We start from the raw sequence: 144,179 nt of genomic DNA, 5'->3' as shown, positions 1-144,179 counted from the left end.
TTTTGTTTTGTCATGTTATGTTTTTCTTGTTTTGAATAAAGTCTTGGAGACACCTCACATGCAAAAGATTTCACCATTGTGTTAGTGTAAAAAGGGCTTTCATTAGTTCTTCTTGGTAATAGTTTATCGTTAATGATCCATATTCTCCGCGATTGCCCCTAATCGGAGGCAACTTAGGTCTGTGAGTGAGGTTTAATATTACCTGGAGTGCACGCTAGGTTGTATTGCATCTTACTTTGTTTTGATCCTAGGGGACGCTGAACTTAGTTGTTTGGCGAGGTCAAGCGATAAATTTTATTACGGGTGCTAGCATAACAAATTTTCGACGGTCTAGTATAGCCACCCATCTTTTACCCCACCAGTAAGGGATGGGAACAAAAGTATGACTCGTGAGATCGCGTGATGATCGGGTGGTGCATTGCATTTCATTCTATTTTGCATGTCGTGTTTAATTATTTTGTGTGTTTTCCTTCGTGTTCTCTTTACCTTTTGTCCTTTTACTTTTTGTTTGTTTGGAAGCCGGATAACACGGGCCGGTGTTTTTAATGTCATTTGTTTTGTGAAAAGTCGTCCTCTTAAGTCTTCTGCAGGGTTTATTTGCTACCACACCAGCCTTGGTAGTTTGGGCCTAAAGCCGGGGTGAGTGAGACGTTCAAGAGCCCTAAGCATGGGTGCGGCTAAGTGCCCCGGTTGTTAGTCCGATAAAGCTTTGGATATAGCCCAGTGTGACTAGCTATGGTTCCGAGTTGGTAGAACCGAAGGAGTAAACCTTGGAAGCATCTAATCTGGCTGGAGCAAAACATTGACATGAAATCCTCCAACTTGGTCGAGGTATTTAGGGGTTGACATTCCCCTTGGACGGTACATTAGCGCACTCTTTCTCTTTTCGCTTTTGTTCTTAATGCTATGAGGGCATAGCATCGCTTTAAGTTGGGGGGAGGGGTTAGCTTATGTGTTATTTGTTTGATTTTACAAAAAATTGAAAATTTCAAAAACATTTGAAAATTGAAAATTCAAAAAAAAATGAGAAAATTGGAAATTTTCAAAAATAAATAAAGCTTTTTACTTGCAATTCCTTCCTTTTGTCACGGTTTTTGTTCTTTTTCATGACTTGTTGCATGCTCAATAATTGTTAGTTGGCAAGAGTTCGTAGAAATCCTAAGAATTTTTGTTCTTTTCAATTTGCATGCTTAGTTGAAAATTAAACAATTTAGGTGTTTAGTTAAGTTTTTTTTGAGCAAATTTTGGCCCATATCCCCATCTTCCAATAAAAATGCTTGTAGTTAGGTGAATAATCGCATGTCCATCTCTAATTGTGTTTAATGTCGATTTTCAATCATTTTGGAATCCAAAGCGCACTTAGGAAAGCATACAAGGCATTCTTTGCATGATCATACCATATATGTGTCACCTCGTCCTATTTTGCATCCTGTTATTTCTCCGTTCTTTGTTTAACCTAGGCAACCGGTAGTTTGGAGGGATGTTGGGAATGAGTGTTCATTGATGAAAAGGTGTTTTTGGGGTGCTAAATGAATTTTTGGAAGTTCTGGGGTTCGAATTGAAGAAGTGAAAGAATTTTGATCTTTAAGTAGTTCGGTATCGGTAGATAAATTTTTTTGCTATCGGTACCGAACCAACTGGGGGAAGTCACTAAGCAGTTCGGTACCGATTGAGAGTAACAAGAGCTATCGGTACCGAGGTTTTATCAACAACAAATCTGGCAACCCAGTTACGATCCAGAGCAGTTCTTCATCATCTTCATCATCCGAAACCCCCTTAACCTCCATTAAACCGAAAACCCTTACCCCCAACTTCAATCACCCACCAAATCCTCCATATTCCTCCATAAAACACCCAAATCTTCTATTCCCTTCAACCAAACTCAAGATTCATCCACTAATTTTGTGATTTTCAAGCCAAAAGGAGGTAAATCCACTTTCCCATCTCAAATCCGAAATTTTCTCTATTTTTCCACAAAAATCCGAAAGATCTGCACGTTTTCTACTCATAAACCCATTCCCCACCATAAATCCTACCCTACATTCTATTTTTCCACCAAAAATCAAAACCCTAGAAAAACCCCTTTAAAAATCCGAAAATCCCAGGAAAAAAATAAATATAAACCCAAAATCCCTCTTTGCTTTCAATGCCGAGAATCAAGCAGACCGCACACCGAGCAGCCCCTTCTCAACCAGAAATAGAGGAAGAAGATGATTTTGTGCCAGAGGAGGAGGAAAGTCAGTCCGAGGAGGCTTCGGGGTCTCGAAGTAGAAAGAGGAGACGTACCCCAGCTGAGATTACAGCAGACAAAAGGAAGACTTGGGAGGGCAGTTTTGCTGGTCGGAAGTTCACAAATGAGTGTCAAGTGGATGCTAGGAAATTCAAGCTTGATCACACGGGTCTTCGATACATTATGCGCAAAGGTTTGCAATTCTGGACTGAGCCATTACTTGGTTATAATAAAAATGCTGTCATAGAATTTTATAAGTACATGCAAATTCCTAAGGGCGATTGGCAAAGCGACCCGACTGTTAGAATTACGTCTCAAGTAGGTGGTATTGATGTTGAGATTACCCCCAATGACATTGCTTGGCGCTGAATTCTCAAATACCGAGTAATGTCATCGGGGGTAATCTCAACATCAATACCACCTACTTGAGCCGTAATTCTAACAGCCGGGTCACTTTGCCACCCTCCTCCTAATTTGGTGAATTATCCTAGAAAAGATGAGATGTTAGATGTGCAAGTGGTGAATAGTATTTTGTTTAGTGACCCTGCAGTGGCTTCAATACCCCATGTGCCCGGAAACTTTAAATCAAGTTTTAGGTTTCTGAACAAAGTAAATTCATTGCAATTTATACCCTCGAGGCATAAAGCACAAATCAACTAGGAAAAGTGGAGAAATTCTGTATGCATTCACTTCAAATGATTTGGTAGTAGATTGGGCGATGTTCATCTTCACTCAGTTGCGAGATTTCAGAGCTAACACATTGATTACTGCCAGCATGCCTTTTCCTTGTATGATCACCAATTTGTGTAGAGAAAATGGAGTTAGGGGGTGGGCTTATGAGAAGTTGGAGGAGCTTTCACCAGGGCCATTTAATGATTCATTCGATGAAAAAAGTTTGTCCCAAACCCATGCTGCTAAGGATAAACAGGTTCAAAGGGGGGATTACTTGACCACGATGCCATCCAAAAAGGAGAAACATGGGTCTTGGCTTAAAAAGTTGTTCTGTCAAGGGGTTTCACTAATTAGTTCTCGAAGGAAGGAGAAGGCAGAAAGGAGACAGATGATGAGGGAACAAGAGAGACAGAGGAGAGAGATAGTCTGGCAGACATCGATTCTGGAGCAGCAGCACGGGGTAAAGTATGTCCCCAAGTTGGTTGATGAGGGGGAAGTGAGTGATGACTTTGCAGGGTACGAAAGCGAAGAATTGGCTGATTGAGGTGGTGGTACGATGATGTGATGAGTTAGAGAGTCGGTGGCTCCAGAAATCCCCTTACTTGGTCGGGGTCTAGGTTGGTTGACATGCCAATTATCCTATCCTTTATTTTGTGTTGTTGCTTTTCATTTCGTAGTTTAGTATTGCACATTTTTAGTAGTTGGTTTATTGGTTTGGCCAGTTTGGCCTTTGACTTGGTGTATTCTGTGTTGGCGGCGGTCATTCGGGTAGTTAACCAAGCTAGAAATAGACCGTCGCCCATTTTTGCTAACCTGTTCTTTGTAACCAAGGTCGTTAAAAGCTAAAAAGTCCATAGTTGATCTTATGAGCGCATGGATTCCTTTGTGATTGGATATTTGATATTTGCATAATTAGTTGCATGGCATGCTTTCCTTTCGATTATCCAAAGTCATTTGATAGTTGTTAAAATCTATTGAATAAGGTGCTTTAGTTGTTGAGGCATAGTATTTCTTTTTCGCTGTTGCCTATTTATAAAGCACTTCTTCGTGGGATATGGTTTAGTCTGAATTCACAAGTTTATGTCCCGTATCCTCCCCTTGTTCGAGGACACGACTATTTTTAGCTTGCTCTTAGACTTGCTTATCACTTAGCCTGTTTAGTTGGATGTTGAAATTGTGAATTGTAGGAATGAAATAAAAAGCCGGATTGATTGAACTCTTGATTAGTTTACAATATTGAGCATGTTCTAAGTTGTGATAGCGGAATGGATTGTAAGGCTGTTAGTTTTCAAATTTCCCGTAGTTTATTTGCTAGGGAATAGCAAACCTCAAGTTGGGGGGTGTGATTAGCACCCGATAATACAATTATGGGTATGCTAGTTATCTAGTTTTAGTTCAATCTTTTTGTTAACTTAGTCGTTTTTAATTAATTTTGTGCGTAAGACTTGTCAACCCTGTTTTGTAGGAAAATTACTTAATAGTAAGGTGACTAAGGCTTAAAGCGTATCCAAGACGTGTCAAGACCCGAAGGTGACCCGACGGCTCTCAAGCTGGCAAGGCAGAGCAAGAGACCAAGGGCTGGATTTAAGCTCTTCGATATTGGTACCATTTAATACTTGGTATCGGTACCGAACACCCTTCAAAGCAATAGCCCCTAACGACTTCGGTATTGATACCACTTATTTTTGCCTATCGGTACCGAGATCTTATCTCAGCAACTTATGGCCTTCGCGATCGATACCGAGAGCCTCGGAGGGCAATTTTGAAGCATCTCCTGAAGAATATGCGGGGCGTGTACTACAGAGAAGTAGAATAGATTTTGCTTACAAAATTTTAGATCTAGATCTAGATTTGGTTTTACTCTTGAATGTTCTTCAATTTCCAGCTTTGAATCTTTATTTTCTGTCTTCATTAATTAGTTTTTGATATTGTCATCTTCATTAAAGTTGTAGTAAATACTTCGATCTATCGTTTAATATAATTTTCTTCCAGCGTTGTTATTTCAATTATGCTAAGTAGATTTGTGCTTGCTCATATCTCAATAGATATGTGTGAGTAGTTTTCCAAGGTTAGGTCATGGGGTGATTAGCACCTCATGGTTCAAGTGGAATTGCGTTTTTCACCAAAAAGTTTAAACCTTTGGTTCGAGAATCGATGTGGGGTTCGAGTTTATTTGTCAAATCGCTAAGGTGTTAATCTTCCTGATCATGTGTAGGTAAGAGTTTCGCCTACTTACCACACATGATACTTGGAGCTCTAACGCACAAGGCATTTGCTAAATAAATTCTAGAGCTAGCTTGGTAATCGAACCATTTTATTTTCCGATTCGGGAACCTTGATTGTGTATCCTTAACCGTGTAATTGGGTGAGAAATGCAGTTTAACTTGAGTCGTGAGTGTTAATAATTCCTAGACCTAACCTGCCTTTTATCTTAGTTTATTCGCTTTCCGATTTAGCCCCTTTTAATTTCCACTACACGTAAAACTAAGTTGGCTGTCTAAAAGCCGAAAGCCCTGACTTGCATCTACAAATCCAGCAAAGCTATATTAATTATTCCCTTAGGTACGATCCCGGATTTTCCGGATTATCATGCTTCAACTAACGTATTAAGCCCTACGCTTGGGGCGTTATTCCATTTATCGGAGCAAACGAAGCAGCAGTGCATATATGGCAGTTGCCAAGATTTGGAGGAATGATATTTCTCCTAACTAATACGGATCTGGTAGCAATTTTTCTTGAGCAGCCAGCCTAACAAAGCATCAATTCTTGCTGGACCGAGATTTTTCCAAATGGAGTTGAGGTTGATGTTACGTTGACAGTTTCTTATCTCCCAATTGGAATAAGCTGATTTTATAGAGAAGCATCCACTGGAACTCAATGTCCATTGAGGATGATCATCCCTTGAAGGAACTAAGTTGAAATTTCTCAACTTATCTTGTAAAGAGGTCAGAACACTGTCCTCCCAACAAGAATTGATACTTTTGTTTGGCTGGCTGCTCAAGAAAAAATTGCTACCAGATCTGTATTAGTTAGGAGAAATATCATTCCTCCAAATCTTGGCAACTGCCCTATATGCTCTGCCTCTTCAGAGACACCTTTTCACTTGCTTCTCCTTTGCAACTTTGCTTGGAATATATGGTGCGATATCTTTACTTGGTGGAATATTTCTTGAATTTGACATTCATCTATCACTGGTCTACGTTGGACTACCAATGGTTACACTTTCATGGACTACGTTGGAGATGTAACCTTTGTTATTTCTCATTCTCCATCCCAATTTATTTATTTATCCATTTGAGAATTAAACTTCTCTAAGCATAATCATTAGTAGTATAATTTTTAAGTTCGACTCTTTAAAAAGTACCCTTCATTAGATTTAGGCTTGTCACATCAACCAAGATAAGGGCAAGTCGTCAATTTCAATAAATATTTTTTATTTAACCTGTAAAATGGACAAACAATTTAGGACATTAATTATAAGTCAAAATGTAGACCAAAATATTAGGTAACATAGTGGCAATAATTAATTCACATTAGATTTTTAACAAAAAAAAACAATGAACCAAAATCTAAGTACTTATCTCAAAATAGGATGATTCAGTCGGAGCTATATCTCATTATCTTGTAACAATCCCAAGTCAATCGTGTTGTCGGACTGCTTTCCACCATCTCTCATAAAATCAATTAGTGTTAGATAGAGTTTCAATTAAGTCTTTTATATCATTCGACATCACATCCGCAAGTCTTTTTTTAGAGCGGTCAGAGGGAGTGGTATTGTATAACCTAATCTATTGGGGCACTCCGCACTACAAGAAAAATTGCATTGGGTGATGAATGAAAATCGTCACAAATTGCATGTTTTTCGTCACAAATTATAGGTGACGAAAAAAAATTGTCGACTAAAGGTTGTCGAGGATTCCTACCTGGTGACGAAATTTATTTTTCGTCACCTATAGTGCCTTTTGATGACGAAATATTTCGTCACCAAAAAGTGAATAATTGGTGATGAAATTTTTTCCTCGCTTATTGTGCTTTTTGATGACGAAAAAATTCATCACCAATTCGTCACCGATGGGTCACATCGGTGACGAAATTTTTTGTCACCAATATAAGAAATTGGTGATGAAATTTTTCGTTGCAAAAGACGTTTTCATATAGGAAAAAAATCCTTCTTTCTTGCTCTTGCTGGGTTTCGAACCCGAGTCCCTTGAGTTTTTCACGCGAGCTCTGACCAACTGCACCACACACACTTTTCAATAAATATTTGAAATATCTAATATGTAACATATATGTTTAACATAAAAATATATTTCGAATGTAATTTTGAACCTTTAAACATTAAAATTAGCAATTTTGATAACATTAAAATTGTAGGCAATTGAGTTATTGTTCAAACCTAATTTGAATGATCTCAATCGGAGTTTTTAGTAAAGAGTTATGTCCGAAATACATTTAGTGACAAAGCGCGCAATTCATAAATTTCATCACGAAAGATACCCATTTGACGATGAAATATATTTTTCGTTGCTGAAAGCATTAAAATGGTGATGAAATTATTTTTCGTCACCAAAATTAAGCATTTGGTGACGAAATATATTTTTTGTCACCAAATGATTAGCTTTGGTGATGAAAAATAATTTCGTCACCTTTTTTAAACTTTTGGCGATGAAAAATGGATTTCGTCGCCAAATGGGTACCTTTGGTGACGAAAATATTTTTTTCGTCACTAAACATGTATAATTAGTGACAAAATTATTTCATCACGAAAGTTGTCAAAATAGTGACGAATTTATTTTTTCGTCGCCAATTTTCATTTTTCCTATAGTGTCCGAACCCAACACGTGCCATGTCGTGTTGACAAGTATACTTCAGCTATGAGCATATAAAGGGTTTCGTGCTATGCATGATGTTCAAGGTATGTGGACTGGAGATAGACAATATTCCTAATGTGAAGATTGATCCTCTTCCAACATTAACTCATAGCTGAGTCATTGGTGTAAAAGGAAAGCAAGAATCATTGAATGTAGAAGGATTCCATTTAATTCTTATACAATTCCTTTCTGCCTTTTACATTCCACTTTTGTTTTTGGGTATTTTTTGTGTATCTTCCTTCTTGTGTGGGTCATAGTAGAATATTTATGCATCTGTGGTTATAAATTTGTGGTTCCAGAGAAAGGGGCCCATGGGGTTGGCATGGAGGCACTAGCTAGCTTCCTCGTGAAAAAAGGTGAAAAGAACCCTAAAAAAAGGGGACTGGTTTGGGAAAATGAAAGCAGTTGTGGAAGTTATGTTGTCAAAAGCCAGAAGTTGTTGGAACAAACACAAAATCATGCACTGCTTTTGTAAGTAGTATATATTAATAGTTAGCCTATGGTGCTATAAGATAGAATGGCTTATATATGCTGCTTTTCAAGGTTGGAGCGACAGTAAGGTCAAGAATCTACATCATGGACAATAGAGCAACGAGATTAGTATGGATATGCTTCTTAACAGACCCAATTAAGGTTTAACTTGTTCTCACTATAATAAGTCTATAAAATACACATCATCACCCCAATCGATTATTAGGAAATTTAATTTGTTGGAAAAACAATGCTACGATATAATCAATTTTGACTTGTGAAAGAAAATGGATCCAACAAGGTTCCCTAAATTACAAATTCTACAATTGTAAAAAAAAAAAAAAAGTCTAAGAAATCAACCAATTTTGCCCCAAATTGATTGAGAAATCATCGGCGATGAAACAAAATGTTTGGAAATTTTTCTAGGAAAAGAGATAAAGGAGATTCTATTTTGCGCCCCCCCCCCCCCCCCCCCCCCCTTTTTTTTTACTTAGTACCAAATCTTTGAATGGGCAGAGGCAAATTAGTATTTTAAAGTGGGGTCAAGTAAGTAAAAACTGGGTGAAAAATATAATTTTTCCTATCGAAATTTGGAAGCCAGTGGGATTAGCTGACCCCACTTGCCTCTCTTTCCCTCTGCCCTTCACTGCTGTTAGATACATATATGTATATATATGTACTGGTGTAGCTAGCAAACATTGGTTAAAATGTCCATATTTGCAGGGAAGTACTACAAAACACACTTCTATTTGCATGTGTACGGTATGCACCCTCTCGAATCGTCTCAAACTCATAATATTTGGCATAAGAATTTGGTGCAAATGTTATGGATCCAAAGTTGATGTCGTTAATTTATGTCGAAACGTTACGAATTTTTATGCAAAAAGCTAGGATAGTTCCATTATGTGACTCCTTTAAAACACCCAAACAGAGGAGGAAGGGTGGTAGTCAAAGGAACATCTTGTCGAAAGAGAAATTTCAATAAATTGAAGGCGGATAATTTAATAGATCGGACATGGCGGGCATTAAGGAATCAAGATTGAGAAAATTTGAAAAAATAAATGGAAGAAGTCTAAGGGTGATAAGGGTTAATAGCTCATCCAATGTCATTTCTCAATCCTCAAATCGATCGATACATTCGAAACAGAAATAGAGTAATACTCAAGGAGGTCGTAAGTAGCAGTTGCCGTCTGCCGATGTCGATTCACCGGTGAATGGAGTAGATCATTCAGGAAGGATGGCAGCCGTAGCAGTAGTGGAAAAAATGCTGCTTATACCTTATATAAGAGTGATTTTTCAGTGCCGAGCGGGTATATCATACGTGGTACTCGCTCGGCACGTCCGAGCCGTCCAATACACTTTTGGACGGCTCAGATTAAAACCCTCTCTTTCCTCTCATCCCAACATTTTCTCTCTCCAAATCTGAGCTGTTCAAACACGCAATGGATGACTCAAATGCGCGAGCGGGCACCACGTGGTACCCGCTCGGCACTGAAAATTTTTCCCCTTTTATAAATACTTAGTTTTAACTTTACGTAAGCTACAGAAAACATGCAAGCATGGGTGCATGAGGAAATTAAATCAGGCCAATGAGGAGAAATCGTTATTTTTCACAAATGAGGAAAGAAAGAAGAGAATGAAAATAAGACACATGTTCTAAGCTGAATTGAGTCATTGACCATCATATATGATCAGTTGGTATTGAAACTGCACGTGTAGATGATTTGTGTCGTTCACTGTTAGGTCAAGCAGGTTCCACATGTCTACTGCATTTTTTTTAATTGGAAGAATTAGAAATTCATTAATGACTAAATAATATAACCTATCGCGCGCGTGCATGCAACTAATACAACTGAAAAGGACAAATTGCACACATAAAGACAAAAAATGACCGAATCAAATGGAGGATATATCTAGCGATAAATTGGTCCAGCGGTCAAATGTCAGAATGTCGATGAGCAGCTGTCACGGTAGTCCCATCTACAGCTACAGCTTTTTAAAATGAAAGGGAAAAAAAGTAGGGGTTGATGTGTTATGAGATGCATTTTTTTTAAAAATTATTCTGGTCTGTTTTTTGTTTTGTTTGTGTTTGAGGCCAAAAACAGCAAGGAATAAAGAAATGTGTTTGAGAAGGAAAGAAATATAAGTAGAAAAAAGGGGGGCAAAAGCAACTTTGAGAAACATGGCCTCTCGTGCTTGCTTGCTTACTAATCTTCGAAAAAACAGAGTCATATGTTAACCACCATTCCATGCATGTGCTACCTCTATAGTTTAATGCAAAACAGTACAACACCCACAATGGAAGAACTTGGCCATTTGAACAACTTTAAATAATCTCTTAGGATTTGCGCGGAGGTATTTTTTTTACTACAAGTTCTTTTAGGAAAATTCAGTTTGGGCTTCAAATCCTGCTCGCGTATTACTAATTATAGAGTCTAGTCAGTTCATACGAGACCTTACCCTAATTTCAATTAGGCCTTTTAATAGGAGACGATGAGATTCGTGAGATTCTAAAGGCCAAATTAATCTATCTATTGTGACCAAATACCGATAAATAAATAAATAAATAAAGAGAAATGATAATGCCAAAACCGTTTTTATTTGTGCCAAAATTTTAGTGCACAAAAGACTTGTACCATTTGTAATGTACAAGACTTTTATGCACTAGAGTTTTGATACCAACAAAAATAGTTTTGGCATTATCAATTCCCTAAATAAAAATACCCTTAATAAATCTATTGGAAACCCTAGAAGCCAAGAAAGGTAGGCCTAGAAGCCATTTCACCCTCAATGGGACGCTAATCATTTGGGGCTTCAAAATAGCCCCCATAGAATTCCCTTCACTTTTCATGACTTTATTGTTTTTATAAGTGATGACTTGTTATCTCAAAAAGGAATATAGAGATGCAAAGTTGCCAACAGAAAAGGCCGAATAAGGAATACATGTGTCATTTCCTAGGGGCGAGCGGTAAACATAACTTCAAGCACAACTGTGTCTGGAACCATTCGATACACGTGAGTCCACATGTATCGAGTTTTTCTTTAAAGGCGTGTTTTCGTAGACTTTCTATTTCCTTAATTCTGTTTTTTTTTTTTCTTTTGAATCGGATGTTTCTTTAATTCTTTTTTTTTTATATCCGCTATGTTTCTTTAATTCTTGATCTGGGAAAAAACGGCCATGATTTTCTCACCCTTGCGGAACCAAATTCGTTTGATATTCTTCATTAAGGCCTACTCGTGAATACAAATAATGATGTTGATGATAATATTGATAATTAAGTCTTGATAACCACACTAATACCGACTTTCCGTCTGATTACTTGTCATCAATTATAAATACTAGATGGGCCAGAGCTCGATCTAATGTGTAATAACAATTATGTAGGAGTAATAGATTGGAGAAACAGAAACTTCGCTCGTTTGTTTTGGCTCTCAAAACTTTTATTTTTTCTGCTTATCTCTCACCATTTATTACTCTAAAAAAATCTTCCTCAAAAGCCAAACCGACAAGATTGAGTCTAGTTTTTTTTTTCTTCCGGTAGGATCCCTCACTTGAATAATGTGTTTAGTTTTTTTAGAGTTTTTTTCGAATAGCGAAAAAAAGGACTTTATTAATCTTTGAAAAAAAATACAAAGATTAATGAAAGGACAGGGAGCACAATGACATCACACTGAGAGAGAGCATTCTCACGAGGTTAGAGTTTTGTCAATTCATACAAGACTTTACCTTGATTTCAATTAGGCCTTTTAATAGGAGACAGTAAGATTTGTGAGATTCTGAAGTCCAAATTAATCTATCTATTGTGACCAAATACCGATAAATAAATATAAAAAAACCCTTAATAAATCTATTGGAAACCCTAGAAGCCAAGAAAGGTTCTCCTATCCACCCTCAATGGGACACTAATCATTTGGGGCTCCTAAGTAGCACTCATAGAATTCCCTTCACTTTTTAAAGGATTTTATTCTTATTATAAGTGATGACTTGTCATCTCAATAAGGAATATAGAGATGCCAACAGAAAAAGCCGAATAACGAATACATGTGTCATTTTTAGGGGATTGGGGTTGGAATCGAGGGGCCATTTCTTTTGGAGCAATGTTAATTTACACATGCAACTTTAAAACACAGTTTCAGGCAAAGCTGTCTTCGAAATCATTCGGTACACATGAGTTCATATGCATCGAACAGTTATGTACAAAGTTGTGCCGGAGTTTTTCTTTAAAGGCATGTTAGTAGACTTTCTACTTCTTTTAATTCTTTTTTTTTTTTTAGAGAGTCTGATGTTTCTTTTAATACAAATAATGATGTTGATGATAATATTGATAATTTAGTCTTGATAACCACACTAATACCGACTTTCCGTCTGATTACTTGTAAATTATGAGAATATTGATTAGACGGACCAGAGCTTGATCTAATGATGTAAAAACAATTATATATGCTTCTATTGGAGAAACGGAAACTACTTTGTTTGTTTTGGGTCTCAAAACCTGGTCCCCAATAAATTTTCTCTACTTATCTTTCACCACTTATTACTCTAAAAAAATCTTTCTCAAAACCCAAACTGACAAGATCAAGTCTAATGTGTGTGTGTGGCATTCTTTATAGACAGTTTAGTTTTTTTAGAATTATTTTCGAATAGCGAAAAAATGACTTTATTAATCTTTGAGAATAGATACAAAAATTAATGAAAGGACATGGAACACGATGACATCACACCGAAAGAGGACATTCTTACGAGGTTGGCACCCGATATGCCGCTTTAAACCCGAAGAATGATACATATGCATATCCCAGTAACGAGTTGGCAAGGAGCCAACCGGAGATAAAGAACAGAGTTATATATCAAATCCCAAAATACAGAATAGACCTTAGAAATTCTACAAATTTCCCTACAATTTAGAATCATCTACTGGCATTAGATAATATGCCCATATCTCAATTTAGGGCTGGTCCTAACTTTTTTCAAAAACAAGGTATGTTGGAATTTTTAAACTTAGGCTCCGTTTGTTTCGATGTAAAATGTTTTCCATATAAAATGTTTTTTTCTAAAAACAAACTTCAACTTCTATTTTTTGGTGTTTAATTAGTTGGCACTTCAAAATATTTTCAGAAGTTGACAAAATAATGTAGAAAGAGAGGGGGGGCTTAAACGGTAGAGAGATCTTAGAGTATTGGAATTGAACGTGGGTCAGGACTGACGAATGAGAAAACTGAACAGTGAGAATTGCAGTAGAGGGCAACGGGTTCATTTTGAAAAATAACTTATGGAAGATTTTAGGGTAAGTCATTTTCATCCAATTAATGAAAAATGTTTTACAAGTAAAATATTTTTCTCATTTTTTACACAACCAAACACTGTAAAATAGGTAAAATATTTTATGCCCAAACAAACGGAGCCTTAGTTTAACGTTCTCACGCATTTTAGTTTGGAGCACAGTAGATGGAGAACAAGAAAAAAGTGAGCCGTCCTCAACTCTATAATTGGGCTCTTATTTCATTTCGGGGCCGAATCACTCTGCGTAGTTGACTGAATGCAAAAAACCATTCACTGACAGGCAACCATGTTTTTCCATGGAATTTCTCGTTACTCCCCATGTCAGCATTCGCATTTATAATATATCCATAGAATAGAATGTCCCACTGTTGACATCCTCCAAATAATACCGAATTCAAGCATCAATTTCACCTTTCAAATTGTTATTATCTCTCTCTTGAAACTTATCAAATGTAACACATGAATGACATCCTCCAAAAACCAAACTCTACCACATGCAGAAAGTAATTAATTTCAACAATTACATAACCCGTGTAGTCCCCAATTGTTGGGGGTATGAACGGAAGAGAATTGGAGACAGATCTAACCTTTGGCAATATGCACCCAGTAATTTCGTTTTGGGAAAATTTGTTAGGGTACGTACGTAACTAAGATTTAAAATTGAGAAACGCCATGAATAGTCGTTTACGGCTCGAATCGTGGCCGTCCAAAAAGTATTTTGGACGGTCACGATTGATTGCTGCTGCCGTAAGAAACTTGTTCATGAAGGAACCGTGAATAAGTTTCTCTCCTACAAAATTGCATTCATCAAATCCTAAAATTATATAATGAAGTAGCAAAGTAGTACAATTTAATTTTCATTATAGATTTGGAAGAATCTGCTAGCAACAGATGCTCTTACGTTGTTTGCCGCAACTATATATATATATATATATATATATATATATATATATATATTATAATTTTCCCAACATGACTTTATGATAGTGAGATGACAAATAAAAGTGACTCATCTCGTACTAAACAAGTCTAAACATTTAGTTTCAGGAGATTAATTAAGTAAAAAAGGAGCAAAAGAACATTGCATGTGGATGTTTAAGAAAATCACATGCTGATTAATTTTTTCGCTTATATAGTTGATATTGATATAGGAAATTGATTTCTACACTCCCTTTTTTGATATCTACACTTTCTCTTTTATCTTTTAGTAAAAAAATTACATACACTTTCAACACTAAACTCTAAAAAATGGAGTGTGGGTATCAAAATATAGAGTGTATAAATTAATTCCTTTGATACATTGCTATAAAGTAAAAACCATTGAACTCGAGCCTCATATCGGCATGTTTGAGTATAACAAACCGAATTGAGCTGAATTTAGGCTGGAGTTTGACTCGTTGAAAATTTTTAAAGCTCGAGCCTAAATTCAACTCGATTCAGTTTGTTATACTCAGATGAGCTGAATCGAGCCGAATCTGAGCTTCATAAATTTTAAAGGAGCCAAACTCGAGTGCTCGAATCGAACCTTAATCCGAGCTTAAGCTTGATACGTTCAACTCGAGTTCGCTCGTTTGCACCCCTAGCAGCAACTAATTTTCCTATCTCGTGTAACAAGTCTAAACATTAGTTTTCGGAAAGTAAAAAGGAACAAAAGAACATGTGGATGTTTGAAAAAACCACATGCTAGGAGTAGTACAAAAAGAAGAAACATTACCCTATGCCATCAAGCAAAGGTTTGAGGCTCTTGTGAGTCACTGTCATACAAGAATATTCACCCATCTTTTTGTGAACCCTAGAAGCCAAGAAAGGTCTGTCTGGAAGCCATGATCTGTCAGCTTTTGATTGGTCGGGAAGCCATGATCTGTCAGCTTTTGATTGGTTTTTGACAGACCATCGAGAATGGGAAGCACGAGTGTGCTTTTCCTCTTCAACAAGTACATAGATCTGCCCGTTTATTCCCACGGATTTTTAGGAACCTTTTTTTTGTTGTTTTTTTTAGTATAACTTTTTAGCAAAACTCGTATTGTTGTTTGGCACAACTTCTACATTTTTTGGACCCGTATGTTTGATGCGTTAATACTAGCCCCGTTAGGATCAAAAAAGAAAAAAAATTTACTAGCCCCATTTGATTGACGGTATTAATAGCGAAGTGATATAAAAACACATGAGATATGCGGTTTCATGTGATTAATAGTGATATGTGGTCAAATAGCTAAACGATATAAAAAAAAAAGTACATGGGATTTTGTATATTAATTATATATCACATACACATTCGATCTGGCTAGTAAAAATTTGATTGAACCAGATGGACACAAGGGCAGATGAGTTCGGGCGACCGTCCTACCCATGTTTCAAATTTTGGTTATAATTATAGTAGTAATTTTTTAAAAATGTATAACTATATAGGTTAGCCCGCCCAATTTTTTTTTTTTTCAAAATATATTACTTGCCCATCTAAGGTATTATGAACATTTAATATCTATCGTTCTAACCATTTTTCTCTTAAAAAAAAAAAGGAAATGATTTTGTCACTCCTTTTTTTGTTAATGTCACTCCCCTGCAAGTATATTTTTGCACCAAAAAATGCACTTGCTGTGGAATGGCGTTAACAAAAAAGGGAATGGTAAAATTAGCAGCCAAAAAAAATCGATGATTATCATAGTAGTATTGAAGTAGAGTAAATAGGAAGTCAGGCCATTAATAATTAGATATGCTTTAGATCTTAGGGATGGTTATAGATCTTTCTATATTGACGATATTTGCAAGCTTGCAAATATATGTTCTCCCAAGGACTTCACTGAACAAGAAAAGCTATATTTGAAGCTTCGGTTGCAAAATTAGGAGCTTGATGTTTTGAAGCATTCGGGGTTTTAAAATTTTTCCACAAGTTCTGAGTTGTGCAAAGTATTGGCAATTAAAAACAAGAAAGTGATCATTTTTTTCCCTTGTTGATAGATTGATTCATCTTGTGTTAAATTTACAGATTTCTACGGTGACGAATGCGAGCATTTTGAGTCATGAAACTAATCATAAAGACTAGACAACGGAATAGGATGATGAACAATTTTCTTGCGAGTTATATGCTCATTCACATTGAGAAATCCATTGCGCTTTCATGTTATTGATTCCATTGTAAAAGCATTTTACATCATGAAAAGAGTCAAACGCAATTTTAGGTTCTTAATTTTATATAGAGATGAAACGCTAGGTTCTAAATTTAGTTGTGAATTAAACAGAAATAGAAGCACTATACTGTTTGCATGTAACTGCATGGTTGATCAAAACTATATATATCTCTATTGACTTAATTGATATTGCCTTTCATATGTTCTAAATATTGTAGTAACATTCGTCCAACCCACACTAGAGTTCTGCATCCGTCCCAACATGTGGTCATCTTGGATAACAACTCCTATCCGATACTTCTATTCGAGCAAACAAACAGCCCCTCCATGTGTGAGGAAAATAGCTCAAACAAGAATATTTTTTTTTGAAAAGGATTGATAATCTAAAACACTTCATTTTAATGCTTTTGACTTCCCCATTTAAAGAATCAATTCTGTGACAAATTTGAATTGTGACAAATACCAAACTTTGTTTTGTTTTCTGCACAAAAAGTAGTTAAAAGTCATATTATTTTTATACATTGACAGATACCTCTCATCCCATATTATATGTACTCATGAAGCCCACGTCTCTGTATATATGTGTGTGTAGCTTCATTTGTGTCATTTCTGTATCTTCCCCCAATCTCTCTCCTCCTCTGTTTTCTCTCTCATCTCATACTATATCCCATGGAGGACAAATTTCCCAAGATGGAAACATTCATGCCCAAGGAGTTTCTCCCATCCTATCTTGAAGCTATGGGCATGGGATCAAAGTTCTGTTTGGATGGCGTTAATGTTTTAGGCCAGGTCAATGATACGGTTTGTCGCGGTGGCAGCGGTGGCAATGGTGTAAGATCATCATCACCGTCACCGGATAGACCTTTCTCTAGTCCAGAATCGAATTCTTCGATCGAAGAGCCTTCTGCTACGACTTGCGCCGATTTCTCGGAGTTTATGACTCAAGCCTCGGCCAATGACCGCCAAAAGACTCCATTTGGCGGTCAATTTGAGCATTCAAACTGGAATTTTATTCCCGTCAATTTCTTGAAATCCTTCTCAGAATTGAGCCATCATCAAGAACCAAAACCAACTTCACCAATCTCAAAACCACCCACTTCCAAATACCCAAATCTCGGTTTGTTTCTAAACGAACCGATGCCATCTCCACCAAACTCTTCATTTCCCATGCTGCAAACGGCTCCCGAATGGCTCAAAACACATCAAAACTCGACAAACTACCCCTCGAAAGGCGTCTTTAGCGACTACTGGCTAAGTACAACCAAGACTCAACCGATGAAGCACGCGGGAAGAAGAATGAACAACAGTCCCACCACCGGCCAAAAGACCTATTTGCCCTCAACGTCGTCATCGACACCATCACAGGGGAAGTTATTCAGAGGAGTGAGGCAGAGGCATTGGGGCAAATGGGTGGCGGAGATTCGGTTACCGCGAAACAGGACGAGGGTTTGGCTAGGGACTTTCGACACGGCCGAAGAAGCCGCTTTCTCCTACGACACCGCGGCTTATATTCTGAGAGGAGATTACGCGCATTTGAATTTTCCAGAACTGAAGCATCAACTCAAGGCCAACTCCGCCGGTGGTGCCACCGCCGCGCTTCTCGAATCAAAATTACAAGCAATTTCACAGGGAGTTCATGGGAACAAGAAGGGGTCAGATTCAAAACCGATACTTCCAGAGGAAAACATGTTGGAGAATTCAACAAGAGATTGGAAATTCGGGTTGGAGGGTAAAATTGGAAATGAAGGGATTGAGAGCAAGAAAAGTCAAGAAATGTTGATGTCAGATATTGAGGCTGTTCAGCTGAGTAGAATGCCTTCATTGGACATGGACATGATTTGGGATGCACTCCTTGTATCTGATTCATGAACATAGGGAAAATTACACGTGGAGTTCAATGATTATTCATGTGAGCATGTTACATGTTTGTACATGTATGATTGTTCTCTGATAGTCTGATTTGTATTAGATTCAACTTAATTGTGTGCATTTTTTTTATACCCGGATATTCATGCTAGCTTGAGCGCATCTCAACTAATTCTGGGGTCTGAAGTTAACGATTGGACAAACCCTCCGATGGACCAAAGACTGGTTGACTTCTGTGAAATTCGAACATGTGACCTCGTAAAGAATAAGAACTTTCTCATTCTCACTTAGTCAAAGTTGTTTGATTTTCAGTATTTGTTCTTTCTTTCCATAAGAGCTTCGGTTTCCAGTCATTTCCCTAAAGTTACCTGATCAAATTTGTGTATTTGCTGCATTTCTTTCTCTCTACTCTTTTTTTTTTTTTTTTGGCCCCCTGAGTTTCATTCTCTGTTAGAATTTGTTAATTTTCAAAACTTCAGCTTCCATTTCGGCCCGCTTATGATTTAAATGGTTGATCTTTTACTGACATGTCTGTTGATTGGAGTACATATTACAAATATAAATTTAGGAAATTGATTTACAACCCAACAGTCTTTTTTAGATGCAAATGCTTCTTTTTTTGTCATTTAGCACCTAAATTAACCCAACAGTCTTTGTAATATATGAAAAGTGTATTGTGTCAGGGACTGTTTAGTAAATTCAGGTGTTAAAAGGACCCAAAAAATGAGTGTGAATCAATTTCCTAAATTTATCAGATAAAACTGTATAGGATGATCTCATTAATTTGCACAAAATAAATAGATGGTCTATTTTGAAGAACATAATTATGGTCTTTCTATTTTTAAGAAATTGTGTAAACTTGTTGATGAGCATCTTAGACTGCTTGATCGTGGTGTTTTAAGTCCGTTGAATTAGTAGTTTTATTAGTTTAATTTGTCAATTTTATTTAATATTACTCGTAAGGTAGTTTGTTGAGAGTTTCAGGTAAAACGTCTTTAAAAAGGCGTATTTTGATCTCAACACCAACCCCCAAGTTAATTCAAGTGTCCACGCCGGGTGGAACTTGTGCCAAAGTGATCAAAGAACGAAGGCGTAAGCCATCGGGTGAGTCGTTAAGTCGTCGGGTGCCAAACATAGGAGGCTGGCCTGGAGACCTGAAGATAAGCTATGCGTATCGATACAGCCTTAATGTGTATCGATACGCATTAGCTTCGTGGAGAGTCAAAGATTGCTGTATCGATACGGCCTTAATCTGTATCGATACGGGAGAGCTACGGGGAAATGGCCCATTTTGACTTAACAGCATGGTATCGATACTTAGCATAATCTGTATCGATACGGGAGCCTTCGGCCAGATATTTTTTACTTTTTGGGCTTTCCATTTATAGAATACTTGCCTTTATTAGTATGTTTCTTAGATATTTTTATGAGATGATACCCATTTTGTATAAATAGGGGGTTCCTTCTCTCTCCTTGTATCTAGTTCATTACTACTTTAGATTTTTTTTCTCCATTAATGTCTTCTTAAGCTTTTCAAGTGTAATTCCTCAAGAACACCTTAAGGTATTTTCATTACGTTAATTTCTCGAGTATTAAAGTTGTTTGTATGCTCTAGATCCTTTATAAAATCAAGTTTATTTTCGGTTCTATCGGGTAAACATGTTCTCAATAATTAGCAAGTTTTTTAGTCTCTTCATTATGTTTGAGTAGTCGATTAGGCTTGGGCACGGGGTGAATAACACCTCGTGATTTATGTTTATCTTGCCTTTCTCAACTATAAAAACTTGAAGTTTGGTTTGTAAATGTGTGTGGTTCGCCTTTTATGTAACAAAACTTGTCGATGTTAATCTCCGGTGATCATATGCTCGCTCATGTGGTTCTATGAGCTATGTCTCGCCTCGTGTTTGCCAAAAGAACGAAAGAGCTCACTTGTTTAATTACCAAACTACACTTCTAGTCTTCAATGGTTTCCTAGCTAAATCTTCCGGTTGATAGCCTATGCCGTGCGATTCAACCGTGTTTTCGTTGAGAATGGTTTGATGGCTAAAGTTACGGGCATTAGTTACCCCAACGCCTTGCCGCTTGTTTAGTTAAGTTAAAACTCATTTATAGTCTTTTCCATAAGAGTGTTTCTCTACCTTTCAAAGGAAAACCAAAAGTTGGCCGCCTAAACGCCACAAACCCTTACATCTAAAAATTCTAGCAAGCTATAAAGACCATCCCTGTGGGAACGATACCGGACTTCCGGATATTATGCTGACAACGACCTAGCCCTATGCTCGGGATAAATCAACTTAATTCAACGGTTAGGTTTTGGACGAAGCCCTTGTTTAATTACAAATATCGTCTCGATATAAATTATTTCCAAGTTCTTTATTAACAAAAAGCTAACATTATGAATGGTTTTAGATCTTAAAGTGTAATTTGTGAAGGCCAAAACCAGCCCAACCACCCCATAGATCAAAGTCCTATTTATATATACTCTTTATTTTTTTGAAAGAAAATAAAAAAATCACTCAACGTAAATCAGCAAAAACGGCCACTGATATTTATCTCCCCTCACTGCCTATTTTCTCACTTGACGGAAGAAAAAAACACGTTTAAACTATCTCTCGCGTTCAAATTGTTTCTCGTAATAAAAATAACACATGTAATGTTAAATCATAAATTGATGAGCAATAACAATCATTAACAGAATTTGATTTTGTACCGTCTCTTTAATATTGTAAAAATTGACTTATAATCAACAATGAAGGTGGAGACAAATAATCCATGGCTGTGTGTGCCATATATATATATATATATATATATATATATATATATATATATATATATATATAATTTCTTATGTCTGATATTTTAGCACGTGAATTCTTTAATTTTCAACGTTGAGAAGTTTTTATGCACGTTCGTATGTATATAGCACGGGTACAACACTCGTCGTATATTTGAAAGGACCATTTAGAAGCTGCACTTTATTTCTGGGGGGGGATTTGCACTGAACTTTGACGCCCCAATCCAAAACCCATTATAAGTATTTAATTTTTAATAAGACAATTTCAAGTTTAAAAATAATATGTTTACGCAAATAATTTTTCTAACAATATAAATCTTGTTTGATAGATCTCATTGAGATCTTTTGAATGATGCAAAAAAACAAATCGAAAAATCAATTTTTATTTACATTATTTTTGAGTTTGAAAATGTGAAATAAGTAATTATTTTTTAAGAAGATGTTCTGGAACGGGGCCGCCCGTTCTAGAAAGGCCCCTTAAAAAATAAGTTCTGATTTGCAATTTTCGAGCTTAAAAATAATAGGCTTACTGGAAAAAAAAATATGCAATATGGATCTTATTTGATAGTTCTCATCATCGAGATCTATCTAACCTTACAAAAAAAAATTGAAAAACTATTTGGGAAAATGACGACCAATGATATGTTTTGATAATTAATACCCATCAAGGATATTTTCAGCATTAACAAATGTTCACAGCATGTCATTGGTGGGTATTAATTATCAAAACACGTCATGGGCCGTCATTTTTTCAAATTATTTTCGTGAGCCAATTATTTTTAAGCTTTAAAATAGGACCTTATTTTTTAAGTACTTATTTGGGTTTTCCATTCCCGAACCCAAAATAAGTACTCCCTCCGTCCCCTTATTATAGTCAAGTATTTCATTTTGGGCTGTCCCTTAATAAGTGCCCATTAGGTAAAGTTAGTAGGTAAAAGTTGGTACATTGTCTATTTTGTCCCTAAAAGTAGATTCCATTTTGAAAAGTTAGTAAGTAAAAAGTGTAATGATGATGGGTAAGTAAGGAAAGTGGAGGAAAAAGTTGATGTGAAAGGTATAATGATGATATTTTTTTAATAAGTTGGAGTTACGAAATAGGACATTTAAAAAGGGACGGAGGGAGTACTTATTTTTTAAGAAGACAATTTCAAGCTCAAAAATAATGAGTTTACTCAAATAATTTTTCTAGCAATATGCATATTGTTTGATAGATCTCATTGAGATCTTTTGAACGATAAAAAAAAATTGAAAAATTATTTTTCATTTACATTATTTTTGAGTTTGAAAATGTGAAATAAGTAATTTTTTAAGAAGGTGTTCTAGAACAGGGTGGCCCCGTTTCACTTTCACAAATAAGTATTTAAAAAATAAAAACATATTTTCAAACGTAAAAATAATGACTTCCAAAAGTATTTTTTTAATTTTTTTGCAGGGTTTGATAAATCTCACTGAAATCTATCAAATAAGATCCATATTACATAATTTTTTATTTCAATAAGCTTACTATTTTTAAGTTTGAAAATTGCAAATAAGTACTTATTTTTGAGTCCTGCTACATACACAGCAGATCTGTGCACAGATTGTGCACAGATTTCATTGTGGGGCCCACCACGGGTTCCACACAAATCATCCGAACCGTTCATTAAATGTAAAACAATTTTTCAAGGGTCCCCGTAAAAAATAAGCTCAATTCAATACCAATAGGTGTTTTATCCAACCATTTAACTTTTCATTCAGATTTTCGGATAATGAAAAGTTATATGATTGGATCGAGTACCTATAAGTATCGGATTGAGCTTATTTTTTACAGGGACTTTTGAAAAAATGTTTTACATTTAATGAACGGCTCAGATGATTTGTATGGGACTCATGGTGAGCCCCACAACAAAATCTGTGCACAATCTGTGCACAAATCTGCTGTGTGTGTAGACTTTCTGCTTATTTTTTATGGACAAAAACAGAACGGGCTCTAAACAGTCCCAATTAAAAATTCCAAGATCAAAAATTAATTATTTGTTCCCGTAAAACTTTTCTCGTGGTGATTTATTGGGCTGCAATTTCCGGTCTAGGAAGTTTATGGCCCTTAGGTGTTCGGGCTTTGGCCGTTTGTTTGGGCTTTGTCCCTCTTGGTGTTTTCTATCAACCCTTGGTTGATTTGCCCTCCTCTCTCACTTGATGTACCTATCATCAAATTTTCCAAATAATATTTTGCCCTTTCAAAAATAATAAACGACATATCAATTTAATGCATCAACATTACATTATAAATATATCAGTCCCAAAGGCCAACATTGCTGCTGGCAAAATACAAAATACCATTTTCCTCCAACGTTGCTAAAGGTTGTCTGAATACCCAACAAACTTTCAGATTCCTTTTACCCCAAATACAATAGACAATAAACAGTATCTCCGAAAGACTGTCCGCGACTCCCCTAGCTTGTATTCTGAATAGCCCACCCCTTGCATTCTGAAAGCCACAACCCAAAAATGGCCGTCAAGAAATAAGTGGTTTGTGCTCCTTAATGCCCCCCCTGAACACACCACACAACTAACATCGCAAGTTACACACTGGGGATACTGTGGGTAAACCAAACCAAGTTCTGCCAGCCCACAGGATCTAAAACTGGCATGCACCACCTTAGGATTTGAATTCAGTGCCGGCCCGACGTTTGGATTGCCCAAGCCCGAGCTGGCTGTCTGGGGACAGGTTAAAGCAGACCTACCTGGCTTAATCTCATGAGATTAGATGAAAGGTGGACAACAATAAAACCATGCCAAAGATGGCTGCTATTAGAAAGCCGTATAATCTTGTGATACTGACCCCAAATTGTAAATTTTTGTCCTAACCTATTTTTCAATGTGTTTGTAGTGCTGAAAATGATCATAGATTTTCTTTCAGTAAGAGCCGGAGGTGGGGAAGTGGGTTCAAAAAAGGAACGGAACACAAATTAAGAAACGTGAAAATGTATCTATTCTGCTCCAAGTAAATTGTGCAGTTAAAAGTTTGCTAACTCCGGATTCGAACAAAAAGAAACCAGCATGCAAGGCAGTAGACATCTCACGATGACATGGCAGAGTGTGTCTAGCACACGTGCCCACGCACTCATACATACATGCATATTTACATATATTATGTGTCCTTGTCCATGCCCATGCCCATGTACATTTTTTTTTTTTTGACATGCCCATGTACATGAATATATATGTTTCTGTGTGCATATGAGTGGGTATATATATCTACACGCAGAGGCCAGAGAGAGGATTGATGGAAGTCTTTAACATGCACATGTATCAATATGACATGTCCTTTAAATTAAGTTATTGACTTCAGTTGCAGACAGAGGATTAAGCAAAACAAAAAAATCCATCTGTGAAACTACTTACATAACAAAACAGAAATGGCATGGCATCCCCACCAGCAAAGACCAATACGTTACCCTCAGTTGCCTTCATATTTTGGATCAGCCACCACGTAATGGTATGCAATCATCAGAGCAAAAACAAATATGCCGAGAAAATTAGCAAAGAAGCCAAGGTCTTGATTGTCAATCATCTGGAGCAACCTTGCAAGCAGAGTAAAAGCTATTAGGACCATCATTCAGGGAAGGCATAACATTACTAAAGACACAATTGAAACTAACTTGCATCAAAGGAATTGCTTCGTTGGGTTAACTTATCTAAGATGGTACAACAAGGTCCATAAGGATACCAAAGCAATTCATCTGATTGATAGATCTAAACAATGACTAGATGTAATTCTGAGACAAGAATAAACAGGATATGGGCCAAATGGTCAACAGAGCGTTTCTTAATAGGTAAGAAAATCATTTTCCATCATATCTCAGAAATTACATCAATTAGAAGGCGATTAATATTAATGCCAAACCAAGAAGGAGAAATTCCTGTCAAGGCACATTTAAGAACGTGTTGGAAGGGGAAACATATTCACTTTGTATGCATACCGATATTCTGGACTATCAATGAAGGAAGGATGGTAATGTGCACATAAATTGAATCAGGTCTCTAGGCCAGCCTTCTCTGATGCCATTTGGCTTTGATTTGAGGGCATGGTTCCGCAGCAAAACAGGTACAGGGGCCACTGTTACAATGGTATTTTGAGAGCAGCCACTTTGTGCATATTACCAAAGGTTAGGTCTGTCTCCAATCCTCCACCTTCCATACCCCCAATGATTGGGGACTACATGGGTTCTATTGCTGCTGTTGTTGTTGTTTACGTCTAAACCCACACGACAAAAAGAACTTCCACTTTCATCGGCTGAACCACCATCTACTATGGGGGTGACAAACCCTCACTTATCCAGTTGTTTTAGTAACTTAATTCTTATTAGACCAAAAACCAGAGCAGAAACAAAGGGCAAGGACAAACCCTTGTAGCCTAACAAACAATGCACTTACGCAGACCATAAGCAAAAAGCAACTGCACAATGCATCAGCTTGCAACTACAAAACTAATAATCACAGTCAAACAAATGAGATTATGATTTCTAAAACATTACCTTGACAAGCCCCAAAAATAGTTGGTGGGAGTTCTTTGCAACGGACACGCACACACAGAGATTACACACAGATCACGGTTTATTTAATCAAATAAAAAAAACTCCTACACACTTTCACCCTCTCACACAAAGCGTACAACGCTCTCTCTCCTTGACCTCACGTCTATGTGTATGTGTATCTCTGTAATCAGTTGAATCCCCCCCCCCCCCCCCCCCCCCGCGCTCTCTTTTTCAATCCTAACTCCCTCTCTGCCTCTCAAATCTAACACACACACAAAAAATATACCACATCCATACACATGCAAAGCTTATTATTCACAACAAACATCACCAAGATCTCTATTACCAACTAAGGGAACAATTTGTCTCCAACAAGCCAAGCAAACTCTCAAATCATTTTCAATCTTCCTTATAACCTATGGCACATCCATTTCCGTGCCGAGAACTTTTGGATTCCTTTCACCCCAAATATCATAGCCTGTGGCAGAAAATGCTAGCCTAAACAGCATCTTTGAAAGACTTGCCCCTTGCATTCTGAATAGCCCACTCCTTCTCATGAGCAAAGTCAGACACAGTCCTATAGATACCCCCTTTGCTCATCAAGTGTTGCCACACTTGACCTGAAAAAAGGCAGTAAAAAAATTAAGTGGTTGTGCTCCCTAATGCCCCCTGAACAAAGCACAGAACTAACATCAGAAGTTATTCCCCAAGAAGTCGATCTATCCCTCATAGCCAGTCTACCTTGCAAACCAGCCAAAGTATAAAAGACCAACTAGGGATATGGTGGGAAAGCCAAACCACAGGATCTAAAATTGGCACCACCTTAGGATTTGAATATGTCTGTACTTTTTTTTTTTTACAAGCCATCCTTTCCTATTTAATGGCCCCTACTTTCCTATTTCATTTGTCTACACAAATAGATCTCCCTATAGAGGATTTTTTTTTCCACAATTTCAACTTGTACCCAAAATGTTACCAAATGATAACCATTTCTTTCAAGTTTTTCCCTCAACTTGTACCCAATTTTTTATTTTTTTTTGCAACATTGATAGAAAGCACTATCCTTATTTAGTGATAAAGAATTGAAGCAAGAACCCCATGTATAGCTGACATTTGTAACACATAAAACCCAATACTAGTGCCAGACAGCCAGAGAGGTGCAATAATATGAATTTTGGGCGTCTATGCCTATTCCTTTGTAGTTTGTACTATCATACAAGGCATGCTCTATATCAAAATTTGCATATGAGGCAACAGAGGGTCTCAGGAGGATAGTGAATAGGCTCTTTCTTGGCAACTCCAAGAAGAAAATCCAGGTTCTGCACCTGCCCACTTTGGTTTTCGGAAGAAAAATAAGGCAAGACAAAATTTTACACGATAGTACGCTTTATATCTGCAACAAAAGGGGATGAAAAACATATGCCATGAACAGAACTAACTGACTATCCACACAATCAATCATGCTAGGAAGGACTACAATGCTATCTCCCATACAATAATGACATGAATATATCTCATACATAGTGATGGTGGCACTAGTTTTGGATTCTTGGTAGTGACCAATCACACATTGCAACAGGTAATAATGGCCATTAACTAACAAATAATGTGTATTAAGAATTTAAGATGGCCTCAAATACCATATGCAGGGCATAATCCTCTGATCATAAATAAACCTCCATCATCACAAAAACTAAAAAGTGAGAGAAACCACACCACCTCTCCCACTGCGATTCTTCGTACAAACTAGGTTTATGAATCATGATATATTCCTCTGGGTTCATAGTAAGTACCAAAATTCTTACTCTTATTTTCGTGAAGCGCCTCATGCTAGTCAGTCCATGGTCCTTCCTAGATCTGATGTACTAAGTTCTCTGAACCCATATGCTTCGGCCATTTGGAATCATGATAGATTCCTCCACGTTCATACAAAGTTCCTTAAGTCTTATTATCTTCTTACTCTATATTTTGTGACGCTCTGATGCTAGTCAGTCCATAGTCCTTCCTAGACATCTTGTACTCTGTTCTCTAAGCACATGCGCTCCAGCCATTAGGATTCATGATAGATTCCTCCAGGTTCATAGTGAGTTCCAAATTTTTTGATCTTATTCTTATGACGCATATCATGCCAGTCAGTCCATAGTCTTTCCTAGACATGTTGTACTCAGTTCTCAAAGCCCAGCATACGAATACCCAATGTCCAATTTACGAAAACTACATAACTTATAATAACGGATACAAATATCTATGCATTATATCCAAATACGCATACACAACCGTTTGAGTAATTGAAATAATCATAGTTGTCATGGGCGAAAGGTGCACCGAGGCCCAAGTTCTGTTGGGCCTGAGGCGAGAGGCGCAAGGTGAGATGCGCGCTTTTTTGAAGAGAGGCACACCTATGCAAAAAAATATTTATTTTTAAAAATAATTGTGTTATGTGCGCTTTTTTTCTTTTTTTTTTTGAAAAAAACTCAGATTTGAAAGAAGCGCGCCTTGTCGCTTTGTTGCTTTTTTGCATTTTTTGCTCGCCTTTTTCAAGTCGTCTCGCCTGGGGGTGCGCCTCACCTCGCCTTGTGCCTGGGCGCACCTTTTGACAACTATTGCATGTGTGGCCATTTCCATGAGGAAATTCAACCACCAAAGAACCACACTCCCCACATTGAGTCGATCAATTAATCTCACCATACGCACCAGGCGCACCTTTTGACAACTATTGCATGTGTGGCCATTTCCATGAGGAAATTCAACCACCAAAGAACCACACTCCCCACATTGAGTCGATCACTTAATCTCACCATACGCACTACTTTAAATGCAAGAAACTTTCAAATGTTTCATGCTATATCTCTATTCAATCACGCCACAATTACACAGGAAAAAAAGAATATATTACTCTTCAGTTGGAAAAGAGACCCCTGAAACCCAAGAGAGAAAAAAAAAAAAAAAAAAAACGAACAACAAACCACATGAATTCAAGTGATGTTTAGAAACCCTAGGCGATTGAACGACTTACGTTCGACCTGCGATTGGGAGACACACTCTGGCTTTCGAGTCTTCTGAATCAGTATCTGAATTCTGAAGTGAGAGACAGAGTACACTGTATATGTATGCGAGAGATCGGGTGAGAGATGGGAGACGGAGAGACGGCGTCGTTTGGTTTTGGTATGATTCGGCTCGAGGAAAAAGGGGTGTGAGGTGTGGCTGCTGGGATTCAAGCCCAGGTCTCCACGGCCACAACCTGGAATTCTTACCATTAAACTATAGCCTCCGATACCAATTAATTTAGGGCGCTGCTATTCACAGCTCTTTATTTTCTCCCATAGCTCATTACATCTCGGTAAATGGTTGTTGAAAATCATACATAACATTTCGGTAAATAGCCGTTGAAAACAAGATTATATTTCGGTAACTATATGTCGAAAATATATTTAACTTTCGGTAAACAACTGCCGAACGTACACTTTTGGTAAATAGTTGTTGAAAAAAATATTCTATTTCGGTAATTGGATGCTGAAAATATATCTCAATTTCGGTAACTAATTGTCAAGTATAATTGAAAATTTTTTAACGGGCTATGGGAGAAAATAAAGAGCTACGAATAGCAGCGCTCTTAATTTATACCGTAATTGCACTATGTAGCTTATTTACATTTCAAAATCCCTAATGTATTTATCAAGTGTCATTCTCATCCCCAAACCCATCGATTGCTCGAATTTGGTTTTCAATATCTAAAATATGCGTCCAAGTAGTCTCCAACCTAAACGTCATTTGCTTTGGCCGTGTAAATCAGGGGCATCTTTGCTGCCAACATTCGCTGAAAAAAAATTGTTGATTCTAATTTTATATCAATTCGCAACCATTTTCAAGTTAACAATTATCTTATTGATTTGTTTTATTCTTTAATAACAAACATTTTATAAATTTTTTGAATTCATAACTTTTTACTTTTTTTTCAGGCAAATCATTAAAACTCAGAAAAAAACTTTTGTGTACGAAGATTTACGTGCAAGATTCTTCGAAAAAGCGCGGGCTGACTCGGAGACCTGGGACCTTGGCTTAGCAACGAATGAAGGGAAGCACTTCGAGCTTTCTCCGTCAACAGCTTATGTAGTGGTCGGCCTTATAAAGATCGCTAAGTTTCACTTCCCTCCCCCCATATTCTAATTTGGGTATCGCTTGATGCATGTAGCTTCTCACTATTTTAAAAGATCACATATTGGATAACAAAGACATTAGAACCTCAACACATATGCATAAATTATTTTATGCTTTGTTTGGATTGATGTTTGAAAATTTTTTTGAAAAATAGTAAGGGTAATAAGTGGAGAGAGATAGAGAGAGAAATAGGGGGAATCTAGGGAGAATTTAGGGGAAATTTTTAAAAAAATGCTTTTTGAATCCTAAAGAGAACAAGAAATCATTAGATCATGAAGAAGAAATTATTAAATCTTTAGAATACCATTCTCTTAGTGATAGTCCAAGTGACGATCAAATTGAGATTGGATGTACTGATAACTACTGCAAAAAAATAAATGTACTTACCAAAGAATTACCAGAAGAAGAATTATTAATTGATCTAATCAGTAGAATAGATGATTCCAAGTTAAAACAACAATATGTTAAAAAAACTCAAACAACTCCTAGTACAAGGTAAAAAAAACCCAATATAATAAACCAATAGTAAGTCTTAATGCTACTATAGAACGATTTAATAAAATTCATAAAGAAATTACTTTATAAGATCTACAGCAAGAGATAGATCTTATTAAAAAAAAAATCACAAAAATCAAAGACCAATTTCCAAAACCAAACAAAAGGTTTGTTAAATTTAAAATAGACAGTCCATCTTTAGATGAACCCTTAGAAGATAATGAAACCAATAATCAAGATCAATATTTTGGTCAAGAAAAAGATATTGATCACCCTAATAGTGATGCAGAAAGTAACAGATTAAACATAATAAATCGGATAAATATACAAAAATGGCATGCTAGTGTCAAATTAATAATAGGAAATTATAAAATTGAAGTCACTGCTCTTATCAATACAGGAGTAGATCTAAATTGTATCCAAGAAGGAATAACACCAAGTCAATATTATCAAAAAAACAACTAAAACGATTGAGTTTTACAAATGGTAGTAAAATGCGAATTCGATATAAATTACTTGAAGTTAGTATTTGTCAAGATAAAGTTTGTTTTAAAACCTCATTTGTTTTAAAACCTCATTTGTTTTAGTCCAAAACTTAACTGACAAAGTAATCCTCGAAATACCCTTTATTTACTTACTTTATCTATTCACAGCCACTAGTGATAAAATTACCACTACATCTTTTGGTCAACAAATAAATTTTGAATTTTTATCAACACCAAAACAATATGAATTAAGTCAATTAAAAAATTGTTCTCTTTACCCTACTAATGATTTATTTGATTGTCTTACAGATGTCTCAAAATCAACAGAAAGTTATTCCCTTTGGGAAAATCATCCTGCCAGTGATTCCTGATGGAGCAAGAATAAAGTTTAAGAAGCTAAGTTACTTAGACAACATTGATGAAACCCAACAATGTCTCCTAGATAACCTTTGGAACATGCGTGGGGATAATCGCAAATTTTTTGACAGCCTAAATAGTCTAAGCATTTGTTTTATTCAACAAAATAGTAATGAGCAGGCTAGAGGAGTTCATTTTCCTAGTTCTTACGGTGGAGTTTCTTTAAACCCATCCCAAGCCAGCAGTAATTCATTTACAAACTTTTCATCTTGTGAGCATTGTAAAACAATGACTCAAAATTTTAGAAATTTATTTGATAGGTATCAGTATCAGGTGAACGATACAACATCAGTCAAAAATAGTAAAAAGGAAGAAGAACTACTTTACCCCACTAGTAAAAGTAGAGAAAAGGCAATCATCCCCATTGGATGATGGTGAAAGCGTGAATGTGTTTGAAACCTTTCAAAAGAAAGCCACCAAAACGTTGGTTTTACCAAAATCATTATCTCTTATTCTTGATTCACTTCCATTAGAAATAGTTAGCCATATCCAGCACCTAGCCAGACAAGAAGGTCACCATTTTCAAGAATTCTTGTTTGAAACCCTTGTTAAACTATCCAGTCAAACAATCACAGGATTATCCATCACTTAGGTAACTCATTATCATGAGGACCAAGACTGAGTCACTTGTCCTAAAACTAATCCATTGTGTCGAGAAACACCATTAGAAAGAATGAATTGCCCATGTTAGTTAATCTTTAGCGTCCCCAAAGCCTGTATAGACATGCAGTACTTCCAAGACCTTTTCCTTACATACAAAGAGAAAGATATCCAAGTCAGTCCAATGACCCTATTAGATCATGGACTTCTTAGGCAGATAATTTTCACTTCCACTGAACAAACTAACCGAGTCACCTGAAAATTAGCAGTATGTGTCAACAATCTCTTTGCAAAATACGGAGCACTGAGATGTCAAGTTTTGATAAGAAAAATGCCAGAATGGACAATTATGGGAAATGTGATACCGGCACAACATATCATGAATCTCTCAGCAAATTGGTCATTCAGCAGAATTCATCCACCAGTCGAACTTATTGAACATGAATTTTCGTGGCCGTGTTCCAAGTCAATTAGAACACAGATCCGACATCACAGAGCATAGGCAATTGCAAGTAATCTTGGTGATAATGATTTTTTCCTAGAAAGTATTTACAAATTAATTTGTGAGGACTCCATTCAAAAAAAATAAAGTCCATCGAGCACATTCAAGAAGTTCCATTTATTTTCTATGTCACGCCCTCGATTTTCAACTAAAATAATAATACATTTTCTACAAATAAAAGTCTCTCTCTCAACTATATATACCCTTAAATGTCATGCCAATCTAAGCAAACGAATCAAAGCTCTTCTCTCTAATTTTTTTTTTTTTTTTACATAAAGTCTCCCAAACGTTTACAATTAAATGGGTTTCATAATAGTCAAGGAGAAGAGTTTATACATGGCTTTACAAATATTCTAATCAAAAGGGCACAACCTTCAATTGGGAGTAAAGTACACAACATGAATTGGACTAGCTGATGAACACTTCCTTAATGATACCAATGAAGCTCTCACGAGATATCTCAATGTGCACTCCATGCAATCCAAGCTAAGTGTCATGACGAGTACCTGAAAGGATAGGGTGAGCTACACTAGCTCGTAGAGATATCCATACCTAAATTACATGCAGAAGTGAAGACAGATCACAAGGGAAAACATTTTCCAAAAGCATACTTGTTTTGTCAAAAGTGAAGCTCAAAATGTCATACTCACGCTGGAAAATATTTAACTCCATTTCTCAAACACCAACACTCTCACCCACTCACACCAATACTCTTAAAAATCTTAGCTTACCGTTACGACGTTATCCAAATCAATCCTTGCTTTTTCATTTCCATTTCAATGACCTAAAGATTAATCTTAGCTCTTTAACGAAATGTTTTCACTTTCTTTTCTCATACAACTAGCCAACCTCACCCCAAAATATACATGCTAGGCATGTGGAGTTAGAACATAAGGTAAGCAATAACAAGTCAAACAATATCGCACCTCAACAACAACGAAACTCACCCGTCAACCCCAAATCAATCTTCAAATCTCAAGTTTAACATCTAGTAAAAATCTCTTCACAATAAGATGTCTTTTATGAAACTCTCGCAATGCATAGTACCACAAGGTACCAAATATGCATTCACACATAACAAGTTGACCACCACATATCAGGAAAACAAGCCACAATGATTTGGAGGTTTAAAAGAAGGAATGTAAAACATGTATTGACATACTAGACAATCCAAGTTACCAACTCAAACTGACATTTCAATCTTAGTATGATGCTAAATACTATGAAGATTCTCCGTTTTCACTGTCACATGTTTCGATTTCATTTCCGGGCATTAAGGACCCCGTGCGTCCTATGTCCATTCCGGCATCACACCTTTCGGTGGATCCATGGCTTTCTTGTGCACTTCCGGGCATTAGGGACCCCGTGCGTCCACTAAAATCCTTTCATTCAGTTCCAGGCTTTTAGGACCCCCGTGCGTCCACTAAAATCCTTTTGATTCAATTCTGGGCTTTTAGGACCCCCGTGCGTCCACTAAAATCCTTTCATTCAATTCCGGGCTTTAAGGACCCCCGTGCGTCCACCAAAATCCTTTTGATTCAGTTCCGGGCTTTTAGGACCCCCGTGCGTCCACTAGAATCCTTTCATTCAATTCCGGGCTTTAAGGACCCCCGTGCGTCCACTAAAATCTTTTGGATTCAGTTCCGGGCTTTTAGGACCCCCGTGCGTCCACTAAAATCCTTTTGATTCAATTCCGGGCTTTTAGGACCTCCGTGCGCCACTAAAATCCTTTCGTTCAATTCCGGGCTTTAAGGACCCCCGTGCGTCCACTAAAATCCTTTTGATTCACATCTCATATTACCACCTAATGGACCCCCTTTGTGACATCTCCATTAAGAGTCTAATTTGCAAATACTTATAAAGATCCTCATCTTTGTAGTACCCATCAGTGCTTAACAACCATGCACTCATGCCAAGTGATTCACCAAATCCTGTTTAACTCACTGCAAGTATCCCGCAAGCCCAAAGACTCAATCTCATGGAAAGACATCGAATAATTTACACATCGCGTCAAACATTCTACAACTTAATTTATCATCGATCGTATCATCCATCTAATCCATTTTCTATTCCAATCGTTTACAAGTATTTTAACCCTTATGCTCACTAATTCTCATATCCCAATAATTAATCATCTAGATCGACTCATCATATCCCCACATATCTAATAGGTGAAATTAATCATTCACACTTGAAGTTCTGACCATATCCGATCAAATAACATAAATTTAAGAACGACATTTAAACCATTGAAAAGTAGGCTTCTCCTTTGAATCCATAGATCATACATCAAAAACGGAGTTCGGGTAACTTAACTACAGCCTTTCAATTATAGCTCCAACATAACAGTAAAAACTGGTACAAAGGCAGAATTTAGGTCAACTTTGGAAGCAAATCTGTTATCGCTCGGACATACCCATGATGCATGGGATGTATCGTTGGAAAGCTCTATGTGTCTAGTTTCTACCAAAACAAACGGTGTGTCGTTTCGAGTCCCGAGCTAGGAGTTATGGCCATTTTACCTAAGTCCGCCGGTGCTGTCAGATTCTACGCGTGAATAAGTAAAATTGATTGAAAAATCATAACTCTTTCATCTTAAACCCAAAAATAGTGAAACCAAAGCCAAAAGTTGCACCACGACAAGTCCTACACTCAGTAAAAATCCCAGGTTCAGAAACGAGAGGAGATTAACCCAACAATCAAAAGAAAAACAGTTTCGCAACCATTTTCGCACCTATCAACCAACCCAGCTTTAGAAATTCACCAAAAATTGTATACTTAACCAAATTAATTGATTCCAACGCCAATCTCTTCTTAACTTAAATATGCACCTCCTGTAAAAGACCCAAAGCCACCCAAAATGTTCGTCATGCCCAGAAAGTTAAAAGAAGACAGCCACGCACAGATTCGCACATCCAGCAAACAGCCAGTATTCAAAAATTCATAACTAATTGTGTGATTATCGGTTTTGCATGATCTTGGTACCGAAATCTTCGTATTGAAACGTACTTTAACAGTTATGAAGATACCAAAAATTAATTCCTAGCAGAAAGGCCCCAAAAAGACAGATTACCAGAACCCACGAAATTTTCAGCATACACTAGATTTATTCAAGACTCAAAATAGATGATCAAACTTAATCCTTGCACATCAAACCAACACTTAACACATATAAAGAAGGCAGGAGATCCCTACCTCAAGTATCAAGACCAAGCTTTGAGCTCAAACCAAACCCTAGCCTCCAAATCCGAAATATGCCTCCACCGAGCTCTTCCCACGCAATCCGAGGGCCGAGGATGAAGAGATGTGCGTGGGTTTTCAAGGATTGATGGTGGAGTAGCAAGAATTTGGTTGAGGGAGTGAGAGAGAGGAGACCGAGAGAAAGGGAGAGGAGGGAGAGAGAGCTTCGGCTAAAAAAAGAAAAGGGGAAAGTGAAGTGTTCTCTTGGTGTGTGTTGATACATATAGCCCTAATGCACTAACACCCCTCTATTCAACAAACATCACATTATAACCCCCAACTCATACACCCTCACACATTAACAACAACATTTTGTTCAAACCTTAAATTCATATATATATACATTTTATTTTTATAGACCAATTGCATTATAAATACCAAAAATTAAATGATGAAATTACGGGTCTCTACATTCTATACCAAGTATAAAAAATTAGTCACAAAATATCAAAGTCAACTTACAACCGAAGAAGTTCAAGAGTTCACAAGTGAAGAAGATAATGGGCAAGATTATTAGGATAATCTATCATATGAAGAATTGCACAACATCGACAATATGATGGAAGGCTGAATTCATTGGTCACAAGTCATCATGACAGCAAGCACTACATAAAGCAAGTTCTTTCTGTTTTTGAAGAACAGTAAAAATTCTACTTTTGGTCATATTAGCACCAAAAGTGGAGATAGTCAGCATCTTCAAACGACAGTCAAAACCTGCTTTAGTCATGTCTCTACCGAAAGAGAAAAGTCACAAGCTTTTAGTCACATGGCTGAGTCACGCAGCATTTAGTCACATGGCTGTAAATCTCAGGTCCTTACTCTATAAAAGGAACCGAGAATGATGTAGTAGAAAAGTCAAGTATTGAAGTCAAATTTCAGAGTCAGTTTTAGAAGCTCTGCTTCTTTTGTATTCAGCCTAGTCAAGAATTGAGTTTGATTATACTCCAGCTATCCAACCCACTAGTCCACTTGTAAACTCTTCATGTCATGTACTGTTTCTGATTCCGTAATCGAAACCAGATAGTTTTTAGTAAGTGCTTTCTTACTTTGATTAATATATGCTTTGATTTTAGAATATTTTATTGAATATAAACTATACGTATAACTAATGTCCATTAGTTTAATATATATTACATAGATTATAATATGCAATATATAGTAATCAGTATGTTTCCCATTACAATTGAATATTAAAAGCTTTTTAATAAGTAAAATACTTTCCTGATTTAGCATTTGAATAATTTATTCAAAGTGCTTTGTCTATTTCAAGTAAATCTACATAATAAGAGAGAATGATTTTTGAATCTTATCTCTCTATAAATCATAACCATTGATTTGCTCTATAAATCTTACGTCTCTCTCTCTCTCTCTCTCTCTCTCTCTCTCTCTCTCTCTCAAACAATATTAATTACACAATTGCCACTAATTAGATCTCACGATGCGTCATGCCTTCAGGCATGGGCAAACCCTAGTGCACTTTTAATATTACATGTTTTATGCTTTATTCATTCCATGTGCTTCTTTGAGTAGTGCATCAATTAGTTTATCAGTCACCCCACCGAATTAGTTATACTCTGATCCCCATGTTCCTCTATACTGTGATAGAGTATAACTAATTCGATGGGGTGACTAATAAACTAATTAATGCACTACTTAAAGAAGCACATGGAAAGAACAAAGCATAAAGCATGTAATATTAAAAGAGCATTTACTTGAAATGAACAAAGCACTTTGATTAATCTATTCGAATGCTAAATCAGGAAAGTATTTTACTTATTAAAAAATTTTGAATCTTCAATTGTAATGGAAAACATACTAATTACTATATATAGCATATTATAATCTATATAATATATATTAAAGGGAATGACTTCGGTGTCCCCGGTCATTTTGGGGACACCGTAACTTTTGGCATAACAAAACCATTATGAGTATAACCAAAACCTATTATGAGCATAACCAAAACCATTATGAGCATAACAGAATCATAGCAAAGCATAACTTGTTTGTTATGCCTTGATTGGGTTTGGTTATGCCTTGGTTGATTTTTTGGATATTCCTTAGTTATACCTTGTTTGGGTTCGGTTATGCTTGTAATGGGTTTTAGTTATGCTCATAATAATGAAGTTATGCCAAAAATTACAGTGTCCCCAAAATGACCGGGGACACCATAGCATCATCCCATTATTAAATTAATGGAACATTAGTTATACGTATAGTTTATATTCAATAAAATATTCTAAAATCAAAGCATATATTAATCAAAGTAAGAAAGCACTTACTAAAAATTGTCTGGTTTCAATTGCTGAATCCGAAACAGTACATGACTTAAAGGGTTTACAAGTGGACTAGTGGGTAGGATAGCTGGATTATAATCAAACTCAGCTCTTGACTAGGATGAATACAAAAGAAGCAGAGCTTCTAGAACTGACTCTGAAATTTGACTTCAATAGTTGACTTTTCTACTACATCATTCTTGGTTCCTTTTATAGAGTAAGGACCTGAGATTCACAAATGTTGCGTGACTCAGCCATGTGACTAAAGCTTGTGACTTTTCTCTTTCAGTGGAGATATGACTAAAGCAGGTTCTGACTGCCGTTTGAAGATGCTGATTGTCTCCACTTTCGGTACTGATATGACCAAAAATAGAATTTTTAAGCAGAAAGAACTTGCTTTCTGTAGTGCTTACTGTCATGATGACTTGTGACCAATGAATTCAGCCTTCCATCATATTGTCGATGTTGTGCAATTCTTCATATGTTAGATTATCCCAATAATCTTGTTCATTATCTTCTTCACTAGTGAACTCTTGAACTTCTCCGATTGTAAGTTGACTTTGATATTCTGTGACTAATTTTTTATACTTGGTATAAAAAATAAATGGAACTTCTTGAATGTGCTCGGTGGGCCTGATTTTTTGAATGGAGTCCTCACATATTAATTTGTAAATACTTTCTAGGAAAAAATCATTATCACCAAGATTACTTACAAGTGCCTCTGCTCTGTGATGTCGGATCCTTGTTCTAATTGACTTGGAGTACGGCCATGGACATTCATGTTCAATAAGTTGGACTGGTGGATGAATTCTGCTGAATGACCAATTTGCTGAGAGATTCATGATATGTTGTGCTGGTATCATATTTTCTGTGATTGTCCATTCTGGCATTTTACTTCTTATCAAAACTTGATATCTCAGTGCTCCGTATTTTGCAAAGAGATTGTTGACACATACTGCTAATTTTCAGGTGAGTCGATCAGTTTGTTTAGGGGAAGTGAAAATAATCTGCCTAAGAAGTCCATGATCTAGTAAGGTCATTAGACTGACTTGGATATCTTTCTCTTTGTATGTAAGGAAAAGGTCTTGGAAGTACTGCATGTCTATATAGGCTTCGGGACGCTAAAGATTAACTGACATGGGCAATCCATTCTTTCTAATGTTTTTTCTTGACACAATGGATTAGTGTTAGGACAAGTGACTCTGTCTTGGTCCTCATGATAATGAGTTTCCCAAGTGACGGATAATCCTGGAATTGTTTGACTAGATAGTTTAACAAGGGTTTCAAACAAGAATTCTTGAAAATAGTGACCTTGTCTGGCTAGGTGCTGGATATGGCTAACTATTTCTAATGGAAGTGAACCAGGAATAAGAGATAATGATTTTGGTAAAACCAAGGTTTTGGTGGCTTTCTTTTGAAAAGTTTCAAACACACTCACGCTTTCACCATCATCCAGTGGGGATGACTGCCTTTTCTCTACTTTTACCAATGGGGTAAAAGAGTTCTTCTTTCTTTTTACTATTTTTTATTGATGTTGTAGATTAATGACTTCTGCTCTCAGTTGGTTATTCTTGTTCACCTAATACTGATACCTGTTATATAAATTTCTAAAATTTTGAGTCATTGTTTCACAATGCTCACAAGATGAAAAGTTAGTATATGAATTACTGCTGGCTAGGGATGGGTTTAAAGAAACTCCACCCAAAGAACTAGGAAAATGAACTCCTCTAGCCTGCTCAATAATATTTTGTTGATTAAAATAAATGCTTAGACTATTTAGGCTGTCTAAAAATTTGCAATTATCCCCACGCATGTTCCAGAGGTTATCTAGGAGACATTGCTTGTCACGCCCCAAATCCGGGAGCATGACTGACCATGTACCATGAAGCAATCATGGTACACAAAGCATAATTAAAAATATTTTTAGCAACCTAAAACAAATAAAGAAAAATTGGATATTTTATTAGAGTAAATGTGTGACACGAAACCAATATTTTTCTTAAGAAAATGACACGATATCCAATAATCCAATCTCCAAATTTCACAATGAATTGCCAATAAATAAAAGTGCGGAAGCTAATAAATAAAAGTGCAGAAGCTTTTTGACAAAAAAATAAATAAATAAAAATGCAGATGCCATAGAGGTCCAAACAGAAGGTCCCGACAAAGCCACAAAGTCCACTACAATGCTCCATGCGCTAACCTGAAAAAAATGTGGAATAAATCCATCAGCTGACGAGCTCAGTGAGTAGTTAAGCATGCTAAGGGTGATAATACAAAGTGGCATACTTTTGAACGAATGATAATGAGGGTTCTAAAGAAGTGGTTTCAAATTAATAAGGGAGATAGATAATTCAACGAATACTATCCACAAACCAACTACTGAACAAAAGGATCAACAGCTCAACAAATAGTATCCACTAGTTGAATAACGGATTAATGCATAATATGAATAATAATCGAATCACCACAATAATTATACCAAACAATGAGTCCAATAATTTCTGAACGATGAACACGAAAAACAGGAGTCTAAACCAAAGTGGGAAACATATCTTCCAATTACCAAGTACCAAATACCAACTACCAAATATTTTCTCAGGGCTTAGCCCATTGGATCCAACACTGTACTCCGTACTTAGAGTTACCACAGGATGGCGCCTGGGACTTTTTCCCTAAGCCGATCAGGAATAGGGTCACAGGATATTTCACATGTCTTTTCCATATCCGTTGAGCACTAGAGTCACAGGGCATTTCACAAGTCTTTTCCCTAGCAGCCAAAGTCACCACGATATTTCACGAGTCTTTTCCTTGGACTTTCACAAATTAATATAAAACATAATTCATGGTCCCAAACACATAAGAACAACAGCAAACCAAAGTCACCTGCACCAGAAATATTCTCTGTGTCATTGCATAGTCACAATAATATCATGGAATCAATGGATTGACGACAACAAAAATGAGAGCAATCAATCAATCACATATATAATCAAATAACCTTGTATGCCAACGGGTACGTCAATCGTCAAAAAATATGAGAGTACGAATCAGAATATCAATTATCGGATCACAATGAATATCGAATTGTCAATGATAGATTGGCTCAAGAGGATTTCAAAAGAAGGGATCACATGCTTAACCACTCACCTCGATCGGAACGATAGGTCACAAAATGCGATGTATTCACGTTCTCTGCTAATCTGAATTGAAGTATACAAAATCATAATTAATCACATGATGTCAAACTGCTAAATATAATACTCCAAACCTATACTAGCATTAACTAAGTGCTAGAATTGCTAAAGCCTAAACCTAGAATTAAGTCATTAGAATCATCGCCACCCACGACACCCAACAAAATCCACTACCAATGCCATTATCCAACAGCTCACTCACAAACCACTTTTCTCTCATCTCGACACATGCACACACCAATCTCACCATTGCAGTCCCTTGATTCGCTCTCCTCTACCTACTTGTTATACCAAACAAAACCCCACTGTCATGGATAATACCCATTCACCACCAAACGCCACCGTATGAAGAAAAAGAGATGAAACATAATGAATATTGATTACCTGATTAGCAGTCAAACTCGATCAAACCACGCGGCTTCTACCTCGCCGTCTAAGCAAAATAAAACATATCTCTATTTTCTCTCTTAAGCTGTTGCAACCCACTTCACAAATATAACCCTACCTCAAACGTTTCCTCACTCCAATAACTGCCCATGTTCAAACTTAAAACTTATCTAGTCTAATTACACAATCGACCCAACATTATTCTTCTTCTTTTTTTATTAGCAAGAAGTTTGAAAAAGAAAAATGATAGAATTAATTATTCGCGTCAAAATACTATTTTATTTAAACTAAAAAAGTGGGATGTGACATTGTTAGGTTTCATCAATGCTGTCTAAGTAAGTTAGCTTCCTAAACTTTATGCTTGCTCCATCAGGAATCATTGGCAGGATAATTTTTCCAAAGGGAATGACTTTCTATTGATTTTGAGACATCTGTAAGGCAATCAAATAAATCATTAGTAGGGTAAATAGAACAATTTTTTAATTGACTTAATTCACGTTGTTTTGGTGTTGATAAAAATTTAAACTTTTTTTGTTGACCAAAAGATGTAGCGGTAATTTTATCACTTGTGGCTATGAACGGAAAAAATAAGTAAATAAAAGGTATTCCTAGGATTACTTTGTCAGTTAAGTTTTGGACTAAAACAAATGAGGTTTTAAAACAAACTTTATCTTGACAAACACTAACTTCAGGTAATTTATATCTAATTCGCATTTTACTACCATTTGCAAAACCCAACCGTTCAATTGTTTTTTGATAATATTCCTTCTTGGATACAATTTAGATCTGCTCATGTATCAATAATAGCAGTGACTTCAATTTTATAATTTTCTATTATTAATTTGACACTGGCATGCCATTTTTGTATATTTATCTGATTTATTATGTTTAATTTGTTACTTTTTCGATCACTATTTGGGTGATCAATATCTTTTTCTTGACCAGAATATTGTTCTTGATTAGTGGTTTCATTATCTTCTAAGGATTCATCTAAAGATGGACTGTCTATTTTAAATTTAACAAACCTTTTGTCTGGTTTTGGATGTTGGTCTTTGATTTTTCTGATTTCTTTTTAATAAGATCTATCTCTTGCTGTAGATCTTGTAAAACAATTTCTTTATGAATTTTACTAAATCGTTCTATAGTAGCATTTAGACTTACTATTGATTTATTATATTGGGATTTTTTTACCTTGTTGTACTAGGAGTTGTTTGAGTTTTTTTAATATATTATTGTTTTAACTTGGAATCATCTATTTTTCTGATTAGATCAATTAATAATTCTTTTTCTTGTAATTCTTTGGTAAGTACATTTTTTTTGCAGCAGTTATTAGTACATCCAATCTCAATTTGATCGTCACTTGGACTATCACTAAGAGAATGATATTCTGAAGATTTAATAATTTCTTCTTCATCATCTGAATTACTTAGATTTTCTATCCTAAAAATTTCTAAAATTTATTTTTTATCAATATCAGATATATTAAGTTGACTGATTTTTGCTCTGACCTTACATTCATTTTTGTAATGTCTTTTTTTACCACAGTTGTGACATGTAATATTACTTTTGTCATACTTTACATCACTGGTCGTATTTTTCTTTTTAGTCTTTTGACTTTTAGGTTTTTGGTAATATTTATCTTTAGAGGATTGTGGTTTACTATTCCTAAAATACTTGTAATTTTTACTTTTGTTCTCAACTTTTTTATGATGTTTATGTTTTCTTCATGATGGTGCTACTAGAGGTAGACCGTATTATTCACAAAAGTTTTTTAGCTCATATTTGGCTTTATTTTTATCTTTCTGGGCTTGTTTACTAATTTTTATATCAATACAGATTCTTAATCCTTCTTTTTGAATGGTACTAATAATATCACCATATGTTAACTTATCATATTCAATTACTCCTATAGGTTGACTAAGGACATCTCTAATTTTATGGGCAAATAAATTAGGGAATCCGTTAATAAATTTTTCTTTCCAAAATGACTTTGTACAATCATCTCTAAACATAACTCTAGATGTAAAAACATCTTTGTACCATCTAAAATCGCTTAGTGTTGGACAATGCAAATTACTTACCTGATCATGTATTCTAGAAGTAATGTTACTAAGTTTTCCAATAAAATATTTAATTATGGTATAGATAAGAGTGTTGATTCCATCCTGTGCTCCCAAGCCAATTTCATTATCAAAATTGGAAGACCATTCTCATCAATTTGTACAGCATGTTTTATTTCTTCACGTGACTCACTGGTGAGGTATTTATCCCACCATGCTTTTAACATTCTAGTAAAACTAAAAGTTAACAAATCAACAAATTGTGGTTGATTAAGGTCACTGTTACTCAAATAACTATTGGCAATCATTGATATGTGATTTAGCTTTACTAATATTTGGTGTTCACTTAAACCATCAATATTCCACTCATATAACTTATTTAAGGAAACAGAAAATTGATTAATTAAATTATTTTCTTCATACTGTAGGTCTGGGGGTTGGCCTTGAGTACCAATTTTTGGTGAGACTAGTAGAATTTATTGAAGGGTTGAAAAGACGATTTATCCCTTGGCTAGATAATTATCTTTGTAGTTGTAAAATTTCTTCATCAGAAGAAGTTGATGAATTTTACTAGAAGTACTAGTATCATAATTTTTTTGTAATTGTGTAAATTGGAGTGTTTCTAGTTCCGACTTAATAGCTAACTTTATGATGTAGCGGAAGCTAATGAAGAACGAAACTATTTAATCGAGTTCGAAATCCGTTGATTCGTAACGAATACCCGGAGATCGAAATCCTTCTCTAAACCTGTTTAGTCAAAGAATACTCAGGAATAAAGGCATCAAACACTTTGTTGATTCCGTGGAATACCAAAAAATTTGCAATAAAAGATAACACTCTTTATAATTTCACTAATCATCAAAACTGAATAGTCCTAAGGTTTACAACTCAATTTATAGTTGGAGAAACCCTACACACTAGGAAATAAAGAAAAAGGAAACTACCAAAGTTAGAATCAAGTCATCTTAATCAAATAATTCTTAAAAGGAAACTAAATAAATGAAATTGAAAAACTAAATAATGTAAACACTTATTTCTATAATTGCAAGATTCCTAACAAAATAAATAAAACAAAAATAAGGAACTTTATATTCTTTTTTAAATAATATAATATTTTCATTCTGCATCATTCTCCCGGGCTTGAGAAAACTCGTCCTTGAGTTTCAATTGCTTCAAATAATCTTGCTCATCGAAACTTGTCTGCATCAATTTTATACTTTAAGTTGATCTTCACGAACATGGATATTAACAAGGAGTCTTCAAACGCAAAAGGTGGAATATCAGTGAATCCCATAAAATCACCGCGAACTATGTCTTCACTTTGTTCCTTACAGAGTCCAAATATTTGAACACCTAACCACGTGTATGTTGGGTTACTTCCAGATGAAACTTTAAATTCTAGTTGCAACGGTGCAGAAATTGTAGTATCCAACACAAAATGCAGATGATCATCTTTACGCAAAACAATCTCGTACTCCACATCATTGAATGGTTCCTCATCAAAAATAGGTGGCTTACTCCAATAGTCCAATCCACAACTGGATCTGGAATGACTTTGGATGTGAAAGGCCACCGAACTGTAGCCTCCTCCGTGAAGGAGCACGAACTCAATGGGTAGTAGTGCGGTTGATTATCAATGATCAAGGTGGCCCTCTTGACCAACGCTTCATGCGTATCCTCAATCTGTTGAAACCATACCCCTAGTTGTGCACCCCATGTAGCCTCATCACCTTCGTTCACATCTTCGGCAACAGCATAATGACCATCACAAACTCTTTGTCGCGCCATGATCTAGAATCGAACTTAAGCTCTGATACCAATTGATGTAACGGAAGCTAATGAAGAACGGAACTATTTAATTGAGTCCGAAATCCGTTGATTCCTAACAAATACCTGAAGATTGAAATCCTTCTCTAAACCTGTTTAGTCAAAGAATACCCAGGAATAAAGACATCAAACACTTTGTTGATTCTGTAGAAGACCAAAGAAGGCATAAAAGAGAACACTCTTTATAATTTCACTAATCATCAAAACTGAATAGTCCTAAGGCTTACAACTCAATTTATAGTCGGAGAAACCCTACACACTAGGAAATAAAGAAAAAGGAAACTACCAAAGTTAGAATCGAGTCTTCTTAATCAAATAATTCTTAAAAGGAAACCAAATAAACTAAATTGAAATACTAAATAATGTAGACACTTATTTCTATAATTGCAAAATTCCTAACAAAATAAATAAAACAAAAATAAAGAACTTTATATTCTTTTTTAAATAATATAATTTTTTCATTCTGCATCATTTTGTGAGTATTTCTTCAATTTTTTGAATATTTTGATTCTGGTTTATACTAATTCTTGATATTTTTTCAGGAATGTGTATAAAGGGTCTCTCTATATTTTTACTAGATGAAGGGATGCTACTAGATGATCCTTCCTCTATTTTAGTTTCTATTTTATCCAATTGTTTACTTATAGTCTTGAGACACTGATTAGTGTAACTAATTTGTTTCAACTATTTGTTGCACTCATCTCTCTCATTTGGCAGTTTGAATGGAGATGCTATTATAGATTAACCTTTGTAATCAATAATTATTGAATCTAAAGGAGGGTGGCTAACAGTTATGATAGTGTTATCCGACTTTTTCCTTTTCATTTTTGTAATAGTGTTGACTTCTTTTTTTTTTGTAGTAATTCTCAAGATAGTCGAAAAAATAAACTTCATTTCTGGTTTCTTCCATAAATTTTTCCCAATGAGCTATTATTCTATTTTGTTGACAATGTGTATATTTACTAGCATAGTCTTTTTTTTTTTTTTTGCTTATTTTCTTTTGACTTAAATTCTATGAATAATTTGTCAATATCTATATTAAAATCTTTATGTATGACAAATAAAGACGGATCAACAGGGGTTGAGGTTACTTCATCAAAATCAGTTTGAGTTGGGGATGCTTGGAAGGTGTCTTCTTCTCCAAAATTTGATTGTGTAGAATAACAAAGTTTACTGATTTGTGAACTTGATTTAACATCCTTTAGCTTAACTCTAGGATCAAGTAAATTTCTATCTTGCCTAGGCATACCGGTTGAACTATTTGACCTGCTAAGTTCTTTAATTCTAAGAGGAGGATTTACTCTTTGTTGATCAAAACTTATCCTAACCGTACCATCTAGGTATTGTTGAATATATTCTATATCAATCGTATCATTTTGCATTTTTTGTGGGTAACTTTTATTTTCACTAAGCCAATTGGCTGGTAACTGGATATGACTCCATGAGATAGTTTTGGGTACTTGTATATTAGCATTAGTGCTACTTTGTATGAGTACAGTTTTATCTTTTGAACTTTTGACTAAGGCGTGAATATTCAAATTAGTTTTCATAGATTTATAATAAATACGATAAATTAATGCAATTGATTGACTGCCTTCGAGCATTTGAGTAATTGCTCCGCCAGTTTGAATATTTAAAGTTAAGGCTTTCAAAATATTATTGTCTTTTAGACTAAGAGGTAAATCAGGGTAACAGTTAAAATAAACTGGACCATTATGTAAGCTTGACTCCATTAGGCCTAATAGACTATCACTATAGACTATGAATCTACTATCTCTTAAAGATAATAAGACTGAAGAATTTAGTCCTTTTCTTGTAAGGAGTTTAATAGCTATTTGTACTAATCATACATGAATATAGCTATATCCTCTTTCGAGGTGTCGTTTGACTGATTCTTTATTAAGAAGTGTGCATCTTTCTTCTTGTATAGTAATAGCATAAACTTATTCTATAGTTTTTGCTACCTGATCAATTCTAAAAGTTTCTTCTAAAAAACTTGTTTTGTAAATTTCTTTTACTGGGATTTTGGGTTTATTCCAATTTTCTAATTCTATATTTAAATCTTGATACTCATGTTCTTCTTGATTGACTATGTCTGAAAATTCAAATAACGAAGCCATTGAGGGGCTGGCTGAAGAACTACACTCGAATAATCTATTCATTGTGCTTAATCCTAGAGATTCTTCTTTTAATATTTTAATCTTAGATTACCATGTTTAAGATATATCCTGTATATACGCATACCCTAGTTTTTATCCTAACTTTCTCGACTACCTCACACTAGGACTTACACATACGGATAGATAACAACTTGGGGTGGCCATTGATAAAACACTCAAACGATGATAGCAGAATTAGAATACTAATTGAAAATTCAATAGGACTAAAAATAACTTACGGATTACTTAATGTTTACTTCTTCAACTATATCCTACTTGGCTCTGATACCATGAGGGGGCGGAAGCACAGACATAGTATAAAAGAACATGGGGGACAGAGTATAACTAATTCGATCGGGTGACTGATAAACTAATTGATGTCACTACAAGAATTTTGGGATTAGCCAGTGTTTTTTCTACCATCGCTTGCAAAAAGCGCTACAATAGGAGGTCTACACCAGCGCTTTTTCTAACCGCTGCTAGAATGGGGCTTTCCCAGCTCCCAAAGTAAAAGCGCTGGAATAGACCGACCAATTCCCAACGCCCAAGCAAAAGCGCTGGAATAGACCCCCCATTACTAGTGCCTAGTAAAAGCGCTGGAATAGACACCCCCTTTCCCAGCAACCCAAAAGAAGTGCTGTGATAGACCTTAGAAAAAACAAACTGCAACTAATAATATTACTACATCGGATAAAAAAAAAAGAATATTATTATTATTACTACATGTTATACATTTTTAATACCCTTCGATATGATGATTTAATGGATCTCAATAAAACAAAACTATTTTAATAGTCGAGGCCATTGATTTCGTTGTGCTTATTGAATAAATCATTATCATAAAAATTTGGTTCGATCAGGCTTAGAAAGCTCCTTGATTGGGACACAATTTGTTTTTTTGATGATAGTTACATCCGATCAAATGTGTAAAGATATCTGATGAACTTAATTCTTGGTACGAATGATAAATTCAAATATATGCAAAAGATAGACGGTTCGGATTGAAATATAAAGACTTTTGCGGGGTCAGGTCTTGAAATCTAATACTTTAATGCCTCGGGATGCATCAAATGTTGTCAGATCAGGCGGTCGCTGATATCCGATGATCTCCGTTTTTGGTGACTACGATGAAATCAGTGAGACGTGAAATCCCAACGGATCAGATCAACCACGGTAAAAATTGAGTTGGTAACTGCCTTTAAATTCTATGCGTTCAATGTAATTGTTAACAAATTAAATCTTGTGTTGTACTTGAATGTACAGTAGTCATTCGATCGTGACACAATTACGACGATCCAAACCGTTGCTTTTGTGTTTCCTTGTTGATTATATAGCATTCTCGTAAAAGATTGTCTCGATAGGGTTTAAAAAGCTTATTTATTGAGACACAATTTCGTTAACAAAATGAGTTTGTATGGCCGATCAAGTGTGTAGCGATACTTGATTAACTTCTTTTGTTATACGAATAATGTAATCCATGATATGTAAAAGATGGATGGTTTCGATCTAGAAAAAAGGCTTAGGTGGGGGTGGATATTGCAATCTAATACTTTAATGCCTTGGGATGTATCAAATGTTGTCCGATTAGGCTGTCACCAATATCCGATGATCTTCAATTTTTGCTAATAATGAAGGATCAGTAAGACATGAAATTTTAATGGTTTATATCGACCACTATTAAAATATAGTTGGCCTATTAAGTTTGGAATTTGGTTCGTATTACTCGATACGAGAGTGTTTAATTATTTTGACCCTAATTCTCAAAATACTTGAAATCCCAATCTGTTCCTGCGCGCGCCGAAGAAAAATCCCCAAATACTTGAAAGCCCTAAAATCTGTTCGCGCCTCTCTCAAAACAGAAGGGGCGCTGAAAGGAAATCTCAATCTGCTGGCGCTTCTCTCTCACTCTTGCTCTCTCCTGCCTACAGCTCTTCCCAACGGTTAGTCCTCTTTCTCTCTCTCTCTATCTCTCTCTCTCTCTTTCTCTTCATCTATTTTTTCTCCTCTCCAAATTTGCATTTCCACCTTCAACATATCATATGTAATAAGTAAAGTAGATGATAAAAGGGAAGTATAATTTCATACATAAATGTGCATCCAATTTCGTTCACTACTCCTCGAACTCTCGAGGCTTCACCAACCTCTATAAAAAACCCAGCAACTCCATGCTTTGATCACCAAAACCCATCTTTCACATGACCTGTTTTATGCGACCAGAATCGTAAGATTCTATTCCATTAACCACGACCTTTTCTCCGCCCGTAACCTGTTCGACAAAACGCCCCACCAAAGCGTCTACCTCTGGAACTCCATAATCAGAGCATACGCCACAACCCACAAGTTTACTGGTCCATTTAGCCTTTTTAAGCAGACGCTTTGCTCAGAAACAAAGCCCGATAACTTCACATTCGCGTGCATTTGCGCGGTTGTGCTGAAAATTCTGATGTATCAGGGATTGCTACGGCTAAAGTGTCTCTCTTTATCACAGCATTCAATTCAGTTGACACAATATTACATTAGCTGATCACTTTTCAGTCCAAAGCAAAGAAATACTTTGGTTGTTTGTCATTCAGGAAAGCTCGCCATGCTCCAGCTTAGCAAGTGTGATTCCTTGGCTGTTAAAACTAAATTTAATGTTCTTATCTGGAGTTTTGTATGAAACCATGACAACTTTTGTACCCAAAAGAATAGTAAAAAGAAGGGAAGAGAAAGGAAAAATAGTGAAGAAACTAAAGTTCATGTTACTACTGTACCCAAAAGAATAGTGAAAAGAAGGGAAGAAACCCTTTATCCTAAGAAGTTGCATGTCGGCACGATAATAAATTTGTCACTTTTATCAGTTTGTTATTAGAGTTGTTAGGTTCGTAATAGAAAAGTTTGAAAATGCTCTATATTCAGTCATTCGTCATCTATGTCCTGTTGAAGCTAGTATTTTAGCATGACAATGAATCCCTGCACACAATGTCATTACATCTACTATGAGGTTCACAACAGTTTCTATTGGTCTATTCTCTCGACTAAACATAAAGAAGACGAGAAACAATGGTTATAGCTCAGAACTTCAACCAACAAATGACATCCCATAGTTCTTGTTGTGGGTTGTGATGAACTTCCTACAAAGACAATTAATTGTCATGGTTTCACATGGTGAGCAACTATTAAGGGAAAGCTATATTTGCAGCCCCAAGTTCATGACATAAGCAACTCATTTGTATGCTTTATAAGCATTACCACACATAATGAGGGGATTAAAGGGACACTAAATCATCTGCACTCTGCAGAGTTACACAGATCCTCCATAATCCATGTCATGAGAAACATCTTTGTTTTGTATATGTGCCTTTTTGCTATGTAAATGAAGTTACAATGAAGCACTACATTTAATGACAAATATCACGCACACATTTGAATTAAGCACTTTAAAAGAACAAATGGCTATCGTGATGAGGCATGCTGGATTAGAGATTGTTACATTTGTTTCACTTAATGAAATCTGTAATTTCCTACCACTTGAGATAGTGTATAGTTGTATTGTTTAGATGCTTATGCAAATTTTTCATTGCATATCTTAGGTTGGAGACAGTTGCAATGCCCCCCTAGATCAGACTTCTCCACAAGCACATCAAAGATCATCGCACGCAAGTCATGACATCGAATATTCTGATCGAGGTACATTCTTACATTGTATAGGAATTGAAATCATAGCGCCCTTGTTAGTCTATACTACAGTTGTATCTTTTGCAAGTAATGACATCAAAGATCATCGGCTTGATGCTATCTGATTGGTTAACCCATTATCTGCTGTAAGTGTACTTTAAGTGCATTGGATAACCCATTATTTACTGAAATTGACTGTATATGCTGGAAATATGAACCCAATTGCTGGAAATATTGTTTAGAGGCATAAATCACCCCTGTAGGTGCTGAAATTGAAGACAAATCTAAAAATGTTGTATGGCTAAACAGATCTGATTTGCCTAGAATATATATGGCTATAAGAATTGGGATTCGAGTTCATATTGTTGGAAACTGAAAATCAGTTGCTAGATTTGTTGAAATTGGTGTTTCAATTGCTATATTTTGTTTACACTACATATTTCATCAAGTGTACAGCTGTTGTTGCTACTCATGAGATCTGTTGGTGCTTTCATTTGCCAGTTCTACTATCCATATGATGTTGTATGTTGATTTTGAGTGTTGATGTTGCAACTATATTGCTAGTTAATTTTTGCTCTCAATTGAAGCTATTGTCCGCTGGAACATGTTGATAAGACTTAGAACTAGTGTAGCTTGTAAGCTGCATTTCTAGACAGAGAACGGATTGAATTTTGAAAGAATCATGAAAAGGAACTTGAATCGACCCTTAAAGATTTTTCATTTCCATAAATAGTATTTGATAGGCTTTGGGACGCAACTTAGTTTCCTTATATATGAACTCTAAATTTGTGTTTACTAGGCACAATACTTTCTTTACATTAACTTAGTTGTGTTTGCATTGCAGGTAATAGGACGTTCTAGCAAAAAGCATGATTTCAACTTGTCATTTTGAAAGCTCTCTCGGGAAGATCTTGTTAAGGATGGCATTGTCGATTTTTGATTAATTATCTATTCTATATAGTTTCTACAATGTAGTTGTTGGATTGTAATATTTGGTGTGTTTGATCTACTTTAGAATGTTGACAATGTTATGGACCTACTTGTGACATTTTATATATGGAGTATTAGTTTCTCCAATGAAAAATGAATTATTTTTGGTTTTTGAGTTCTTTGGGAAAAGTTAGTGAACCGATATGTGATTGGAAAGTGGTTCATATAATTTATTATGGCTAGGATGTAGCTAGAAATTGGAGTAGTAGTCATTTTTATTTATGGGGAAAAAAAAACTGAACCTATAGTAATGTTTTTAGGCACTGGTAAAAGTGTGTGTGTGTAGGTGGCTGGTGCATTCAGGTCTACACCAGAGCTTGCAACTGTTGGGGAACATTGTGTTGGTAAAAACTACTATCTTATACCAGTGCTTGAAACCGTTGGGAAAGAAAGCGCTAGTAAAGATAAATACTAGCGCTCACAAAAGAGTTGGCATAGAGCTATTGTAGCGCCTCTGTTCCGGCGCATTGCCCAAGCGTTGGCATAGGTCGTGTTGGGCTATACTAGCGCTTTGCAGATCATCCAGCAACGCTTTTGAGCGCTGGCATATCCTGACTTTCTTGTAGTGTACTACTTAAAGAAGCACATGGAAAGAACAAAGCATAAAACATGTAATATTAAAAGAGCATTTACTTGAAATGGACAAAGCACTTTGAATAAACTATTCAAATGCTAAATCAGGAAAGTATTTTACTGATTAAAACGTTTTTAATATTCAATTGTAATGGGAAACATACTGATTACTATATATAGCATATTATAATCTATTTAATATATATTAAACTAATGGGACATTAATTATACGTATAGTTTATATTCAATAAAATATTCTAAAATCAAAGCATATATTAATTCATATCAAAGTAAGAAAGCACTTACTAAAAACTGTATGGTTTCAATTGCTGAATCAGAAACAATACATGACTTGAAGGGTTTACAATTGGACTAGTGGGTAGGATAGCTGGAGTATTGAAGTCGAATTTCAGAGTTAGTTTTAGAAACTCTCCTTCTTTTGTATTCAGCCTAGTCAAGAGCTGAGTTTGATTATTTTATTATTCTCCATAGGGTATACTTCTAGAAGGATATATTCATTATAATTCCTTAAAACATAAATAAAATATATATATACCAAAATAATTTTACATATAATTAATACACACACACACACATATATATATATATATAATAAAATAGCTCAATATTTGAATCTTATGTAAATAAATTTAACGGCCCAAACTTATCACTCATAATTCTTATGGGTGAGAAGAGTCCTAGGGTTAATCTTCTCTAACCTTTCATATTCCAACTCTCTTTTTTTATGGAAAGATAGAAAACAATAAAATTTCATTGCAAAAAAAAAAATGAGCCAAATTTTGAAATATGAAAGGGAAGTTTTTGAAACATTAGCTCTCTCTCTCTCTCTCTCTCTCTCTCTCTCTCTCTCTCTCTCCAGTAAGGCGAAATCTCTCTAACTTTTCCTATCACAACTCTCTTTTATTTTGGGAAGTAAAAAAATTTATATATAAAATTAGTACAATGCAAATCGTAAACTAAACAAAAATAGAAAATAGATCAAATTAGACAGCTTTAAGTTCATTGGTGGTTGTATTTTTCATAAAATCACCCGTTAAAAATTAATTAGAAAGATCCTATTTGAAACTTTTTTATTTTTTATTGTATAAAAAGAACGGCTTTTCAAAGGAGTCTAGCTCATTAGGGGGGTCGTTAAAAATAGTGGAGCTTAGTTCATTGTAGTTCTGTTGAGAACGTATTACGTTATGCCTTGAGGCGCAAGAACAATCTTTAGATATATAGTTAACATTTTAATCGAGTATAATAGGTAAGTGTCCAAGCACGGGTAATAAGCTAGATATATTGTGCCTTGACTTTATTTTGAAAAGACTCCTCGGAAAAACTTTCGTTGGCGGAAGTGGTCAATAGTAAAGAACCGTAATTCATTTTAGTTAGTTCCAAAATGCGTTGCGTCGTGCCTTAGGCACGGGCAATTTCTAGTTTGTATATGTGTGTGTGTGTGTGTGTGTATCGAACAGTTTCGGGGATACCTATAAAAATATCTAAAAAAATATCCCATAGTTTTTTATCAAATTTTGATGATCTGAGCCGCTCAATGTGATCAAAACGTGATTTTATGGCCAAATCAGGAAATTATTCTACTTATTAAAAAGTTTTTAATATTCAATTGTAATGGGAAACATACTGATTACTATATGTAGCATATTATAATCTATATAATATATATTAAACTAATGGGACATTAGTTATACGTATAGTTTATATTCAATAAAATATTCTAAAATCAAAGCATATATCACCAAATTTTGGGATCGAAACTTAACCTCACTAGTCTCCCCCATAGATTTCGCCATTCAATCCCGAAATTCTCGGCCATGATGTTCATCGCAAAATATTTGTAGTCTCCACATCCCCAAAATCATGCAAACCAATACTCAATTTGAAAAACCAAGAAATTTGACCACTCATAGGGTCGGTGGACCGAACCAACCCCCTGGTAGCGACTGGATTACCATGAGGTACAGGTCCATTTTGACGCTGATTCACCGATGTGCCATCCGTCTTCTCAATTCGACCAAGATTCCAACAACACCCCAATGTCGAAGTGGCTTCCTCTGCAATTGTTAACTGAAAGACCTAATCTGATCAAAATCTTGATCTGGATCGGAAACGGAAACACCCACACCAATCCTCCACTCTCTATCCTTTCTCCCTAAATCAAGGCAACTACCGCCGCCGAATTCATTCGGCCCACCATCGCTAAACAACCTCATTGTCACCGTCAACTCCATCGTCGCCGATCGGCACAGTCAAACCCATCATCAATAGTAAATCGTAAGAATTGTATGATTTTTGTACTAAAAATTGCAGTGAAGAAATTGGGTTTCTTAATTTTTACATGTTTTTTATCCTCTGTACATTTATGGAATTGGAACTTTGTTGGCTAATTGATTTTTTGGTAGAAAGAGTGTGCCAAAATGATTGGATTTTGTTTAGTTTTATTTTATTTCATGGTAAATTATTTACTTCATTTACCATGAAATATGTTTGTCTATATTTTTTTATTTCATGGTTAATTAATTATTTGTCTATGTTCACACCAAACCCATATTCGTCCAGTGAAAATCCACACTAGTCCGGCCTCCATTGTTGCGAAAGAACGTGGAAGAAGAACGACGCGATTATGGCTGTGGCCGCTGTCGGAGTTAGTGCCAGAAGGCCACGAACAGGGTTTCTCAATTTTGATTTTGTTTAGTTTTATTCTATTAATTCATGGTAAATTATTTAATTACTTTATTTATCATGAAATATGTTTGTCTATGTTTCTATCATTTCATGGTTAATTAATTATTTGTCTATGTTCTAAATATTTCACGTTAAATGTAAATGGTTTATTTACCATGAAATTGGCTCAGACATCGTATGAATATTTGAACGTTTGAAATCTTGAAATCCTCCTATGATATCTTATTTAATTGCAGAAATTGATATTCATACTAATTCACTTAATTTAGGAAACAATAAATGTATATATCTATATAGATATCATAGTAAAAGGGTAAAAAGGGTAATTCACACATTGAAAGGATGAAAACATAAGCATGAAAAGTGAATGGGGTGAATACTTACATTGTATGACTAATTGGGATGAATATGTAAATAATCCAACAACAAAAAGCTACAAAATGAGGAAATCAAAATGGAAAAAAGGGGGGGCTCCCAAATAGGATCTAAACAAGCATTGTAAACGTTTGGGACGTAATAGACATGATTTATAAATCGGGGACCAAATTGACATTCACTAATACTTCAAGATCATCCGCACAAATAAGTTCTATATCAACAAAGATTATTTTCACGTTCGTGTATCTCTAACAATCTTTTTTTTTTTTATCCGCAGCAATCTAAGTTGAATCTTCATATATCACCCACAATCCGTAAACAATATCAACTCCCTTATAAAAAGGTCCCTTATCAAAGGTCTATCCATATTTGGCATCCCAAATCCGGACCAAGATTGAAATCACCGCAAACAATCAAAGGTGAAATTGCTTGATCATAGCACCCACTATTTGCCCAACCACTCAAGCTTGAACAAAGACCCATAAATTTAACCATCCATCTCAGCTCACACCCATCAGTGATTCCTAATTGATACTAATCCATCGCCGAAATTGTGATCTTTTCGGGGTTTTTGATTTCAAGGTGAGCTCTTTGTGCTTGCACTATGTTCGTTTCATTCTGAGCTTGTATTTTAGATTTCTAAATATACTCTATTCACGCATGCTCAAGTTGGTTGAACCTTCATTATGGTATGCCTTCACTCCTTGTACTTTGTTTCAATCTTGAATAAGACCCATCTTGTTTTCTTGGATTCTTTACCATTTCCCTCCTCTTTTAGCTATCCAAACAAGTGACTTTTAGTTCTCCTTTGTTCTTTTTTTTGTTTTGCCCCTTCCTGTCAATCCAAAGCCCTATGACCTCAGTTGCGAGAGGATAGTGAAGAATCTAATGTTAGGAGTATCTATAAAAGCGTATGTAAATATTTATCTCTACATTGATGATAATATGGAAATATTACTTTGTTGGTAGAAATAGTATGCATGTCAATTCGTATTTGGTTTCAACTGCAAATACTTTTTTTGAATTTATGTACATACTATGTTTATGCTAAGTATTGAGCAAATTTGAGGAATATTTTTGTAGTATCTTATTATTGGTTCCCTGTCTTTCTTGCTTGGTAGCTTTTGTTTTGAGATACATATATATTCATAAATAAATAAATGTATATGTGATTGCAAGGTTCTATCTTAGTTGGGAGCGGGCTCCTAGGTTCTTAGAAGATTTTAACTTGGGAGCTTCGGAGCGAGGTTCTGAGTTGAAGTCACTACATTGATAGAAAGATCTTGCTACTAAGCTATGAGAGTATGAGTTTATGACCACTCGTGTGTGTTATACAGTTTTAGGTCATTGATCACTTGGTCAATTTTTTTAACAACATTGAAGTATTCTTTTTGGATTTGTTTTTGGGGTTAAGTGTTAGTTTTTTCCCATTAGTGTGGCCCACTAGCCTTCACGTTTTGTGCATGTGGGACTCTACCATCATATAAGTCAATGAAGTGATATGGTTCATTACGATAGCTGATTAGAATTAAAGATGAAGGAAAACTCTTGATAATAAAAGAGACCTTGATGGGCTAGGTGTCTTTTAATAATTATCTCTAAGGCCCTCTTCTCTCCTCTATAAAATGTAGAATACCCTCCCCTTATTCCTACGCTTTTTCCATCGATTAAAGTATTGGGGTATTCTAGAAAAGTAGAAACAGAGAAAAGAAGGTGAGCCAAGAATTAAGGTGTTTCTAATTAAGGGGTTTGTTCCTTCTAATCATGATGGCCAACAAAGGTACGCTATTTATTGTTCTAGAGATGTGTTGCATTTAAGATCCTGTTATATCTGTTTTCCGCATAATAGTTTTAACACAAATATAGATTTACAATTGGTATCAGAGCATTAGGTTTTCTGAATCAATAAATCTTGGAATAAAGTCATCTTCAACATTCTATTATACATGGATTAGTGGTATTCTTGCATATCAATTTACCCTTATGGTAAATCGAGTAAATAGATATTGTTTAAGAATGGAATATTTTAAGCTACTGTGTTGTTTTCATTCGGATAGAAAATAACAGTTTCATATCATTCAATTGCTTTTTGATTGCCGTCATCAATTCACGGGTTAACAATTGAATATTGTAGCATAATCTATTTACTGTTTTGTTGGTTGCCAATGTTTCTGTAAAGAAAGTTCTCGATTCGGCTATTAATTGTTTTTTGTAAAGTTCACATGTAACTTATGTGATTTTAAGATCTAAATTGCCGTAGTGGATTTTGCTTGATGGAGTCTATTAATTTTAGTCATTTACGCAACTAACAGTTCACCTTCTATTATATATGACTACTGCTTGCATAATTACTGGATAAGTAAGTTGTGGTAAAATTGATTGAATCGAAATTGGGATTCATTTATTTGTCATGCTTAGTGGACTGGAAAATCATCTTACTGTAATCGTGATTTTATGTAATCGTGATTCTGTTTTTATGTGTTCAGTAATAGAAATAAAGATCATAACCGCATGCTTACAAAATTAATTTGTTTTGTCAGATTATGATTTCTACAATAATGTATGATTGTTTTTGAAGCACTTAATCGGGAAAGTTTTTCTATTATTGTGTTACAGCATATGTAAGAGTTATGGTTATATTGAATGTCATTAAATGGATAATCAATCACATAAAAGAATACTTAGTTGTATATTTTATTTTTGGTAGAAGTGATTGAATAAAAGAATGACACCGACATAACTCGAATAAAAGAATAGAGTATATCATTGGTTAGTTTAATATTCATAGGAATTACTAATTTGGTAGTCACCAAAGTGGCCTAGGTTAGTGAAACTTATGAATATTAAATTACATTAAAGTTTTGTTAAAAGGGTAACAATTAAGTCAATGATATTCTCGATTGCAGACATAATTATAAGAATGAGACTAGGCCCAAAAGAGAGTCACATTTAAATAATTATGAACTGGGTAGGGTGAGTAATTTATGCAACTTAGCGGGTTAGGATTAGATATCCAAAGATAACATGACTAACTTGATAAGCTGTATAAATTACTTAGACCTACTTAGGTGATTATGTTGCACCTAATTAATGAGTGAACAATAGGCATGCTTAGGTTTTGCCCAAAGGAGGACCTAGGTGATGTCAATAGTTCATCATTATAAATGTTTATAATTCTCAAAGTTTTTATTAAGTATTGTCCTTTTTTATTTCATTTACAGTTCCTGTTTCACTGCACTCTCATGCATCCAATGTTCCAACCCTCACTGGACCAAATTTTTCGGAATGGTCTGAGCATATTCAGTTCACACTGGGTGTATTGGACCTTGATATGACATTGCTTATTGAAAAACCTGCGGATATTACTGATGAGAGTTCTGAGGAACAAGTGTTCAATTTCAATTCATGGGAAAGGTCGAATAGGCTCAGTTTAATGTTCATGAAGATGACCATTGCGAATAACATCAAAACCTCCCTACCACAGAATATTAATGCACTAGAATACTTAAAGGCTATGGAAGATTATTTTAAATCTGCTGATAAGTCACTCGCTGGCACAATTATGGCTGATTTAACCACCATGAAATATGATGGTAGTTGTGGAGTTCAAGAGCACATCTTAAATATGTTTGACAAAGCTGCAAAGCTTGCAACCTCGGGAATGAAAGTGGATGAGTCATTCCTTGTTTAGTTTATACTCAACTCACTTCCAGTACAGTTTGGCCCATTCAAAATTCACAATAACGCCAATAAAGACAAGTGGAGTTTGAATGAGCTAACCAACATGTGTGTTCAGAAGGAAGTGAGATTGAGAGGGGAAGGGCGTCACATTGCATTGGCAGTGACTCAATTTGCTATGAAGAAAAAGGGTAAAATAAAGAAGTATCCACCAAAGAAAGCTAGTGGACCTGGGGAAAGTAGCCAAGCTCATGAAAATAATGGTTTCACTATCAAGTGTCACTTTTGTGGCAAGAAGGGACATGTGAAGAAGGACTGCAACAAGCTTAAGGCTTGGTTCGAAAAGAAGGGTAATAATCTTTCTTTTGTATGCTACGAATCAAATCTTGCTGAAGTTCCTTCTAATACTTGGTGGATTGATTCTAGTGCTACGACTCACATTATGAATTCCTTGCAGGGATACCTTTCAACCCGGAAACCGGAGGAAAGTGAGAGATTTGTCTTTATGGAGAACTGTCTCAAGGCTGAAATGGTAGCTGTATGTACCAATCGCTTGGTTTTAGAGACGGATCATTAGATCGATAGATCTTGAAGACACTTTTTATGTTCCCTCTATTTCTAGGAATTTGGTTTCTTTATCTAGATTAGATTGTTCTGGATATTCAGTTTCATTTGGTTGTCGAAAACTCAAATTGATGTTTAATTCAATAATGGTTGGTTCTGGTGATTTATATGATGGTTTATATAAAATTATCTTGAATCATGAGTTTGCACAATCATTAGTGACCCTACATTCGGATGTTGGTTTAAAACGTGGTCGAATTGATGAAAAATCATTTACCCTGTGGCATAGACGATTGGGGCATATCTCCAAGGATAGAATTGACAGATTGGTGAAGAATGAGATTTTAGAAGACCTAAATTTCACTGATTTTGAAATTTGTGTGGATTGCATTAAGGGAAAGCAAACCAAACACATAAAGGAAGGTGCCACTAGAAGCAATGCACTTCTTAAGATAATCCATACTGATATTTGTGAAAGTCCTATTCCATGTTTTACTGGACAAAAATATTTTATCACCTTTATAGATGACTTCTCACGTTATGGTTAAGTATATCTAATTCATGAAAAGTCTCAAGCCATTGACATCCTTGAGGTGTACATTACTGAGGTAGAAAGACAATTAGATAGAAAGGTCAAAATAGTGAGGTCGGATAGAGGTGGTGAGTTTTATGGAAAATATGATGAGTCAGGCCAAAATCCTGGCCCATTTGCCAAACTATTAGAAAAGCAAGGCATTCGTGCTCAATACACAATGCCTGGTACGCCACAGCAGAACGGTGTTGCTGAGAGGCGTAATCGTACACTTATGGATATGGTTAGAAGTATGATGAGTTCTTCAAACGTACCGTTTTCTTGTGGAGTGAAGCATTAAAGACCGCTATGTATCTCTTAAATAGGGTTCATAGTAAGGCGGTTCCAACTACTCTTTTCGAGTTGTAGACCAGTAGGAAACCCAGTTTAAGACATTTACATATTTAGGGTTGTCCAGCAGAAGCTAGAATATTTAATCTACAAGAGAAAAAGTTAGATTCTCGAACAATTTCTTGATATTTTATTGGTTATCCAAAAAAGTCTTATGGGGTACAAATTTTACTGTCCTAACCATAGTACGAGAATAGTTGAAACCGAAAATGCGAAATTCCTAGAGAATGGCGAAAATAGTGGGAGTGAGAAATCAAGAAAGGTTAATTTCGATGAAGAAAGAGTTGATATCCCAACAATTCTTCCTTATCGAGAAGTTGTTATTCCTCAACTAGTTGAGGAGAATGAACAACATGTAGATAATGATTCTCCATTTCATGAGGATACCGCCATTGAAAATATTGTAGAACCACCACAACCGACAGTTCTGAGAAGATCTCAGAGGGAAAGAAAGTCTGCCATTTTAGATGATTATGTGGTGTATCTACAAGAATCGGATTTCAACATTGGGATTAAGAAAGACCCGGTTTCGTTTTCACAAGCCATGAATAGTGACGATTCTAATAAATGGTTTGACGCTATGAATGATGAGTTGAAATCAATGGACCAGAATAAAGTTTGGGATCTTGTTGAATTGCCTACTAATTGTAAGAAAGTCGGCTGTAAGTGGGTCTTTAAGACCAAGCACGATTCAAAAGGCAATATCGAACGATTTAAGGCTAGACTTGTGGCCAAGGGTTTCACTCAGAAAGAAGGCGCTGACTATAAGGAGTCCTTTTCTCCTGTGTCAAAGAAGGACTCACTTAGAATCATCTTGGCCCTAATAGCTCATTATGACTTAGAGCTACATCAGATGGATGTGAAAATCGCTTTTCTGAATGGTAGTTTGGATGAGGATATTTACATGGAGCAACCTGAAGGATTCACAATAAAAGGGAAAGAGCATTTGGAATGCAAATTAAAGAGATCCATATATGGTCTTAAACAAGCTTCCAGGCAATAGTACTTAAGGTTTAATGATACCATTACCTCCTTTGGATTCAAAGAAAATGCTGTTGATCAATGTATATATCTGAAGGTCAGTGGGAGTAAGTTTATCATTTTGGTGCTATATGTGGATGATATTTTGTTAGCCAGTAATGACCTTGGTTTAGTACATAAAACTAAGGGATATCTCTCGAAGAACTTTAAAATGGTTGATATGGGTGAGGCAGCTTATGTTGCATAGAGATCTTTAGAGATCGATCTCGAGGACTGCTAGGATTGCCTCAGAAAGGGTATATTAACCGAGTTCTAAAGAGATTTAATGTGCAGCTTTGCTTAGTAAGTGATGCGCCCATTATCAAGGGTGATAAATTTAATGAAAGTCAATGCCCAAAGAATGACTTGGAAAGAAAGCAAATGGATGAAATTCCATATGCATCAGCATTAGGGAGTTTGATGTATGCCCAAACTTGCACTAGACCGGATATTAGTTTTGCAATAAGGATGCTGGGCAGATATCAAAGTAATCCAGGAATGGAATATTGGAAAGCAGTGAATAAGGTTATTAGGAACCAAGGACTATATGCTTACTTATAGAAAATCGGATCATTTGACATGATTGGATACTCGGATTTAGATTTCGTTGGTTGTCATGATAGCAAAAAGTAAATAATATCGTTTATTTTTCTTTTTGTTAGATGCTGGAGCAATCTCATGAAATGTGTGAAGCATTCTATAGCTTACTGCTTTATACATAATGGAAACCGAGTTTGTGGCGTGCTTTGAGGCCACATATCATGTTTATAGTTGCAAAACTTCATCTTAGGTCTTGGTGTTGTCGACTCAATTATCAGACCGAATGAAGATTTATTGTGATAATTCCGCTATATTTTTATTCTCTAATAATGTCAAGTATTTAAGTGATTCCAAGCATATGGAAGTAAAGTACTTGGTTGTTAGAGAACGAGTCCAGAAATGACAAGTGTCAATTGAAAATTGACTGACTACTACTCTTATGATTGTTGATCTATTAACGAAGGATTGTCACCAAAGACTTATAACATGTTGTCAGGATGAGTCTTTTAACAACCCTTGATTGATTGGTTATTGTGCATGACACTGTTTAGCGCAAATAAAAGTTTGTTTTTGATTTTCCTGTTTCCAATTACGCATGCACATATTATTTTGGATTATGTTCAACAGGAAATGTCTTGACAAGATAAATTACAGGGGCTTTAGGCATTACAGCCTAAATAATGATATTTTTCCTATTATGGACTTGGTTAGTGAATGTTATCAATGGTGTGGTGCATAGAAGGGAATATGGCATGGTACTATACAACCGCTATGACTCACATTGGTGATCTGAATTAATCACAGTATTAAAGTTTCTAATTGGTTTGAACTTATTGGCTGTTTTAAATCCGTGATCACGTGTCAAAGTTTATTAGTGTGGAGCCCACTTGAGTCGTTTTAAACAAAATGCATATTTTGAAGAAATACAATTTGCATCACAATTGGCTTGATGGGCCAAGTGGGAGAATGTCAGTTTTTTCCCATTAGTGTGGCCCACTAGCCTTCACGTTTTGTGCATGTGGGACTCTACCATCATATAAGCCAATGAAGTGATATGGTTCATTACGATAACTAATTAAAATTATAGATGAAGGAAAACTCTTGATAATAAAAGAGACCTTGATGGGCTAGGTGTCTTTTAATAATTATCTCTAAGGCCCTCTTCTCTCCTCTATAAAATGTAGAATACCCTCCCCTTATTCCTACGGTTTTTCCATCGATTAAAGTACTGGGGAATTCTAAAAAAGTAGAGACAGAGAGAAGAAGTTGAGCCAAGAATTAACGTGTTTCTAATTCAGGGGTTTGTTCCTTCTAATCACGATGGCCAACAAAGGTACGCTATTTTATTGTTCTTGAGATGTGTTGAATTCAAGATCCTATTATATCTGTTTTCCGCATAATAGTTTTAATACAGATATAGATTTACATTAAGTGGAAGATTAGGTTTTTTCACAAACTGGGTTGTTTATTTTTCCTTCCAAAAGTACAGAAAAACTACGATGTAGTTGGATTTTTGTGCTTAAGTTAAGCCATTGTGAATGATTTTTATTTGTTTTTATCTCCTTGACTATTTCCTTAGTAAAATGAGGAATTTACCCTAAAGACAACCTTGCATTTGTATTTACAAAGTTTGGAATCTTCTATTGAGGTGAATGTCAATGAAACAGATTCTTAAAATTTTAGGGTCCTTGGAAAACCAGTAAGGGGGAAGGAAGTTTGTGAGCTTCAAGTATATAGTTTGGTAATTTTTGGTGAACTTCCCTTACTACTAAATATTGGGTTCAAATCAAACTTTCAGTGTAATCAAATCTGAAATCACCTAAGAATTTTTTTTTACTTCATATAGAGATATATGTTTTTTTACACACACAAGCATGGCAATTAAGAAACATGTGCCATGAAGTTTTGACGAGCTACATGGATGACAAGTTTTGCTTTGTGTGCCTATCAAAAAATGTTTTGCTCTTTACGTACACTCAAACTTATACTTTTTGTGGGGTTTGGTTAACCAGAATCTAGATTGTGGTAGAGCTCTGGGTTCCCTCTAGTTTGCTCCGTTCGCCCGCCACCGTACCTGCACAAAGTCACTAGGGTTGAAGGCAGCCCAGTGACTCTCCGACAATCAAGTTAGATCTCTGTGGGAGAAGGTGAGGCTAGGGTTAGGGTAGAATGACTTACTTTCTCAAATGGATCTTGCTTTCCTTTTATAGACCTTGCTTTGCTTGGTCCCCAAGCAAGCGCGTGGAGTTCACGCTCAGGTAACCTCTTCGGGTGACGTCATAGGTGACGTATGGAATAAGGCGATTACGGAGCACATGGCCAGGTCAACCTCAATGATTATCCTCTCATAATCGTCTAGGCCTTAGCACGGTTGTGCCTTCTTGGTCTTGGGCTTGGGGTGCCCGGCTCGGACATGTTCCCGAGACGTGGGGTGGCAGAACCTGGCTTAGTGCTACTCTCCAAGCGATACACCGAGGAGGCTTCAGGGGCCTTTGAGCCCCACGACTAGCACAGTCTAGGGGACCTCCCTGACCATGGCCAATGGCTCTTGTCTCGGTGAATGGTCCGAGCCCAATTACCGAGGCCACTACACTTTCCTAGGCACAAAAAAAATAAAAAAAAGATCATTAGTCCCACAAAATTTCTTGGAAAATTGGGCATGAAAGCAAGCATCCTCGATGTCAACTAATTCATATAAGAATGAGAGTAGTTATTCCCAATTGAATTGGCAATTACTATAGAAACTAATACTTAGGGCATCCGCAATGGGAATAATCAAAATTAATAACCAAAATGTGTCACGTCAGCATTTGATTATCCATTTAGTGCATAATCAAACTTAACAAACTTTATCTCCACATTGGTTATTTTTGCATCCCTATAAAAAAAACCCCACAGTACGCAATGCACCTATGTCCAATTACAAACGAATTCTAATCACGCACCCGACCACACCAAATTATTCTTCTCGATGAGACGATTCTAATATGGGGTGTTTTTTAGTTTTTTAGTTTTGAATTTGGTTATTGGGTTTGATTATTGAGTTTTGGTTATTGGTAAAAGTTGTTAAGTTTGGTTATGGAATGGGTGAAATTTGGTTATTTGCTAAAAGACTTGTAACTTTGATTATTACAATGTGAGGTATTTTTTTAGCATTGTTGTTAAGTTTGCTTATCCATACCAATTTGCTTATTATAATGTGGATGCTCTTAGGCAATACATTTTCTGCACTTGAATGAAGTTCTACATGAATTTGGATCCTAAGAGCAAGTCTAATGGAGGGATGGATAATGAGGGGATGGATAGTTATTTTAGTCTCAAAAAGTGGTTAAAAGTTAGTTAAATAGATAATAGGACTCCCTCCTCTCCGATGGGGGATGGAAAATAAAAGGATGAATAAAAAATGGATAATACGACTCCCATATCTCCAATGAGGGATGGAAAATGGGGGGATGGATAATAGGACTCCATCCACCTTATTTTTCCCCAAATTAATATAACAACTACTTTCGTTAAAAAATAAAGTTAATTAAATGACTGCCAAACAAGGAATTTAAAAAATTGAAAACAAATTTTCTTTTATCTTCCGTCCTAATTTTTTGTTTTTTTAGGGAGTTTGTGGAGAAGGGAAGAACCTTGTACGTATAATTTTTTTTGCACACTTTCAGATTTATAGGCTTACAAAAAAAGAACCATTTGGACCAATTGTAGCCGTTTAACTCTCTCTCTCTCTCTCTCTCTCTCTCTCTAGAGCTCCAAACAGCGAACCATAGTTCGAAACCCCAACCCCCCACTCCGGCGAACCCTCTGTGTATGTGTGTGTGTTTGTTGAAACTACAAATCGCGAAACCTCAAATTGTGAAACCCTAGGTTTCCAAATTGGAGATGCTCCGGCAAGGTCGAAGCTTTGGTTGCGATCCCTCTCTCGATCTCCGGCCGTGATTCCTCTCTCCGACTAGTTTATCAGATTTCTAGATTTCCAAAATTTTCAATTTCCGATGGGTTCAAGCTTTCTGGCCATTTCCTAACGACTTTTAGGTAACTCCGGCCATCCACTTTCTGGCACAAGTAGTTGGTTTAGGTGAACTATCCATCTTTGTATCTAATCTAGGGATGGATATATCCATCCCCATATACATCAAAGTCATTTTGCATCTCCTATTTCATCCCTCATTGGAGACCAAATTTTAGCATTTGGGGATGGAAAATAAGGGGATGAATAGTTATTATAATGTCAAAAGTGGTTAAAAGTAAGTTAGATGGATAATAGGACTCTCTCCTCTCCAATGGGGGATGAAAAATGAGGGGATAGATAGTTATTTTAGGATGAAAAATTAATTAACTAACTTTTTTTTCATTTTATTTTTCCCCAAATTAATTCAACTTAATTAAAAATTAATTAATTAAAAAATAACAATTTTTTAAACTTCAGTCCTAATTTTTAATTTTTCGTCCACCCTAATTTTTAATCTCAGCCAAAGCCCCAACGGGCATATTTAAGATTTTTTTTTTAAAAAAAAAAAAAAAAACTCCAACGGGCTGCTCTGTCCACCCCCATTTCCTTTTCATCCAGGATTCTCTCTCTCTCTCTCTCTCTCTCTCTCTCAGCCAGAGAAGAAACGTAGAAACAGGGGAAGAAACGAAGATTAAAAATTAGGATCGGAAACCCAACTCACTCCAGCCCCCCCATGATCTCTCTCTCTCTCGAGATCATCCATCCCCTGCCGATCCAAACCCTTGCATCCCGATCGGAAATCACCTCCAGATTCGACCCCAACTCCCGCCGGCGTCATCCACCTCACGGACCCCCTCATCTCCTGCCTCCTCACCTCCAGATTCAAGATTTGCTGATTCCGGCGAAGTTCAAGTTCTTCCGGTCATTTTCCGGCGACTCAGGTGTACTCCGGCCGTCCATTGTTCTGGTAAATTAGTTGATTTGCTGACTTGGAAGGGATGGAAAGATGCATCTAGGGACCCATATAACTCAAAGCTATTTTCTATCCCCGGATCCATCCCCCATTGGAAAGCTGGTTTTTGATTTGGGGCTGGATAATAATAACATAGCCTTTCAGTCGTTATTTGACCTTACTGCTGATTTATATATTTTTAGTTACTCTGTATCAGTAAGAAAATTGGACCTTAACGAATTTTGTTAATAGCTTGGGAGGGTGTCTGCTCCTCTGCTACTTTTCTGTCAACCATTCACATTTTTTTTTGACAAGTACGATTCCATTGAAAAGCCCCAACCAAACAAACAAAGTCAAGGAAACTCTCCTGACTATACAACTATACTCCTTTCAAAGGAGAATTACAAACAATGAAGAAAAGGAAAAGAATTGATAACCTATACAAATCAAATCTAAAACCAACTCCTATCCAGAGAACACAACTACAACTTCAACCAAGCACCAGCATCCAAATGCACCACTCATCCTACTGCTGCAAAATGTAGTGTTCAACCAGCCTCTAGTTAGCACACAGACCTTTATTTTCTGTGGAAGCTTTCACCCTTCTCAAAGAGCTAAGGAAGTCTCTTATAGAGCTCAAAATCAGCAGCACAACTTGATCAGTAGCGACAGTTTTTTGTTGAAAAACTCTCAGATTTCTTTCCCTCCAATCAAAGTAAACAATAGCAGCTAAAGAACATTTCAAAATTTTACTCTTGAAACTATTGCCCTTAACAGATTGGACAAATCACTCCAACAAAGCAGCCAAGGTAATTGGTACTCTAGTAGAAGAAGACTTACTCCATACTCTAGCCCACGCAGATGCAGAGAAAGAGCATTCAAAAAATAAATGTTGATGTGTTTCCTTCTCACAGCCACACAAAGGACATATTTCATCCACATGCACTCCCCATTGGTGCAATCTGTCTTTGGTACTTAACCTTTCTTGAGCAGCCAGCCAAACAATGAAAGCCCATCTCGGAACATTCTTAGAAAACCACACCACTTGTGTCCAAGGCTGATAAGAATATTTTGTTCTCACAGCCTCCCAAGCAGACCTAGCAGAGTAAAGTCCATTAGAACTAGGAAGCCAAAACACCAAATCATCAGTAGAACAATTAGGGTGGAAAGTTGCAAGAGTGTGGTGAATTATAGACTGAGTGATTCTATTTCTGGATCTGGGCCACCTCCAACGACCTTGATGAATGATAGAAGAGACTCTAGCATGCAGAGAAGTACCAAGGTTATAAACCATTTCATCACCAAATCTTTTGTATAACGGCCCCAAAGGATGCCAGTTATCAATCCAAAGGAAAGTAGACAAACCATTGCCCACTTTGTATTGGATTAACGGTTGGTCAAGACTCCTAAGTCCAAATGTCTTTCGTATAGTCCAAGAGGAGTCTCTAGGTGTATCCATATTCCACAAGCTCAGGTTTTTGATGATGTAGGTATGCACCCATTTGACCCAGAGAGAATCAGCCTTCTTTGCAAGAGCCCAGAGATGCCTAAGCATGGTAGCCTTATTCCACTCTTTAATCTTTCTTAAGCCAAGACCACCCTCCATCTTAGGCCTGCAAACATGCTCCCACTTCACCTTTGCCCCAATATGTCTCATCTCAGCTCCGGACCAAAGGAATGCCATCAAGGAAGATTCAATTTCCTTGATAACCTTGCTAGGAATGATGAAAATAGAAGACCAATCAACTTGTACGGAAAATAAGACAGTTTGAATCAACTGAACTCTACCAGCATAGGTAAGTTTTTGATTAGACCAGCCATGAATATGCTTCAAAATTTTCTCCTTCAAAACAGTACAATCAGCAGATTTCAATCTTGCAGAAATTAATGGAACACGCAGATATCGAACAGGTAGTGTAGCTTCTGGAATTGGAAGAACAAAAGCCAACTCCTCCTTTAATTGTAAATCCACCCCAGCATAGAAGATAGAGCTTTTAGCCATATTAGGTCTCAGCCCAGAATAAGAGTGAAAGTCATTGAGAAGATCATTAATAAGGGTAAAAGAAGGCACATCAGGCTCACACGTAATGAATAGATCATCAACAAATGCAAGGTGGCAAATCTGTAACTCTCTGCACTTAGGATGGTAACTGAACTGACCTTGATTCACCCTAAGATGCAACAAAGATGAAAAGGCTTCCATTACAATGAGAAAAAGGTAGGGAGAGATGGGATCTCCCTGCCTCAACCCTCTACAGCCCTTGAAATAACCTTCAGAGCAGCCATTAAGAACAACAGAGTACTGAGCAGTAGAGATGCACTGGTTAACCCAATGAATATACATAGCAGGAAAGCCCATAACCCTCATAACGTCAAATAGAAATGACCAATCAACTGAATCATAGGCCTTCATGAGGTCAATTTTAATGGCACATCTAGGGAGTCCTTCATCTTTATGGTACCCTCTAACCAATTCCTCCATTAGTAAGATGTTATCAACTACGGATCTCCCTTTTATAAAGGTAGATTGAGCTTTATTTATAAGGAAAGGGAGAACAGATTGCAAACGATTGGCTAGAACTTTAGTAATACATTTATAAGAGACATTGCAACAAGATATAGGCCGATAATCTTTGATAGTAGATGGAGAATGAACCTTGGGGATAAGAGAAATAGCTGTAGCATTCAGCTCCTTCAACATGTATCCATGCTCAAAGCAATATGTAACTGCCTGAACCAAATCCTGCCCAACCACACCCCAGTTTTGTTGATAAAAGAGAGAATTATAATCATCCGGGCCAGGAGCTTTATCACCATTGATAGACCTCAAGGCTTTTTTAATTTCAGTAACACTCACAGGACTAATGAGCTGATACACAGCATCCATGGGCACTCTAGACTGAATGGCTTGTTGTAATTGAAAGCGAGCATCCACTCTGCTAGAGAAAGGAGTACCCAAGAGACCAACATAAAACCGTAAAATTTCTTCTTTGATAGCCTCAAAATCTTCAATAAACACCCCCTCAATAGTATGCAAACTTTGAATGGTATTTCTGGTCCTATGAGCACACATTTTCTGATGGAAAAAACTTGTATTTTGATCCCCCAGAGCCAGCCATTTAACTCTGGACCTCTGTTTCATAAAAGACTCCTCAGCATTCCTAAGGTTTATGTAAGTACATACCAGTTCCTTCTCTTGAATACACAAAGCAACATCAAAGGGGGTAGCAAAAAGTAGTTGTTGAATAGCAATCATCTGATCCCTAGCCTCCATAACTCTTGTACTAATATTAGAGTAACACCTCAGATTCAGGTGCTTCAAGGCCCCCTTTAGCCTCTTCAACTTTGCAGCCAAAACAAACATAGGTCTGCCCACCACCAAATTAGTCCAAGATGAGGATAAAATATGTTCAAACTCTGGATGCTGCATCCAGAAATTGAAGAATTTAAAAGATTTCCTCTTCCTATTTGCAGCCCCCAGACAAACAGAAATTGAGCAGTGATCAGAAATTCCAGGAGCAAGAAAATAAGCTTCCGCCTAAGGAAACAGATCCATCCAAGAAGTGTTAGTAAGAACTCTATCAATACGACTCTTATTGTCACCACTACCACCTCGTTTATTGGTCCAAGTAAACCAAAAACCTTTGGAAGGCAAGTCATCTTGAGAAAGGTCAGTCAGACATTCATTAAACTCATCAGCAGAATTAACATCAAAACCTACCAACCTTTCACTAGCCAAACACACAGTATTAAAGTCCCCCAATTGAATCCAAGGCCTATCTCCAAACCCATGATAAATAGCCCTCATATCAGACCAAAGAACTCTTCTATCAGAACTTCGATTACATCCATAAACAATCGATAAAAGGAAATTCTTCTTGCTATCTAACAACACCACATCCACAATCATAATTTGTTCAGAATGAAAAACATGAGTAATAGACATCTTCAGAGGATCCCAACCCAAAAGAATTCTAGTCACAGGGCCACTAGTATAATTGTGCACAGAACTCCAGCCCATAGGAAAACAGCGAGAGATAGTATATTGCAAATTCTCTAATCTAACCTTAGTCTCCACAACACCCATCAAACTAAAATTATTAACCAGAATAAGGGACCTAACCTCTCTTTGTTTTAGGGGGTCATTCAACCCCCTAATATTCCAGGCTCCAAGCTTAATCATTTAGAAAGAGGTTTCTTCGGACCACCACCCTTACCCTGGTTCCCACCACTCTGCGCAGGAACCTCAACACCTTTACCAAGGCCATTACCCTTACCTCTTCCTCTATTCTTCCTTTTGGTAGGAGCAATGGGAGGGATATCATCCTGAGATAAACCAGCAACAGATTCTGCTTCAGAAGGCAAACAGGAATCACCCCCCTCCACAACAACAGCAACTTCAAGAACAAAAAATTTATTCAAACTACACTGAACAGGATTATGAACATTGGTGCTAGAAGATGCCACCACAAATTCCACAGGAGAATCAACAAGCACATCATTACAAACTTCTTCAACTATCCCACCCCTCCCTCCTGAAGGAGACATAACAGCACAAGGAGTTGAAACAGGAGTTATGAGCTTTGGGGAGGGAGCAGGACAAAGAATAGAATCATCATTGTCCTTTCTATCTGCAACAGTAGAAGGACCATGACCATTATCTTTCACAACCCAAACCTTAGTCTTGTTCCCTATTTGACCAGAACCAGCATTAGTACTACCAGTAACAACATCTTGGCAGGTTCTATGACCAAAAACATGACATTTAGAACACTTAAGGGGCCTCCAAGGGTACCAAACTTTAATAGTGAAACACGCACCAGTAGCAAGAACAACATCAAAGCTCTCAGGTAATTCAGAATTAACATCTATTTCGACACAAATCTTAGCATAATTCAACCTCTTACATTGCTCAGTCACAGAATCAGCGTAAAGAGGCTTACCTACTGCACTAGCCACATAGCTCAAGCCTGCAGCCGTCCATAACTCCAACGGAACATTATAAAACTGAGCCCATAGCGGAATCTTCTGCAACTGATCCTTCTGTAGGCACATCTGAGGCTGCCATTGTTTAAGCACCATCAACCTTCCCCCAAAATGCCAGGGCCCTGCCTCAACAACCTCTTGATACGCTCCAGCCCTATCAAATTGAAAGAAATAAAAACCCTCATCATTAGACAACACATCAATGAGCCCAAACTTTCCCCAGATCGCCTCAGCAATGGTTTGGACAGACCGAAAGGGAAGTTTCCGATCAACAAAGTACCCTACCACACAATCCTTCCATCTGGCTGCCCCAAGGGAGGCAACCTCCTCAGGAGGGCTAACCACAATCCTATTATTAGCCACAACAGGAGAAAAATACTGCAATTGCATACGCGGAGTAACCGGAATAGCCTCAGAAACCTTAGCCACCCACGAAACAGTAGGAACAACAAGAGACTTACCAGAATTGACATCAGAAGGCAAAACCGTAGATGCTTTCAACAGATTCTCCTTGTCTTCCAAATCCCCTCGCAATTTCTTCAGCTCAGCAGTCAATTCCTTGATTTGACGAGCAGCAGGACCATCAGAACTATCGATATGCAAGTGATCGAAACTAGGGATCGATGCATTCTTCAGTAATTGGACAATATCCACCCCTTCAGTGGAAGCCCTAATCGACGAACTCACCCCATTCCCAGCCCTAGAATGGAGAGAGGGATCCTCCAAACTAGGAAAATTGGCTTCGTAATCCCCAGCCATGGGTGGCTAGGGGATAGGTAGAAAACCAGACGAAGAACACGATATGAGAGAAAAATCGCCCCAAAATTGCCTCGGAACCTATCCAAACCATTCACATTGTACAATGTGTTGTTCCTTGCTTGGTGTAACCGGCAGATTCTGTCGTGTTATCATCCCCATTCCCCATATTCTAGCTATTCTTTACTTCTATTCATTCAGGTTAAAATGTATGACGTCGTTAGTTGTAATGAGTCGCAAACTTATATGCATTCTACCGATTGGTCTTCTTTTCTTGGACTATGATGGTGTGAAGTGGCTAATCTCATGTTTGTTGCTTCCTTTTCAGGTTGACCATCAGCTTGGAAAATACCTTAGTCAGTTTCCTCACTTGAGGCTTTTGAGCATTGAGCATTCGAATGGGGAGTACCAATGTAGAAAAACTTAGGTTCTGTATTGACAGAGGGGGTACATTCACTGATGTATATGCTGAAATTCCAGGTCAGTCTGAAGGCCGAGTTATGAAGTTGTTGTCAGTGGATCCATCTAACTATGATGATGCTCCAGTTGAAGGTATCCGGAGAATTTTGGAAGAATATACCAAAGAGAAAATTCCTCGGACTTCAAAAATTCCCACGGATAAGATAGAATGGGTAAGGATGGGTACAACTGTGGCGACAAACGCACTGTTGGAGAGAAAGGGAGAGAGAATTGCCTTATGTGTCACTCAAGGCTTTAAGGATCTGCTGCAAATTGGTAATCAGGCCCGCCCAAATATCTTCGACCTCACTGTTAGGAAACCTTCTAATCTTTACGAATCGGTAGTAGAGGTTGATGAGAGAGTTGAGCTTGTTATGGACAAGGAAGAAGCAAACCCAGATGCTTTTGCTTCGATAGTTAAAGGGGTTTCCGGCGTGCTTGTTAAGGTTGTGAAGCCGCTGAATGAAGAAGCTCTAAAACCTCTTCTAAAAGGTCTGTTGGAGAAAGGTATTAGCTGTTTAGCAGTCGTTTTAATGCACTCCTACACTTACCCGCACCATGAAGTAGCTTTGGAGAAGTTAGCTTTGGGTTTGGGCTTTAGACACGTTTCCATATCTTCTGCTTTGACACCAATGGTTCGAGCAGTTCCACGCGGTCTAACAGCTAGCGTGGATGCTTACCTCACTCCAGTTATTAAAGAATATTTATCCGGTTTCGTTTCCAAATTTGATGAAGGGACGGGGAAGTTGAATGTTTTGTTTATGCAATCAGACGGAGGACTTGCACCAGAAAGTAGATTTTCTGGTCACAAAGCAGTTTTGTCAGGTCCCGCCGGCGGTGTTGTTGGTTACTCCCAGACCCTCTTTGGGCTTGAAACAGAAAAGCCCCTCATTGGCTTTGACATGGGTGGTACATCTACTGATGTAAGTAGATATGCAGGAAGCTATGAACAAGTATTAGAAACCCAGATTGCTGGAGCTATAATTCAAGCACCTCAGCTTGACATAAACACCGTTGCTGCTGGTGGTGGGTCAAAGTTAAAGTTCCAATTCGGAGCTTTCCGCGTCGGACCGGAATCTGTGGGTGCACACCCAGGTCCTGTATGTTATCGGAAGGGTGGGGAACTAGCAGTTACCGACGCAAATCTTATTTTGGGATTTGTAATTCCTGAATATTTCCCATCAATTTTTGGCCCCAAAGAAGATGAGCCTTTAGATATCAAGGCAACAAGAGAAGAATTTCAGAATCTTGCTAAGCAAATTAATACCTACAGAAAGAGTCAGGATACATTAGCAAAAGACATGACGGTGGAGGAAATTGCACAAGGCTTTGTCAATGTTGCTAATGAGACAATGTGTCGTCCAATTCGGCAGTTAACTGAGATGAAGGGACACGAAACGAAGAACCATGCGCTTGCTTGCTTTGGAGGTGCTGGACCCCAGCATGCCTGTGCTATTGCCAGGTCGCTGGGAATGAAAGAGGTACTAATTCACAGGTTTTGTGGAATCTTAAGTGCGTATGGTATGGGATTGGCAGATGTAATCGAGGAGGCACAGGAACCATATTCTACAGTTTATGACTTTGAATCATTATTAGAGGCTGCTCAGAGAGAAGCTGTTTTGTTAAAACAGGTGAAGCAGAAATTGCAAGAGCAAGGCTTCAGGGAGGAAAATGTTACCATTGAAACGTTTTTAAACTTGAGGTATGAGGGTACTGATACTGCCATTATGGTAAGGGGACATAAGAAAGAAGATGGCTCCAGAGGTGATTATGCTGCCGAATTTGTTAAACTGTTCCAACAAGAGTATGGATTTAAGCTAGAGAACAGAAATATCATTATGTGTGACGTAAGGGTTCGCGGCATTGGAGTCACGAATATTTTGAAGCCTCGGGGACTAGAACCTGCCTCAGGTGACCCAAAAGCTGAAGGATGCTTTAAGGTTTACTTTGAGAGTGAATGGCATGATACTCCTTTATTCAAGCTTGAGGATCTAGGTTATGGGCATGCTATTCCTGGTCCAGCAATCATCATGAACGGTAATAGTACTGTGATAGTAGAACCAAACTGTAAAGCCATTATTACTAAGTACGGGAACATCAGAATTGAAATTGATTCGACATCAACCACCGTGAAACTGGCAGAAAAGGTCGCGGATGTAGTGCAGCTCTCAATTTTCAACCACAGGTTTATGGGTATAGCGGAACAGATGGGGCGTACCCTACAAAGGACTTCAATATCGACTAATATCAAGGAACGATTGGATTTTTCTTGTGCTCTCTTTGGTCCTGACGGAGGGCTGGTCGCCAATGCCCCACATGTTCCTGTTCACTTGGGTGCCATGTCAAGTACTATCCGGTGGCAAATTGAATACTGGGGCGAAAATTTGCATGATGGAGATGTTTTGGTTACTAATCACCCTTGCGCTGGAGGTAGCCATTTGCCTGATATAACTGTCGTTACTCCTGTTTTTGATAGTGGGAACTTGGTGTTTTTCGTGGCGAGCAGAGGACATCATGCGGAAATAGGAGGCATCACTCCCGGAAGTATGCCTCCTTTTTCTAAGTTCATTTGGGAAGAAGGAGCTGCCATTAAAGCGTTCAAACTTGTGGAAAAGGGTGTTTTTCAAGAAGAAGGGATAGTCAAACTTCTCAAGTTCCCTTGTTCAGATGAATTGGGTTACAACATTCCTGGGACCCGTAGGCTTCAAGATAACTTATCGGATCTTCATGCACAGGTGGCTGCGAACCAGAGAGGGATTTCTCTTATTAAGGAGCTTATTGAGCAATATGGTTTGGACACTGTCCAAGCTTACATGGTCTATGTGCAGGTTAATGCAGAAGAAGCAGTAAGAGAAATGCTCAAGTCAGCTGCTGCCAGATTTTCCTCTGAGTTGGCGAATTACGGAGCAGGGAGACATTGTCTAGATATTGAGGAGGAAGACTATATGGACGACGGTTCTGTGATACATTTGAAACTATCCATTGATTCTGAGAAGGGGGAAGCAGTATTTGATTTTTCTGGGAGTAGCCCAGAGGTTTATGGGAATTGGAATGCACCAGAAGCAGTAACAGCCGCAGCAGTCATTTATTGCCTCCGTTGTTTGGTGAACGTCGATATTCCTCTTAATCAGGGTTGTTTGGCTCCTGTTAAAATTCACATCCCAAGGGGTTCGTTCCTCTCTCCAAGCGATAAGGCTGCCGTTGTGGGAGGTAATGTTCTCACTTCCCAGAGGATAACTGATGTTGTACTCACTGCATTTCAGGCTTGTGCTTGTTCTCAGGGTTGTATGAATAATCTCACTTTTGGAGACACCACCTTCGGTTACTACGAAACAATTGGAGGTGGAAGTGGAGCAGGCCCCACGTGGGACGGTACCAGTGGGGTTCAATGCCATATGACCAATACCCGTATGACCGACCCTGAGATCTTTGAGCAGAGGTATCCGGTTATTTTGCATAAGTTCGGATTGAGAGAAGGGAGTGGAGGTGGTGGATTACATAGAGGAGGTGAGGGGCTAGTGAGGGAGATAGAGTTCAGGCGGCCAGTTGTGGTGAGCATTCTTTCGGAGAGGCGTGTCCATGCACCAAGAGGGTTGAAGGGGGGAAAGGATGGAGCTAGGGGTGTTAATTACCTTATTACGAAGGACAAGCGGAGAGTGTACGTTGGAGGTAAGAACACAATCGAGGTGCAGAAAGGGGAAATTCTTCAGATTTTGACTCCTGGTGGTGGTGGATGGGGGGCATTATGATTCTCCAAAGTGACATAGTTTTCGCGAGAAAGCATTGTGTTCTTGTTCTGGGTCGTTTACCGGAGTATATGGAGTCAATTCATGTATTGAACAACTTAACATTTCATTTCAATGATGAATAATGTTTTTCATGTTCTTGATGCTTCTGTTTTGTCTATACATGAGAAACACTGGAAATTTCAGAAACTGTTCGCGGCTAAATGGTTCAATAATCAATATGGTTTGTAGAAATTGTTGGCAGGTATTCCTATTGTAAAGTAATGAACACTCTGTTGCTGATGTTGTCATCGATGAATGGCTTGGATAAGTAATTCTGTAACCCGATTGGAAACTTGGTGTAGATATATGAGATATGTGGACAAAGATGTGTCTGAAATGAACACTCTATCGATTCTGATGTAGCAATTATTCAGTTCTTGCCACGGCCACGTAGTGCACTAAGACCCTCTAACGTTATTCATTCACGTGGGGGTGTTGGAGGGCGCCCTGGGAGGAGGTGACCCAGGAGCACTCTATTACTGAATCGAGTTTCATTATAGACGTGGAGTTCATAGTGTTGAGCTAGTTTTCATTTTTGAAGCCACACACCACGAACATATTAACAGCAGTTACACTGTAGGATCAGGAGAGAGACATGGCCTTCCCTGTTTCGTACTGCTATTACATGAGCCTTGGGTACGAAAGCCCTATCAACTATGCGAAAGGAAATTACATCGAACACAGATTTATAATATCCGTTACAACCAATTGAGCCTGGCATTCAGCTACTTCTTGTTTGGGCAAATTGCATGTAGTAATGCAATGCAGGCCGTTGCGGGTTTGGCGTGGAGAAAATTATGATCAAAACACCCTGTTAAATGCATCCAAACATGCCAAAGCTCTTTGCATGAAAACCCGAATAAGCTATTGCACTCCGACCCGGGTGTCCCACCAATTCCCAATCAGATGTAAAACCTCCCAAGCAAGACAGCCAAATCTAGGTTCATTTTATTTTGAAGGTTATTAGTGATGTGCAACTTTTGAAAATTGTTGTATGAAGAAACTGTGGAGCAGAAATTGGATTAAAGATACTCATTGTAGGTTCAGCCGATAAGTGTGCTAACACTTTAGGATGGCACAGCTGTGCTGCAAGAAGGATGGTGATTGGGGAGCTTATCAATTAGGCAGTCTCATTTATGTCCTTTTAGTGTCACTTGAAATGCAAATTGAATTGACACTTCGTAGGCGTGGCTTGAAGATGAGTAATTTCTGAATGGAAACCTGAAATGGCGAAAGGCCAGTCTTGGGTTGCAGAGTCCTTAGTTGAAAAGGATGTGTAGTGACACTTATGGGCTTTTCTGTAGTCCTACAGTTGCATTAACACTGGATTTGGGCATTTGGCAGTCTTGGGATTCCAGGTCATATATTCGTGTTTGTTGTTTCTTATTACTACTAGGTTTCAGCTGCTCTGAAATATAGAAGGTGGACTGATGAAACATACAATTATTGTTCTACTTTATTTGTTTCACCTTACTGGTGTGCAAGAATTCAGTCTGTATCCCTCTCTACTGGGTCATGTGCACATGCCATTGGGTCGAAAGTCGAAACACTATATTTCACATAGCTCAAGGCTTTATTAGATAAGCAACACAATGTAAGATGCGGCAAGTTTATTATTTCTTGCAGGTAGTGAAGCAAATTTTATGTTCCAGTTACATTTTTTATTAGTACTGTGGTTGCATTAGTACATGCTAATTGAAGTTTTAACTTTTAGCTCTCAATCTGAACAGGTGTTCAGTCATTTTGTTTTTGGTTTCCCTACTAACTGGGAGGAATATGCTGAGAATTGTTTGGAGAAAGAACGTAGCAATAAGAATGTTTCGATAACCTTGGGTCGTGACAAGTTATCCACAGATTCAGGAAGTAACATATGAACCCTGACCAATTGTTCACTAGAGATTGGTTGTCAGAGAAAATTAACCTGAAGTTCTACCATATCGTTTTTATCCGGTTTATTTTGCTGAAACTTTTGGTTCTGTTGCAGCTGCTGATGATATTAGTGACGGAACTCCAAACAGAAACAAAGCAGCTGTTAGTGAAGAAAGGCACGGTACCAGTGACAACATGGATGTGAACTCAGAAGAAAAGGGACATCGTAAACCCCAAGATGATATCAGTGACCGAACTCCGAACACAAACAAAGCAGCTTTTAGTGAAGAGAGGCATGGTACCAGTGACAAAATGGATGTGAGCTCAGAAGAAGAGGGACACTAAAGACCCCAAGATGGTGCTTGTAGCGACTCTTCACTTGAAGGACTTAGTCTGTCTGCAGGAAGAAGGCGCAACCATTCATCAAGTAAAATGAAGAGTAAGCTGAAGGGTGACCCAAAATCTGTCAAGCCGGTAGAATATGAAGAAAATAGGTTGGCTTGTGGTTCATCAGGCGAAAATAATATGAGAAATGCTGCGATAAGTGGAAAGAGAACATCAGGGCGTAGAAGCACTTCCATTCCATCTGCAGTTGGACAACAGCCTACAGATTGTGAAACTGTAAGCAATTACGTGTTGTGTGACAGCGGTTTTCACCACAACTTCACGTTTGTTTAGCTGACACTGATGAAAAATATGAACAGGTGGATGGAAACATTGCCTGTCAAGCTGGTAAGCAGAGCAAGAACACAAGCAAGACACTGAGGTCCTGTGTTGGACTTAGTGATGCGAACCAGAAAGCAGCTGTTAGTGAAGAAAGGTACTGTACCAGTGACAACATGGATGTGAACTCAGAAGAAAAGGGACACCATAAACCTCAAGATGATATCAGTGACGGAACTCCAAACACAAACAAAGCAGCTTTTAGTGAAGAAAGGCACAGTACCAGTGACAAAATGGATGTGAGCTCAGAAGAAAAGGGACACTATATACCCCAAGATGGTGCTTGTAACGACTCTTCAATTGAAGGACTTAGTCTGTCTGCAGGAAGAACGCGCGACCATTCGTCAAGTAAAATGAAGAGTAAGCTGAAGGGTGACCCAAAATCTGTCAAGCCGGTAGAATATGAAGAAAATAAGTTGGCTTGTGGTTCATTGGGCGAAAATAATATGAGAAATGCTGCGATAAGTGGAAAGAGAACATCAGGGCGTAGAAGCACTTCCATTCCATCTGCTGTTGGACTTCAGCCTACAGATTGTGAAACTGTAAGCAATTACATGTTGTGTGACAGCGGTTTTCACCACAACTTCACGTTTGTTTAGCTAACACTGATGAAAAACATGAACCGGTGGATGGAAACATGGCCGGTCAAGCTGGTAAGCAGAGCAAGAACACAAGCAAGACACTGAGGTCTTGTGTTGGACTTAATGATGTGAACCAGATAGATGACTTAAAAATTGCAGGCAGCAAGAAAGAAACTAATGTTAAGGATGCAAGCAAATCTAGGGAGAAGACCAAAAGAAAATTGACATATGTTAGTAAGCTGTTCCCTGAAATTCTGCATCATTTTAATTGCCTTTTTCCCCTTGATATATGGATGCTAATCTTGCTAATGTGTGAATAAATGTATAGATGTATGTCTGTTGTATATGATTTGTTCTTTCTTTTAGCTTGATATTATGGCAATTGCACAATTCCTGTTAATAAACTTACATATTGCTGAGATTGGAGATGCTAAAGAAAATGAGCCTCTACCTACACATTTTTGCAACCTCAGTGCTTGCGTTGCATATGCTTTGCTAATTAACTTTCAGAGATCTTGCTTTGGCCCTCGAATTTGATTGAGGTGCCTCTGGATTTTAGTGGAGCGATTTGTATATTGACAGAGGTGCAATATCAGTACGCGTTTTGATGTAGGATGATCTTTGTTCTGAGGAGAAGCTTCCGACTAGGTGCAGATGATAAGAGGCTTCCGGTATAACCTTCGAAGCAACAAATAAACTGTGCCTGTGAATTGTACTAACTTCATTGGATGCATTGCATAATTTTGCTAATTAACTTTACGAGAACATGGGTTGACTTTTGCATATTGGTTGAGATGCTTGTGCTAAGCTCAGCAAGTGATTCGAAAATAATGATGTGTCTACGATATAGATGCAGCAGTTCAATTGGTTAAGCTATTACAATTATGAGATCTCTGAGCTTCGGATATCTATTCTTGTTGGAAATTGATTTCTTAAACCAAGTTATTATATTTGGAAAATGCTAACTAAAACTCATTGGGCTTTGGATAATATCAAAAAGATGTATTGATGTCTGTAAAAAGTGTATAGATATCCGTCAACATGCATTGTTATATTTGAAAGATGCATTGGAGTTCTAACTGTTATTTTTGTCTGTGTGTGTGTCTTATCCCGTTCCCAATGAGCTCACGTTAGCTAGACCCATTAAGTTTTATGTTCCTTAATGTTTCTCGACCTTTTTTTTTTTTCCAATAATTCTTCTTGTTTGTATTCAGGAAAGCCGGTAACCAAGAGAGGAACTGAGAAAACAACATTTGTGTCTTCAGGATCATCAAAAGGAGTATTTGAAAACAACATTTCTCTCTCTCTCTCTCTCTCTCTCTCTCTCTCTCTCTCTCTCTCTCTCTCTCTCTCTGTATGTATGTATGTATGTGGTTTCTAGTGTGTACATCCCTTTCGTTATTGTTTTCGAGTAGGAGGGGCATTTGGACGCAAAAAGTTATATTCGAATTTGCTCTTCTTCATGTGGTCCTAATATTCTTTGCAAGCATGTGGCTTCCGAACTGTAAATTGCTAGGGTACTAGTGTTTTTTTTTTAAGTAACAAACAGTGTTCTTTAATACCCTTCACTTCTCCCTGTTTTCTACTCAAAAGGAGTATTTTTCCAGCACATTCGTTACCATTTACTTTGCGGAACTTTATATCTAATCCAATCTCTTGGAAGGGGCTAGCCTACATTGGATCCATCTTCTTGAATAGGCTATATGTAAAGCCAATATCCTTGATTATTATTTCGAAGGGAATCGTCTAGTTTTTGGCTGCCTAAGCATGTTACCTTTTTTTTCAAACCAATTTGCCACTTACTTGGATGTCATATTCCTAAATTTACTTACTGTCTGTTTCTTTTCACTTGCACTCTATATGTTCTTCAGGATCATCAAATTACTGGAAATTCAAGAAGGCCCTCGTGACGTAGAACCATCTTCTTCCCTAAAAACATTTATTTCAACCGAGAGATCAAAGACTCTGACTTGGCATCATGATTTTTGTAGTGATGTATGCACGCCTCCCTTCCATAGTCCCATGGGTGGACCACTCATACATGAGGGGGAGAATGTTCTTATCAATACTACCATAGCTTCTTTTTAGTCTAAAAGTCAATTTAATTGCAGAAAGGATTTTGTAAATCACATCTTCCGTTGACGAATAAGGTTTTGTTCTCTCTCTTTTTTCATTTTTTTTTGGGCGAAGAGAATATCTAAATAGTACGGGTCCAGTTTGTCCAAAAGTTGATGGATTTGTTCTTTTTGTAACAGAGTTATTTCCAAACATGCTTGCTTTTTTTACCTTTTCACTCAGGGTTGGCTCTGGGCATGATGCGGCCGCATCGGGCTCCCATTTTTTGCCTATTTTTTGGGGCCCCTAAATATATATGCCCTTGTATTGTGTATATATAGATATTAAATTAAGAAGAAAAATGTGAGGCCCCAATTCTAATAGAATTTCAATACGTAAGGTCCAAGAAATAATGGTAAAAGATGTAATTATTAAAGTTTGTGGGTTAGATTGTGTAATTATTATACCGTTTTCAATAATCCAAGTAAAGGAAGTGCTCAATTATTATTTGAAACAAACGAGTATTTGTTTTCCAAATGCTTGGATTGCTTGTTGACTATACCAATAATAGACTAACAGTTGTCTCCGGATAGAGAAGCATCTCGAAGTTAAAGTTGATCAAATCTTACCTTCAGTCAACTATGAGTTTCTCTGAAAAAGGTGCAAAACCAAATCGGCTTGAAATCGCGGGCGTGTCAGGACTGAATTGCAGTCTAAGTTTGAATCAAGGCCTGGAAGTCTCAATCTGACTTCTAATAGAACGAAAGTACACGGCCTAAGGGTAAGACTGTGAGGAGGTTCATGGTTTGCCTTAACGAAAAGGACTTAAAAATTTCCTAACCATTGTTAAAAAATAGAAAGAAATATTGAACAAGGCCTAAAACAGAATTAAAAAGACTTCATTAATGGTTTAACAAAATCTGATTACAATGAAACATGATAAACTTAAGCTAAGTTGCATTGAATACAAGCTAGGCTTTGAAAGTAAAGGAAATTGATAATGAAGATGCAATGAGCCGTAGGATTTGAAGGTCGTGGACCTTTGCCAAGGCCTTCAACTCTAGTACTTATAGGCAAAAGTTCCAGGCCTTGAGCTGCTTCTAAAGGCCTTCATGCATGGCTGCCAAGTGTCCTCCTGGCAAAGGCTTAGGCTTGAGCTGTTTCTACTTCCTCCAATGAGTGATTATCACCTGTCCAAGCCTGGCTCCTCACTCCAAGAAATCAACTGAGGCCTGAAAGGCCTGAAAAAACTCTCATTTTCTACATAAAAACTTGTAAAAAGGCAAAAGGAATTTTGGCTGTGCAGAATCTCCAGGCCTTTTGAGCTGCTTGTAAGCTACTTGAATGCCTGGATAGAAGATCTTGGCCCCACCAAGGTTAAAGGCCAAAATTTTACCAGGCCTTTCAGCCATTTCATTGGCTTGCTTTAGGCCTGAAATCAGCTTATTTCAGGCCTGAATTACCTCTTTTTGCGTGGGTATTGGCCCAAAGGAGAAACAAGAGACCTTTTAAGGCTGAAGGCCGAAATTCTCTTGTAAAGAACAAGACTTTTCAACCACTTTTCGATCTTGATTGGGCTAAGGTGATTCCTTCTACAAGAAGACTCAAGACAAAGAGAATCCTTGAAACTTGAGCCCTCTTTTCCTGCAACAAAAGACCAAGCAGGCACTACAAGAAAAATGAAAATTGGTGACGAAAAAGTGGCGACGAAATTTAATTTTGTCACTAAATTGGTATATTTGGTGACAAAAAAATAAATTCGTCACTGTTTTGACAACTTCCGTGACGAAATAATTTCATCTCCAATTATACATGTTTAGCGACGAAAAAAATATTTTCATCACCAAAGGTACCCATTTGTTGACAAAATACATTTTTCGTCGCCGAAAGCATAAAAAAGGTGATGAAATTATTTTTCGTCGCCAAAGATAATCATTTGGTGACAAAAAATATATTTCGTTGCCAAATGAGAGCAATTTAGTAACGAAATATTTATTTCGTCACCAAATGCTTAACTTGGTGACGAAAAATAATTTCGTCACCATTTTAACGCTTTTAGCGACGAAAAATATATTTTGTCGTCAAATAGGTACCTTTCGTGACGAAATTTATGAATTACGCCTTGTCACTAAATGTATTTCGGACATAACTCTTTACTAAAAACTTCGATTGAGATAATTCAAATTGGGTTTAAACAATAACTCAATTGCCTACAACTTTCATGTTTATCAAAATTGCTAATTTTAATGTTTAAATGTTCAAAATTACATTCGAAATATATTTTCATGTTAGACATGTGTTATATATTAGATATTTCAACTATTTACTGAAAAATGTGTGTGATGCAGTTGGTCAGAACTTGTGCGAAAAGCTCAAATGACTCGGGTTCGAAACCCAGCAGAAGCAAGAACAAAGGATTTTTTTCCCCATATGAAAACATCTTTTGCAACGAAAAATTTTGTCATCGATGTAACCCATCAGTGACAATTTTTTTCATCACCAAAGGGAATAATCGATGACAAAAAATTTCGTCATCAAAAAGCAGAATAAGCGAGGAAAAAAATTTCGTCACCAATTATTCACTTTTTGGTGACGAAATATTTCGTTATCAAAAGACCTTATAGGTGACAAAAAATAGATTTCATCACCAGGTGAGAATCCTCGACAACCTTTAGTCGACAAATTTTTTTTCATCACCTATATTATTTGTGACGAAAAACATGCAATTTGTGATGATTTTCATTCGTCACCTAATTGCATTTTTCTTGTAGTGAGGCCTGGTTAATTAAGCTGCTTGTGGGCTGTTAGAGAGAACCTTCTAGGCCTTTGAGCTGTTTGGGATGTCTCCATGCATGACTATCATGTGTCCGAAACCTTGCTTCATGTTGAAGGATAGTAGAAACTCAGGCCTTGAGCTGCTTGCAAGCAGCTTACCTAGACCTGCTAAGTAAGAACATTCTCAGCCTTCGAACTACTTGTGAGTAGCCTTTTCCTGCCAATTGAAGGCTATATGCAACGTTTTAAGAAGCAGGCCCATCTGTCACTTGGGCTTGAGCTTGAGATGAATCATAGGCCTCCATCCTTTGTAAGCGTTGTGAGCCTAAGCCTAGAGAAAAAACCCAGGCTTTGACTGATTTGGATCTACTAGAAGGCCTTATTGTTTCTAAGAATTGGCCTAGGCCTGGATAAAATGCTCAGACCTAGTGGGTCGACCCAATACTTTGGCCAGTCTTGTGCCCAAATTTGTGAAAGTGATATTTTGGGCATTAGTTTGTTCCAAATCTTTGCAAACTCAATTGGCCCTTTTGCATTCAAACTGGCCCAATTCTGCAGGTGACCAATTTATAAGGCTTCTCAAGGCCTGAAACTACCTCCAAGGCCATTCTTCTATTGTTTTTCTAATTTTGGCCAAAAATAGGGGTAAACACTATGTCGCATGGAAGCTTGAATGGATTATTATTTGTCCTTATTCAAATTTTTTTCGCATTTGTTAGTTTTCCGTCAATTTTGGGGATTATTGCTTCGTCATGACGAGAGGAATCTACAAAAGTAAAAAATTACGATCAAAACCTAATTTTTTTGAATAAAGACAAAAATAAGCCAATAAGCCAATTTTTTTGCCTTTGTTAAAGAAAATGAATTTCGATCGTAATTTTTAACTTTTTAGATTCATTTTGTCATGAAGAAGCAATAATTCTCCAAAAATTGACTCTTTGATCCTGTAGAGCATGAGCTTGATTATGAGTGCTCTAGAGGCAAAAATTAATTACAATTCTTTAGGATAAAATGATCAAAAAAATAAAATTTTCGCATCGGTTCAAACGGATTGAAAATTGGAGCACTTAATTTTTTCACCATATTTTTTAATATATAAATAGTTTAAAAAAATTAAGTGTTCGAATTTTCAATCCATTAGAACCGGTGAGAAGATCTTATTTTTCTAATAATTTTATCCTAAAGGTTCATAACTAATTTTTGTCTTCATGACTCTCATAATTAAGTATCTTCTCTTTATTTAGGACCATATAAAGCAGATACTTAATTATGAAAGCAATAGACACAAAAATTAATTATGACCCTTTAGGATAAGTGATCAAAAAAATAAGATCTTCGCAGCGGTTTAAACGTATTGAAAATTAGAACACTTAATTTTTTTGAGACTGTTTATATATTAAAAGATAGTGTGAAAAAATTAATTGTTTCAATTTTCAATCTATTTGAACTGGTGCTAAATTTTTTGATCATTTTATCCTAAATTTTTGTCTCTAGGGTTCTCATAATCAAGTTTCTTCTCTACAGGGTATTAAAAAGCAGATATTTAATTATGAGAGCCTTGAAGACAAAACTTGATCACGACCTTTTAGGATAAAATGATCAGAAAAATAAGATTTTTGCACCGGTTATAAAGGATTGAAAATTCAAACACTTAATTTTTTTAGATAGTTTATATATTAAAAAATATGGTGAAAAAATTAAGAACTTCAATTTTCAATCCGTTTGAGCCGGTGTAGAGATTTTTCTTTTTTGATTATTTTATCCTAAAGAATCATAATTAATTTTTGTCACTAAAGCTCTAATAATCAAGTCTCTACTTTACAAGATCCAAGAGTGAAAAGGGCGAATAACTATTTTAAGTTTCAAATGGGTCTAATAATGACGTGTCATCTCTACATTTGTGTTTGTCGCACATCCATTCTACATGGAGGGGCCGTGGGAGAATTTTTGGAAAGTCCACTATAACACTTTCATAACCCTTCTAGATCACTTCTTAAGTTTCTAACCCCTCCAGTCCACTAACCTAATAAAATAATATCTATAACAAAAATATCCATCCTATATAACCACTCATAAAATGAAACCCTAGAAACAAATCTGTAACACCACCTCCCTCTCTCTCTCTCTCTCTCTCTCTCTCTCTCTCTCTCTCTCTCTCTCTCTCTCTCTCTCTCTCTCTCGGATATGTAGCACCGTCTCTTCATCTGAGGTCCAGCGTCCCACGATCGCCGTCCCACAAAAAACCCGGTGGCGCCGGCACGATCAACCACGAACGCCGTTCTTCGTCTAGTTTGGAGGAATTATCGTCGACGGTTGCCATGGAGGGGATGATGTCGAGGTAGGCGAGGTCGAAGTCGGTGACGACGTCGTTGAGGAGGATGTCGTCGTCGTTTAGGTTGCGGAAGAAGCCGAAGCACTTGTGGTTGTTGAACCAACGGACGGTGCCTTTTGATCTTGTTTCGTCCGCCATTGATGGATCCCAGTCCAAGGATTTCTTTTTGTTTCTTTGTTATTTTTTTCTTCATCTCTATTTTCTGTAGCATATAACGTTATATATGTAAATCAATTATCTATGTCGGGGGCTGACGAGGACCAGATATTTGTATTTTTAGTTTTGTCTTAGTTGAACAAAACACATATAAGCTTATATGTGGAATTCACGCAAAAAAAAAAAACGTTATATATATGAAAAATAAAAATACATGTTTATAAGGTTGTATGTGTGATCATCGATGGCGGAGGTATCACATAAATAGATACACACAAAAAAAACATTATATATGTGACCAAAAAAAATGAGGTTATATGTGTAATTAAAGATGGCGAAGATATCACATAAATAAATACACACAAACAAAACGTTATATATGTGACAAAAATAAATATATAACCTTATATAAAAAACCGGGAAGGGCATTTTTGTCTTGTATTAATTCCTTTTTGGCTTGGCAAGGGTTCAATTTGACTAACACAAAAAATGAAGAAGAATAAAAAAATATTTTTATTGTCCTCAAAAATAGCCAGAGGATTTGGGAGGAAGAAAAGAGTAATGTAAAAGATTGAAAGACAAATAAGAGAACATGACAACTTATTGTCCTCAATTTCAAAGGAAACGCAATTTATTTTTCATTGTTACAGAAAAGCAAACACCATGATCAAGAAAATTATACAAAAAAATAAAATAAAAATAAAAATATACAAAGCTTGATCACACTATTCCACATATATAATCAAACATGATATATTTGATCTTCACTTCCCAAGTGATGGAAGAACTGGAATGCTTTGCTCATTCCGAAAGAAGTTAGCCGGATCGACATTGGTCTTTACCTTCGCCAACCTGTCGAAATTCCCCTTGAAATACTTTACTCCGTAAGCAGCTCCTTGGGTATAGCTATCGGCACCATTACGGTTGATGCCCAAGTCAAGATCCCTATAGTTCCAAAATGCCTCCCTCGGAGATTTCGACACAAACGGAGTCATATAATGATGCAACTTTCTGACCAAATCCACATAATGTTTTGCCGCCTCGACCCCGTCTAGATCCCAATTGGCAGAGTACTGGATTTTACATATATTACCCTTACGGTGGGGGAAGGGTTTGGCTGACGAAGAAATCTCCGCCATCTTCCCACCGTAAGGGTTGAAAGCCAAAATGGGAGCTTCCAATTCGAGCATTTTCTTGAATATGTATTCCAACCCTTTCTTCGGTATTGGTTTCTTTAGATAGTCAGATTTATATTTCAAATGGGTTAGGTAGTCGGTTTGAGGGTTCCGGCTTAGGAGAATGCTGACCGATGTTCCGATCGGCAAGCTAGTGTAGTAGACGACCGATTCGAGCCAACTCATCTCGATACAATCGGACTTTTTCAAACCTAATTCGGGGAAGCTGCCATCCATTAGGGAGAGAAGTTGACTTGAATCTCCGAGGAAGAGGGAGAAGAATGTGGCTCGAATGGTCTTTTGTCCGCTTGAGCTGTCATTAATAACTTGTACGATGAGTCTAATGAAGATGTCTTCATGTAACTTATCAGCAACATGTTGCCAGCGGTAGACTAAATCGATTGCATTTTGCTCCAACGTCCTTGTAACATTGAAAACAGTTACCTGTTGGCATGGGATTATTGCATGAACAAATTTTATAAACAGAATAGAAAATGGAATTAAGAGCATAAAAAAGCCATCGATCCAACAAAATATTATGCACAAAAAGAATAACACTAATTATAGAATTAGGGAAGAAAACATGCATGATAGCTATAAAACAAGATTTTGACTGCTGATTATGATACTCTTTTTTCTATATATTAGTACGGTAAGTACCGGTAATGGTGTGATTTCGGATATATACCGTTTTGAATTACTGTAGTATTATTTTTACACTACTTTGGCACCTACAAAAATAATTAATATTCTGCAGTAAATATGCGAATATAGTAATCTTATGTCATGACAAGGAGAGAAAATTGGAGTATCGATCTGAAAACTCAACTATTTCAAAAAAAAAAAAAACCTTTTAAGTTGAAAATGCTACATGCCAGATTGTCACTTTGTCAAATCACATGTCTTTGTTTCTCTGTTGCTCTATTCCATGCAGAATTATTTGTCATGTAAGAAAAGATCCGCTGGTCAGATGAAAGAAACATGGATTGTCCTTTGGAAATTGATTTCTGTGCTCCATTTTTGTACGCAGTCATTCCACTTTATACATGAAGTTGCAAGTAACTTCATGTTAAAAGTGGAGCACCTGCAAACAAACGTGAAGCGCCAAAATCAGCATCCGTGTCGTTTCTCTTTCTCTCTCTTTTTCATTCTCTAAAGTCATTTGCTTTATTAAAGAGCATCTTCAATCTGTCCTCTATTCCTTCATTTCTTCCTCTATTTCTCTATTTTGGTTGAAATTCCTACTCCAACACATCCTCTATTTTAATTGGAGGACAAAATTTGATACTCCATATATAGAGTATACGAAAAAGAAATAGAGAATTCTCCAAAATCACTTTTTGAATTAAAATGCAAAAAGTATTAGATTTGGAGCGAGAAGGAACAATGATTGGAGGAAAAGTAAGAATTGTTTTGAAATAAAGTTGAATATAGAGATATAGAGTTTTGTTATTGAAGTTTGTATAAATAGTAAAGTTCTTTCTATTCACTTTTTGATTAAAAAATATTAATTACATCCTCTCAAATGGAGCAATAGAGATTAATGTTGGGTTGGAGATGCCCTAAGTAATGTTGTACTCCCTTCGTTTCTAATTGAGAGTTTCTCATTCCATTTTGGGATGTTCCAAAATGATTTTCCCTTTTCAAAAATAGAATTAGAAATTTGATAAAATTCCAAAAGTGTCCCTCCTATGTGAAAAAAATAGTGTACTATAGATAGAATATAGGGATAATGGTGGAAAGTATGTGTAATGATTACATGTTCCCTAAAAAAGTTGAAATTTCTAAAAGGGACTCCCATTTAGAAAAGGATGGAGTACTAGAGTTCATCACTATCAATTTTAATTAAAAAAATGTCATACCAAAAATAATTAAATTGCTACAAAGTTAAATAAACTTGGTTTTTTTTTTTTTCCCTTTCGAAACTTAGAAATAATCATTTTATGGCTTGAATCTTAGATCACCAATATTACCGTGGCTGGCACAGCCACCAATTTGATTTTGTAGGAAAGAAGCACCACAAAGCTAGACGCTCCACCGCCGGTAATTGCCCAAAACAAATCCTCCCCCATAGCTTCCCGATTTAAAATCCGTCCATTAACATCGATAACCTCTGCATCAATGACATTGTCAACCGTAAGACCGTATTTCCTCATCATGTTTCCATACCCACCACCACTAATATGACCACCAACACCAACTGTAGGGCAAACTCCGGCCGGAAAGCCATGAGTCTTGCTTTTTTCGGCAATACTATAGTAAACCTCCCCCAAGGTCGCCCCTGTTTGAACCCAAGCACTCTCAGTTTCGATAGATACGTTGATTGCCCTAAGGTTAAACAAGTCGAGGATGAAAAATGGATTGTCAGACCAGTACGAGATGCCCTCAAAGTCGTGGCCCCCACTTCGGATTTTCATCTGAAGACCGTATTGTTTGGCGCATATGATCGATGCTTGGATGTGGGATGAATGCAGCGCGGTTATAATAAGCAACGGTTTTGGCGTAGTGGTTTCGTTGAATCGAAGATTTCGAATGTAGGCATGCAAAACACTAGAGTAGGAAGGGTCGTCGCGGGTGTAGATAATTGAAGAGTTTTGGTAGGAGGGGTGAGAATTGTCTTCAAGGCAATTTAGAAAGCCTTCGTACGAAGTTGCCCATGAGAAGGGAACGAAAAGGATTGCAAGAAATGAAGCTATTGAAAAGCTTGGAGTTCTCATTTTTCTACAACAGAAGATGTGATCCAATTTGTAATGTGTTGGTTGATAGATTAATGTGGTTTGGGTACCGGTATTTATAAGGGAATGCTAGCAATTGTTTTGCATGAAAGTAAAAGGAATGGATAAGAATGTGTTACAAATTAACTTGTTAGCTAGCATTTGACCATTGAAATTCAAAGTAGAAATTGCCAAAAGCGTATTCTGCTTGGCCATTGACATTGTAGGTTATTTTGCGTCAATGCAAATTTTTTTTTGAGCGGCAAAAAAATTTATTAATCTTTGAAGGTTTACAAAGACTAAAAGGATCAAAGGAGAAGGGCAATATTATTACTTATTAACTTATACTAGCGCATGCTCGTGCCTGAAGCCACGGCTCGAATATTCAGCACACGCAAATAAATATTGAACAAATTCAACCAATTAAAATGCATAGAACAAATTCAAACGCATAAAAATTGATCAAATAAAAAAAAATACACCATCCAAAACACCGATGAAACAAAAAAACGATACACATTAACGAAAATGAGTGCCTCAATGAAACATCTAAAAAGAAAACATGAAACATGTGAAGACTAAAAATCTTAAAGACTATTGATCCTTTTGGGCTTCAAGGTTTCTCGATCCCAATTCCCAAAAAAAAAAAATGATATGTCAACAGAATCTCAGTTAGTATGCCAAGTCATTTGTTTAAGGGAGGATATGTCAACTAAAGTTTAATACTCTGCAACTCGTTGTACCTGGTATGATAAAGCAAACTACAGCAGAACTTCAGGGTAAATAATATTGGTAGTGGAATCTGTTTCTTCTTCGGGGAGAAGGATAGTTATACGGTCAAATGACGTGCACCTTAATAATGCCCACATATAGTTGCACATGACTAAACACCGGCAATAAAGCTATAGGGACCAACTGGTCCCCTACCGAAATCGTACTAACGGCCGCACCGGGCCGGGCCGTCACCGGCAACCGGACGGCTGATCCGAGCCGTCCAAAAATTCAAAAAAAAAAAAAAACGAGGGGTCCTACACGGGAATCAACGGCATCTGATGTCTGTAGGGTGCTTGATCCAAACACCCTATTTTTCGTGTATATGTGTAAAAAAAAAAAAACTATTCCAATATAGGAAGGGAAAACGCCTTTTTGGTGTCCTCTTTTATTAAGAGTGTATTTTTTGATGTCCCAATTCTGTCTAACAAAGGTGTATTTTTAACAACTCGAGGACAGTTATTTTCCGCAACAATAAGGGTAAACTTGAGTTTTTGCAAAAATAACTTAATTCCAATCAACCCAAAATAAACACATAAATTTCAGGAATATTTAAATATTCATCATCTTTATCCATGTTATGTAAGAATTCATCCCGCCCTTTTTTCATGCTTATGTTTTTATCCTTTTAGTGTGTGAATTACCTTTCTTACCCTTTTCACTATGATATACATATATTATGTTATATTGCTTTCCTAATTTAGTGGGAATGGATTTGATTGTTTTCCCAATTTAGTGGGATTGGATTGGATTATTTTTCTAATTCAATGTTATATTGCTTTTCTAATTTAGTGAGATTGGATTTGATTGTTTCCCAATTTAGTGGGATTTGATTGGATTATTTTCCTAATTCAATGGGATTTGGTAAATTTCAATATGGTTGATTACTTATTTTTAGAAATATAACATGATAAGTTGACCACATATTTGCATTTTTTCTACATTCTTCGAGTTGGCCGACCAGATAATAGAAAATCATATTTTTCATTGATTTTATTACATGAAACATGGCTAAATTACCATAAAAATATATATAACATGACATATTCAAACCGTTACATGGTTAAATTACCATGACATTACATGGTTAAATTACCATGACGATTACTACGTGGACACGATTAATATCTCATGATTCGAACAAATATTTCATGGTAAATGGTTCAAATAAACAAAAAACCATTCAATCTGTGTATCGTCATGGAAACCTTCATTAATAATCATGGTAAGAATACCCAAACAAGCCATAAATAAATAAAAATCAACGAACAAGACGAGAAAAAAAACATGAATATTCAATCGCCGATTCATGGTTAATAAACTATGAATACCCAAACCATATAAACAAAAAAAAACTTCAAATCACTACATCTTGAAGATTTGCTCCGGCGACAATGATAACGCCCACTTCTCCGTTAAACTTCATTGACGATAGAAGATGATTGATTGGCGAAAGGGAGGAGGGAATCGGTTGACAGCAACGGTAGCGAAGGGAGATTGTTGTCGGCTTCATTGATGACGACGGAGGATGATTGATCGGCGAGAGGGAGGAGGGAAACGGCGGCGATAGAGCAGAAGACGTCGGACGACGAGTGGATCGCCGCCCACCGGAGGACGTGTGAATGCGGCGGCTGTTTATGGAGGACGAATGGAAAACTTTGGAGAGAGAGAGAGAGAGAGAGAGAGAGAGAGAGAGAGAGAGAGAGATGCTTACTTATATATAATCCCACCCGAATTTTTGGGATCCATAATTTTAGGGATTGAACCGAAATCGTGGGACGGGATGGGAAAGATTATGTTTTGGTCTCATTTTCTAGTATAAAATGAGAGATTCCTCACTTGAAAATTCCTCTCTCTATATATATATATATATATATATTAGGGGCACTTTTGGTATAAAAAAAACAGGGATGAAATCATAACTGTTCAAAAAATGGATGATGAATACTTAAGTTGGATGAAATTTGAGAATGAATAATTAAGCCTCCCTAAATTTCACCAAGAAAACAGAGCAAATAGAACTCATATATAAAATCACCACATCAGAAGACATTGGAGAACCAACTGTAAAGCCCACACAAATTCTAGCCTACACTCTCTACCTTCTTCCTTTTCTTTTCTTTTTTTCTCGTAGATAACCCCTCAAAATCTCTGCGCCGAAAAATTCATGTACCCTTGTCTTTGGGTCGTTAGATTGTGCAAGATGTTTTAATTTTTTTGTTTTCGAGTTTTATGCGATTCAACGGCCGAAATTGCACCGGTACAGAGGTATGGAGGAATTTCAGTATTAGAGCATTTGAACTCGGATACTACTCCGGTTGAGATTTATTAAATCTACGAAAAGGTTTGATTAGGTCCGGGTATTGTACTTGTACGGTTTTTGACTTCAAGAATAACAAATGTCAACAAGTTAATTAATCCAAGTTGAGAAAAGTTTACTAAAATGTGCATGAAAGAACTTTCTTTTCTATTCTTCTAGAGTACTACTAGTCATGCATTTGGCCCTGAGAGTTCATTTGGAATTTTGAAGTGAACGTGATTTCACGAAATTTGGTTTTGAAATAGTCAGAACTAGCACTCAATCCGTGCCATGCACGGCTAACCAATTACCTCTTGGATTTCTGACGTACGAAAAAAAAAAAAAAAACTAATTACGTCCTAAAAACATATTTTTGTAAAATGTTTGAAATCCATAAGAATTATTAGTGTGCTATGTCTTTACATCATTCATTCATTACGGAATGGAGAAAAATCATTTCCGAAAGACGTATTGATTTGACCTAGCTTTTCAAACCATCTGTGTTAGAGTAGAGGAAACAGCTCAAGCCTCGAACTACCTCCTTTGATTTTTTTTCAAAGTTTTTTGTTATTCTGTAGCAGTAAAACTTATAGATCGAACTCCGCTCACCGTCCAAAATTCCAGCTTCTTGCTGTTTTACCAAAATAAACAATTAAAGTGTTAACATAAAACATAAAAAATAATGAAATGGAGCTTCCATGGAAACAAAATGGGAGCTAATGACATCACATACAACTCATATTGATTTTGATTTCATTATTTTTAAAAATAGGTACCTATAAATCATGGGAGATATCCACATAAATGTCCATTTAAGTTATTACCGGCCATTGAATGCTTTTATGGAGGATGAAATTATTAAAATTCTAGTAATTGTAATGTTTCACCACTTGTCGCATTCACAGACTTTCTCACGAAATGTCCTCTTGCTATACTATATACTCCCTCCGTCCCTATTTTAGAGTCCAGTATTCCATTTTGGGCTGTCCCTTAATAAGTGTCCATTTTGTAAAGTTAGTGGGTAAAAGTTGGTGAATTTTCCATTTTGCCCCTAAAAGTAGATTCCATTTTGAAAAGTTAGTGAGTAAAAGTGTAATGATGATAGGTAAATAGGGAAAGTGGAGGAAAAAGTTGATGTGAAAGGTATAATGATGATGTCTTTTTAATAAGTTGGAGTTACGAAGCAGAACACTTAAAAAGGGACGGAGGAAGTAGTATAGATTAACTAGTGATTGTCTGTGCCTTTTACACGCCGATAAAAAAAAAAAAGGCATGGCACAACACTTTTTTATTACAACTTAAGAAAAAATTATCCTTCCCTTCTTTGATCTTTAACAAACCCAAATGGAAAATTTTATAATTTATTTTTTAAAATTCTCTTCAAATAGGATAATTTGAACTAATTTCTTCCAAGAATAGTTTCACAACAAATAATACCACATCCATTGAAAAAGTAGGAGCACATACCCAAATGAAATTTCTAATTAACTTATGCACAATCATTTGTTAACAGCTATCACGATCAACCAATACTTATATCACACCCATATATAATATAATTCAACCAACAACTAATCAAAAAGCATATATGAATTTCTTTTCGCCCATTCGTCTGTAACTGTTTTATCTGGGCTTTCAGGCCTTTAGGTGTTGGGGCTTTGTTCTTATTGGGTGTTGCCTTAGTTGGTTTCTTGTCAATCGAGGGTTTGGGTCTCGGATTGGACTTTTCGTTCTCTCCTTAAAATTTCTTTTTGCCGTTCAATATATATATATATCGGGGTGGTTCCGGGGACACCCAAAAAAACACCTAAAAAAACACCTCATAGTTCCCGATCAAATTTTAATGATCCGAGCCACACAATGTGATTAGAACGTGATTTTAAAAGGTACTCGCGAGAAATCGGCAAAAAAAATGATCGGGAAGGGCTTGATCCGAGCAGTTTTTGTTTGTTTTTTATCGAACGGTTCAAATAAAAACTGCTCGAATGAAGCCCTTTTGGTCTTTTTTTTTTGATGATTTCTCACGGGTACCCTTAAAATCACTTTCTGAACACATTGAGCGGCTCGGATCATCGAAATTTGGTCGGAAAATGGGAGAAAAGGGGAAGCCCTTACCGTAATACGGTAAGGGCGCCCTTATTAGAAGTGGACTATATATATATATATATATCGTTTTTTAAAACTTCACTTCCCGTAAGTTAAAGAATGTTGTTTTTCTTTAACATTGAAAATGATTCTTGCAACGGAATGCTACAACTTGAATTTTTTTTTTTTGCCCTTCAAATCAAAGGAATGCTACAAGCTTACAATTGAGACAAATTATCAAACACTACTACTTTGAATCATGCATCCAAGAAATAGGTGAAACAACTTGTTACTAAAAAAAACTAAGTTTATTCTTTTGTATGACTAAAGTTTCTATAATGTTTTTCTATTGTTACCTCAGTTGATGGAATAAAGGAATTAAATAGAATTTTCTGATGGATGAGTGGGCAATGCACAACAGCACAATGATAGAGTTTGACATTAACGATGGGGAGAAAAAAACGTTTTGATAATAAAAGACACATTGTTAAATAAAGAAATAATATGTGTATTCTCAAAAAGGCCAACATTGTCTAAGAAGTAAGGAAAGAGGGAGGGAGAAAATAAATTTATTGAAGGAGTTGATTAGACGGCTATGATCTATTGAAAATTCGATCCGATGGTCGTAGAGAGTGTTCGGTTCGTATAGGTAGATAAAAACCGCTTTATTCTATAATATAGATGTTGGTGGATATGGAAATAACATATCCCCTTCAAATTTGCTTGTAGATTGGGGGGAACTTAATTATCAGTCATAAACTCTTGAAATTACTCAAGTTTTCATCCTAGTTTGTTTGAATACTGAAGTTTCCATCCTTCCAATCAAAAAATGTCAATAGAAACCTCATTAATTAAGGACTTAATTAAATTGCAACTATCTATCTCTCTTTCTCCAACCACCCATTTTTGACGCCCCATTTATTACCTTACTTATCAATTCCCGCATGGGAGGAAATTAGTATCTTAGTTTATGGTGAATTTGTTATATACATAATATATTTTCAATGTTTGATGAATATGTTTTCGATTTATGATAAATTCATAACTTAAAACTATAAATCACAGTCAATGTGATATTATCATTGTATGTTTTTTTTATCAGCAAATTTTTTATTAATAACTCAACAAATTGTACATCGAGAGAAACCAAAAAAGAGGAAAAAAACTTATGCTTCGTGATATTGATACATGAGGCATTCACTTAGCTGAGAACTACACAACCCAATCTTGGGGGGGGGGGGGGGGGGGGGGGGGGGGTGTTGGGGGGCGGGAATGCAATGTCTACACAACCCAATCTGAGGGGGGGGGGAAATGCAATGTCGCTGCCTCACAACCCTGAATATCTGCTCCCAAATAAGCTACACAGCCGCACTAATGGTGGGTTCTTGTCCCCCTCCGTGGAGGCGTCAGTGTTCGAGCCTCACGAGGGGCAGAGTTTGGGGTTTTAGGGCTATGGATAGCCTATGAGCTGCCATTGACTAACATAACCCCTCGCTAACTAAAAAAAACTACACAACCGCCACCTCGCCCTTGCTGCCTTTTAATTTATCGTGTATATAACAAAGTTACCATAAACAATGACAACATTCATCATAAAGGCAAAAAAAAAAAAATTACTCTCCGTCTAATTTGCTTGCCCTTTTTGGGGAAGCGAATTTTTTAGAGAAGAATGATGGAACATTGAATAGTAGATCAAAGACCTGAAGAAGTACCGACGAGAGGGAGAAAGATCTTCGGCAAAGCGCCAAACGCAGCCGAGCAAGTAGAAAAGGGTCATCCACGAGAAAGGACAACTCTCCACGACGGAGGGGAAAAAGTTTGTTTGCGGATGAGGATAGACCCAGGAAGCATCACAGGGACAGATATGAGAGATCAAACTCTGACCGAGAAAAATACGAACATCAACATAAGTATAGGGATCAATCTGATAGGCAAGAGGGAGGGCAGCAAACCGCAGGAGAAGTTGCAAGTAAGGCCTTAAGCCGGAGAGCTACCTCACCTTTGTCAAAAAAGATACAGAGGGCACTGCCTCCGAGCAGGGTGAAGCGTTGTCCGTTTGTTTTCTACGAAACGAACACTGATCCAGTGGTGCACATCCAGCATTACCATCAGGTTATGTTCATGCACACAAGAGATGAGGCGCTCTTCTGCAGGTTTTTTTTTTTTGATGAAAGATGCAGCATAAGAATTCCCAACTAGAGTAGCTAGGCACCAGCTAAAATAATCCAAAGGTTTTGGAATTACTAGATTCTAATTGTAAGCCTTTTGTCTGATACCAATTACAAAATAGTATCCACTAGGCAGCTACGAACAGTATATACAGTCCACATTTAGTTAAAGATGCCAATCTTCAGTTTGATAATGCAGTGGTAAAAGACGAAGATCATAGCACAGACTAAATATAACTTGAGGGCTAATGAAAAACACTACAAAATCATTTATGCTCATTAATATCGATAGACAGCAGCGCGGGGACATCATTTATCTTCTTCCGGACTTAAATCTATCACTTTGATTTCTGATCATGGGAAGTAGCTTGATTCTTGACCAGCATCTCAATAGCCTGCAAATAGCAGAAATTGAACTGTATGACTTAGTATTATAAATCTAAAAAGTTGAGACGTAGTCGATGCTAAATGAGGTTGACTTACGCTATTCATAACAAGAAAAAATCGACAAGCATGAGTGCCGGAAAAAGGCAAAGGTAAACTTGGGATTTATCGCGTCCCAAATATGCCAGTGGAAGCACTCCAGCATCTATACTATGTATTGCTTAGCCCATTAAGATGTTTTTACTCTCTACTTGTGATTTCTGATTGTTTTCAACTGCTATATTTGAATTGTCAGGATGGACTCCATCGACTACTTCCACAGAAAACGTTTCAAGTGACTTCCAAGTTGAATTTACAATGAGTTGATTTTGACAAAAAACGTTTTTCGCTTTCAACTACTATAAGACTCCATCAGGGCTTTCTCTAACTACTCTCAGCTCTGTTATGTCTCTGTATATGCCTTGTTGATGCAAAATTTCTGTTCGTGGTTCTACAAGACTACAACACCACTGGAAAGTTTTAGAAGGAATGACAAGTTGCAGGATTCCCAAAACGCCTTTCCTTCATTCCTTTTATCGAGCATAATCAACCTTTCAATCATAGCTGCTACACAATAGCCATGCGACTTTTTACTTAACGTTCGGAACAGAGGACTATAGTAGCTGCCCTGAAAATACTTGAACCATGAGATGTAAACCCGGACATCTTGAGTTCGAAACTTGCAACCTTCTTAAACCCAAGGAATACAAGTGGCAACAGGGATGAGATGTAAAAGTGCCTTTGACCGAACAAGGGAGGGGAACGGTCAAAGTGCGCATAAACTGGCTCCGACACCCTTAACCATTGACAAGGGAAAAAAAAAGGTATCCTTCTTATGTAATCTAACTATATGGAAGAGCAACTCTTAAGTGGAGAATTCAGCTACTCAAAGGTTATATTCTAAGAGTTAAGTTCGTCATGTTTTTTATGTTCCAAGAGAAGTAGAAGATAACATACTGTTTTTCCAATCTTGTTGTTTTCTTGCTGGAACAATAATTCCTCTCATACCAATAAAGATCTGATACTGGATAGTGACCGTCTAATACAATCGGATCAAGGAGAATTGAACTTATGGAAAGTAACAACTTCTCTACGGACAGAGCAGCACTCCACTGGTCTCCTAGTATCCTGATACCAACTCTGCCATTCACGTCTATATTTGGATGAAAAACCTGCACATAAGAGCCACGCGAACTTATTTGATATTTAATGGGATGATATTGTTCGTCAAAAAGAGCCGCGCGAACTTAGAAAAAAGTAAAGAAAAAAAAATACGGTTTTTGAATATTGGACTACACATAGCATATTGGTTGGGTACACATTGATTTGTCCTCTAGATAGATGATTCGCTAACTAGTTCATTGCCGACTCTACGAAAACCATTACATATTGTTCTGCTACAATCATGTGTTTTGGTTTTCACTATCCGTGGGGATCATTTACAAAAATCATAAGAATTGCATCAAACCGGACACTAAATTAGGAAGTCAAACAACGCTTAAAATTGCATATCAATAACTATAGAAGTTATAAGTTTAACCTAGCAACCAAATTACAGGTCAAGAAAAAATAAAATAAAATAAACTTCCAAAAAGTAGAGAACTTGTTGACGCCATCTGCAAAAATCGACCTTCGAATCTCTGTTGAAACTTGAGAGTGCCGAAGCTGTCGGGAGAGATACAACACCCAAAATTAAGCGAACACAAAACAAAGAAGAACGCAATGGTTAGCTTCGACACCTCTTCTAACCAGATTTTCAAAAAAATCTTGGATTGGCGGGCGAGTGTCAGATTTTTTTTTATAAAACCCTAATAATTCTGACGTACTTGAGAAATAACTACTAGTCTACTACGTTCCGAATGAAATTTAAAACTTGGGTATGGCGGCGGTCACCCATGCTCATCCATCCGTCCCTTGGTCCGTCCTAGACCTTAGGAGTCCCCGCCGATCAAAATTCTCGGCCAATATCAGAGCTATAGTAAAGATCGAATATCATGAGAGGTGAATATCGAAATCGTATCGTGATGATCATACAGAGAGAACAGAAGATCAAATGAAACAGTGAACATATACATACCTGAGTTTGGAACTGTACTTTTGGAGGATTGAAAGGGTAATCAACGGGGAATCGGATTGAGAGATGGAAAAGACCACCTTCGATAGCGGTGTCCACAGGGCCGATTATGATGCCTTGCCAATGAAACATGTCTTCATCACTCACAGGCCCAAAACTGATGTTTGTTGGGGGATTTGAAAGGTATTCTCTGAGCTCAAGTTCAAGCCTTGTTCTTGCACAGATCTCCGGATCCTTTGTAACCATGACTCGCAATTCGCGGGGCGTTATTAGAGAAGATGATAAACTGGAAAACAAAATTGAGAGAGAGAGAGAGAGAGAGAGAGAGAGAGAGAGAGTAGAAGTCTTCTTAATTTATGAAGAAAAGGAATTGGGTTTGGTGGGAGTCTTGGTCCAACAGGGTTTGGTCACTATCTTCTTCTTCCATATTTTTATTTTTTTTTATTTTTATTTTTAAGTTCTTGTATATTCGGAGGATATAGGAGGAGGAGATGATAAGAATGGATAGAAAAAGGGAAAACGTTTCTATTGGTTGGACAACACAGTCAATTTTTAAGGAGTCCTGCTGCTGCTACTGGTACTGATGGGTACTAAATCGAAAATGCACCGATGGCGGCGCCAGACCTTTTCTGGTTACTGGACGGCCAATCCGAGCCGTTCAAAAATTCTAAAAAAAAAAAACCGAGTGGGCTTGCGTGGGAATCAACGGCTTCTGATGTGCGTAGGTGCTCGATCCAAACACCCTATTTTTCTTATATACATACATATATGAAAAATAGAGTGTTTTGATCAAGTATCCTATACACATCGGATGCAATTAATTCCGGCATTGGCCTCCTCGTTTTTTTTTTTTTTAAATTTGGACGGCTCGGATCGATCGTCCGATAGCCGGAGACAGCGCGGCGCGGCTGTCGGTACGGTTTCCCATCAAAACCGCCGGTACCTATAGGATTTCTGATTTTTAAGGGTTGGATGATGGAATTCTATTGGTTGAACGACACGGTGCTTCCTAAGGTGAATGACAATTATTTTGTTTGGTTTACATCTTAGAAAGTTATTTTTGATGTAATGAGTAGTAATGAGTGAAGAGATATAGAGAAAGAGATTTATTAAAAACTATACAAAGTGTAAAAAGTTACTTTCAAAAAATGGGAACCAAACAGAGTGATTGCATTTCCTTATCGGTCAGATACCACTACTCAACCCGATTGACACAGCCACGGTGAAGAGAATTCGTGATCGTCACGTCTCGTGTCAACTGGGAGTCCATACACGGGAAGAAGATTAGGTGACTTTGGGCCAGTGCTCCAATTTGCATCGGCAGAAGGCCCATGAGCTGGTCTAATGACTTGGCTTGGGCCGTATATCAAAACACAATGGAGGGAAATCTTGTCCCCGATTGTCAGGGATGGAGGTGGGTGTCTGGGAAAATTTGTTTCCACAAATTTTTGGATTCTAACTTCTCAAAAATCATTTTTGAAATTTCGCCAAAAATCCTACTCCTATAGATTCTGAGAACTTGAAAAAGAAAAGAAATTGTCAAAATTTCAAAGTTCGGTTTGGATAGCTTTTGAGATTCTGCAACACAAATTTTCAAAAAGAGAATGAAATCCTCGTAATATTGCAGTTGCAATAAACAGGTTTCTTAACTTTTACTTAAATCAAAAATCTAAAATTTACAACAGAATCTGAAGCTAAAATCTCTATCCACAGATATAGCAAATACGCCCAAAGACAGCTTTCGTGTCATCGAGAATATATATGACTAGTGAGCGTTTGCGTGCGCTGCATGCAAAGTTGTGCCCGATAGAAACTTATGTTCGGTATTGAAAATATAGTCATGAAGATGAGAAAAATAGTAGGAGCCAAATAATCATTGTAAGAAAAGTTGTCTAGAGCGTGTCACTTTTCATGCACACGCCAACCACATTTCTAGATTCCTAATATTTCGGATTTCCCATCTCTTTTCTTGTTTTGAAAACAAAACTTCATTCTTTTCAAAACACAACCTTCTATCTAAAATTCTGATTCTGAATTTCTTTATATTTGTCGAATATATTGACCAGTGGTCATTTCGAAGGTATTGTCGAATAATTGGAGTGATTTGTTTCGTTTTTCACCTTTTGAACTGTTCAAAGATTGCTCAGCTCCGTTCAACTTTCTTAAATAAGTACTTAAAAAATAAGAATCTATTTTTAAGTTTAAAAATAATGGATTTATGAAAATAATTTTTCTATTTTCTTTTTGTAGGGTTTGATATTTCTCATTGAGATCTATCAAACAAAATTCATATTGCATATTTTTTTTATTTCAATAAAACTATTATTTTTAAACTTAAAATTTACAAATAAGTACTTATTTTGTTAAGATGATAAACTAGAACACATCCCAGCTTTTGTTCCATTTCCTTATTGCCCTCCAACCTCAGAATACTTGCCCCTCATGCCTCAATAATAGGATAGATAACCAAGGAAGCTATATAGTTCTTCAAAACTATTTTAGTGGATAAATGAACGTGTTGAATGTGACATACACATAATTTTTTTTATTGTTCTTTATTTTTTCACACTCTCCGTGTACAGCACGGGTCACTGCTAGTTGTGATAAGAGGTGCTTTGTGATAAATATGATTGATTCTCATTGATTAATTGATGGAACACAGCCACACATATATAGGAAAAGAATACAACCAACTAGGAAACAATAACTATGGAAACAGAATAATAATCCTAGAATTATGGGAAGAGATTGCTCCTATAATTATTCTGACGGATCTCAATTGATTCGGTCCGCTAATACTCCCCCTCAAGATGGAGCATGGAGGGACGTAATGCCCAGCTTGGATGTCAGGAGACGAAAGTGGTCAACACCCAAAGCTTTGGTAAAAACATCTGCTAGTTGGTTCGCTGAGGCAATGTGATGGAGCTGAAGAAGGCCTTGTTGTACTCGTTCACGGACAAGGTGGCAGTCGATCTCAATGTGCTTGGAGCGCTCATGGAAAACTGGGTTTTGGGCAATGTGTAAGGCTGCCTGGTTGTCACAATATAGCTTGATTGACGATGAAAGAGGGACTGCTAAATCACCGAGTAAAGTTTTAAGCCATAGTAATTCGCAAGTGGTGGAAGCCATGGCCCGATATTCAGCTTCGGCGGAAGAGCGGGAGACAACACTTTGCTTTTTTGTGTGCCAGGAGATGGGGCTACCTCCAAGGGTGATGAAATAACCCGTAGTGGAGCGCCGAGTCATAGGACAACTGGCCCAATCCGAGTCAGTGTAGCCAGTGAGTTGGAGGTCCGAACGGGTAGGAAATAGTAAGCCATGAGAGACGGAGCCCTTGAGGTAGCGAAGAATACGAGTAGCAGCTTCCAAATGCGGGACCCGAGGGACATGCATGAATTGACTGAGGAGATTAACAGCGAAAGTGATATCTGGGCGAGAGTGATATATCAGTCGTCCAATAAGCCTACGATAAGAACTCGGATCAGAAATTGGTTCACCACTATCAGCCGTGAGTTTAAGATGTTGCTCCATCGGGGAAGAGGCTGGACGACATCCTGTTTGGCCAGCATCAGCGAGGATGTCAAGAATGTATTTGCGCTGATTAATGAAAATACCCGCGGTGGAGCGAGCCACTTCAATGCCCAAAAAATACTTGAGCTTGCCAAGATCCTTTAACTGAAATTTACTCGACAAGAATCCCTGTAAGCGGCGAATAGATGCTAAATCGTTGCCTGTAACAAGTAAATCATCAACATAAACGAGAACAACAAGAATTGTAGAACCAATTTGCCGAGTAAAAAGGGAGTGGTCAGCTTGGGATTGTCGAAATCCGTCAGAGAGAAGAACAGCAGACAGCTTAGAGTACCAATTGCGAGAGGCCTGTTTGAGGCCATATAGGGATTTCTGTAGGTGACAAACACGCGTCTCCCCCTTTCGGCCATATCCCGGAGGAAAAGACATGTAAACTTCTTCATCGAGGTCACCATGTAAAAAAGCATTGTTAACATCTAATTGGTGCAAGTGCCAGTTGCGAGTAGCTGCAATAGCGAGTACACAACGAACAGTGACCAACTTTGCAACGGGAGCAAAAGTGTCATGGTAATCCAACCCCTCAACTTGAGTATAGCCTTTGGCGACCAAACGTGCTTTGTATCGTTCTACGGATCCATCTGCTTTTAGTTTAGTTTTAAAAACCCATTTACAACCGATTGGTTTTTTGCCAGGAGGAAGAGAACGAAGGACCCACGTTTTGTTATTTTCTAGTGCCTTCAGTTCGTGAGAAATAGCATCACGCCATTGGGTGTGGTGGATGGCTTGACTATAGGAAGTAGGATCATGCGAATGAGATAAGGCCGAAAGAAAAGCAAAGTGGGAGGGGGAAAGATTGGAATAGGAAATGAACTGAGTGAGTGGATAGACCGTACCTGAAGACTGGAGCAGAGCATCGGGGGAGGCAATAGTGGCAGACGGAAGGGTAGGGCAAAGGTAGTCCCGGAGGTAGCCTGGAGGCCGATGGGCTCGTGAAGGCCGAGAGGGGGCGGCTGGGGGTGTCGGTTCCAGATTGGGAGATGGCTCGGGTGGTGGGGTAGGAGGAGGTGGAGCTGACGGTTGGGTGGGTGGGGGAGGGGGATCGGGGTTTGATGTAGGAGAGGGGTTGTCAGTTGGATTGAGATGGGGTGGTGGTATCACATGTGCATTCCGGAAGCGGATCAATCCCATCAAGTTGATTCCAAAGCGTTTTGAAGGCATTATAATAATTGGTAATATCAAGATTACCTTGTTGAAGATGAGTGGTCTCTCTTTGAATTTTAAAAACGGTAGCATTATTCCCTTGAGTGAATCTGGATTCAAGATCACGCCATAGTTCATACGGCGTGCGGCAACTGGTTAGGCTTGGAGTAATTGTGTTGCTGATGCTGTTCAACAACCATGAGAGGACCATCGTGGAAACTCGTTTCCACAGGGGTTGAATATCGGGATCTGTGGGGCAAGGTAGGGTATTATCAATGAAACCCAGTTTATTTTTGGCACAAAGGGCCATCGTGATAGAACGGCTCCAAGACCCGTAGTTGGTATGGGTTAGAGCAATATCAACAAGGGGGGTACGGGGGTGGTCGGTTGAATGAAGAAAATAAGGGGAAGAGAGATCAGAAATAAGTTTCTGAACCTTTTCTTGAGCCTCAACCATGTCTGTAAAGATGGATTGAAGGTTGAAACTGCTGTATTCTTCCAGTGTGTCGTCTTATGCGAAAGAGAAAGAGCAAGAACATGAACCCTGCTTTGATACCATGATAAGAGGTGCTTTGTGATAAATATGATTGATTCTCATTGATTAATTGATGGAACACAGCCACACATATATAGGAAAAGAATACAACCAACTAGGAAACAATAACTATGGAAACAGAATAATAATCCTAGAATTATGGGAAGAGATTGCTCCTATAATTATTCTGACGGATCTCAATTGATTCGGTCCGCTAATAAGTTGTGATAAGTATACTTATCACGTGTTTCTCTCTAATCTTTGTAATCTCTATTCAAAGATTAATGAAATCTTTTTCGCCTTCAAAAAAGTGATAAGTATGCTTAAATCCTCCAATGAATCCTTCATCACATTTTGTCACACATGCCGTGTCCCTTTGGTATTATGACTGAATTGATTGCCATTTGTTAAGGGCACTCCCACTTTATATATGTAGGATATGGAGACATGGGCAGAGTATACATGGTCAAGTGGATTCAATTAGTAACATCGATCTATGTTTACTAATTAATATTGGAATGGAAAACGCTGTAGTGCGTTGTGTGTAGTGTGGCATTATAGCTATCTAATAGTGTTTTCAACGGTTCAGATTAAAAATCAACTCTTTTTAATCTGAACCGTTAGTTAATGAAATCGACAATTGTAGACCGCCCTAAAGCCACACTACACACTCCACAATTCTAATGGAATCCCCCCTAGCATGGGGCAACCCCAGTGAAATCTTTTGCTACCCCTGTGAAATCTTTTAATGTTGGTGTGCGCGAAAATATTTTTGATAGATTTTCAAATTCTAGTTTCTAAAAATTGATATAGAATGTTTGTCAAAAATTATGCATAATTGTTTTTTAGAATCTACGGATTCTAAGAACCTGAAAAATGAAAGAAATTCTCAAAACTCCTAAGTTGGGTTTTGGGTAGCTTTTGGGATTCTACAACAAAAATTCTTAAAAAAGCAAATGAAATTCTCATGATGATCTCGCATATGCAACAAACAAGTTTTTCAACTTCTAACCTGAAAAATGAAAGAAATTCTCAAAACTCCAAAGCTGGGTTTGACCGTTTGGGGTAACTTTTGGGATTCTGCAACACAAATTTTTAAAAAAAACAAATGAAATTCTCATGATGATTAAGTTTTTTCAACTTCTACTATAAAATCTGGAATCTAAAATTTGCAGAAAAATTTGAAGCTAGAATCTAAAATCTGTATCCACCTATCTATCGCAAACACAATCAATATACCATCCTTTCAACATTATACTGGCCTAATACAAAAATAATAAAATTTAAAATTTAAATATACATTCCATAATTACGAATACATGCACATTCAGTTTTTTTTTTTTTTCCATCTTCAATATGGAGACGTATTTAGTGCATAAATTGCTACCCTAATATTTTTCAACTACTTATTACATAATCGGTTTATGGAAATACTACGATACACACCCCGTACCATTGAGATGCATAATAATTGAAGGAAGTATTTGGTTACGCCTCTTAATGTTTTGATTATAAGGGTACATATGCTACGGGATGTAATCTCTATTATGAAACAGAAGGGTGTAGGGACAAGTTGTTGGAACGGCTTAGATTCATTTGATCCAAAGGCTGTAGTGCATCCTCCCACTTTCCGGTTAAGTGCCCATGGTTTTTTCATCTAAATCACACAACTGTCATCCCCTTCCAATCGGAATGCGTAGTGCTGTAGGCACGGGCTAGCACTAGTTAAAAAATAAGAAACGATCAAGTATGTTTCTAATTAGTTTTGATCCCCACTATCAGTTTAATAGCATGGAACGGAAGTGAAACCCAATCCCACAAAGCTAGGAGCACTCTCAGGCGATATTCTATCTCAAGTCAGTTCGTAAATTTGAATTTAAATCATTCCATAGCTCTCTTTTACTGTTGCTTTTCCCTCCTAGCCTCCTCTTGAAAACGCTATTATTCAATATTTTAATTAACTAAATATTGTCCGTGTTTGAAGGCACGGCGCAACACGTTTTTAAACACAACTAAAATGAATTATCGAGGAGTGTAATTTTTTTTCTGAATCGAGGAGTGTGTATTCAAATTTTGAAAATGGTCCAACTTCAAATGTCTAAAATCTGATATGAGTAAGAAATCAATTCTTTTTCACAGTTGGTACAATTTTGAATTTGCACACCAACACACATAGACATAGATTGAGGGAGAACAATTCAATATGAGAGTCTTGTGTTATTCTGTTTTGAAGAGCCTCCTCCGGGCATGATCAGCTTGTATTCCTCTAGGGCTTGCCCGTTTAGGCACGAATTGAAGAATTCGTTACTCAATATATATGATTTCAAGTGACCTAGCAACATAATTTTATCACCATGAAAAACCAATTACTCATTATACTATTGACTACATTGACTAATAATGTAAACAACACTAATAATTTATATCTGCTATCAAATGTGCTCTAAAATCCTAAAGTAAGAGATCAAAACATTTGTACCAAAAAAAGATAGAGCAAAACACACACACACACTCGTGTGTCCGAGTTTCGAAGGAACCCACTTGTGTGACGTTCTATTCAAGATACAAATAAAAAATGGGGTCATTCTAGCTACCAAGATACCAACCAACCAACCAAGAAAAAGAAAAGGAGGCACATAAAGATAAAAAAGAAGATTCACCAAAAGCAATGGGAACTATAGAGACCCGTATTTTCGGAAAATGATTTCAAGGTTTTATAAATGCTAGAATATTGAATAAATGAGAAATTTGTGAGTTTATTTGATTTGGGTCTTAAACAATAAGATTGTTATATAAGGGAGTGTGAGTTTAATTGGTTTGTGTGCTAGTATATTTATGTGGGTGTGTGTGTAGGGGATCACAAATCTCATCTCTCACTCTCTCTCTACCTCTCGGCTCTCTCTCCTTCTCCTTCAACTCTCTCTCTCTCTCCACACACAAACTCACTCCCAAACTCGAAACCCACCAAGATCCTCCACCAAATCGTCTTTCTCAAGTGTTCTAGGCCTCAGGTTATGTTCGTTCAAGCTCGGAGGAGGTATATTTCGCTTGGATTTGAAGTCCTAGGAGCTAAGGCTTGCTCGAATCACGTGAACTTCAATCTTTGATCATTGAGGTAGGGATTTCTTACTCTCTTTATGTGTTTATGAGTTGATTTTTTACTTCAATCGAGTTTGAATCGTAAACCTTGGTGTCCTTGAAAAGCTGTCAAAAATCTGCAGAAATCGCCCAAAACCGCCTAGGGATCGATCCTCATTCAAAATCTGGATTTTTCTCTTTGGGGATTGATCTGTCAAGTAAGGTCATTAGAGTTTACTAATCTGTAATATGTGATGTAATTAGTTGCAATAGTTAGGGATTAGTTTAAGTGTTTAGTTTAGTGGAGGTTGTCAGTTGCTGAGCTGTCATGTTGTAATGCCAAGCTGTTGGTTATAAGTGGGGAATCTCCCCCCGATTGTATTCAGTTGAGAATTTGGGAAATCAAGAATAGAATACTCTTTTCTCTTTCTAGCTTTGCCTTCCTTCTCTCTTCTTCTCTGTTATGGATTCATGGTGTACTATATTCATGGATTTCTATATGGTATCAAAGCTTACGACGAGAGTCACACGATCCTGAGGCTGAATCTTAATGATTCTTCTTGGTTCTGAAATTCATGTTCGTGTTGGTTGATTTTGTGTCTACCTAAAACCCTAACTTCAAGCTTGCTCAAATGGCGATGGAACTCACACAAGTCCGCGGTCGAATCTTCATGATTTCTCGCTCGATTTTCAATTCTCTGTTGGTTGATTTTATGACTACGTGAAAACCCTAACTTCAAGCTTGCTCAAACGGCGGTGAAAATCACACGTCTGAGGTCGAATCTTCACAATTTCTAGCTCGATTTTCAATTCTCTGTCTCACGGAATTAAAGCTTCTCTTCTGGTTTGTTCTTTGTCATGACTTCCACAGCAACAACGGTAACCTTACCTCATTCTCTCATGTTCCTTGTTGCTAATTTTCATTCGCTGGTGAATATAAAGTTGGATAGCACAAATTATTTGTTATGGCGATTGCAAGTGGAAAATGTTATGCAAGCAAATGGCTTTTACGAGTATCTAGAGGGGACTGTTGAATGTCCACCATCTCCGATTAGTTCTATTGAAGGAATCCTAAGTTCTAACCCTGCATTTGTTCTGTGGAAACTGATAGACACTCAGCTTCTTTCCTGCCTAACGGCATCTCTGTCACCTTGTACTTTGCCCTATGTTCTAGGGTTACACCATGCTTATGAGGTTAAGGATTCACTATCAAACCGCTGTAACTCTCTCTCAAAAAGTAATGTGCAAGAACTTAAGAGTAAACTGTATTCTATTACCAAGACCTCTACGATTGAGAAGTATGTTGATACTATCAAAGAATATGCCCAAAAATTAGTTTCAGCAGGAAGTCAGGTTGACAATGATGATCTCATCTTTCATACTCTTCGAGGTCTTTCTAAAGTTTTCAATAGTTTTAAGACCACAGTTAGAGGGCTACAACAAGGTGGTCATAGTCTCACATTTAACGAAGTTGTCACTATGCTTCATGGAGAAGATATTCAGCTTCTACAGGAATCCTCTGCAGAAATTGAAATTGGTTATGTCTTGGTTGCTACTCATGGTCAAGGGAAAATGCCAACAGGATCCATGGCATCACCATCATCTTCTACTCTGAATGTACCACAACTACCATCATCAATAGCTTCATCTTACAATGGCTTAACCCAGTCTTTTGGGCAACTTGGTCTTTCTCCTCAGCAATTTGGACCTTCTCAACAGTATGGTTCTCAACTGTCATTTGGTTTTCCAGGTCCATATGGTTCTTACCAATCTCAACCACTTCAGTACATTGGACCAACTGGACAACAATCTTTGCCTCCTCAGTTTTCTCAACAATTCTTTCAACCTTCTTTCAGGAATTTTAATCGAGGCAGAGGGAGAGGTCCACGTATGCCATGTGAGATATGTGGGAAGAGTAATCATCCAACAAACTATTGTCACTATAGGCCTCAATCACCATATTTTCCCAATCTTCAATGGAGGCCTCCTGCTCAAACTGCTCCATGGATGTCTTATTCTACACCATGGATCCATGGATATCCCTCTGGCATGCCTATGTATCAACCTCATACCCCACAATCTCAATCACCTATGGTTCAGCAATTTGGACCTTCTCAGGCATCTAGTGTTCCCATTCCATCACCTCAAACACCATTTGCTGGCTTTACTGAAGCAGTTTCTGTCCCATCTATGGATTACTATTCTGGTTGTTACACAGGAACACATCAGTCTTTTGCTCCTTCTCCAGCAGGGGTCAGAGGAGCTCAGTTTAATGTTTCTAATTCAATGCTTCCTTCAGTTGCAAGCTCATCCAGTGTTTCTGCTCAACCATGGTATTTTGACAGTGGAGTAACACATCACATCACAAATAATCTTCAGAATCTAGCTAATCCACAACCTGCAAATGGGACTGATGGTATAATGGTTGGCAAAGGTTCTCAACTTCAGGTTTCTCATATTGGCAAAGGTCTGTTACCCATACCTTCAAAACAATTTCAATTACCTCATGTTCTACATACACCTCATATTATTCATAATCTCATCTCAGTTTATAAGTTTGCTAAAGATAATCATTGTTCTCTAATTTTTGATTCTTCTGGACTTGAAATCCAGGACAAGAATACTCACAAAATCCTATACAAGGGGCCGTGTCACCAGGGGTTGTACCCCATGCTGACCTCCTCTGAGTACACTTCTGGTCTCAACACATACACAGCCCTTGTCAGTACATCTTCTTCTTCTGCAAATCTATGGTATCAAAAGCTAGGTCACCCAAGTCTCCCTTTGTTTCAAGCTTTAATAAAACAACATGCTTTACTTGTTTCTAAACCTCATTTGCTTCATTGTACATGCTGTAATATGGCCAAGAGCCATAAACTTCAATTTCATGTTTCTGTCTCTAGTACTACTGCTCCTTTCCAATTAATTCATATGGATGTGTGGGGGCCTTCCCCTGTGCCTTCTCATAAAGGCTTTAGATACTATTTGCTGGTTATTGATGACTTTTCTAGATATACCTGGTTATTTCCTCTTCATTACAAGTCTGAGGTCAAACATGCTATTGTTCAATTTAAGGCTTATGTTTCCACACAGTTTAACATCACTATTCAGACTATAAGAAGTGATAATGGGGGTGAGTTTATTAATAACTTCCTTCTTAATCTCTTTCTTATGAGTGGTATGATACATCAAACTTCATGTCCTCATACCCCAGAGCAAAATGGTTTAGTTGAAAGGAAACATAGGCATCTTATTGAAACAACTATCACTCTTCTTTTACAATCTCACTTACCTTCTACCTTTTGGCTTGAAGCTCTTACCACTACTGTATATCTTGTAAACAGATTGCCTCATACTAGTCTCAAATTTCAGATTCCTTATACCTTATTGTTCAACTCTGCACCAGACTATATGTTTCTCAAGCCCTTTGGATGTTGCTGCTACCCTTGGTTAAAACCATATGCAGCAAATAAACTGTCTCCTAAATCATCTCTTTGTATCTTCTTAGGTTACTGTCCTCATACCAAGGGATACAAATGTTATAATCCCTCCATAACAAAGGTTTATATTTCCAGACATGTTAAATTTATTGAAACTGAATTTCTTTATCCAATTTTAGCCATTTCATCTTCATCTCATACTTCTATCTCTCCTATTTCCTTTAGTGTACCATTAACAAGTTTTGAGGATCTAGCTATCACAGTTCCATGTTGTCCTTTACATCCTACAACAACTAGCTCAGGAATAGAATCCCCTTCAGTTTTTATTCCCACATCTATTCCTTCTCCTACTTCTGATCTTCCTAGTTCTTCTTCTGTTTCTCATGATTCCTCATCTGTTTCTCACATGCCTCCTTCGTCTGTAACTCATCATGTGTCTGATTCTCCTCAGCAACTCCCTTTACTTCATACTTCTATTACTCAGGTTCCTCTTTTTTCTGCATCTTTTGATTCTGACCCTTCTAGTTCCACTTTTTCTATTCAACGTCTTCCTCAAAATCAACATTCTATGATGACTCGATCTAAACATGGAATTGTTAAACCTAAAATTGTTTTTGAATTGAATGTTGTTGGTCCTAACATGCCTTTGCCAGATCATGAACCTATTCATTTTTCTGAAGCCATTAAGTCCACTGTGTGGCAACAAGCCATGCATGAGGAATATCAAGTCCTGGTTAAGCAAGTCACATGGACCCTTGTACCCCTACCTTTGCATGTGAACATTATAGGCTGTCAATGGATCTATAAAATCAAGCGTCATTCAGATGGAAGTGTGGCACGTTATAAAGCTCGTTTAGTTGCAAATGGAAATCAACAAACTGAGGGCATAGACTTCACAGACACATTCAGTCCTGTGATCAAACAACCTACTGTTCGAATTGTGCTTAGTCTGGCTGTTCATCATGCATGGTCCATAAAACAACTTGACGTATCCAATGCATTTTTACATAGTATTATTGATGAGGAAGTGTACATGAGACAACCTTTGGGTTACAAAGACCCTGTTCATCCTTCTTTTGTCTACAAATTATCCAAGGCTCTATATGGATTGAGACAAGCCCCAAGGGCATGGTTTTCTTTCTTTTCTGGCTATCTTCTTCAACAGAACTTTGCACAAAGTAAAGCTGACTCTTCTTTGTTCATTAAGAAAACTGCAACAGATATTACTTTAGTGTTGGTATATGTGGATGATATATTAATCACTGGGAGCAATACTGCATATATTCAAGATTTGGAGGAGGAGGTATATTTCTCTTGGATTTGAAGTCTTGGGAGCTAGGGCTTGCTCGAATCATGTGAACTTCGATCTTTGATCATTAAGGTAGGGATTTCTTACTCTCTTTATGTGTTTATGAGTTGATTTTGTACTTCAATCGAGTTTGAATCGTAAACCTTGGTGTCCTTGAAAAGCTGTAAAAAATCTACAGAAATCGCCCAAAACCGCCTAGGGATAGATCCTCATTCAAAATCTGGATTTTTCTCTTTGGGGATTGGTCCCCATGAGAGGAGGGATCAATCCCTCCCCTCTCTGGAAATTCTGCTCGCTTTTTGGGTTCCAGCCCAATTTCGAACGGCCATAACTTCCTCGTGCGATGTGCGTTTCATGCAAACTTTATATCGATTCGAAAGTCTTGAATTCAGCTTTCATTTGCCACTAGAATTACCTTAAAACTCTTAGTACACAGAAAGTTATGATCATTTGAGTAGAGGTGTGTCAGTTTGCCGATGTATGTGCCTATTCCTAAGGTTGTTCTCGTTCCATGTTATGATTTCCTATATAATTAGAACATGTTCAAGTCACTCTTGAGCATGATTGCTTATGTTCTAGTAACTCGTTGTTCGATATTGTCTCTTGGCATTCATTAGAGCATAATATCAGCAATGTTGGTTAGGGATTGTACCGTAAGTTTGATAGGAGTACCATGGTCTATAAAGGGTAATGTGGTGAGTGTTATGGGGAGACATGAGCTTGTCTAGTGATCCGATTTGTAGTATTGTGACTCGTATCCCCGTGACTCGTCTCATTGATCCTTCTAAATTCCTTTGGCACTCGTTTAATAAGATTCTCATTTGGAACCTAGCAGATGGTGTGTCGTTGAGTCATTTGAGGGTTCGGTACGTGACGAAGGGCATCGTGATAGACTTAAAGGAATAACATGATCTTAAAGTATTTATCATTGTACGATGTGACATGTTTACGAGTTTGTACTACAATGTGAATTTTGGAAATGTTGCCTGCTTGTACATTGAATGATGCTTTATGTGTGTGTATGCTTAAATTGAGAATTCAGATAGAGGGTCCCGCAATGTAAGGTGTGGTAATGCGAATCAACGGAAAAAAAATTTGAGGTTTTTGAATTTGAATTTTTATCAAAAAATCCTCTAATATTCTTGAGCGATTCAACGGATCTAGTATTTGGGCACAAATCAACAAACTCCGGCATTCAAGCTCGAATCAATAGAGCTTGACCCGTGATGGTCATGAGTTTTCTCTAAATTGTTTTGGAAATCAAAAAGGAAAGTTTTATAAAATGAGGAAGTGGTTTGTGGCGTTCATTCGAAAAGTTATTAGATGGTTGAACTATTGTTGTTGTTTGTCTGATTGATATGAGTTTAAATGTTGCTCCTAGTTGACGTTCGAATGGTTAGTGTTATTTCTAAGACGTCAGGATTCCCGCAAATTTCATTTTGTTAGTTCATTTTTAACACCTTGTGTATCTCATGTTCGCTTTTTTTGTCTCATTCGCATTTGGTGCATACATCATCGCATTTTCATATAACTAGAGTATAGATTTTTCTACTGGGCTAGTGTAGCTCAACTTATCATTTTTTGGTACAAAGCAAGGAAGTTGGCATGGCGTGCATGTTGATCATGTTTTTCGAAGGTATAAGGAAGAGATCTTCTGCATTTTTTTTAAAAGAAATGTCTGAAAGAATGATTGATGTAAACTATAATATTATTTTGGTACTTTGTATAATTTGGGGCCTCGAGCCAGAACTGTAACTTTTGAATTTAACTTTGAGAATGGGGAAAGATATGTCAATTGGGTATAATCATACTTTAGTTGTCATTTTATTTATAGAAAATGATTATGATTTATGTTAAAAATCGAGGGTATGACAACAACAATTTCATTCCTATTTAAGATAACGAATTCGCCCATCAATCAAATAAGTACTTGCACACACACCAATTTCTCATGCAACTTATCCACTTTGAAAAAGAGGCAAAGCTTATGATCTTTGAACTCCAATACCAAGCTCAAATCAGTAAGGGTCCTCCAAACGTGAGCACAATATGACCCCAACAAAAGTCCTATGGTTAACCAATGCAAGCGTTTAGGAAAAATAAAGCAAATCCCAAGTCCATCATGCCAATGTTACACAGAATAGCTATAGAGAAATAAGATGAAGACAAAAGGGTAAAGAAAGCCTAGAATATAAACCGCACGGATAAGAGTAAACCACCATCAAAGACTTGGCGTATCAATATCAAAATGGGTAATCCACAAGAAAAAGCAGATTAATAGGTGGCTCAACATGAGCTTCGTATCCAGATCCCACATTGAAAAGTAAAAAGGAGTTGCAAAGACCAAAGTAATTGTCTGCCTATGACATGGTACTCTGCCATGGATTAAAAGGTTTAAAAGAAGTTTAAGTACATACACAATCAAATGCAAAACGGTTAAGGGATTTCTAAATTAAAATATAAAAATCGTATAAGAATCGAAATATTGATAATACTTACAACGCCGTCACTCTTACGAAACGGAATATAGATATGTCGTCACTCCTACGAATCTGCAAACAGCAAATAAAAAGATGCTCAAGATCTACTGTAATATCAAAAAGAATGAGAAATTGATCTATTTTTCATATTTTTCACACAATATGTACTCTGGCATGCATTTGTTAGGAAAACAAATACTAAAGCGGAGGAAAAAAAATCCGTATATCCAAGCATTGATCTATGCAATTTAGATTTGCCCACCATATGCCCACTTATACGACACCAAAGCAAAACTCAAGAAACGAGTTAAAATAGGGGGAAAAATAGAGTTTACAAAGGTATAAAATTTCTACGATATTTCTAGTTGGCAATGCGGATATGGGAGAAGAGGACGGGATGAGGAGGAGGTTGTACGGATGTGTACATTCTTGGGGCCCGTTGGGGGTTCTTACAGATTGGTTTAGCTCCACTCCATACCCTTATCTACGATACCCTACCAAACTCAAATTTTATGATTCCAACTAAGACCAACAAAGAAAATCAATTGCATCTCGTAGATTTCGCCCTCAATAACATGTGTGGAAAAAATGAACTTGGTCCGATACAGTGCCCTTTAGAAAATTGAAATGTTGCTCAAGCGTAAAAGATAAAACGAACAGTACCTAGCTTGTTCAGAAAACGATTAGGGAGGTGGAGGGAGAGAGAGAGAGAGATTCACCCAAAATTCATTACCAAAAACTGAAATGAGAATATTATTACCAATATCGTTACCAAAAATTCGTTCACCCAATCAAAGCAATATGTCTTACCCCATTTAAAGCATATTGTCTCCCAATCAACGCCAATCACAGGCAATTTCATAAATCATTACCAAACTGGATATACTGACATAAAGAATCAGCAATTATAGTGCACCCAATCAACGGCAATCAAGTCTTTTAGAATGTCATTACCCAATCAGTCATTATAGTCCATGATAACTGAATATAATGACAGAACCTCATTACCAAAAATTTGACTGAAACTATATTGAGCAACTCAACGGGTAGGATTTATGCAGAAAAATGTGTACTAAATCAAACGGTGAAAATTTATGTAGAGAAAATATGTGGGCCACCATACCGTCGCGAATTGTATTATACATTTTTTATGGCACCAAAAAAAGAAGGCGGCGAGGTATCTCTAAAACAAATATTTGATTTTCAAAAAAATGGTGAAATTTGATTTGACAAAAATGTCTCAATCCAACTATTTGTACCCTAAAATGACAGTCTAATTGAAACACACCGTGAGGAAAGTAGGAGTATATTGTAAAAAAGAGATCAAAACAGTGGGGATTTCTTCCTTAAATTGCCCGAAGTTGTGTTCTTTTTTTTTGATTGGCAAAAAACATTTATTAGAAACTCGACAAATGGTACATTAAAGAAGCAAAAAAGAGGGACAAAACACCCACATCATGAAGTTGAGTTCTTCCATGAAGAAAATGGGACAAGTGACCTTTCCTCGAAAAATAGTCACATCTTTTTTTTTTTTTTTACTAGGCTAAAAGGATGGAGGGTGACCGGACATAGCAACCCTCCCCAAGCGTGATCATAGAGCTGCTAATGGGTCTATCATTTTGACAATGGAAAAATGGATTTAAGTTCAATAACTGCCCATCATGTATGGTGAGGACAAGTGGCACATCAAGCTTTCACAAGAGAGAAATAGGAGCAAGATCATGGAGCTGTAGTGGGTGTGCTCATGGACCCAACCAACTTCACTGCCATGGTTTTCGGCAAAAAGGAGGAAACCAATGCTCCTCTTTTATCTATTTCAATTTCCATAGTCCAGCACTATGTGTTTTTTGAAGCACTTTTAAATTCCAAAAACTCCGTAGTTGTAACTTTTTATTTTCGGTATTGGAAGTGAGTATTTTCCAATTTAACGGTGTTCTTTACGCTTGAGCAGCACTGCACTCGCTACTTTTCTGTATCGCACAACTATTGGCCAAATGTTGCTAGTTTTGATTATCCAATCTCTCTCTATGAAGTTCTCTTTATTGAGGCCAAAAAGAACGCGGCGCATAACTCGTCTGTTCAAAATTCAGTCCATACCCTGACCAATTGTAGTCCTAGCACGCCCGCTCAACTCGATCGTACACGGCCAACGTGTTGTTTCGTTTTTTTCAGGGAAACGCCAACCTAACTTTTGATCATGAATGTGACCACTATGATATACTACTAATCACACAAGATAATGTGTTTGTAAAGTATGCAAGTAATGGGCTTTTGCGTTGGAAAGTATACCATATTTCACTAAGTACGGTAAAAGCACTACTCTCGTATGTTACCACTTCAGACTATATGGGCATGATGAGCTTTTAATAAAGTTATAACGGGTGAGTTAAGCCTAATTTTTTATGGGTTTTTTTTACAGTCTTTTGGTTATTTTTTTTCTTTATATTTACATGAATCAGATCAAATTTTTACACATTTTTGTCTCGACGAGAAGAATCAGAAAAGTGTAAAAACATAGACCAAACTTGAAAAAAGTTCATATAAGACAACGAAAAATACGAAAAAAATTTGACTTACTCAACTCTTTGGGTCTTTTTTGTCATCTTATATGAACTTTTCTCAACTTTGATCTATGTTGTTATACTTTTTCGATTTTTTTCACGTCGAGACAAAATAAAAATTATGGTGTAAAAATTTGACCGAATCTACAAAGATTAAGAGAAATATACCAAAAAGACCGTGTTAAAAAGCCCTATAAAAATTAGGCCAAAAGTTAGTTCCTAGTTACTTTGAAGATGCAACTACAATGACAAAAGAATCTACCCTATGAGAAAGTAAAAGAACAATGAAAAATGTACATAAAGAAAACAATCATAATAGAGGACTGACCGAGAACACATCCATCTAAATGCTTACCCTATGTCTCTTCTATGTGTTCGCAAAGATGCTTCGGCTCATATTCCTACGAATGTAATCTTATTACTGACAAAAAAATATTCTTAGTGACAAACTTGGAGATAGTGCTGTGCGCACTAGGGACGGAACCAGGATTTTTTAGACGCGGGAACCGAACTATGAACAACAAATTTTGAAATTCAAGGTTTGGGAATCTGATAGTTTATTTGGTTTGGATTTTGAGGGAGATTTTTTTGGTAATGAGTGGAGAGTGATAGAAAGAGAAACGAGAGTAATAATTGAAAAGAAAATTGATTGGAGACCATGCACAGAGAGAGGTTAGATTTTGGGACCCAAAACGAACATAGTCTAAAGTATTTAAATGTCTAAATGACACCCAATATAAAGAAAATATATACTCTCTCCGTTCCATATTGAGAGTGTAATATATTGATTAACAGATTATCTTTTCAGTATTTATTTCTGCAGTTTCACAGGTCATGATCAATGTGTTAAGGGATAGATTGTTATGTATGTTTTGTCATGGAAGTGTCAAAGGAGAAGATTGTAAGGTCACTTTTTTATTTGGCAAATCACATAACAAAAATACATTGATTTGTATATCTTATTATTGAGCTGTATTATTTATTTTCCTTCGTAGAGTGTCTGTTTAGGAAGTGGATGAAAATCAAATATTATATAATTGATAGGTAGGTTTTGTTAAGGAAATAGATTGGAAGAAAATCATGGCTTTGATTGGAATTTCGTGATTGTGGCAGTCTTTATGGAAAGAGGACTAACGGCATGGGTAGCTGAAAAACGTGGGAACATGCATCAGATTCGTGGCTCAAGCAACTCTAGTAAAGCTCTCACCAGTGCTTGAGCAACTTGAAAGATTTCTTCTATCTATTTATATGCGGCTCATTTTGGGATTTCTATGTTACCGAATATATTTGTGCCACCCCTCTCTTGCTCCAAAACAGAGAATTACCTAAGGGATATTTTAGTTTGTCTCTTGGAGTAAGCATATGATCCATTGACTTTCAGAAGAACTCCACGAGCTCTTTTCAAACGTTTATTCTATTGAGTGAATCGTTCTTCCGGTGGATTCTAAAAGTATCTCAGAGGACTTGTGGATTCAATCAACCACTTGGTGCGGTGTACATGGATTCGGCAATTCGATCTTCGATCAGTCGGTAAATATTCACGATTGTTTTAGATAAGATCGTTTTGTAATTGCACAGTGATTACTTTTAGGGATTTGATTTCCTCCCACAGTTTTTACCCTTTTAAATGGTTTTCCATGCATATCGTTGTGTTAATCGTTTATTGTTCTTCAATTCTTTTTATCTTGCATGTTAAGTATTTAGATAGCAAAAAAAAAAAAAAAAGAATTTTCAGAGAGTCTCATACTCTCTCTTGCCATTTTTGATAAGCACCCAATAATGCATATTCTTGGTGCTTAAGTCCTCTAGTATGTTGTGTTTGTACATATATGTTGTCGTTTTTATGCGATATTGCACGTACGCTAGGTTTTTATGTGTTACAAGTAATTTGTATAAATAAAGCGCGTTTGAACCACTACAAGAAAAAGTATGTTTAGTGACGAAAAAGTCGCGACAAAATTTAATTTCGTCGCTAAATGAGTATATTTGACGATAAAAAAATAAATTCGACACTGTTTTGATAACTTCCTTGACGAAATTATTTTGTCACCAATTATAACTATTTAACGACGAAAAAGATATTTTTGTCACCAAAGGCTCCTATTTGGCGACGAAATAAAATTTTAGTCACCAAAAGAGTAAAAAATGAGACGAAATTATTTTTTGTCGCCAAAGATAACTATTCGGTGACGGAAAAAATATTTTGTCGCCAAATGAACCAATTTGGCGACGAAAAATATTTCCGTCTTCTTTTTACGTTTTCAGTGACGAAAAATTTATCCTTTGGTGACGAAATTTATGAATTACTCTTTGTCACCAAATATATTTCGGGCATAACTCTTTTCTTAGAACTCCGATTGAGATAATTTAAATTGGGTTTGAACAATAACATAAAGAGCTACGATTTTCATGTTTATTAAAATTGCTAATTTTAATGTTTAATAGTTCAAAATGCCGTTCAAAATATATTTTAATGTTCAATGTATGTGTTATATATTAGATATTTCAAACATATGTTGAAAAGTTTATGTGGTGTAGTTGGTTAAAGCTTGCGTGCAAAACTTAAGAGACTCGGGTTCGAAACCCCGCAGGAGCAAGAAAGTAAGATTTTTTTCACATATAAGAATGTCTTTCGCGACGAAAAATTTCGTCACCGATGGGTCACCTTTGACGAACCAAAGGGAATAATTTGTGACGAAATTTTTTGTCATCAAAAAAGCACAATAGGTAACGAAAAAAATTTCGTCACCAAGTCATTTTTCCGTGACGAAATTTTTCGTCACCAAAAGGCACTATAGGTGACGAAAAATAGATTTCGTCACCAGGTAGGAATTCTCAACAACCTTTAGTCGACAAATTTTTTTTCGTCACCTATATTATTTGTGACGAAAAACATACAATTTGCGACGATTTTCATTCGTCACCCAATGCAATTTTTCTTGTAGTGAACGCCAAGGAATGCTCCAAATGCAACCAAATACTCAAGGCCACGTGCCACGTGCCACCCCGTTGTGGTGCCCGAAAAGTCATGAAGAGATGGTTTGGAGGTTGCTCAGATTGCCTAAGGGTCAAAGGAAGTGAGGGAGATGCGAGGATTTTACCAAAGCAATTCATCTTCCGACAAGCCGAGGGTAGAATCATCATAACTTTTGATGTATAAAATATTTCTGATCCAAATCACTTGGACTAGAAAGTAGACTCTGCGAGCTTTCCAACGGTCCAAAAAACACTCAAATCTGAATTCGAGAGTGTCCGGAGCGAGCCCGTGAAGTTTCTCAAAAAATCTGCCCAATTGGTACGTACCAATCCCTCAAAATATAGGTATTGGGGTACCTTGTGGCTCCAAGTGAAAACAGTTGAGTTGGTACCGATACCTCAAAATATAGGTACCGGTACCTCTGCTCTGCGACCAACACTTTATGTTGAACTGTTCAACCTTCCATTTATGAAAAGTTTCTACTTAAGGTTAGTTCTTAGGATATCTTGGGGACCTTTTGGTCCATTGTAAGGATGATTTGTAAGCCATATAAATAGGCTTGTATGCCATTTATGGAAAGCATGGGCCATAACTTAACTTTAGGCCTAAGCTTTCTTTTTGCTTTCTAGAATTTCCATAATTGTTTTTCAAGCTTTTCAAGTTATTTCCTTCAAGAACTCAAGTAAGTTTAATTAGTTTGTTATTTTGTCAAGTATTAATGTTGTAGCTACGCGTTGGATCTTCGTATAAATCAAGTTTATTTATGTTTTTATCGGTTAAATCTCATGTCTCTTTTTAGCTTTATGACTTGCGCTTTTACTATGTGTGAGTAGTCTTCTAGGCTTAGTCATGGGGTGATCTCTCTCCCATGGCTTAATTATTTTAATGATTTTTCTATGACTTAATCACGATTTTAGTAAGAAAATGGCTTAATCTCTAATTTTCAGCCAAACCAAAGGGCTTAATACCTTCTTTGACCGTGTGTTGCCCGGAGTTTTAACCTTCATTTTGAACACGGGGCCTGAGGCTTTTAACGCTCCCGGTGTTTGAGTTAAATGTCTTCTAAACGAGATTAAGTCATTTATGAGCTAATATCATGATTATGATCAGCTTTTAACGTTGAGTGCTTTGAATTAAGATTGTCTACGTCTTGGCTTGGAGTTGTTAGAAAGAAATAGTTAAAACGGCTAAGTCATCGGCAGGTTTGAGCTCCTAGACCTTGCCGCTTGTTCTATCTAAGTTCAAACCTCATTTCTAGTCTTTTTACCATAGTTTTCAACTTTCTAAAGCAAAGTTGACAGTTGACCGTTTTAAACGCCGAAAACCTTACATAAAGCCTACAATCCAAACAAGCTATATTCGAGCTCAATGTGGATCGATCTCAGTTTTAATTACCGAGTTATTCTGCAAAAGACTAGAAGTCCTATGCTTCGGACTATTACATCTGGGAGTGAATAAAAAAATCAACTACTTCTATGTATAATTTTTTTAAAAATTTTGCACCGTATTAAAAATCTTGATTAATACTTTAATTTTGTGCGAAAAAATTCAAAAAATTATACACGAAAATAGTTGATTTTTTTATTTGAAAAATGGCACGATTTTTCGCAGTGTACTCTCAATATAAAACGGAAGGAGTATATAGTTGCTCTTACCAAACAAAAAACAACTAACCTTAATATTATAAAAAAAAAACCTCCGAAACTACACCTTCTATATAGCTCCGTTTCTGGTGCGCACCGTGTTGTACACATTCAGACCGTTGATCTCGACAATTAACGGTAGATCAACGGTCCAGATTGCACAGCACCGTGCATAATCTCAATGCACACAACACCATCCCAGTTCGTTGACAGAATCTTTGCATTCTATTAGTCCGGATACCTCCTTTTCCACAGTGGGGCCTGCTCCTCAGAATAAAATTATGAAAACATTAGCTGGTAAATAAAATTTGGACTTGACCCAATTGGCCGAATTAGAAGTCTTTGCACAATTTCGGTTCATATATTGACAAAGGTACTCAAAATCAAGTGGCACGAGGTCGACCATTACGCGAATTGCTCAAACAATTCCAATAGTTAGAATACTACAAAAAAAAATCTACTGGAAGAGACCGTCTAGTAGCATTGGATCGAGGAGAATTGAACTTATGGAAAGCAACAACTTCTCTACGGATAGAGCAGAACTCCACTCATCTTCTAATATGTTGAGGTAAACACTGCCATCCACGCCTATATTTGGATGAAAAACCTGCAAATAAGAGCCACACAAAATTTTTAAAAAAAGATGTTAGAAAAATTTAATGAGCACTACGTACTATTCGCAAGGAAGAATTGCAGGGAATCACACAAGGAATAACGCATTCAAGCCTATACCGGTTTTTAATAGCCTATCCGACGAGATGGCTGTCAACGCCTTTGTTGAAGGATGGATGTGCTCCGTAATGTGTTTTCTTTGGTACTATCAATTGATTGGTAATCTTGTTGGCAAAAACTATTTAAAAAAAATATCGACATATACACAGCCTATTGGTGGGTACAAATTGATTTTTCCTCTTTTTACCAGTTTATATATGATTCACTAACTAGCTGATTGCTGACTCTCCGACAAACATTGCACATTGTTTCGTTGCGATCACATTTTTTTTTTTTTTTTGCGTGGGAGATAGTTTACAAAAGTCATAAGAATTTCATCAAACCAGACAATAATTCGTAAAAAGAATTCAAACAACACTTCTTTTTTATCAACAAACAACACAAATTGACAAACAATAGAAGTAAGTTTAACCTAGCAACCAAATTACAGGTCAAGAAAAAAATTTCCAAATAGAAGAGAGAACTTATTGATGCCATCCGCACAAATCGACCATCAAATCTCCGTTGAAACTTTTTTTAATTCAGCAAAAAGATACTATACTAGAAACTTGATAGGGATACATCGAGGAAAGGAGAAAAACCTAACGCCATGATATTGATACATGGGTTAGGAGAAAACGCTAACACCAAAATTAAGCACACACAAAGAAAAGAAGAACGCAATGGTTGGCTTCAATACCTCCTGTAACAAAATTTTCAAAAAAAGATTTCAGATGGGCGAACGGACGAACTTGTATAATTGTAACATACTTGAAAAATAATTACTATGTTCCAAAGGAAATTTATAACTTGGGAATGGCGATCACCCATGCTCATCTGTCCCTTGGTCCGTCCTCGACCTTATGAGGTCACTGCCGATATCCAACTTCTCGGCAGAAGAAAAAAAAAACCCATCAGTTATAACACGATTTACGGTAACCATCTATTCTATATCAGAGGTTTGAGTTTCAAAATCCTTTTTTGTGATTATCATACAGAGAGAACAAAACAAGGATTTCAATATCGACCGTAACGCAGCGGCGGTTTCAGAAACCTATCGTGATGATCATACAAGAGAACACAACAAAAAGATCAAATCAAACAGCAGTAGATGTACCTGAGTTTCGAACTTTACTTTCGGAGGCTTGCAAGGATAATCAATGGGAAACTTGAGTGAAAGCTCGAAAATTTGACCTTCGATAGGTGTATCGAGAGGCCCAAATATGATGCCTTGCCATTGAAACATGTCTTCATCGCTAGTCGGGCCAAAACTGATGTTTGCTGGGGGATCTTCGTTGTATTCTCTCAGCTCAAATTCGAGCCTTTTTCTTGCGCAGAACTCCAGAGTCTCTGTTCTCATGGTTACCCAGTTCTTAGAAAACAGATGGGAAAATTGAGAGAGAGAGAGAGAGAGAGAGAGAGAGTAAAGAAAGACTTGAGAGAGCAGGAGTCTTGTTGGATATGAAGAAGAAAAGAAATTGGTTTTAGTGGGGAGACATGGTCAACTTGGAAACTGCCGAAAAAATGGAGAGAAAAAAGGGGGAAACATGTTTTATTTTATTTTCGGAAATGAATTGGCACTCCAAAAATTGATACAGGCACTTCAAAATCAGTATAACACCAAAGCCATTTTCCTTTATTTTTTGGAGTACCTACATTAATTTTTAAAGTGTCAATATTCTTTTCCTTTATTTTTACCTTGAATAATATACGAGTGAAGTTATCGTTGGTATTATTATGTTTTTTGTTTAGTCTAAATTTCATTTTATTCATATTTTCTATTTAGTCTAAATTTCCTTGTTATGCTTGTTTCCCTTTTTGCATTTAGCTTTCCTTCGAGGCTAAGTTTTTTATGAAGGACGCGTACCCGCGTAAATGTAAGGCAATCGGGGAAAAGATTTCGCCTCCAATGTCAATGTGGTTGATTTTTAGGCCGGTCCCGAAAATTAGGTTTGGACCTAATTTGGTCCTGCACAATTATTTATGTTTTTTATTCCAATCATGTCCCTTCACGCGCATCAGCACACGGAACTAGAGAGCAACTACTACAGAAAAATTATCCAATGCTCATGGAGCATTGGTGCACCATTAAAACATTGTTTAAATTTCAAAAAGTCATATCTTTTATTATAGATATTCATTTTTAAAAAAAATTATATTTTTGGAACCTACTCGAAGATATCTACTAAACAAGATCCATATTGAATATGAAATTACATAAGATTAAAAAAATACCCTTTGCTATGAGAACTGTTTCTATGGAAATTGTCTCTATAAGAACTATTTCTATGAGAACTGTCTTTATGAGAACTGTTTTGGACAAAAATACCCTTGGCTATGTGAATTAGCTATGAGAACTGATAATTCTCATAGTCAATTCTATAAGAACTATGTAAAATGGCAATATGAACTGAAAAATACACAGTTTAAATAGCATCAACACACCCTAAAATACGTAGTTGTCACAGAAAATATACAGTTCTCTTGGACAATACTTAATTCTCATAAAAAATACACTATTCATAGATAGTTTTCATGTATAATACACAGTTTTCATATGAAATACTCAGTTTTCATAGACAGTTCTCATAAAAAATACACAATTCTCATAGAAAATATACAGTTGTCATAAAAAATATATAGTTTTTATAAATAGTTCTCATGGACAATTACACAAATTTTATAGAAAATACACAGTTTTCATAGGAAAAAACACAGAACTGTCTCTATGAGACTGACTATGAGTGTAACGCCCCGACTTTTCGGAAGTAAAATAAAATAAAATTTTAAAAACATTCGCTAAATAAATATAATTTTTCAAAATAAAGTTTAACTATTACAGTCACAAGATAAATTTGTTGATTCAAAATACATTAATTTCAGAGCTGACTCTAAGCTTGATACAAATCCGAAACATACTCGATCTTCGTTCCTGATATTCTCTCCGTGTTGAACTGCAACATCTTCGAATCATCTCCAGTGAATCCTGCGCCCTCTAGCAAATTGATCGCCGAAGCAAACAATTTGCCAGGATACAGACGTATCCGTGAGTGATAAATCACCCAATAGAATAATCCAACCCAACCACCCCTCTTACATTACAGATAGCAAGCAGCAGGATAATAATAGTGCGAAAAAGCAAGACAAAGTTTGTTCCACATAAACCAGTTTATTACTATCCATTAACTAGTCGTGTAATCTAAGATCTCCTCCGCGGGATCTTTCCTCCCCAACCACTAGCCATGCTCGGTCCCATGAGATCACTTCCCTTTGCTGTCGCAGATGCATCTAAGTTATGTACCGAGTATGCATCCCAATAACTACAACAAGGGGAAAGCTTATCATGCCTGAATCACGACTAGGGTTCGCTTATCTTATGTACCACTTCACAAACCACATCACAATCACCACTGGACACCCGCCAGTATATCAATTCATCACTGGACACCCGCCAGTCTATCAATTTATCACTGGACACCCGCCAGTTTCAATCTCATCACAAATCTCAACATCACGCCTGCAGGCAATCTAGAAATAAAACTTTCCAATTCATCCATTATCTAGTATCGTCTATGTGAACTCTATTCGCATACCACCCCATGTCTCTAGGGTCCAATCTATCACTCAAATCGATGCAATATACAACGAATCAATAATAATTAAAACAATTAATAAACAACGTAATCACGCAACTTATTATGAACGGGCCGTTGCCCTTAATCTTGTATAGTCCCAATGTCAACAATAAAGTAAGAGTTTTAAAAGGAATTTAAAAGGAAAATTCTCCAGGCTTTTATTAATTAATTCTAAGATAATAGATTAATTAAAAACTAATTAAATACATTAATTGGACAAAAATATTGAAACATTTATCATGACTTTAATAAAAGTCCTAAAGGTCCTATGCAACCAGTTGAGTGTCGAAAGTTGGGTTCGGAGGGTCACGGGATTTATTTAAATAAAGACGTTAAATAAAGTAGCCGAAAGTGAAGTAAATAGCTAATAAATAATTTGCAAATTTAAAATATACTACTGTTAATAAGATTTCATCTTCAGAATATAGAGAGTCTAAATAAAATTATTCGGGCATTTATAATAAGGTTATAAGGTCGTAAAGAATTTTTAATCGGAAACGTTTAAAAAAATAACAATAAATAGTAAATTAAATAAACAAAATATTAATTTAACAAGATATCATATTTGAGATGCACGAATGTCTAGGAAAAATTAGTTTGGGTATTAAAACGTCGTTTGGAAGGTCGCAAAGATTTTTCGTTTGCAAAACTTTGAAAGATAACGAATAAATAATTTAATAAATAGGTAATTAAATAAAAAAAATATGATCTTAACAAGTTATGATCTTTGAGATGTGAAAAGTCTAGGAAAAATAGTTCGGGGGTCAAAAACAATGTTCGGGATGTCGAAAAGTCGTTTCGAAACGTTTAAAACCAACTTAATCCACCAGATAAATTAACTGATATTATTAATAAGTTTTATACTAAGTTGATATTATATTGTAAGAAAATAATATCCGATCAGTAGTTTTTCATAATAATAATATCAGACGGATTGTAAAATAAATATCACAAAGGTCATCTTCTTCATAAATAATTACAAATAGGGTGTCGGGATCAAAAATAATATCACGTTGATAAATACGGCAGAAAACGCGCGATTAACTATATTTTTTTCGTTCGGGACATAAGGTTAAGCATATAAACACTTAATATACTTAGAGAAGAGGTTGGATAGGATTATAGTACCTTTAATCGGATCGAATTGATTTAAAAACTAATCTTGAATTTTGGGGAAGAAGACTTCGGATTTTTTTGATCGGGAGACTTTGGAATCAAATTGGACGATGCTTGGTGATGCTAGAAGCAGAAGGAAGAGATTCGAATGGTCGGATTGAGTTTTGATTGGGTCTGGTACGAAACCCACTTTTCTCTCTCTTTCTTTCTCTCTCTAAAACTCCATTGATTGAAGCTTGGGTTTCTCTGATTTTTCTCTCTCTTTTGGACTGGTAGGGCGTGGGGAATATTTGTGGTGTAAATTTCGTGGATCAAAGGGGTGGGGTATTTATAGGAGAATTTTGGTGGAAGAAGATAAAAGTGAATTTAATGGGGTTGGGTTCATGAAATTTGGAATGGACGAATTTGGCTTAATTTTAGGGTTAGGGAGGAAGTAGAGACTGAGTAGGAGACGGAGAGACGGAAGGAGTTTGAGGTGAGGGAGGAGAATGAGTGTGCATGTACGTATGTATGTGTAGAAAAATTAAAAAAAAATGCATGTAGATATTGTATACATAATTATATTTAAAAAAAAGAACTGCATTAAAAAAAATAATTTTAATAATATTATATTTAGAAAAAAAAAATTGGGTTAAAAATCCGGGTCGTTACAATGAGAACAGTTCGCATATGTAGTTCATATAGCCCACCACGCAATTCACATAGCCGCACGACACACTAAAATCAACAATTCGCATATGGAGTTCTCATAACCCACCGCACAGTTCACATAGCTTTACCACACACTAAAATAAACAATTCGCATATGGAGTTCTCATAGCCCACCCACAATTCACATAGCCTTACCATACACTAAAATAAGGAGTTCTCATAGCTCACTGCACAGTTCACATAGCCTCACGACACACTAAAATAAACAGTTCCCATAATTAGTTCTCATAGCCCACAGCAATGTTCACATCGCGTTATCACACACTAAAATAAATAGTTTGCATATGCAGTTCTCATAACCCACCCCACAGTTCACATAATCTCACCATATACTAAAATAAAACAGTTCACCGATGCAGTTCTCATAGCCCACTCCACACTTCACATAGAAATCAAAACCGAAAACCTTATTTTTCAAGAACACAACATTATCAAATTTTTAAGTAAATTTACATAAATATGTTGTGGGTGTGGAAAGAAACAAGCTAATATAATCAAACTCTTGACAATGGGACTGAGATTGTTTTATCAAATTAGAAGAAAGCAAACGGAATCAGAGATTACATAGAATATTCCTATTTTGAATCGTTTGGTGGTTGGAGCTGGAAGTTTCACTTAAATCGGCCGTTGGCGGTGGGTCGACTGTGTGGATTCGTTCTCTGATCACGCCGCCGCTCTAGTGGTAGTCGACGATGCTGGAGATGAACCGGAGGATGAAGAGCATCGCCATTTATGAAGAAGACGAGGACAGAGATGACAGAGATGACGTGGTTAACAAAGAGAGAGATCTGCATCAGCGATAGAACATGACATCAGAGCCGCTACCGCCGCTGCCGTCATCGGAGATGAAGGGGACGCCTTGAAATTTACTTCTTCATTGATGAAAACATGCCAGGTTTAGAGGTGGAGAGAGAGAGAGTTGATGGTTGTGGGAGAGGAAGAGGGAGAGAGAGGGGGGATTTGTTGATGATGGTGAGATTGAATCAACGAGGCAGAGTAAAAAGGGCAAGAAAGTCATGACATAACAAATCCGAGCCTACGCAAGTTCATAAATGATATTTAAGATTGGGATCAAAACAAACCTCGAGCCTACGCAAGTTCATAAATAATATTTAAGATTGGGATCAAAACAAACCTAAAAAGGAGGATCGACCTCTAATTTTCTATTGATATATATTGCTAGCCCATAGCCCAGGCCCACTCATTATTCATCATTGGTTTCTGTCACATATAACATATTGGAAGAAGTTACATTATTTTAATAGATAAATTTTCGTAGTCGTCCCTCTAGTTTTATAGTTATCTCAATTTCGTTCATTTAATTTCAATTGTTACTAAATAAATCTTGTAGTTTGTTTTACGTTTCAAATTGGTAAAATCGTTAATACCGTTAATGAAACTAACGGAAAAATATGATTAAAAAATTAAGTGCTTTAATTTTCAATCCGGTTGAACTAGTACGAAGAGCTTTTTTTTTTTATCATTTTATCCTAGATGGTCATAAGGCCTTTCAACGAGTACCCGAAGACTCTTTAGTTTCAGGACTCTCTTAGGATGCTCATTGAAAGACTTTAGAGCCAAAAATCCATTATGACCATTTAAAATAAAATGATCAAAAAAATAAGATTTTCACACCGGTTCAAACAGATTGAAAATTGGAACACTTATGTTTTTACACCGTTTATATATTAAAAATATAGTTAAAAAATTAAATGTTTCAATTTTTACCTTCTTGTAGGTTTGAATGTGATTGAAAAGAGAAGAGTGGAGGTTGATTTGGACTGAAAATCCCTACAATCATTTGGGTTTTTGAGTTTAGGGGTGATTTGAGTGAGTTTTGTAGAGAGAATAAGAAGAAAAATCAGTTTGAAACTGATTTTGTAATAAACCAACTTATGGGTTGATGTAGAGAGAGAAAGAGATGTGTCTGTTATCCTGAAATGGCTGAAAATGGGTGTATATATAGTGATTTTTAGGAGTATGGGTCACTTATGAGTAGGTGTCATTTATAGGGGGAAGAAGGGATCATGTATATGCTTGAAGTGCACCCAAAGGCAAAAAACGCGCTTTGACCGCTTTGCTGACGCGCATGGGAATCTGCCAGACACTCCTTCTAGCAGTGTTTCAAATGGCCGCACGATATATTGAAATCTTGTGCAGTGGAGTGATTTTTGGAAATTTTTTGGAATGCTGCTGGGCGTTTCTGAAATGCCGCACGGTCTTTTGAAATGCCACGCGGTATTGTGTGACAACACAGCATATCAAACATCGCGGGGTGCACACCGGACACTCCCGAACTCGGATTTGAGCGTGGTTTGAAGTGTTAAAAAGGTTGTTAAGTCCTCTTTCTAACCCAATTGGTTTCACTCAAATATGCTTTATACATTGAAATGTGTGCCCATTTTACCCTTAATGTGTCATAAAAAAATAGTTTTTGACAAAGCAAACGTATCTTTCTCTTTTGCAATTGAACCGGGAGCCACCCTATATGTTTGAAAAGGGGTTTTCTTGAGGTTAGTGAAGGAGCAGCGAAGGAATAGCGATCCAAGCCTTGAAGGTATGTTTTTCCTTATTTCATCATTGGAGAACTTAAAGATTATTTGGAGGCCCGGATTGGAGTGTCTACAGGTGGGTTTGGATTAAAAAGTTGAGTGACTTATTTTTTGGTCCTTGCTCAAATTTTTTTTGCATTTGTTTGTTTTGCGTCAAACTTTTGTGGCTTATTGATTCATCTCAACGAAAGAAATCAGAGAAGAAAAAAAAAATTGCTCAAGAGGTACAAATGAGGTACAGAAACATGTCTAAGAAAAAGAAAAATGAAAATTCAAGATTTTGCTCAAGAGTGCTTTCGGAAGTTTTGCATTTATAAACAACGTTAGAATATTAGAGGTTTTAAATAGTTAAATTAGGGGAGCGATTTTGACAATTCTCAAAATTTTGAGGAGTGAGGTTATCAATTTGGGGAGTGGCAAAATCAAATCTTTTAAATTAATGCAACCTTTTAATGAGTATTTGATTCTATCAATGTGAAAGTATGCCTAAGATATTCAATCAACCGCCACCAATCTTCCCACGATAATGAAAGAGAAGAAAACAAATTAAATCACACACAAAAATAAGATGAATAATTCAAAAGAAATCATATAGGAAGCAATTTGCATAAGATGTCTTTCTAGCTTTAGCTTGCATAACTGCTACCATTTGACATATTAATAGAGGTTTGGGAATAGTTTCAAAAAAACTAGGAGTCAAGCCCAGTCATATTTTTTCCTCCACATGGTGTTATTGTTACTTCTATAGAAACCATCAGTCTTTACTAACCAATAGCATGAGTAATCTCTAGTAGTCGAAGGTTTGCACTCATCTTCCGAGCCTACAGTGAACACGTTAAAACTTCGGGTTTTGGATCCCCAGTAGAAATTGCAATAGAAGAGAGTAGTTTTAATGAAATTGATTTTGAAATGCCAAGCCAATACCTCACCTATTTTGAGTGCATGCCTTCCAATATAGGTATCTCCCGATTGGCATTGAGCCAGTAATGGTGTTGGACGATCATTCGGGACACCACTGATTATATACATTTGAACCTCATTCCCAAATAAAGTTAGCTGGTGTTGGGCAGAAAAGGTATTGGAAACAAAGAGAGACGCAATGATAAGCAACTGGAGGAAAATACGACTCATCGTTTCACATGAAGCAAATGATCAATGCAAAGTTGTGGTTTTCAATTTGTGGCATGCACTATTTGCTCCATATATATATATAGCTACACAACTTTGGAAGCAATCCATAAACGTTGTTAATTAAATGCATTTTGAGAATCCATCAAGGTTGTGTGTATCTGGTCCAAGGTTCCATGCATCTAGTTAGTTAATGGGCATGATTTTTGTCCATTTTTGTCATAATAATGTATAAGAGGATAAATTAATGAGATGAGGCAATTAATTTGCATAAGATTTCTTTCCAGTTTAGTTCCCATAAAGGCTCCTACTTCAAATATTGTAGACTTTCAAATGATTTTTTCCCCCTTGATCGCTGCAAAAATATGGTAAGACAAAAAGGTTGCTAAAGTTTTGTCTTTGATGCTAATTATTGAAAGAGAATAAATTTTTTAGACCGCCGATGTAAACATTTGTTTCCTCCAAATCAATTGCATTGCAATACGTGTCAAAACAGTGGTCTTAATTAATAAAATACGGCGACGTGGCGGAATGCAATTGATTTATAGAAAACAAATGTTTACACCGACGGTGTAAAGAATTTATTCTCTTATTGAAAAGTCAGAAAAATAAAAGTGTTTCTAACTAATTAGGAAGTAGGAACAAAGAATATAGAAGTTAATTGAATAATAATTAAGTCATGCAATTAATGCATGGATCCTATATGTGTGGAATTTGTAGATTGGAATTGGACTACATCCAAATTGAAATATTGATTACTGTATTCTTCGTTCGTCTAAACTTTGAATTTGTTACTTTAATTACTTTGATTACTTAAAGCATGTTTCACTATTGTAGATTAAAATCTTTCCACCGACGGTGGAAAACCCCAATTTTCCTCTACCGCCTTTTTTGGTTTTACCATGTGTTTATTATTGATCTAAACCGTTATCTTGTAGCCCCATATAATAGTGTATCCATGCAAAAAATAAACTTGATCGGACATCGATAGAAGTATCAAAAATTGAATTTTGCTTTGTAAAATGGACAGTTTATCCTTATTGTTATTGATAGAAATCAAATCGTCCATTTTATAAATCAAAATTCAAATTTTGATATATCTATCGACTTTCGATGAAGCTAATTTTTTGCATGGCAATATTATATTGTGGGTCTTATAATATGAACGGTTCAAATTACAATAATAGATGCTTGGTAGGGTCCATAATGGACGGTGGTAGAAAATGAGATTTTACACTGGCGGTGGATAGAATTTATTCTCATGGTAGTAAAAGCAACACTCTTCAGTCTCAACAATTAGTCCGGTTGGTTGGTAATGTAGGGAGGTATTCCCGAACAGGTGCAAAATGAACCCGAGCATGGTCAACAAAGGGTCAACGCACTGTGGACCACTGATATGAGAAGTCAATGGTCCAGAGAGGTTGTACGATTCTCGGTACAATAACATGAGACGTTATTGGACCAGATACAAGGAAAGTGACATGTGATGCCACTGTTCAGATACATTGTTCGGCAAAAGAAAAGCCGAACAGAAGGAGAGCTCCTTAGAAAGGATATGGTCCAAATTGTTTCCTTAGGACCAGTTACATGTGAAGTAACTGGTCCAGACCATTTGTTCGGCTGTGAGACAGCCGAACAAGGAAAGAGGTCCTGTCAGATGATGAAATAGAGGGAACATTCTAGAAGAGTCCAGAATCAGTGGTACTCCGTTAAGGAATAAGATCCCGAGAATATAGGGTCTGAGAAAGATACCCAATGAGAATGGGATGTTCGGTCAGTAATGGAAAAGACTCCTGAAAGGACTCTTTTCCATAAATTGATAAAGGAAACGAGAATCCTTGATATCCTGGGTTTCCTATACGAGCTGGGAATCCTATGGCAATAGGGATGCTTGGGCACCAAGCATCCGAATGTCTATATAAACAGAGCAAGCCTAGAGGTAAAAGGTACGCAATACACTGCAATCTTATTGCTTTCCTACTGATAATTAGGGTTTGATCATTAGTACGAAATACTAACAAAGGCATCGGAGGGCCTTTGCCACGAGAGGCAAAGGTGCGCTCACTCCTTGTCTGTTTTGCAGGATAAGGGTTTCACTGACGAATTAGGGTTACGTTCAAGAGGCACGTAGGAGCCGCTGCATTCCAGTGCTGTTCAAAGCGCTACTTGAATTTATCCACCTACAATTGGCGCCGTCTGTGGGAAACGAAAGAGTTCCCTTTGAAATACGACCATGGTGGAAGTAGAGCCAGCAACACCACACGACCCGAAGGATGTGCTAATTGGAGGAGGGGATAAGTCTCCACCCGGGGCTCCGAGAAAGCCCGAAGGAGGACACAGAAGGACCACGAGTAAGGGCCACCCCCTTACTATCCATGGCAACTCCAGAAATAGAGATGGAGAGACGGCATCGAAGTCCACGAGAAGGACTAAATCCCATCGAGGGGATGAATCGATTGCACACTCCAGGAGTATATACCGTAGCGAAGACGTTCTTGACAAGAAGAGACAAGAAATCGAGGAGTATGCTCGTTTGATCAAAAAACGAGAACATGAGATCAGAGAATTAGAGAGAATCAGAGAACATCCGGAGGACTCTGGACTATCTCGAAGAGATTCTAAAGGCAGAGAATACGCTTTGGTACAGTACCAAAAGGCTCCTTCACGAGGAAGGAGGAGCAGAAGCAGAAGTCTGACCCCGAGGCGACGTAAAACTTCTCCACGAAAAGGGAGGAGCAGGATCCGAACACCCGAGCAAAGGAGGATATCTCCAAGAAAGAGGAGAAGCAGAGGTCAGAGTTCTACCCCCGAAGAAGAAGGGAGTAGAAAACATCATAGGGACAGGTACGAGAGGCCAGATTCCGATTGGGAACGAACTAGATCCAAGAAAGGACCAGAGGATGAAGCCGTGACTGCACGGGAAGCAGCACGGAAAGCACTGCAGAATATAGCATCCTCCCCTTTTGCAAGAAAGTTACAGGAGGCTAGATTGCCGACCAGGGTAAAGCACGGGACATTCATCCTCTACGAGACAGACGCTGATCCCGTGGCCCATATACAGCATTACCAGCAAGCGATGTTTATGCATGAAGGGGATGATGCAATCATGTGCAAAATGTTCCCGTCGAGTTTGGGGAAGGTTGCTCTGTCCTGGTTCCACAAACTGGGCTCGCGCTCCATCCGAACATGGGTGCAATTGGCCGAGGAATTCACTGCACGGTTCTTGACGAGCAGGAAAGCTCCCAAGACCTTTGAGAGTCTTTCTTTTATGAAACAAGGAAAGGACGAGCCGATCAGAACTTATGCAAAGAAGTACTGGGAAACCTTCAACGAAATTGAAGGATGTAGTGAAGAGTACGCTATAGCCACGTTCAAAACGGGTTTACCTGTTCGGGGGGAACTGCGTAAATCTCTAAACATGAGTCCCGTGCAGACATTGGCAAAACTAATGGAAAGGATTGAGCAGCACGCCAGGAACGAGGATGACATCCTACGAGAGGATGGAAAGTTGGCCGCCGAGCAAGCGAAGGGGCCTATAAAGAAAGTTGACAAGCCAGAGCCCAAAACTTATCGTGAAAGGAAAGATTATGGGCAGGCGAAGAAAAAGCAGTACAAGGATAAACAAGCTCCGGATCCCAAGTCATTCTTTTCAATAAACACGGTTTGGAAAGAGCCCATTTACAGGATTCTTTATCGAATAAAGAATCAACCATACTTCAAATGGCCTCCAACCCTTGGTGGGAATAAAGATGCAAAACGTGCTACGAATCAGCACTGCAGTTACCATAAGGATTGGGGTCACATGACAGAGGACTGTGAGATGTTTAAACGACATCTTGATGATTTGGTCTCACGAGGTTACCTTAAAGAGTTTATCCAAGAGGATTCCAAGGATAAAGACAAGGCAATGGAATTGGATTACGAACAGATTCCAAAAGGGGTAATCCATATGATACATGGATTAGCCGAACCTTATACGAGAAATGAGGTGAGATTGCTTCAGAGACAAGTGAAACATGACCAACATGTAATGCAGTTGGGAAAGAAAAGAGGGCGCAACGAAAGGGCAAGTAACGAGGGCATAGTTTTTACTGATGAAGATCTGGGAGGGGTCCAGGTACCACATAATGATGCTTTGGTCATAACCCTACGAGTTGGGGAATATGATATGGAAAGAATCCTGGTAGATTCAGGGAGTTGCACCGAAGTGCTATACTATGATGCATTTAAGAAACTGGGACTCACACAACAAGATTTGGTACAATCAGTGACTCCATTGGTTGGATTTGGAGCAGGAGCAGTTTGGCCCTTAGGCAAGGTAACCCTGCCTGTTCGGGCTGGGACAGTGGTGCTACGAACCGACTTCCTAGTGGTGGACGTACCATCTTCCTATAACGTGATTATAGGGAGAACATGGTTGCACAAGATGAGGGCAGTCTCTTCAACTTTCCATCAGATGGTGAAGTTCCCAGGGTCAAATGGGATTGAGCACATTAAAGGTAACCAAAAGGTAGCTCAACAATGTTTGGTATCCATCATAAAAAGGGTCCATAATGCCCACCATGTTAATACTGTGGAAATTCCGGATCTGCCGACCATTGAGGATATTGGAAAAGACCCCACCGAAAGGGTGGTTGAGGATTTGAAGAAAACACTGATCAAAGAGATTGATCCAGATAGGTACTTTCTAATTGGGGAATCATTGCCAGAAGAGGAAGAGAACGAACTGATTAGTTTTTTGAAAACTTATGTCGATGTATTTGCTTGGACACCAGAGGAGATGCCTGGGGTGAATGCAGATGTAATCTGCCATCATTTGAATATAGATCCACAGCATAAACCGGTCATTCAAAAGAAACGAAGGGCAGCCGTACAGCACGTTGACGCTGTAATTGAAGAAGTGGATCACTTGTTGGAAGCCAGGGCAATAAGGGAAGTTTATTATCCAGAGTGGCTATCAAATACCGTTGTCGTCAAGAAAAAGAACGGAAAATGGCGCGTATGTGTTGACTTCACAGATTTAAACAAGGCGTGTCCTAAAGACAGTTTTCCTCTTCCAAGGATTGACCAGTTGGTTGATGCAACAGCGGGATATGGACGGATGAGTTTTCTCGATGCATATCGAGGATACCATCAAATTGCAATGTTTGGGCCGGATCAGGAGAAGACGTCTTTTATTACACCACGAGGGTTGTACTGTTATAATGTCATGCCTTTTGGATTGAAGAATGCAGGGGCAACGTATCAGAGACTGGCAACCATCATGTTCAGAAAATTGCTCGGTAAAACTATGGAGGTTTACATAGATGACATGGTGGTGAAAAGTAAGTCTGGGCAAGGCCATATTGCAGATTTGAGAGAAGCTTTCGAGATTTTGAGGAAATACAAGTTGAAACTCAACGCCTCGAAGTGTGCGTTTGGAGTCGGCTCTGAAAAGTTTTTGGGCCATCTTGTAACTCTAAGGGGAATAGAGGCAAATCCCGACCAGATAAAAGTCTTACAGAATCTGGAAAGTCCTCGGACAACGAAAGAAGTCCAACATTTAACTGGGATGGCAGCAGCTCTTAATCGATTTATTAGCCGATCAAGTGACAAGTGCAGACCTTTCTTTCAGTTATTGAAGAAAAAGGAAGGGTTCGAGTGGGGAGCAGAATGTGAACAAGCCTTTCAGGATCTGAAGGGGTATTTGGCCTCTCCTCCCTTTCTTTCGACTCCAGAAACAGGTGAGTCTCTGATTTTATACTTAGCTGTTTCTGAGCATGCTGTAAGTGCAGTACTTTTAAGAGATAAGGGATCCGAGCAAATCCCAGTTTATTATGTGAGCAAAACTTTGTTAGATGCCGAAACAAGATATTTGCCCCTCGAGAAATTGGTCCTAGCACTAAGGACAGCAACTAGAAAATTGCCACATTATTTCCAGAGCCATAAAGTTGTGGTCTACACCGAGTTCCCATTAAAATCACTGCTCCGAAAGGCAGATTTCTTGGGAAGGATCTCAACTTGGTCCGTTGAGTTGAGCCAATATGACATCGACTATCAGCCGCGCACAGCAATCAAAGGCCAGGTGTTGGCAGATTTTGTGGCAGAGTTCTCACCTGCGGTTGCACCTCTGCCTCCTACGAGAAAGGAGTGTGAAGCAAAGTCTCCTGTAACGAAGAAACAGGCATTAGCCGAACAAGATCCCCTGGAATGGAAGCTGTTTGTTGATGGATCAGCTTGCAACACCGGTTCAGGAATTGGAGTTGTGCTTTTACCCCCTGAAGGGTCAATATTAGAATTATCTGTTCGGCTAGGGTTCAATGCATCAAATAATGTGGCAGGGTATGAGGCACTCTTAGCTGGTTTGAGAAGTGCAAAAACCCTAAAAGCTAAACGAGTTAGGGTGTATTCTGATTCACAGCTCGTGGTCCATCAACTGTCCGGGCAATATGAAACCCGGAGCGAGAAGATGGCGGCATATGTACAGGTGACCAGAGATCTGCTCGATACCTTCGAAAGGGTGTATATTGAACAGATAAGTTCTGGAAAGAATGCTCATGCAGATTCATTGGCATGGTTAGCTGCAGCTGTGCCATCTGAGTTTAAAAGAAAAATAGCCGTAGAGTATTTGGCTGAGCCGAGCATTGGCAGAAGTGTAGAGATGGTCTTGGACGTGAACCAAGGACCAAGTTGGATGGACCCAATAGTGGAGTTTTTACGAGATGAAGTACTCCCTTTGGACAAAAAGGAGGCACATAAAATCAGGACCAAATCTGCTCGGTTCTGGTTATCCCCAGAGGGAAAACTATATAGGAAGTCTTTTACAGGACCCTACTTGCTTTGTGTGCATCCTGAGATGGTGCAAAAGTTCCTCCACGAAATTCACGAGGGGACTTGTGGAAGCCATGCTGGTGGTCGGTCCATAGCCCACCGAGCAATCACCCAAGGGTATTGGTGGCCGTACATGCAAGAAGATGCTAAGGTGTACGTAAAAATTTGTGAGAAGTGTCAAAAAATTTCACCAATGATTCGAACACCAGCCGAGGACCTGGTGCCGCTGACGAGTCCCTGGCCGTTTGCTCAATGGGGAATGGACATAGTGGGTCCACTACACAAAGCAACTGGGAATCGGAAATTCCTATTAGTTGCAACAGATTACTTCACTAAATGGATTGAGGCTGAGCCGTTGGCCAAGATTACTGAACCTATGATAGAAAGGTTTGTGTGGAAAAGCATCATAACTCGCTTTGGGGTACCCTATTCGTTGATTACAGACAATGGGTCGCAATTTCAGAAGAAATTCAAAACTTTCTGTGCCCAGTATGGGATAAGAAATTATTATTCAACTCCAGCTTACCCTCAAAGCAACGGACAAGCAGAGGCTTCAAACAAAACAATCCTTGATGGGATTAAGAAACGTTTGGATAAAGCAAAGGGGAAATGGCCCGATGAATTGCCATTGGTCCTATGGGCATACCGAACAACGCCTAGGAGGTCTACGGAAGAGACCCCCTATTCATTAGCATATGGAACGGAGGCTGTTATTCCATTAGAGATAGGTCTGCCGACCAACAGGACCACTTTGGTTGAAAGTGGAGGAAATGACAGAGCCTTGGAGATTGAATTAGACTTTGCCGAAGAACGACGAGAACGGGCCTTGGTGCACTTGGCCTCATACCAAGAGCAGCTCATCAAAAGTTATAACAAGAATGTACACCCACGAGAGTTTGGTGTTGGAGACCTTGTGCTACGAAAAGTGCTCGGCAATACTAAAGTGGCTAGTGAGGGAAAGCTATGGGCAAATTGGGAAGGCCCATATCGAGTTACAGAAATCGCAGGCATTGGGGCTTATCGATTGGCGGACTTGGATGGGAACCCAGTGCCAAGACCTTGGAATATCCATAATCTGAGAAAGTTTTTTATATGAATAAATTTTTATTTTTGCACATCGTGATTGTGTGAGAGTTACGAATAAAACTCTCTTATGTTCTATTTTTGTTCTTTTAGCTACAAGGGGTACGAGTAGCGCCCTCTTGAGTTTTACAGTTTATGAATGATCGTTACTTTCTTAGTATAAACTGCAGTTCTCATGGTATTTGTTTTGAATACGAAATTACGAAATTGGTTTCCCTCATTCGTATTGGGGAGCAGGGTATAGGATATCCATTTAAAGTACGTGACACTTGAACACAAGTTCGAAACACTTGTGTAAAAATTTAAAGTACGTGACACTTGAACACAAGTTCGAAACACTTGTGTAAAAATTTCAAACATTTAAGTACGTGAAACTTAAAAAACACAAGTTTAAGTACGTGAAACTTAAACTCAAGTTTAAATACGTGAAACATTAATCACTGCTTATCAACTTTTAAGTACGTGACACTTAAACACAAGTTCGAAATGCTTGTGTAAGTTGAAACACAAGTTCGAAATACTTGTGTAAATTTCAAACATATAAGTACGTGAAACTTAAACGTTTAAAGTACGTGAAACTTAAACTCTACGAGAATATGCACAAACTTGGAAGCATACGAATATATGCATAAAAGTACGTGAAACTTTTAAATACGTGAAACGAATTAAGTTCGAAATACTTAAACATCTTAAAACATCCATGTCCGAAACATGTGGACAGGGTATCTTGACAGGAGTAATTTAAAAACAGATGTACAGAGCGACAGAGCTCATTCATCTTCTGTGAGATCTTGGATAGCTGCAGGAGTAATTGTAGGAACTACTGGAGCAGCCAGCTCTTCTGTGGGATTTTCATCTTCAATAGGACCACCACTGGCTTCCTTCTGGCCAGGATTGGTCATGTCAATCTGAGGCTCCACTTCAGGAACAGGTTGCTCAGCCGACACGTTCACCACCTATTCCTCAATCATCTCCTCTGCAATATCCTCCTCCTGATCATCAGCTGCTGCGCTTGGAAGCTCAATGTTGGTCCAAAGTGGAGATGACTCAGGAATCTCTGCTTTTTCAAGGCAGGCCCTCCAAGACGCCACCCAAACTTGATCCTGAATTCCAGGCATCTGGTTTGTGTAGCTCTCTGTGGCAACTTTGATTCCTTCGTTATATCCCTTTTCAAAGGCAGCCTTGGCTTCATTCTGGGACGTCTCGAGCTCCTTCAAGGTCTGGGCAAGACTGTCCTCAGTCCCCTTCAATTGTCTCTTCAGTCCATCTGCAACCCCCTGGGCCTGGTTCCTTTCTCTCTCAAGCTTGATGATGGTACGTTGGAGCTTGGAGTTTTCACTGACAAGTTTTGTTCGTTGGGGCTCTGATTGGCTAAGTTTTTGAGCCATGGCCACCATTTTTTGCATCACCTAGAAACATTCAAAACAATTGTGATAAACATAACTGTTAAGTTCTGTGTACACTATGATCACAAAAAGGAATTTTACCTTGGCGTTGTGGGACATGAAGGAACTGAGAAGATTGTCTGGAGACATTGCAACTTCTTTTTGCATGTCCCCAGGCAACAAAAAGGCCTGGGACAATGCAAGGGCAGTCCCTTCGGTCTCGACAGTGTCCCGAGCAGTGATAGCTCGGTTCCCATGAGAGAAGGAGGGAGCCCATATTGGAGCAGGAGACGAGGAGGAAGGTGGGGGTCTTTCTTGAGGCTGTTCCACCCGTTGACGTTTCTCTCTGTGGATGGCCTCGATTTCTTCTAGGGAAAAGCCAGGAGGAGCATCAGTCTGAGTCTGAATACGGCGGCCACGACCTTGGCCACCTTGGCCCCGAGCAGCGCCACGGCCTCGACCAGGTAAGGTGAGAAGACTCCCTAAATCAATTGGCTGGTTCATTGTTGGAGGTGAAGACGTGTAACCGCTGGAAGA

At 37.3% G+C, this 144,179-nt stretch overlaps 9 protein-coding genes, 1 long non-coding RNA gene and 1 other non-coding gene across 16 annotated transcripts; 7 read left to right on the top strand and 4 right to left on the bottom strand.

Moving 5' to 3' along the window:
• The first annotated feature begins 17,227 nt into the window (after positions 1 to 17,227).
• On the top strand, positions 17,228 to 18,828 carry LOC131299438 (ethylene-responsive transcription factor ERF062). Its single transcript, XM_058324987.1, has one exon. It carries the CDS (start codon positions 17,323 to 17,325, stop codon positions 18,520 to 18,522), a length of 1,200 nt encoding a protein of 399 aa, XP_058180970.1. The 5' UTR covers positions 17,228 to 17,322; the 3' UTR covers positions 18,523 to 18,828.
• A 4,708-nt stretch (positions 18,829 to 23,536) lies between these two features.
• On the bottom strand, positions 23,537 to 29,062 carry LOC131299455 (dolichyl-diphosphooligosaccharide--protein glycosyltransferase subunit 4A-like). Of its 3 annotated transcripts, XR_009190772.1 has the most exons (3): positions 28,847 to 29,056; positions 24,698 to 24,876; positions 23,537 to 23,780 (listed from the first exon to the last, which is right to left on the bottom strand). XR_009190772.1 is itself a non-coding variant. In XM_058325016.1 (2 exons), the coding sequence occupies exon 2, from the start codon at positions 24,864 to 24,866 to the stop codon at positions 24,753 to 24,755; it is 114 nt and encodes a 37-aa protein (XP_058180999.1). In that variant the 5' UTR covers positions 24,867 to 24,876; positions 28,847 to 29,029; the 3' UTR covers positions 24,576 to 24,752. The 3 variants fall into 3 exon arrangements, 1 of the variants encoding a protein (XP_058180999.1); XR_009190773.1 differs by lacking the exon at positions 23,537 to 23,780 and having other exon boundaries at positions 24,576 to 24,866; positions 28,847 to 29,062; XM_058325016.1 differs by lacking the exon at positions 23,537 to 23,780 and having other exon boundaries at positions 24,576 to 24,876; positions 28,847 to 29,029.
• Positions 25,292 to 25,399, top strand: LOC131302147 (small nucleolar RNA snoR100). Its single transcript, XR_009191622.1, has one exon. It is a non-coding gene; the product is annotated as a small nucleolar RNA snoR100 (small nucleolar RNA).
• Positions 29,063 to 49,302: 20,240 nt separating the features above from the next.
• On the top strand, positions 49,303 to 52,241 carry LOC131299423 (uncharacterized). The gene is made up of 3 exons (XR_009190764.1): positions 49,303 to 49,573; positions 51,206 to 51,302; positions 52,135 to 52,241. It is a non-coding gene; the product is annotated as an uncharacterized LOC131299423 (long non-coding RNA).
• Positions 52,242 to 57,704: 5,463 nt separating this feature from the next.
• On the top strand, positions 57,705 to 59,628 carry LOC131299597 (uncharacterized). Its single transcript, XM_058325183.1, has 2 exons — positions 57,705 to 57,717; positions 59,159 to 59,628. The coding sequence occupies exons 1-2, from the start codon at positions 57,705 to 57,707 to the stop codon at positions 59,626 to 59,628; spliced, it is 483 nt and encodes a 160-aa protein (XP_058181166.1).
• Positions 59,629 to 67,228: 7,600 nt separating this feature from the next.
• Positions 67,229 to 77,649, top strand: LOC131299422 (5-oxoprolinase 1). Of its 2 annotated transcripts, none has more exons than XM_058324961.1 (2): positions 67,229 to 67,583; positions 73,639 to 77,649. In XM_058324961.1, exon 2 carries the CDS (start codon positions 73,709 to 73,711, stop codon positions 77,516 to 77,518), a length of 3,810 nt encoding a protein of 1,269 aa, XP_058180944.1. In that variant the 5' UTR covers positions 67,229 to 67,583; positions 73,639 to 73,708; the 3' UTR covers positions 77,519 to 77,649. The 2 variants fall into 2 exon arrangements, with proteins under 2 accessions (XP_058180944.1, XP_058180943.1); XM_058324960.1 differs by having other exon boundaries at positions 67,339 to 67,557.
• An 831-nt stretch (positions 77,650 to 78,480) lies between these two features.
• Positions 78,481 to 80,748, top strand: LOC131299596 (uncharacterized). Its single transcript, XM_058325182.1, has 3 exons — positions 78,481 to 78,915; positions 79,288 to 80,047; positions 80,131 to 80,748. Exons 2-3 carry the CDS (start codon positions 79,859 to 79,861, stop codon positions 80,746 to 80,748), a joined length of 807 nt encoding a protein of 268 aa, XP_058181165.1. The 5' UTR covers positions 78,481 to 78,915; positions 79,288 to 79,858.
• Positions 80,749 to 88,657: 7,909 nt separating this feature from the next.
• LOC131299421 (berberine bridge enzyme-like 8) lies at positions 88,658 to 91,995 on the bottom strand. Its single transcript, XM_058324959.1, has 2 exons — positions 91,197 to 91,995; positions 88,658 to 89,667 (listed from the first exon to the last, which is right to left on the bottom strand). Exons 1-2 carry the CDS (start codon positions 91,938 to 91,940, stop codon positions 88,813 to 88,815), a joined length of 1,599 nt encoding a protein of 532 aa, XP_058180942.1. The 5' UTR covers positions 91,941 to 91,995; the 3' UTR covers positions 88,658 to 88,812.
• Positions 91,996 to 99,308: 7,313 nt separating this feature from the next.
• On the bottom strand, positions 99,309 to 102,151 carry LOC131299420 (SUMO-conjugating enzyme UBC9-like). Of its 2 annotated transcripts, XR_009190763.1 has the most exons (4): positions 101,761 to 102,112; positions 100,641 to 100,855; positions 99,421 to 99,655; positions 99,309 to 99,388 (listed from the first exon to the last, which is right to left on the bottom strand). XR_009190763.1 is itself a non-coding variant. In XM_058324958.1 (3 exons), exons 1-3 carry the CDS (start codon positions 102,001 to 102,003, stop codon positions 99,574 to 99,576), a joined length of 540 nt encoding a protein of 179 aa, XP_058180941.1. In that variant the 5' UTR covers positions 102,004 to 102,151; the 3' UTR covers positions 99,309 to 99,573. The 2 variants fall into 2 exon arrangements, 1 of the variants encoding a protein (XP_058180941.1); XM_058324958.1 differs by having other exon boundaries at positions 99,309 to 99,655; positions 101,761 to 102,151.
• An 8,168-nt stretch (positions 102,152 to 110,319) lies between these two features.
• LOC131299419 (uncharacterized) lies at positions 110,320 to 113,394 on the top strand. Its single transcript, XM_058324957.1, has 2 exons — positions 110,320 to 112,568; positions 112,715 to 113,394. The coding sequence occupies exons 1-2, from the start codon at positions 110,960 to 110,962 to the stop codon at positions 112,786 to 112,788; spliced, it is 1,683 nt and encodes a 560-aa protein (XP_058180940.1). The 5' UTR covers positions 110,320 to 110,959; the 3' UTR covers positions 112,789 to 113,394.
• Positions 113,395 to 124,793: 11,399 nt separating this feature from the next.
• On the bottom strand, positions 124,794 to 126,725 carry LOC131299418 (ubiquitin-conjugating enzyme E2 30-like). Of its 2 annotated transcripts, none has more exons than XM_058324955.1 (2): positions 126,340 to 126,725; positions 124,794 to 125,118 (listed from the first exon to the last, which is right to left on the bottom strand). In XM_058324955.1, the coding sequence occupies exons 1-2, from the start codon at positions 126,580 to 126,582 to the stop codon at positions 124,969 to 124,971; spliced, it is 393 nt and encodes a 130-aa protein (XP_058180938.1). In that variant the 5' UTR covers positions 126,583 to 126,725; the 3' UTR covers positions 124,794 to 124,968. The 2 variants fall into 2 exon arrangements, with proteins under 2 accessions (XP_058180938.1, XP_058180939.1); XM_058324956.1 differs by lacking the exon at positions 124,794 to 125,118 and adding an exon at positions 125,172 to 125,328 and having other exon boundaries at positions 126,340 to 126,701.
• Between the last annotated feature and the right edge of the window lie 17,454 nt (positions 126,726 to 144,179).

This window comes from Rhododendron vialii, chromosome 9a (assembly GCF_030253575.1).
Source record: "Rhododendron vialii isolate Sample 1 chromosome 9a, ASM3025357v1".
Classification (NCBI taxonomy): domain Eukaryota; kingdom Viridiplantae; phylum Streptophyta; class Magnoliopsida; order Ericales; family Ericaceae; genus Rhododendron; species Rhododendron vialii.
The sequence above is the reverse complement of the archived record's forward strand: the minus strand, read 5'-3'. Positions and strand labels throughout refer to the sequence as shown.

Excerpts from the sequence above, each read along its gene's own strand:
- LOC131299438 (XM_058324987.1), top strand. The coding sequence starts at position 17,323 with ATGGAGGACAAATTTCCCAAGATGGAAACATTCATGCCCAAGGAGTTT.
- LOC131299596 (XM_058325182.1), top strand. The coding sequence starts at position 79,859 with ATGAAGAGTAAGCTGAAGGGTGACCCAAAATCTGTCAAGCCGGTAGAA. Across the intron at positions 80,048-80,130 it reads AGCCTACAGATTGTGAAACT|GTGGATGGAAACATTGCCTG; the intron begins GTAAGCAATTAC and ends AAATATGAACAG.
- LOC131299422 (XM_058324961.1), top strand. The coding sequence starts at position 73,709 with ATGGGGAGTACCAATGTAGAAAAACTTAGGTTCTGTATTGACAGAGGG.
- LOC131299419 (XM_058324957.1), top strand. The coding sequence starts at position 110,960 with ATGACTTCCACAGCAACAACGGTAACCTTACCTCATTCTCTCATGTTC. Across the intron at positions 112,569-112,714 it reads GGTTTCTCATATTGGCAAAG|GACAAGAATACTCACAAAAT; the intron begins GTCTGTTACCCA and ends CTTGAAATCCAG.
- LOC131299418 (XM_058324955.1), bottom strand. The coding sequence starts at position 126,582 with ATGAGAACAGAGACTCTGGAGTTCTGCGCAAGAAAAAGGCTCGAATTT. Across the intron at positions 125,119-126,339 it reads AAGTAAAGTTCGAAACTCAG|GTTTTTCATCCAAATATAGG; the intron begins GTACATCTACTG and ends TCTTATTTGCAG.
- LOC131299420 (XM_058324958.1), bottom strand. The coding sequence starts at position 102,003 with ATGGTTACAAAGGATCCGGAGATCTGTGCAAGAACAAGGCTTGAACTT. Across the intron at positions 100,856-101,760 it reads AAGTACAGTTCCAAACTCAG|GTTTTTCATCCAAATATAGA; the intron begins GTATGTATATGT and ends TCTTATGTGCAG. Across the intron at positions 99,656-100,640 it reads ACAACAAGATTGGAAAAACA|GCTATTGAGATGCTGGTCAA; the intron begins GTATGTTATCTT and ends TGCTATTTGCAG.
- LOC131299455 (XM_058325016.1), bottom strand. The coding sequence starts at position 24,866 with ATGATTGACAATCAAGACCTTGGCTTCTTTGCTAATTTTCTCGGCATA.
- LOC131299421 (XM_058324959.1), bottom strand. The coding sequence starts at position 91,940 with ATGAGAACTCCAAGCTTTTCAATAGCTTCATTTCTTGCAATCCTTTTC. Across the intron at positions 89,668-91,196 it reads TGGTGGCTGTGCCAGCCACG|GTAACTGTTTTCAATGTTAC; the intron begins GTAATATTGGTG and ends CCATGCCAACAG.